Raw genomic sequence first — 144,179 nt, forward strand, 5'->3', positions numbered from 1 at the left:
AAAAAACAAACAAAAAAACACCAGACCAATGGCAAACGTCAATAGGCGTAACTTTATGTTCAGGAACCCCTCATATTAAGTAACGCCACCGACTTGCGCTCTGCAAATAGCCGCGGTTATGTGGGGATTATGACGCGTTGACTATCACCCTCTCAGCGTCCTATCCTTCTCTATGGGATGGGAAATGCAGGCTACTTTACGGCCTGCTGAGAAATTGAAGTGTTGATTTACGTTAGGACTCGAAGTACTCTGTTGCTGACTGAACACTAATTTGAATGAATGCATGTGTAAAAGAAGTTGCATTAGTTGTTTTTAGTTATCACTACACCATTGTTATTATTTAAATGCAACGATATTGCTAGTCGAGCGAAGTTGCAGCACAAGTCACTAGAGTCTAGTCTAAGGAGTTTGCTAGCTAACGTTTATCGTGTGACCTGCTGTTGCAATTCTAGCCAGTGCTAACGTGGCACAAACAAGGGGAAGATGGAGTTTGCTGCTCTTATTGCCTTGACCTTATTAATAGGAATGCTGATAATTTTAGTCGCTATCGCAGTGGGAAAGCAGAAAGGAGAATTAAGTGGACAACTGGAGCAAAAAGAAGTTAATTCTGTTGGTAAGTTCAGTTGATTTCCTACAGTAGTCCTAGTTTGTTTGCTGATTATGTTTATAGTTATGGAATGCTTTGTACTAGCCAGTTGTTGTAACGTGCAGGTTATAAATGTATATAAACAAATGTTAACCCGTGGCCCATGTTGTAACAATATGCACTCAACTCATTTAAAATCATTGGTAGTGGTACCAGGTCAAAATGTGCCCAGCCTTTAACTTGTTCCTGGACGAAAAGTTATGGAAGAAAGTTTAATGAAAGTATTACCAAACATTATTTTGTTATGGAATTATAAATGTTTTATATGGTTTTATAATTAGAACATTTTGATAATGAGAAACAAATGGAAGATACTAGAACATGTCTGCTTGGAGGTCTTGTGTAATGTAATGCCAATGAACACCTTGCAGCTGAGGAAAATGCAGTAAAGGCTTCCACTGCCAAGAAAACAAAACAACAACTGCGTCCTCGCAAAGAGAAAACACAGCAGCACACTTTCAGCCACCCACTGCTGGCATCCTCTTTGAAGGTGGGTTGTACTTCATTTATTAGCACACACACAGTATTACTCCACATTATCATTGTTATGCTCTTCCATTTATTCGAGGTAACAATGTTGTTACTAACGCATGCTTAGAAATCTGCCTACATTATCAATTATAAATACCAGTCCACAATAAAGAGTCTTGTGTAATGCAAAATAAGACACCAACAAGGCTTACGGAACATGATTAAAGGATGGTGGTGTGAGGTAGACTTAATTATCTGCCCCTATAGTATTTCACACAGTGCGTATGTGCTTGGGATATACCCTATTAAAAGTTGGCCATAGTTATCATGTGATCATATAATCTTTTGGTGTGATGACACTTACTTTACTGGGTTGATTTTATCCAGTGCCATCTATGGCCGGTGATGCAGCGTAGCCAAAGATCCAACACACATCCAACAGTAAAGGCGGCATAAAGACAATTTAAGTTTTAGACGTAACCTTATGACCGTATTTCCAAAATGTCCACGGCACTCTTCTCCGATTATGATAAAGTTTTTATTATAATGTCATGGCAATAAAAAGCACCAATGTGTTGCGGCTCAAATAATAGAGCATACTGATGTCAAATTATGGCATCAGTATGTTTCGATTGAAGTCACCTGTGTGCGTTGAGGCTCGCATGCCTTCTTCAACACGTTATCCGTTTTGTGCACCCTGAAGAAGGCATGTGAGACGCGACGCGTTGGTGCTTTTTATTGCCATGACATTCTAATAAAGGCTTTTTTATCATCATCATCCGAGAAGAGTGCCGTGGTCATTTTTGAAGTAAGGTTGTGTCCAAAACTTCAATTGTCATCACATGATTTATACCCCGCTGTCCAACAGGGACAGTTCCTACTACATCTGATGCCAAAGCAGTAGTCTTCCTTCTCTGCACTTTATATGTAGTAAAGGCAGCATGTTTAATGGAAAGGCTCCAGTAGCAGATACAGGAGGCTTTGGCTTGTGCTGTCCCAAGGTTTCAAAATTCTGTTTATCCCCAGAGTCATAGTGGCAATGTGACGTCCCTGGACTTCAGCAGCAATGGAAAATACCTAGCCACCAGTGCTGACGACCGCACGGTCAGGATATGGAGCACCAAGGACTTCCTTGACAGAGACCATAAAAGTCTGAGGGCCAACGTAGAGCTGGACCACGCCACCCTGGTCCGTTTCAGCCCTGATTCAAGGTACTCCCTGACACCATGCTCCATTCAGAGATAAAAGGAATTATACAGGTGACGAGGGAGTTTGTCTTTAAAACACACCACTCCGTAGAGCCTCTTTTTTTCTTTCTATACACATTTTCTCTGTCTGTTGGTATGCAGGGCCTTTATTACTTGGCTTGCTAATGGAGACACAATTCGCGTATTCAAGATGACTAAAAAGGAGGACGGTAGCTTTACTTTCAAAGCTGCCCCTGAAGACTTCCCTCAGAAACACAAGGCCAGTGTCATCAACATTGGCATCGCAGAGACTGGTGAGGTGGCTAAATGCATTTAGATTGAATGATTCAGAGTCATATTTTACGGTGTGATATGCTCAGTTCTAAGATGTATGAATATGAAACAATTAAGTTATGGACGGAACTCCTGTTCCAGTTGCTTAAAGACTCACTCTTCCGTTAATTTCTTCTGTTTCAGGCAAGTTCATTATGAGTGCCTCCACAGACACCAACATCCTCATCTGGGACCTAAAAGGAGAAGTGTTGGCCTCTATAAACACCAACCAGATGACCAACTCCTATGCTGCTGTATCACCCTGTGGACGGTCAGTACAGTCCCTTTTGCGGTTCTTTGTGCGTGTTGTTAACTTATTCGTGTTCTTGGTTATATCTTTTCCGGATGGTTCTTGGTCCTCAGGTTTGTGGCCTCCTGTGGATTCACTCCAGATGTGAAAGTGTGGGAGGTGTGCTTTGGGAAAGCTGGAGAGTTCAGAGAAGTAGCCCGTGCCTTTGACCTGAAGGGCCATTCAGCTGGGGTCCACTCCTTCGCATTTTCTAACGACTCACGCAAGTAAGGCCAGTATAGTGTGGTATTCTATTGACACACAAGTAGTTGTTCTCTGTGGACTGTATTATATGATTACATTCAGGCAGATGCAGTAGATTGACCCTTAACCCCATCTAGACCTGCTATTGTGTAATGTGTTGATTATGTTGAGAAGACTAAACTACTAAGTTTCTTAATGCCAGTTTACCAGATAGGTCCTACAGGACATTGCTTTCTCTCACCTGGACAAAGAAGGACATAGGATGGACCTGTGTATTTCATAATTTTGTATATTTTTAAAGCATGATTGGAAATAGCATGTTAGTATACTATCCAATATATATTTAGAATACATTAGGAGTATATTTCATGTGTACTAACATGCTATTTCCAATCATTATATGCATTTTATTCATGTTTTGTAATGTTTTATTAGAACCCAGGAAATGTTGAGTCAGCAAAATGCTATATTAAAACCACCTTCAACTTTACCCAGAATGGCCACGGTCTCCAAGGATGGCACATGGCGGCTGTGGAACACCGACGTGGAGTACAAAAAACAACAGGACCCCTACCTCCTTAAGACAGTACCTTGCCAGTCGTCGGAAGGCAGCCGCGTGGCCTTGTCGCCGGACGCCCGCGTGGTCGCCATCTCCAATGGCTGCAACGTGGCCATGTACAGCACCTCCACGGGTCAGCTGGAGGAGGAGTTCCACGGAGTTCACAGCGAGGAGATCACTGACCTGAGGTTTGATATTAATAGCCGCTACTTGGTGTGCAGCGGGGACCGGGCTGTCCGTGTGTTCCACAACGCACCCGGCTACCGGGCGGCCATCCAGGACATGCAGGCCATGCTGAAGAAGGCTCAGAATGAGGGCATGAAACAGAGGCTACAGCAGCAGATAGAGGAGGCGCAGAGTGCACTGGACACTATTCTCACAGCACCCAAGGACTGAAGAACTTAAGACCGACCGGGATGGATATGTAGGCCCCTTTTACTATGTCTGCCATCTTTCTTTCTCTGTCCCATTCTCGCACACTGCCTGTACATGGAATGGCCTGCAATTCGACTCCTGGGTAAATTTATTTTAATTGAATAACTGTGGAACCATCTGTTTTGATTTCTGCAACACCTTCCATACATATGTGTCCATGTTAGAAGTATTGAGAATGTGACTTTTTCAGACCTGAATGCCAAAACATTCAAGATATAAAGGTATTCAGATCTGACCCAGTTCTGACAGTTTTTTTACTTTTCACTCACTGATTTTAATTGTTAATTCTTAGATGTTATAGCTCAGACCCTACTTCAAGGTTTTTTCTGTTGTGCCCACTAGCAGTTGAGAGAGAATGCTCTTGAATATCAATCAGATTTATTCAATAAAGCCCTTTTTACATGACCAATTGTCACAGTATGCTTATACAGGTAACAATCATAAGTCTAACTTGAATAAGCTAAGAAAAATACATCAAAATATCAGGAACCAATCTGTAGTGTTGTTTTCACCCCTTATGCACATTTGGCATTTTTACTGCAATGGTGCTTCGCTTACCTTTTAGATGGATTCTGAAGTTTGGGTGTATCACAGAGAAAAACAAGGAACACAAGTACATTCCTGTCAGTCTGTGCCATGTATTTATCTGTAGCTCCAACTGTTGTCTCCTGACACTTGGGTTTTGTAACAAGTTAAACTATGAAAAAGACTGGCATCCTGGACAGTACCAATATTGTGAAGCCTGTTACATTCACACCCAAATAAGTATGTTATAATCTTTTAATGTCTGTGTTTGGCCTCATGAAAAACACTGCATTTCACAGGCCCTGTTGCTATTTCATATGCAGTCAATTCAGAATAACCTGACAGGCAAAATAGCAACCCATACATTTGGGCTGTGGACAGTGGCAGTTGTCTGGCTGAATCTAGAACAGCAACAAGTTTTATTTCAACCATAGAGTTATAATTAATCACCTGGACCTGTCCCTTCAAAGTATCAAGGTTTGGCTGGACAAAATACACTCACCTAAAGGATTATTAGGAACACCTGTTCAATTTCTCATTAATGCAAATATCTAATCAACCAATCACATGGCAGTTGCTTCAATGCATTTAGGGGTGTGGTCCTGGTCAAGACAATCTCCTGAACTCCAAACTGAATGTCAGAATGGGAAAGAATTTTGTGATTTAAGCAATTTTGAACGTGGCATGGTTGTTAGTGCCAGACGGGCCGGTCTGAGTATTTCACAATCTGCTCAGTTACTGGGATTTTCACACACAGCCATTTCTAGGGTTTACAAAGAATGGTGTGAAAATGGAAAAACATCCAGTATGTGGCAGTCCTGTGGACGAAAATGCCTTGTTGATGCTAGAGGTCAGAGGAGAATGGGCCGACTGATTCAAGCTGATAAAAGAGTAACTTTGACTGAAATTACCACTCGTTACAACCGAGGTATGCAGCAAAGCATTTGTGAAGCCACAACACGCACAACCTTGAGGTGGATGGGCTACAACAGCAGAAGACCCCACCGGGTACCACTCATCTCCACTACAAATAGGAAAAAGAGGCTACAATTTGCACAAGCTCACCAAAATTGGACAGTTGAAGTTTGGAAGAATGTTGCCTGGTCTGATGAGTCTCGATTTCTGTTGAGACATTCAGATGGTAGAGTCAGAATTTGGCGTAAACAGAATGAGAACATGGATCCATCATGCCTTGTTACCACTGTGCAGGCTGGTGGTGGTGGTGTAATGGTGTGGGGGATGTTTTCTTGGCACACTTTAGGCCCCTTAGTGCCAATTGGGCATCGTTTAAATGCCACGGCCGACCTGAGCATTGTTTCTGACCATGTCCATCCCTTTATGACCACCATGTACCCATCCTCTGATGGCTACTTCCAGCAGGATAATGCACCATGTCACAAAGCTCGAATCATTTCAAATTGGTTTCTTGAACATGACAATGAGTTCACTGTACTGAAATGGCCCCCACAGTCACCAGATCTCAAACCAATAGAGCATCTTTGGGATGTGGTGGAACGGGAGCTTCGTGCCTTGGATGTGCATCCCACAAATCTCCATCAACTGCAAGATGCTATCCTATCAATATGGGCCAACATTTCTAAAGAATAATTTCTAATAATCCTTTAGGTGCGTGTATATGAATTGAATGGAAATTCACTTAATACCACAGAAATGGCCTCCAATCCACCCACATTGAATGTCAAATGATTGTCTATTATCTACATTACTGTTATTGTTATCTTATTATATTATCTGATTGCAAAATGCTTTCTGTTGAGCATTGATGGTATAATTCAAAACCATAGATATTTCCAAGTCACTATTCTGTTTGTATCCCCTTCCCAAAACAGCAGACACTTTATCATAACTATTTTCTCAATTGAAGAAGACTGATGTGTAATGGTATGGTGAGGTATGCAAAATAGGTCAACTCTGAGCACATTTATCTCTAGGTGACCGGAAAATCACATTCAGGAAAAGGTGCTGTACAAATGTGTTTAAATTTGAGTGGATTTTCCCTCTTGTCTGAAAATAATTGGCATTTGCATGCTGTTTTTTTTATGTGGTTTTACAAAATCTAAAATAAATGTCTATGCTCTGACTTCAAATTAAGAATATTATTCATTTAGTTACTTGACCCAGTAATACTAACACTATGGAAGAGCTTTGGTTCTAGGGGTTTGTTCCAATAAAACGCACACATGTAAATATATATAACAGAGAGCACTATTAAATCTTAATGTCAACTATTTTTACATGGCATTGTACATTTTAGATTATGTATTAAATATGGGTATACATTCTAAATTTGAGTCATTTAATTGAGTTATTGCTAGAAAAAAAGTACTTGGTTAATATACTCTGGTTAAAGTGGTGCTTTTGAGGCAACAAGGGTCCCGGAAAATTGTTTCCATGTCATGCGTGTGCGGATTTGTGCCCTTTTGTCATCAAAACCATTTAAGTTATGAGACCACTGAAACAATTTAACAAGTGACCTCTACTGGTTACTTCATGTAAACACAATCAAATTTAAGGAGGGCGTTCAACGAGAACAAGAATTGAATGGGTCCCGTAAACTCGCGAGATTCTGGGGTAGGAGAGCACTAGCTAAAAGCTCAAGTCTGTCGGAAGCAAATTGAAATAAAAACCAAGCACAAATATGTCTGGACGCTCGGTTCGCGCTGAGACACGAAGCCGCGCTAAAGATGACATGAAGAAGGTGATGGCGGCCATTGAGAGGGTCAGAAGATGGTAAGACAAACACTGTTTATTTGTGTGAAAGATCATGAAAGACTGGTGATACAGATTACAGAAAGTTCACAGACGTGGAGGCGTGGTTTTAAACAGAATGACAGTGACAGACCGCGCACAGCCAATGAGAATTACTCATTGAAGGTTTCCCCCTCGAGTGGCTCACTGTCGTTTCAACGAGAGGCGGGACCAAATAAGTAGGACTTTAGCAAAGCTCCTGTTTTGTCAAGCTAGTTTGCTAGCTGGCTAATCGTTTGGAATTGTGAATAATGAGCAGCTCGGACAGACAGCCTAGCAAAACAGCTTTGTATTGACAGTACTTTCAGAATTAATAAGATGCTAGCCAACCATAGCCAGAGTGAGGTGTAACCTAATCCTCGTTTTTCTGTAGCAGCTTCCACTAGCATTTATTCTGACTTTATGGTAGTGATACATGTAAACACCTGTACCTGTAGAACTATTTTGGACTGCTTAAGCATAAAGAATAACACTCATATTGCTTTCTATAGGGAGAAGAAATGGGTGACTGTCGGAGACACATCTTTGAGAATATTCAAATGGGTGCCAGTCGTGGATACAAAGGAAGTACGTTTTTATTATTTAATAATAACTGTTATAGTAAAAAAAGAAAACTGTACATATATTCAGAATGCTTTGTCTAAATTTGATTTTGTCATCTTATAGAAGGAGAAGAGTAAATCGGCCTCTGTTGGGGCAGTCAGGGAACTCAATAGCTTCTCTACAGATCCAGCCTCAGAAACCACCCACTCAAGTCTTTTGGATTTTCATGGTAAAGATGTAGAACTGTTTTAATTCCCGTATGACCTGTCCATATGTTGTTCTAGAGATAATTCTCCTTTTCCATATATGCCCTGTTCTCTCTACCCACCCAGATGAGAACAGTAACCAGAGCTCCCTTTCTGATGCATACCAGCCCAAAGTGGACAGCAGTAGTAACTCCAGCCCCCAGCCCAGCGAACCTCTCAGCCCCAAGAACCTGTGTGATTTTCGCACAGATGACTCCCAGCCCCCCACTCTGGGCCAGGAGATCATGGAAGGTAAAGGCTCATTTATAATTTGTCTAACAACCTGTCTGTAGAAAGCACCTGACAAGAGTTTGGAGACAATTAAAATAGTTGGTTTCTAGTTGTCTGCAGATATGACATTATGCAAATTATAACCTTAATTTTAGACAAACTTACAGATGAACACCACTACACATGGAAACATCAACTTAACATCTTATAAAATTTGAATATCTCTGCAGAATTTGAGGGTATTTTCATTCATTTAAGATTAACTATATTTAAATTTCGGATTTAGTCCCCGTATTTTAGGGTAATTAGGGTTTATTACTCGGTCAAATCCTTTGCATGCAATGATTGACTGATATCTCTGACCCACATCCATTACAAGACACAAAAATAAGTTGCTGTCATTTCTAAATTGTATCTACAATATGAATGAAAATGTACTGAAATGAAAGGCGACAGTCTGTACTTCAACCCCTTTTAACCAAATCTAAAATCCAAAGGGATATAATGCAGAGTCCATTCCTAAATGAAATGGGGGATGCAAACGTTTTAGAACTTCTGCTTACTTTCAGTTATTTAATATTTTGTGAAGTTACTTATTTTAAACTTGTCTATATTAAAAATATACTATAAATTGCAAGCCTTGCTACCCATGGCTAAGCCCAAGTTACTGTGGCATCCAAAACTAACTGAACAAAAGCTTCAGTTGTCTACCCAAGCATATACAGGGGCTTCAGAAAGTATTCACACCCTTTCCCTACAAAATGGAAAAATTTAAACCTGATCTACAGACATTCAGAGCCTTTGCCATGTGTTCAAATTCCCAATGTTGCTATGGTATTTCATAGGCTCTGTGCATGTCCAATATGAACAGTCTTTGGGTTTCAAAACAGTTACTCTGGAATTTCTAAATGGCAAGAGCACCTTATTTATTCATTCCACAACCCTATTGTATAGTAATATTTTTATTTTTCATTGAAAAGCACATTGAATTGCTTCTATGTATGAATTGTGCTATATAGATAAACTTGCTTGCTAGTCAAAAATCCGTAGGTTTTTCAATGATTTCGAACAATGCAGTAGGATATGTATTTTCTGTGAATAGCCTGTGAGAAAAGTATATTAGAAATGTTATAGGACTGATTCATATTCAAAGAATATAAGGAAAGCCCCAAAAGAACCCTTTAGGATTGCTTCCTATAACAATTGTATAAGTAGAAATCCAAAGTGAAAAATCCTATGAAATGTTTGTGACATCATGGTAGAAAATTCCTAAATGATTTTTTTCACTAGGTCCGCTATACATTACCACCCTAATCTGTGAATGCTAGTAACCTGCATCAATCTTAGAACCTTTAAATAAATGTTGACTTATTGAAGAGGTATGTTTTCAGAGCCGTCATTGGCAAGTGAACTGGCTGATGAACCTCCATTGCTGATTAAAGAGGACCTGTTGCCCCTCACTGCTCAGGTAGAGGACATTTAGCATCTTGGTGATCATTTCACTTCAGCACCCCAGCCTTGTTGCTCTACCACTGTACCTTCAGAACTGTTTAATACAACACATATATATAGACTGGCTAACAATACACCTAGCACAGTATACATTGAACTGAAACATGGATTCAAACAAACCTGCCTGTATTTCCACACACAGGAGGAAGAGGATTGTTCTGGAGCTCCACCATTGAAGAGAGTGTGTTCTGATCAGAACTCTGTTCTACAGAGCTCCTCAATGTTAAGCTAACAATCACAAACTGCACTTTGCATCAGGGTCAAGCCCAATTCACTTCGGGGCATTTTGTTCAATCTCCTTTTGTGATTTTGATTTTTTTTTTTTTTTAACTGGGACACTTCAGGTTCACTAATTGAAATATTAACTTATCTAGTCAGCACGTTGCACAGCCACCAGTCAAACCTTACAGTGACTGCAAACGAAACAGAGGACCAGACTTCTTGTGTTCATTTAAGGACCATCATACTTGTTAAGATGATATATTGAATCTCTTTTGAAGTGATTTATTTATGAAAGGATCTAGGATCTAGGTAGTTTAGAAGTTTTTGTTTGAATGGATTAACAGCCAAATACAAAACCAAAGCACTCTCTACCCCAGTAGTATAGTCCAGGCAGGTTAGATGTCTGTCCTTTTTATTTTCTTTGATTTGAGAAATAATTTTCTCCAAAATGTAACTTAATGTGTTAACTAATACCAGTTGGTAAAGTCTGTTAAACATTGGTTCTTCTCTGAGCTTAGGATCCACCTAATTCAATGACCTTTAGTCAGCTTTCTAATGGTTTAATGTCAATATATTTGGAACTCATCAAAATATGGAGTTGAACAATGCAATTATTCATATGTACTTCCAAACATTTTCTTTAAACTATAAATACAATCAATGATATACTGCTGCAGGATCAGCTGGCTAGTGCATGGGAGTAATGAGGGACTTTAATAGAGGTATGCACTTGCAAAAACTATTTAGATTTTGGTTTTTTTGGAAGTGCATAACATGCTTAACATCAGTAATGACTACAGTTGCTCTGCGCAACTCTATTTTGGTATGTAAAATAAGTATTTTGAAATGAACATTTTATAAGGCTGGCTAATGATTCATTTATATTTGAGAGAAGAGAACCATTAAAAATATGTTTACCATAGGTACTGCAAAAAGGTGAATTAAGCTATGGTTGGTGTTGGTTCGGATAGGATTGGTGTGAATTTTGTGCCATTAACACTTGTTTATTCAATGCAGCTTTCAGGATCTCTGTCAGCGACAATGCATGATTAATCAAGTGTCAACTCCGTTCATCCAGGACACACTGGGGTGCAAATAACAAGCACTTCTAAAATCATTTAACATTGACCAATGTTTCAAAATTACAAGTAGGTTACTGCATGTGCTGTTTTTGAATAAACATCACATTAATGAATAGGTAACTAATAGGTCCTTATGTTTTATTTATCTCTTAAAGAATGTAGTTATTTAAGATAGGGTTCATTTTTTTTTAAGTTTAAAATGTTGAGATATTGTCCTTAGTAACCCAAAGAAGCATTTGTCTTTCTCAGAGATGTTTTGTTTTATATCATATTTTACTTGAGTGAAATTAGGAAATGAATTTATCAGGTTAGCATGTACACTGAAAATGTGATGTTACTTTGGAGAGAGTAATACTTAAAAATAGTAATGAATTATACTTTTTCACTTGCTGACAATTGACAGCATGAGACATGTTTGGCAAATATGACCCAGTCTGTTGAATAGTGGTTTGCCAATATTAGAAGAAATGCTGTAAATTGTGTGAGACAGTGACTTGCACAAACTAGTGATTACCAACTTGTAACAGTTTTCATTTTCAGTATTTCATAGTACAGTCTTTTGACTAGATATGGTTATTTCCAGGTTTATCAGTCTGTCCCATGGGGGAAAATGATTTGGAATGCATTTACAATGTGGTGACTTATGTATCCAGATTTAAATTACTATCTTGAGGATTCATTTGGACAGTGGGCCTAAAACATTTTTATTTTTAAAGAGTGATGTTTGGAGAACAGTTTGTAAAGAGTACTTTGTATTTTGTCATTTTCCAACTACAAATTATTTTATAAAAGAGTATGGATTTGGAAATAATTTGTGCACATTTTATCTTTTCTGTTTTTTTTTTTTTTTTAAACATGCCATGGTTTAAGTGTTTTAGTAATTTAAATTGTTGTGTGCCTTACTGTGTTGTACTTGAGTTCTACAACCGGTATGAACCACGCCATGAAAGGATCTTGCCAATAGATGGAGGTAGAGGGACACAGCCAATTCTAATGGTAGACAAAGTCTACTTTGCCTTTGTTGTCTGCAATAAAAAAAGTCAACATTATTTAATTACAGGTACATACAGTTTGAAGAAATATTAAACTTTATTTAAATTACCGGTAACAATACGTGTAGTTATGCAAATAGTGCAGTTTCAGCGTGCTGCAGTAGATTTTAATTTTCAAAAGGAAAACTGTAAAGATTTGGTATACAAAAAAGTGACTGCTACTAACTAGTGATTACCAACTTAACATATAACATATTTTCAGTACATTTTCTGTTAGACATTGTTATTTACAGGGATGCCAGTCTGTAAAATGGGCCACTATAATGAAGGTATATACATTGTGATGACTTCTGTATCCAGATTTAAATTACCACCTTGCAGATTAATTTCAGTGGTAGGCCTATTATTTAATGCATTTTTTTTTTCAATTAAGATGTTTGGAGAGGAGTTTGTAAATAGTACTTTGTATTTTATTGTAATTTATTGTAATTTTTCAAGTACAAATTATTTTATAAAGGAGTATGGATTTAGAGATCCTCTGTGCATATTTAATTTTTTTTGTTTAAAAACACTGTGGTTTAAGCTTTTTATTGCATTTTTGAATTGTTATATGCCTTAACGTGTTGTACAACCAGTGGGAATTAAATCCATAAAAGGATGTTGTCAATAGATGGAGCTAGAGCTGCAGTGGGCAAAATACATCCTGTCCGGCAATCCTATTCAATCCAATGGTAGGTTTGAGTGAAAGAGTTTATTTGCTGTGAGCCAGACGGTTGGATGGGGCCAGTCGAGGGTCACAATGTCTCCTAATGATTGTTTAGAAGGTCCATGTCCCTAGAGTACTGTATGAGATTGAAATACACTGTCTGCACTATCTTTCATCCTGCCCTCCCATTCAATTCTTTTTCCTACATAAGGATTTTACCCTAATACTACCAATGTTGGCATACGAGTTGTTGCTCACAGAAATCATAGCCTTTAAGTATAGCTCATTGGAAAGCTGAAATCTAGTATGCCCAATTGTATGTTCATAGTGATGTAGAAAAACACATCCGAATGTAATTATTCACAGAATGTTGGTAAGAATGTGCCCAAAAGCTGTCAGAGTATCTTTTCATGTCATATACAATTATGTAGCCTTTAAAAGATGAGTAAATTAGATGTGTATATGTGAATAGTCATAGACGTGAGCTCATTAAAATGCTATACTTCCTTATACGATTAGCTGCAAATCCAAGCTTTCTAATGATATGATTAAAGGGTATACTGATATTATTTTTACTAGGTCAAATCCCTATGAGAAAAAAGTGTTGATATAGGGATGTAATTAAGTTAATACACAGAAAGCTGCAATACTATCACACATTTTACAATGGGTGACAGGCACAAAAAATTACAAAAAATAATATTAGAAATCTGTTTACTGATTCAGTACACTGCAAATCTAATGACATGAAACATTTAATGAGTAGGTGACCCTTCTCAAAATGTGTTGAGATAAATGTGCCCGTGTGGACTTAATTCATTAAACAAACCAATCCGTTAGGTGATTGGTCTGTGAAACAGTAACAGTATTGTTTCAGGACAGGGCCTGCTATTGTCAAGCAGTGTCCCATGTGAGTGCAAAGAGGTGGACATTGAGATCAGCCCAGCTAAACATCTGCACTGTGGAAGTTACTGTTAGTCCTCCAGAACCACAGGCAAACCTCCTGACTACTGACTCACACTGGCAAACCTATCGGTCTCTCCATCAGAAACATTAAAGGATCGTTTCATTATTGTGATGTAAGATTGTTCCTCAACACAAAAGAAGTCTGTAGGGCATAAGAAAATAATCCATGGTTAATTGTTTTCAAACAGAACAGCCATTAAACCTTCAGCTAACGTTTAGTCAGTGGTAGCTAAAAATCTATGAATGTAATTGAGGAGTGTGGGGAAAAATCGAAAATCACAAAATAACCTTAAATGAGCTGATACGCACTACAGATTGACTTAAGCTCTGTGCACATGTACTGCCACTGTGGAGGGAAACCTCTATGGAAATTAATTATCTTGCAATGAGTGGCTCATACTATGGAAAAGGACATGTCTGTGGCACAGGCATACATTTTGCATATTTTGCAACATGATGGTATCTCTGCAAAAAGCTATTTAGGTAAATGGACAGTTTTACCCCAAAAAAACTAGTCCATTTAAAATATTTGAAAATCTTGAATTTGAAGTGCATCTGCTAAAAATGTATGCATTACCTGCTCATCCCTTTTTTTGCAATAAACTAGCTCTCATAATCTTTGAATAACCACTCACAGCTAGTGGACAGATATTACATTGACCTTTAATATTTATCACAGATTTAAAAACATAACATGATTACTCATAACATCAGCTTGTCTGAACTGTACACTGTAATCTTATCTTTATGGACATCCATTATTGTTGAAATATTTGAATACATTCTGTTCCTGAATATCATACATACATATTAAGGTTCTGTGTTTGCTCCAGTGAAATAACCTGACGCTCCTTTAAAACACTCCCAATGAAAACATTTGTTGAGGGCCAGTGACTATTTTACCTTAGGCTAGCGGCAGTTGGTGGATACATGGTCTCATGATTTTTTTAAGGACGAGGTTAGCTTACAGCAGGAAATTCCTTGACATCATTGGAAAAAACAAGATGCTTCCTCTCTAATTTGACATTTAGAGTGCAGGGGGATTTGTAGGCCACTGCATTTCAAGTGAAAATCTTTGTAGTGCAAATGTGCTTAAGAGGTGACAGACGTTAAGCAATTTTTAAATCATATTGCCTTGGACAGAGTAGTAAGACTATGATGGTATCAACTGACTGGTGAACTTCCATTTTATTTCGATGTTCAATGGTCTAGTAGTGGTAGTTATCATAGGCTATATGATAAATCAATTGCCTTGATACTGTTGTTTTGGCTTTAAATTCCTCTGTCAGTTCTCAACTGTCTACAAATGAGGTTCAGACTTGTCACACTGACATGTTCAAGTAGAGAAAGATGATGCATTAAACACTGGACTCTGTCTCGCTACTTGTGTCAGCACTGCTCCTATGGTTTCTGGGTCCTGAGATCGAACAGAAAAGACACAGGAAATGAGGTGTTGGCCGGATGACTGGGAGAAGTGCTCAGCCGGAACAGAAAGAAACACAACATCTCCGATACTGCACTGTTTGGCCAGGCTTTCGATGTGTCTTGGAACCATTACTCTAAACCAGCTCTATGTCCCAGAACTGTGTGGCCTGATCAGTGTTGAATTCATTGATGACCAAGTGGTCCCTCCCGAAACCTGTTCCACCTGAAAGACATTAACACAAATGGTTCCCTTTAAGCAACTATTTGTCCTACTGTATCTTGGAGACAACTGAGAAGAAGGTATGGTTACGTTTTTTCACAAAATGATTGGAATTTGTATAAGAAAGGAATACACATTTACTGGATCTGTACTATTTGAAAAATGCGTTCTAGTTATTGTCTAAGACAATTCATGGATATTATTGTGGAACTGATTCTCTGCTAAGTATAGTACACGGTAGCTTCAGCAGCATCTGTCTGCCTTATGTTGCTACAGTAGGATCGTCTGTTTCTATCAAAGACCATACATCACTTAGGATCTCACCTCTGAAGTCCAGGACTAGTTTATGGTTGAGATGGGAAGAGATGGTTCCATTGTGGTTCAGGCTCCATCTTTGGTGTGTCCGTCCATGTTCTGGCCACAGGGCCACTCTGGCCCCCACTGCGGTTTTCCCTCCAATCACTGACAGACATGCCTTACTAGCCTACAAGCAACACACAAAAACCTGGGTCAATATCACACACACACGTACAGTACAGTAAACACACACAAGCACAGATACTTACCATGGCATATCATAGGGAACTGGATTTATTTAATATCAAAGGTAATGCATGTCTCTAATACTTGAATTGTGAGTCATGTGAATGCTCAGTTCCCCAACTTCTATCTACTTAGAACTGCACTAAAGATAGAAAACATCCTGCAGCACTATATTTAGAGCAGCCGCTTTAGTTGGAATCCACCAGACCATTACAGACTGACAGAATGATCACTGGTTAACTGCAGACATTAATGAACTGTCAATCCAACATTTTCGTTTGTGCAGATTTCAAATAATACTATATTGCTAGTTTTGCTTAAAGCTTAATGTAAATGGCATAGCATAGTACAGCAACATTGTTTTTCATGATCTGCTTTTGGTTTTGAGAAACGTAACCTAACCAGTGATGACATCTCCATGCTTGTTTTTCAATGCCAGGTAGAGAATAAAACTTGATTGAAAGCTTCAAGACATCTACATACATCCTTTTACAAAATCACAATGTTCCATCAAGCTCTCAAACCTGGAGCGAAAAAACAAACATAAACCAATGTCTTATTAGAATTGAATATGTTCATTTGTGTTTATATCTTGGGCCCTGTGGTGAATTGGGTTTGGTTGCGTTGTATTTTAAGTTTCTGTGTTGACAGTTATCATAATTGCAAATATTTGATCTTAAAAAGAACTGCAAATAATTTTATTGAAGTACAGATGACTACACTATTTTACATTATGTACAAGTACACATACAGTCAACTCAATAAGAATTAGCGCCCTCCATGAAGTTGTGCAAGGGGGATTGCACATAATACACAACAAAAACAGTCATATTTTGGGCACAAACATTCTAGGGGAAGCTGTATAATTTCATTTAAATCACAAAACATTTGATTGATATCTTTCTGCAAAATGTAGGTTTTTCAAAGGTATTGGCACCCCTTAAGAATATTTCAAATAAAACCAAAGTGGAATCTGTAATGAAATTCTATGATTTGTATTTGGTCTTAGTCACAAGGAATTTACTGAAGCCTTTCACCTGTTCCTGTTTCCATGGGGGTATAATATGTGGTCACATGCATGTAAAATCTTACTCAACCCACTCCACAAAATGCAGTGCCTGTACTTTGCCAGGTGCTATTGGAACTACAATCAGAATGGTGTGTTGTAGTAAGATGAGTTATTGCACATCATCAGTTTGGTGGCAAAAGGGGAATGCAAACAAGGGAAAGCAACTGATACCTACAGTAAAATATGGCCGTGGTTCACTGATGATTTAGGACATTTTTGCTACTAACAATCCAAGGGTTCTTGTTGAGGTCAATGGCATAATGAATTCCCCCTTGTACCAGGACATTTGTGCCCAAAACCTGGTTGCCTTTGCCAGGAGATGGAGACTTGGCTGTGGATGGACCTTTCAAAAAGTCAAGGACCTCAAACATTCAATAAAATCAAAAGAGAAATATTGCAGGACCACAAAAACAATGTTTCACAATGGCCATGAATCCAATTGACAACATGTGGCCTGAATTGAAGACGGTATTTTGAAAGCTTTTAAAACCTGTATTAAAAAAACAATACAACTCTGTAAAATGTTTTGTGTTTAAGAAATTATTGTATTGTCATGAAAGTATACAGCTCCCCCTTATATTAGCCAAAGCTTTTGGAATACCAAATATATTAACAAGATGAAAGTAGTGAGCTCAGCAATGACAAATAACCTGGTACATCAAAGAAAACCTACATCATCTGAATGGCAAAGAATGCTCACAATAATGAAAAAAGTCTAATAGGTCAGCAGATCACTCCAGTAGGTAGGCTAGGTTCAGATACCTCATTCACGACCATTTTCAGAAGACTTACCCAGCTGACTGCAAGGTTAAAAAATAATAGTTAACCTCAAAAACATGACGGCCAAATGAGTATGTAAATGAGCCTGCAAAGTTCTGGGAAAACCATTTTGGACAGCTGAGACAAGGGACAGGTACCAGGGAGATGGCAAGAGGAGAGTGAGGATAAAAAAACCCAGTCAACTTTATCTGTGAAACAAATGTTTTAGCCTTGTATAGCTGCCCCTGGAACTGGCTTACTAGTGTTCATTGATGGTATAACTGCTGACAGCCGTGTACAGAATATCTCATCTACTCAAATACCACCAAATGCCTCTAAATGTATTAGACAGTGCTTAATCATGCAGCAGGAAATAAACACACTGTCATAAAAAAAGAAAATACAGCTAGGGAAAAAATGAAGAGACCAGTGCATCTTTTTCTTTCCTTTCCAAAAAAGTTGAAAAGGAACGTTTTGAGTGAGGAATAGAAGCGTTCAATTTGCAGAGGTCTCTTAATTTGTTATCCTTACATTTTTCCAGAGCTGTATTTTATACTTAAATGTATAAAACATAATATGTGCAATGTTATAGCATTCTATATGTACTTGAAAAAAGGTGCTCTAGTACACACCTTCCATTGCATGTACAGGCACAGACACACACACACACACAGTCACCTTGCAACGGAGCAGCCCTCCAATGAAAAGCCAGTGCTGGGTGTCCAGAGAGCAGGGTGGGGACAGAGACACTCTGGACGGGGACGAGTCATCCTGGACACTCTCAGAGGTCAACAAAGTACCCAGAGCACGGCTTCTCACCTGAACATACAGCCAGGGCTGGAGGCAGACCGCACACAAAGCATACACAGTCAATACAGACTGACGCACTTCATACAGACACTGGAATAAGCATTGCTACAGGAAAGAAATATTTTTGTTAGACATTTTATTTTGGGATTCATTGTGGAAAGATAGAAAGAGTTTTGGCTGAAAGACAAGTAGGCCACATTCAAACCCATGGAGAGCAACATGTTCACTGGGGACAGTGTCGTAGTCCGCTTGAAAGGGAAAAATAAACAGAAATAACAGACCTAATAATGGGAGTTTAGGCTAGGCAAATTGCATAGTTGTATTGTAAAAGATACTTTTGGAAGTAATCATTACATCTATTTCCATTGCATTGCTTAAGTATTCACCCCAAAATAGCTTTTGCCCATTTTGTAGTGTTACAATCTGGAACTAAAAAGGATTCAATTAGGATTTTCTGTTATTATAAATCACCTCATATAATACACATCATTGTTTTAAAAATGATTAAATAATTTGGATCAGTAATGAAACCTTTGGATGCAGTCCATCATGCAGTGTTGAGTTTTATTACTGCTGCAAACGTTGGCAAACATCACTGTCTTTATACACTTCAGTTTGCTTGGTAGGCCATTGGTTAACATTTGTATATATGTCTGGAAAACCTGCAGTTATCAAACGTGCTCTTAAGACCAGGTCCTTGAGATACTACGGGCTTGTTCTGAAAACTGCTCGACTACCACACCCACCACTAATGGAAGGTCTTTTAAAGCAACCTTAAGTTAGATGTTCTGATGCACATAAGGCAATTTAAATGTTTAATAACTGTATGTCTTTTGTTCACTGTGATTTATGTTCCTACTGTGGGTGTATTTCCTATCTGTGTTTGTCTCTGTTTTTATCATTTCTGTAATACAGAGCTCAAGAGGTAAAAGAGAATTAGGTTTCAGGTTGATTTCTTAGAATAAACGAAGACAAAATAATCCAAAATCCACCTGTATGAAATTTAAGTTTCACGTTTCTGAAAGGCCGCAGAGAATGGTAAAGAGCATGTCCAAACAACCACTCAATGAAGACCAAAAAGCTTAAAAAACAAGTCTGGGAGAAAGTTCTGGAAAAGCACCAGTCAGGTCTGGGTTATCAAAACAACGTTCCCAAACATTGAGCATCCCCAGAGCATGGTTATTTTATCCACCGAAACTGAGCGATTGGAAAAGAGGCTGTGTTCAGAGCAGACATTAATTAATTCTGAGGAAGTCACAGAATCGCACGGTCAGGATTACATTCACATTTAAATAATCTAGCAGATGTTCCAATCCAGACCTACAGTAGTGAGTCTATACACTTTCATGCTTTTTCTTATTAGCCTCCTATGACAGTCAGACATACAAGCCTGGCATTGCAAGTGCTCTACCAACTGTGCTACATAGCTAGACTGTGGACTGGAGGAAATGTCCATATGTAAACTATTATCCAGGTGCTCCACAAAGCTGGGCTATTTGAAAGATTGGTGAGAAAAACGCCATTAGAACCAAATGTTACTTTTTGGCCTTAATCCTAAACACTATTTGTGGTGCAAAGTCAACACCGCACATCTCCCTGACAACACCATACCTAGGGTAAAGCCCTGTGGTGGCAGCATCAAGTTATTGGGATGGTTGTCATCAGCAGGCACTATGAAACTTGTCAGAGCTGAGACCAACATGCAGGAAAATAAAGGAAAATTAAAGAAATACTAGAGTGAAAACAGGAAGAATTGAGAAAGACCTGCATCAGTCTCCAAGCGACAGGCGACTGGGGTCGATGGTCGACTTTTCGCGAGAACACTAAAACTCAGAGCCAATGAGAACACTATCCTAAACTCTTGAGTCAATGAGAACACTATCTTAAACTCAGAGCCAATGCAGCCAGGGAGTGGTTTAAAAAGTGTGTAATGGAAGTGCCCAGTAAAAAGTTAAAAGATGCTGTTAACCAATGGTGTTCATCTAAATTCTGCTTAAACAGTTTGCCAAAAAGAAAGGGCAGAAAGTACAGGAACCACCAAATGTGTAAAGCCGGTAGAGATATACCCCAAAAACACCTGCAGCTATAATTGCTGACAGGTGGTAAATACCAACCATCACATTTTCTTTTTTATGTCCAATTACCTTTTGTTTCACATTAAAACAATATTTTGCCCATTGAACATGTAGTGTATAATGTGTTGGTCTAAGAGAATCCCAACTGATTCAAATTTAATTCCAGAATGTAACAATGTTTGAAAAGGTCTTTGGGGGGTAAATACTTATGCAATCCACTGTATCCAAAGCAATTTAGACATTCGTGCACATGCCTTGCCAGGAAATGAACCAACTACCTCGGTCTTGCAAGCACCAAGCTCCACCTACCGACAGGTGCTTCGGGTTGTTCCTTTAATAAGGACTGTGCAATGTGAAAACCCCTATTTAAAACATATCAAGCCAACGCATCTTAGTCCAGTCTAAAACTCCATGTAGTACTACACCACTAATAACAAAGCATCCAGGCATCCATGTTAAACTGCACATAGCAGAGTGCTGCCCTTATAGAGGTCAATAGGAAATGCAACCCCCTGCCCCATCATGGAATCAGGTTGAGTTTAGAATTGTATAAATCACCACAACCCTTTTCACATCCTGTCTGTCTTGTCAACAAACAGTATGAGACTAGCACTCCAGCACACACATACTCACACAGATGTCAGTGTTAAGCCCTGTCTGTCTCTTATAGGGTATAAATAACTTTCTAAGAAGTGGATTTTATTAGGACCCAGCAGGCTTCACGCTCAGAGTCCCAAGCAGGAAGCTCCGGTTTTCTGACAGCATGCTAGTATGACATTACAATCCCGTATAAAGGAACAAGTAACCAAAAAGTGGCTTGAAACTACCAGGTGAAAATATTATATAGCATGTGCCTTTGAGCAAGGCACTTAAACGTAATTGCCCTGTAAGTTGCTCTGGAAAATAGTTTGTTAGAGTGTCAGTAATAATATTGGGTCAGTCACATTATCCCAACAACGTTATACTACAACACCACCAGCCACATGCACAACCCCCAATGTAAACATACTGCTGAATCAGTCTGTGGGACCTTAAGAAAATAACACTTTAACCTAACACCCACCAGTGTAGAGCAACTCAATTATAGCTGTGCGTGTGCGTGTGTGTTGTACCTGTTTCAGGGGCCTTAAGGACCCAATGGTGTCCCAGCCACTGTGCTCTCCCCACGAAGGAATCTCCCCTGGCTGCAGCAGCATTTGACGACCCTTGTAGTTGCTGTATTCATACACCACCCACCTGCCAAAGATACACACAGTCAGCAAGGACAGGGCTATACTCATTAAAGCAAAATGTGCATAAACATATTAAAAAGGAAATCGTTGTTTGTTTGGGTAGTGCTCGCCTTTTAACACATTTTCTTACTTAACATATGCTTCTCTATGTACATGACACAACCTTATTTATGACTTTTCTGACACATCACTGTGTACATGACACAACCTTATTTATGACTTTTCTGACATCTCTGTGTACATGACACATCCTTATTTATGACTTTTCGGACACATCTCTGTGTATATGACACATCCTTATTTATGACTTTTCTGACACATCTCAGTGTACACGACACATCCTTATTTATGACTTTTCTGACATCTCTGTGTACACGACACATCCTTATTTATGACTTTTCTGACACATCTCTATGTACATGACACATCCTTATGTATGACACATTTCTATTAATATGAGACATCCTTTTCAATATACATTACACACCTTTTGCTATGTACCGAGACATTTCCTTCTCCACGACACAATATTTTTCTTTATGTAGAGGACACATTCCTCTCTACGTACATGACATATTTTTCTGTGTATGTGACATCTTTCTGTGTCTACATAACACATCCTTATCTATGTACATAAAATCTTTCTTGCTGACACATCCTTCATTATATAAATTACACATCCTTTTATCTGACACATCTTTCTCCATGTACACAGTGACTTACAATCCACCCTCCACCTGCAGAGACTGACTGAAGAAGCCCTCAGTGTGCTCGGTGGGCATCACAGCCACCATCATTAGGCCCTCAAAGGAACCCAGGGAGAACAGGCTTATGGACGGGTCAGAGAAACTCTAAAGAGGCAACAGGAAAATACATATTTACTGTAGGTTCAATTCCAGGAGTAGGTAACCCTGGTACTGGTCCTCATGTTTTGGATTTAATCACCTTGGATTTAATTTAGGCAGTCACGTAACTGATAAGTTAACTAAGTAGCTCATTGTAACGTGGTGGTCAATGCATGAACTAGCTGTGAGTTGAACACAAAATGTATATTTAGAATTGGCATGGTGTTATGATGGCTAGCAATCTGCGTGAACTGAAAGTGTTGAATGCTGGTAAGCTCTGTTTGATATTTATTTGGATAGTTGGCTGATTTTAATATTTGTAACTTTATATAGCTAGTTATCAATCCTGCATTGGTGACAATGTTATGGTTGTGCAGTAATGTTATTTTACTCTTTTTGTCTTTTACTAAAATCTAAATTGAAGAGACTATAGCAGCGTATACTAAATAACGCAGCAGGTGCTGTATATTATGGATCACAAGTGCCTACGACTTGCAGTGTGTTTGTATACCTTTGTTGGTCATGTTTCGTGGATTGAACTAAAAGTACCCATATGGAAAATACATATATATATTTGCAATGCAAAATGCATGTAGAATGTATGATGAATATATGTCAAATATATATATACCCACCTTGTGGTGTGGTATACAGCCAGAAATAAATACCCGAAGAAATCCATATTTAAAATTGTGGTAAAAAAAATATATATTTTCAACAGAAGGCATTTACTTTCCAAATGTCTTATCACTAAACTGCATTATAATCTCATCACTGGGCAAGCAGCCATTGTCAATGTACCCATGAGTTTAAAAGTGAAATTGACCTGATAATGCTTCTAAAGACAAACACGTATTTCGATAATAATACATGTGTCTATGATCTCAACAGTGCTGTTCTATATTTGACTACGAAGTTGTTTGACATCCAAATTGCAAACTTCCTGTAGGTAGCAGTAAATAAAAATATATAGAGAGAACTGTTTATATCAGGCTGCTTATACCCTTTATGGTCTTGGCCTTAAGCCACAGCAAGCACATGCAATAAAGTAGCCCTCGTGCTTTTGATGTAACTTACCAGGTTACATTTTGACGGTAATAACATTGTAATGTTAAAAGTTACTTTTAAAAGTAAAGGTCCCCCAAATTATGTGTAATGATCCAATATGTAAATTAACCCAAACTAGCGTTTATCAATTTATAACAGAATATGATACTGTTTAATTAAATGTGTGTTCACATGTTTCATCTAGCTGAAGACAGCAGTAAATAAACTGCAGTCAGGCTAGGTACACTCACATAGGGAATGGGCTTCAGTGATTTAACAGAAGTGGCCATGCAGCCACAGGAAATGAGGTCGGGATAATGGCCCTCTTGCAGGATGTACTGGTTTCCACAGCAACCTTCCTCATCAAAGAGCAGCCAGCTGGACAGAGTTTGGAACAGAAGTCAAATTTAGATAATAATCTGTACATTTCTAGCCTGTCTACAGATAACAGGGTTAACCTATCATTCTCAACGAGCTCAGATTTACACTGCAAGAAACCAGATTATCAGCAAAAATTGTAGAACCAGCTCATCTGCTTTTATGTTACTATTTGAATGTTAGATGTGGAATGTTTCTTTAAACACATTTTAAAATGAACTTTCACCATATTTAAATGGGAATTAAATTAATGTAATATGGTTTACGAGATGTAAATTAGGCTAATCACATTAAATAACGATCTTCAGAAATGACTGTCAAAGCCAACTAAATAACTAGGGACTTCACAGTGATGGTGTAACCTGGAAAAATGTTGGGTTAAGTGGGCTGAAATCTTTCTAGAAGTCACACAGGGTTGCTCACTAAGATAGTAAAACAGGAACACCCAAACACAAACAAAATGTTTCCCCAAAATGCTCTCCCAACCAGAAAGTAATTTGGGTCAATGCATTCAAAGCCATGCTCATCTTAGTTCATTTTGCAGGTAAGTAAGCCACCTGAGGGAATTGCTAGGGCACGATGAAATCAGGAAATCCTTAGCTGATAATACCTGCCAGGCTCAAATCACTTTCAAACATAGTAAGGGAGCACTATTTCCCATTTCCTATTTTCATATCAAATAGGAAATTGGAGAGTTACAGTACTCACCTTCCCCTGATGACTCTGAAGGACATGGGGGAAGCAATGCCACAGTGCCCCGCCTCCCCCTCATAGTCCTTACTGATGCCCCTGTAGTGGGGGAGGCTAAAGGCCCGCAGCTGAAGACAAACAGCATAGCTCAGTTAACCATCCACAGTCAACACTCAAAAAGAACCCCTTTTCCACAGTCTCCCTTCGACAGGTAACAATAATCTGGAGCAATTCCATTACACCTACCAAGAAGTTTGGTTCTCCAGTGCCACGTGTGTCCTACAAGAAAAAGAAGAAGATTTTGTCATATTTCCCATTTGTTATATTTTCCAACATCAATAAAATGTAGGGACCACAAAGCTCCATTAGTGAGACACAGACAGTCTGCATACCGTCGGCCCCACGGCCCTCCTATTGTATGTAGTATGTAGTGACATGGAACTCACCAATCGGATGGGTCGGATAGACTTTGCTGGTCCATGGCTGTTACCCCAGGGCAGAGTTGCAGGATGTTTGCCCTTCTCCAGGATATACTGCTCTCCAGTGAAGCATCGCCCGCTGTATGCCACCCACCTGAAACCGACATAGCCCAGGTACCATCAGCAATGCAGAGGCACAGTATGACCAAGTCATATGAAGCTATGTGAACTCAACGTGGCTGGGATGGACCTCATTTGAGATTTTATTATGACTGGTATTCTGCAGGGTTGGGGTTGTAGGAACTCTAACAGGGTAAATTCCATTTAACATGTCTGTTTACCCCCTGGTTTACTAGCCCAATCCTGGTCCTCTAATTGATACTAACACTCCATTCTTCACAAGCAAAGCGCTGGTCTTCTCAGTGGCTCCGGCTTCCTCCAGGTCAGGGATATCCACATCCAAAATTTCAATCTCCCCAGCTCCGGGAGAGACAGATTCCTCCTGCAGTAACACTGAGGGCTCTATGAAGTCCTGGCAATGAGAACCATGCAGAAGAGCTCATAAAACTGCTTTATAGAATAGCTACAACAACCCTTAGACTGGCATATCCTAGTGCATTTACTGACTTTGTAAAGAAAGACAGAAAAGTACAGAAACTAGCACAACTGTACAAAACCCTTTTTGAAGTAAAAAACCATTTTTGAAGTCTCCCTTTCTCTTGTCCTTTCATGTACAAGTAGACTCAAACTGAAACACTCTACAAGCTGCATTTACATAGCTGCTGTATTTCGCTCAGGTAGTTCTTTGTGAAGCTATTTGAAAACCCTGTCCACAGTGGAAGCTTCCCAGAATGGTTACTAACGGCTGGCAATTACAAGACACTGTATAGTTGATCAGAATGGCTACTGTATACTTTGGTGCCACATCCAGAGAACAGAGCTGGGATGCTAATGAATCTGCAGTACGACAGAGAGCTAGCAATTAGCTGTAGCTAATCCTATTAGGAGCGTAACATCCGTTTCGTAGCCATGAATTAAGCTGTAGGGGTTTCTACTAGCTTGTGCTTCTGACGGAAATGGACCCATAGCCGTTTAATGTTGAGAAACAGGGTGGGGAACAGATGTCTGCTGGCTGTCAACTGGATCACGCCCATGGTCAAAGTAACAACCAGGCCTTATTTCAGAAGAATGTATACGTCACACTGGCTTGGAAAACCGACATGCGTAGTCACATTCCAGCACACCTACAGACCATAACACAGATGCCCTCCCTTCACTGACTTTCCTCATTCTATCACCTCAAGTATAGGCTTTCAGGATACACACAGGAACACATGCCCTCATAGAACACACACCGATCAGCCATAACATTATGACCACCTGCCTAATATTGTGTAGGTCCCCCTTTTGCCACCAAAACAGCCTGGACCCGTCGAGGCATGGACTCCACTAGACCTCTGAGGGTGTGCTGTGGTATCTGGCACCAAGACGTTAGCAGCAGATCCTTTAAGTCCTCTATGTTGCGAGGTGGGGCCTGCATGGATCGGACTTGTTTGTCCAGCACATCCCACAGATGCTCAATTAGATTGAGATTTGGGGATTTTGAAGGCCAAGTCAACACCTTGAACTTGTTGTGTTCCTCAAACCATTCCTGAACCATTTCTGCTTTGTGGCACGGCACATCATCCTGCTCAAAGAAGGCAGTGCCATCAGGGAATACTGCTGCCATGAAAGGGTGCACATGGTCTGCAACAATGCTTAGGTAGGTGGTCCGTGTCAAGGTCCGTGACATCCACATGAATGACAGGACCCAAGGTTTCTCAGCAGAACATTGCCCAAAGCATCACACTGCCTCTGTTGACTTGCCTCCTTCCCATAGTACATAATGGTGCCATGTGCTCTCCAGGTAAGCGATACACATGCACCCGGCCATCCACGTGATGGAAAAGGAAATGTGACCACTTTTGATAGGTACTGACCACTGCGAACTGGGAACACCCCACAAGGGCTGAAGTTTTGGAGAAGCTCTGACCCAGTTGTCTGGCCATCACAATTTGGAACCTTGTCAAAGTCTATCAGATCCTTATGCTTGCCCATTTTTCCTGCTTCTAACACATCAACTTTGAGGACAGAATGTTCACTTGCTGCCTAATATATCCCACCCACTGACTGGTGCCATGATAAGGACATTATCAGTGTTATTCACGTCAAACGTCAGTGGTCGTAACGTTATGGCTGATCGGTATACACTCAACATGTTGTCTATATCCATTTTAAATCCTCTAACTTACTGCGTGTAAGAAGCGGAAAGAGCGCAGCACAGGGTGAGCCGCTCCACTCAGTTCAGCACAGTCACTGTATTCTCCCTCCTCCAGTAAATACTGCTGCCCTGTGTAGCCCTCTTCAGTGTATCCCACCCATCTGTTAAATGCACAGGTCACAGGTCAAACCACGGCTAAATACTTCAAGGCATATTATACCAACACAGCTTCACCAGGTGACTAGGAGCCAATCGTTGAGTGGTTCAGATGATTGTTGTTTTAGGGAGGGATGGATATGCCATTAGAGTTACTGAGTCTGTGTCAAGGAATGCCTCGGACAAAAAGCACTGATATCTTTACTGTTTGATTGATAGGGATTGTTAGAATTTTCTAAGATGTTACAACTGAAATGTTATCAGATGTAAAGCCTACTGACTCTCCTTGTATACACACACCACACCAAAGCACGCACATTGCACACACCACGTATGGACATTAAATGTGCATGCATACACACATATGGAGACAAAGAACCACACACAGACACACACACACACACAGACTTCCTGTTTTGCTTGGTGTATGTTTGCACAGGGAGGTGACTCTATAGGACAGTACATTGAAGTGAAGGTAGCATTCTTCAGCAATAGCATGACCAGCAGGTTGTCAAACTGTTTTCAGCATAAAGACACATAAAAACCTCAAACCAAGTATGCAGCTAGGTAGAAATAGACTACCACCCTGTCCCCCTTTCCCCTCACAGTACCCCCCACCCTTTCCCCTCACTCTTTCCCCCCACCCTATCCAATCCCCCTTGCCCCTCACAGTACCCCCCACCCTATCCAATCACCCTATCCCCTCACAGTATCCCCCCACTCTTTCCCCCCACTCTTTCCCCTCACCCTTTCCCCTCACCCTTTCCCCTCCTTCCCTCTCTCCTTCCTTCCCCTCTCTTTCCCCTCTCTCCTTCCCTCTCTCTTTCCATCTCTCCCCCCTTAAATATAAAATGCAGGTGCATACAAAAAACAAGCACATTTTTGACACAGCATTTGAAATAACACACTAAGAGGGTGTAGAAGTAAATGAATCTAAGCCCTTTTCAGCAGACAGACATACAGGCAGGCAGACTGTAAAAGCATGACATGGACTCACACTCCCCCAATAACCCGTAGTGACAATGCCGCCTTCAGACCAGGCACAGCTCCCAAACTGGGGGTATGACCTCCCAGCTCTCTGCCCTGCCCATGGAAGAGGGGCAGCTCGAACACAAACATCTACGGAAAAAAAAGAAGCAAAAATGATATGCCCTTAGAACTTGCTTTCATTATAATCCTAGTTCATTTTCAGGATGTGATTTTATAACTGCAGAACATTGGATATGGCTTTAGAATATAAATTCACTATGGAGAAGTGGTTTACCTTAGGATCCAGAGGTCTCCTCACTCTGAGCCCACTCTGTCAGACAAAACAATGAACTTCGATGAGAATAAGACCCAGACGTATGTATTGTAGACATTGAAGAATAGCCTATTCCATTGAAGAAATTCCACAAATAGACAGCAGTGGAAATTGAATTGAGTGTAATCCCAACCACGGACAAGGAATATTGGCGGCCAGATTGATGACCTCGGTGAACCCTTACCATTCTGAGGGGTCTCAGTGACCTCACAGCGGTAACCTGTTGATGACTTGCGGCAGGTGTTATTGAGCCGTCTGCTTCCATAATCACATAGCTCCCATGGAAACCAGGGCTCTCGTAGGCTAGCCAACTAAGGTAGGAAAACAAAAACCTGAAATGATTAACAACCCAGGTAATCTAATTTCATTTTATGCATAACATATGCTTTTGTTAAAAGCATATGGCATAACTGACATTGTTTACAATTTACATTTATAAATTGTCCACTTAAAGAAGCTTAGTTCTCCACTTTATTCATGAACTGTATGTATGGCAGCCTGAAAACTTTGCAATTGAAACCACTCATCTTCTCAGTAGCTAGGTTCCCTCCACTGCAATAGAAACCACTCATCTTCTCAGTAGCTAGGTTCCCTCCACTGCAATAGAAACCACTCATCTTCTCTGTAGCTAGGTTCCCTCCACTGCAATAGAAACCACTCATCTTCTCTGTAGCTAGGTTCCCTCCACTGCAATAGAAACCACTCATCTTCTCTGTAGCTAGGTTCCCTCCACTGCAATAGAAACCACTCATCTTCGAAGTAGCTAGGTTCCCTCCACTGCAATAGAAACCACTCATCTTCTCAGTAGCTAGGTTCCCTCCACTGTAATAGAAACCACTCATCTTCTAAGTAGCTAGGTTCCCTCCACTGCAATAGAAACCACTCATCTTCTCAGTAGCTAGGTTTCCATCCACTCCAACAGAAACCACTCATCTTCTCTGTAGCTAGGTTCCCTCCACTGCAATAGAAACCACTCATCTTCTCAGTAGCTAGGTTTCCATCCACTCCAACAGAAACCACTCATCTTCTCAGTAGCTAGGTTCCCTCCACTGCAATAGAAACCACTCATCTTCTCAGTAGCTAGGTTTTCATCCACTGCAACAGAAACCACTCATCTTCTCTGTAGCTAGGTTTCCATCCACCAGTTAACATGAAATGCAACCACTCTGCTTTTGGCACATGCACTCTAGCTGACTGATTGATGATACAGAGCAGGAATTATATTCTACATGTGATCATTGTTGTTACCCAAACTTTAACATAAAAAAAAAAAACTGAGTAATTGTGGGACAAACAACAGATCATTGCATTATCCCAAGCTTATTTATCAAAGTAATTTCTCATGAAATAAATTATATAGACACAAAAGATCCCAGTGCATCACAGATATTTTGTTTTGACAGCGTTAGCAAGGTTAACAGACAGATAAGCTGTATCCATCCGGTCGTTAGTGAATACCTTTATCCAATTCATATTATACCTGCAAAAGTGAGTGAGTATAAATAATTTTGCTATGGAACAACAAATATATATTTAAAAAAGATACAAATAAAAAGCAATCAGTGAATGTATTTTATAAAGATAGACAGTAGACAGTATTATCTAGAGCAACATTCTTATACATATTAATGCTTCCCCCCTTGCAATTGAATCCACAACCGTGGCGTTGTGGATGCTCTACCAACCAAGACACATGGGACACAGTCGCGGTCAAGTGCGTCCAGATATCTTGACTTAAACCCCAAAGAGGAAGCAATGATTTGTTGAAATCCTGGCATGCTTAAAAATTGTGTTCGGTAGTTGTTTACTGGTTCATCAAGCCGTCATATATATCAGAAATTGCAACATACTATGGCAGGAAATGCCCTACCCCAGAAGGTGCATGGTTGCGAGCTGGAGCTAAATGACTCAGCACAGAACAATCCAGACAAATTCTGTTAAAACAATATGGCCGCAGGTTGGGAAGGACAAATCTCCTCAATGAGTCATTCTTCCCTGTTATGTTACTATTGTTAACACTTCCTGTTTTACTTTGTATAGCCTGTAGCTACAAGCTACTGTAACTCTCCTTAACAATATAGCAGTGAGTTCCTGTACTGTTACCTCGAACAATAAAAAAGGGCTTCTCACCAGCCAGACTTGACAGTCAGGTTAGACAGGTCGATAGGTCTGCTGTGTGTTCCCAAGTTGTCCGCTTCCGAGACTAGGTGTTCCATGGCTCCTTGTGCTCCGATTGGATGCAGACTGATTTCTGGAGCACTGTCGTCCTGAACAGTGAGGGAAAAAAAGCATTCCCTCAACGTGTAGGGACATTCCACAAGACAAAGCTCCATCAACTCTGCTCTACCATACCCTCTGTTTGGCCCAAGGCTGAGAGCATAGATGATAGAAGGGAAGAGAGAATTCTACATAGAGGGAAGGTGGGATAGTAAGAGAACATTGGCCCTTACGAAAGCTTCTTCCAGTTACTTACCCCTGTTAGATTCTATGAGACAGTAGTTGTTAGCTTTATCTTTTATTTCTAGGGTGAGCTTAGATGAAAACTACAGAGGATCCCTTTGCAGGCCAGGCCATGTTAATAAAAAGGATTAATTAATACAACTCATGACCCGACTGACTGAGACAATTGCATTAATAAATGTATATTGAACAGTAGTTCATATATTTCAGAATGTGATTAAAAAGGAGATTATTGCCTTTAGTTAATAAATAATTATCCTCTTCCAACTTTTGTGATTTCCAAATTGGGATGAGTAATTGTAACTCCAGTTGTTCTGCTCCTTATCACACTTATCACACTTAGCCAGAGTGTATTTGCCATCATATACACTTGGAGGAGAGTGTAGTCCCTGGCTAACAAACACAACTGAATTTGTAGGCACGCAGCCCACCACAATTGTGTTTTTGCTTCAGTTATAAAAGAAAAATAACTGTCATTTTCATTCACAGTTTTGTAATTTTATCAAGCAGATCTTATGCATGGACTTTCAATGATGGTTTTGACACAAAATGCATTAGGAAATAATAATTATTTGGGTTGATTATGCCAAAAAGGAGGGCAGTAATTCCTACATGGTTTATGAACATAAAACCCTGAAATTAAAGCTGTCCATCTGCACTTTAACCTCTTAGTCTTAGTCACTGCATGATTTCAAATCCAGTGAGTACAGTGTGCAAAAAAAACAACTTTGTCTGCCACTGGGGAATGAGCCACATTATCAACATCCCTAATTATCCCTTTAAGGTGAGAAATAATTCACTACAAAACAGTTTAGATGTGAAATATTTAATGGCCAAGGTCTCAAAATAACTCCCTAGACCAATCTACATAAGAATTATTCACGTTTGTTAAAGGTGGGTTGGTGGAGCCAAAGACTCCCTAACAGGTAGCCCTCCCAAAGGAGGGCTGGGCATGCCTGGACTAGAGCATAAGACATCCTATGGGTCTCTAGGGCCACAATTCAAGGACACTTTAATAACTGGAGTTATGCACTTCAGTACCACAGTAATGCAACAGTAGTAAATATATCCCACCTTCACCAGTCTTCTGATGGAGCCAATGGTGATTTTTGTGGGCTTGTCACCCTGCTGGTGGCCTGGTTGGAGGCCCAGAACTGTCTCCCCATCCTCCAACAGCATTCCAGGTCCCCGGAACCCAGTCTCCATGTACAGTAGCCAGCTACGACACACACACACACACACACACACTTGGTTACCACCCACTTCCATCTCTTACATTCTTTCTTTTTTTCTCTCACCCTTTCAGCACAAGAGACCTCAGCCACAAATTTACTGCACGGAGCACACAGGTGAACAGAGCATGGACATCAGGTCCACCTTTCTAGACATGCATGCTACGTTTAGTGTAAACAATAATAGTGCGTGTGTGTTCACGCATTGTGTTTGTGTATTTTCCAGTCTACTGCCTCCTCATGGTAGACTGAGCACCTACAAGCTCAATCGTGGTTGATCAAGTAAGTGTTGGCAAGTACTTCCTTGTTGAGTGAGCAGTTTGACAAGATGCAGAATGGATTGGCGGAGATGTGCTTTGTAAGACTCTGCTGGGCCTGTTGAGATATGCGGTGGTGAGGCTAAGTCATAAGTGCAAACTGGATACCCAGAAACGGGAGGGGGGAAAGGGTGGGTATATTCCAGGGGCCGGAAAAAGTTTCAGGCTGTTTCTCCCAGACAATGGGCCTGCTTCCACTTAATCACTGACTGTCTTCTTCCATGAAAAACCTGCATATTGTCAGGAACTGCTTTGAAGCAATAGAACTCTGTCTATATTGACCCAGACAGACAGGCAGCTTCTCCTAAAAGGCTTAGTCCTACTTTCACCGATTATACATCCCCCATGAAAGACGGAGATCAATATCTTCTAATAGGGTATTCTGCTGGGGATGAGGTTTAACAAGAGCCTCATGAGTAGTATGTAGGAGAAAGTCATACTTTTCACTGATGGACATAACATTTGAATGACCAATGCTGGACTTCTGCCCACGTCGAGGTGTTTGTTGAGTTGAATATTTCCTGAAATCCCTTCAACTGCAAATTAACACAAGTTTTGGGATCAACTCTAAATGGTCCCTTAGATTACTTATTTGAAAAAACAATAGGAGCCCAGTCCCTGAGTTAACACGACGAGTGGACAGTCCCCGGGTTAACACAACGAGCGGACAGTCCCCGGGTTAATGCGACAAATGGACCGTCAGAACACAAACACAACAATGCAGCTGCAACGTGAGTCCTTACATTCCACCACTCTGATGAAAGGCGAAGACAGAGAGAGAGAGAGAGAGAGAGAGAGCTCCCACTCACATGGTTGGAAAGCTGCTTTGCTTTTCCTATTTTTGCGTATGGGAATGTTGGTTGGGTGTAAATAATACAACAGGACCAGGGCTCTGAAAAGGGGAACCGAGCCGCTGTACAAAACAACATGTTCGCAAGACAGAAGGTTTCTCGTTCTGGATCCATTAAATATGAGATCCGTGTCACAGCATGGCCCACAACCAGCAGGCTCCTCTGTACATAAACCTGCGTTCCCCCTGGCAGAGAGGCACAGACACTGATGAGCCAAAACATTATGACCACTCACAGGGTCATGCAGATAACGTTGATCATCTCCTAACATCATCCCCTAAGGACACATGTCAAGGTCTGGTTAGATAAGATGGTAAGCGAACAATCAGTTCTCATAGTCAACGTGTTGCAGGAGAAATGGCCAGGGGTAAAGACCTGAGCAACTTTGACAAGGGCCAAATTGTTATGGCCAGACGACTGGGTCAGAGCATCTCTAAAACGGCAAGTGATGGCACCAGGATGCACTGTGGGAAGACAACAAGGTGGTGGAGGGGGTGTGATGCTCTGGGCAATGTTCTACTGGAAACCCCTGGGTCCGGGCATTCATGTGGATGTAAATTTGACACGTGCCACCTATCTAAACATTGTTGCAGACCAGGTACACCCCTTACTGGCAATGATATTCCATGATGGCAGTGGCCCCTTTCAGCAGGATAATGCGCCCTGCCACACTGCACACATTGTTCGATAATAAAATAATCCATGCCTTGGCAGGTCGGCGCTCTTTTGGGGCTCGCGGAGGACCGACAGCATATTAGGCAGGAGGTCATAACGTTTTGTCTCATCAGTGTATAGTCAGGTGCATTAGTTAAACCTGCTGCATGACAGAACAATAATCTGAACACATGCTCCTACAGTATGACTAGCAAACAGTACAGAACATGAACACATTCACATGAAGCCAATAGTACACTGATGTTAGAGAAATAATTTAGGAATAGTATATAGACTTCAATCTTCCACAGCTAGAACCTACAAAGATTCTTGTATTCTGTTACACTGATAACTGATATGCCTTTTTGTATCAAATACTGATGACACCAAGGAGAAAATCTTGACAACTCAGGCTTGGAGGAGGCACTGATTCCCAGTAACGGCGCTGTTTGTGTGGCTTATTATACAACGCTTATGATTAATAGTGCTGCCATACACGCCGAGTGAGGCAGTGAGGGGTTTCTGGCATCAGGAAAGAAAATGTAGCGCAATAACAAGGACTGCCGAGGGCAAACTAATCAGGAAACAGCGATGAGTTACCCCAGTCACAGTCTGTCGCCGCCCAGGATATTAAACCCCCCACCCCACTCAGTGGTAGAGAACATTATGGGGTGTCGGAGGAATCAATCCCCATTCAAACAAGATGTTCTGATCTAACATAAGCATAAAGTCCTGAGCCTCATGTCGAGTGAGAAAAGGCCCTTCTGTTTGTGACTCAAGGACAGGGTGACACTCCTCCTGTTTTAGGATCGAGCAGCCAATGTCTTCTTACCATCCTCGCAAGACTCGCACTGAGGCCCCATTTGGAAACACCCTCGCGTAATCCATTCGGTCATGGTGTATCTCCCGCCGCTCTCCAGAAAACGTCACGCCGTCATAGATTATCATCTGGAGAAACAGACAGGAAGTCATTAGGAAACTGCGGGGAGATCTTTTGCAGATACGACGCAGTCAGACAGTCAACTTCTGCAAGGAACCTTTAAACTGAGTTGGATTTATTGACTCTGTGCAATAATTCAATGTCACGCGTTTTCAAAGTTAGATCATCAGGCGCGACAGCTGAACTGTGGAGGTTGTTTTCAGAATGATATTATTACGACAAGCTAGGTGACAATAAATCCAGTTGAGTGAGGTTTTAAAAGGATTCCGGCAGGGTGCTGAGCGACTACGCCTAAAGCCCCCAGCCCACTAGTGTGGTAAAAAAAACAGAGAGGAGGGGGGCAGGGAGGTGGGAAGTGTGTCCTTAATCCCCCTAAACCAGCCCACAAGCTGCCGTTACATAACACCGCCTCTATAATAAACATGCTGTGTTTTTTCATTGGTTAATCCTACAAAGCTATGAGACTCTGCTAACTGCTTTAACTCCAGGCTTTGATCGTTTTGATGCTTGGCTGTCTTTGTTTCACTCTTGATGATATAACTTTTCCTCACGGCTAACGGAACAGACTACAGTGGTGGGGTGGTTACAAAGCAATTTCATTAGAGTCGTTAAAACAACAATGCAGACAAAAACCCCATCACACTTTGTTCACTGCTTGTGTTGTGAGCCTATAAGCTTGATAATCTATGTAAAAAACGCCTTTGTGGTTTGTAGGAAATAACGATTCTTGATTTTCTTTTTCTTTGGTTGAAATAATCTACACTGCTAGACCACAGGAATATTACGCCAATTGTAGTCCATAGGCATCTCTTCATCCAGGCTTCTTACAACTTTTAACAAAAAACATTTAAATTCCCCTTCATGAAAAGAGACTCATTAAAAAATATATATCTCACCAGCATAGGCCTTGAAATGACCTTTCCATAATACGAACCTCCCCGCTGAAACCAAATTAACAGAGGTCAAAGATTAATGCCGGTATACTAATTTAAATATTATTGTTGAATAAAAATGCCAGTTGCTGTAAGACTTACCTTGTCAGTTGCTGTTGATGGACACTTACAATCCCTGAGACCCGGAACGGGTTTGGCATGTTTCCTGTTGTCATCATCAGGGTCTGGCAACACTGGATTGTCTGAACTGAAGTACTGATACTCAGATGGGACAGAGAGATTTTTGAATTGTGAATCCACAGTTGGATTCCCTTCCCAAGGTCCCATACAGAATGGATTAGTAGTGAGTGTCAGGGAGCCTGGGCCCTCCTCCTTGCTGATTTGGTCTCCATCCATTCCCTGGCCATCCACCTCCTTATTCTCCGCCTGGCCCCTGTTGAAGAAGTCCCATAAGGGACACTGTGGAGGAGGGCCGAACGTCTCCTCTGAATCCGCGTCTGCGTCAGAGTAGCCACTGGACTGTAGGCGCTCACTGACCGACTGCAGCAGGGACAAGACGGACAGGGAGGTGGACGAAGCCTGCTGCTCCGTCCTCGCGCCGCCACTCAAACTCCTCAGCTCCTCCTCAGTGGCCGGGGGCACCGTGAGGCCCATGTCCTCCTGTGACAGGCCCCCCTCCACCGTCTCCTCTCCACGGAAACTGTCCTCCTCCACGATGGGCGACAGGGAGAAGGGGTAGGCCTTGGCCCGCCGTGCTGTGGGGCTCAGCATGGGGCCGGTGTCGTTGACAAATACGGCGTCTGTCTCCTCTTCCTCGTCGATGATGGAGAAACAGCTTGTCTCCATGTCGTGGAAGGCCAGCTGGGGGACAGGGAGAAGGGGCAGGAGAGGTTCCAGGGCTGGGACTCTCCGGCCTCCTGTAGCCCCCGCAGCATGGAGCCCAGCCAGCTTGCTGCTTAGGTCCTGGTGAAACCCGGCCATAGCTGCTGCACCTGCACCACTGTGTCCCGGGGTCTCCCGACTCTGCTGAGGAGAGACATCACAGCGATACGCTCTCACTGAGCTCCACTGAGGCCTGTCCTCATTACTGGAGCCAGAGGCTGAATTAAATACCAGGCCCTCCGAGGTGCTTAGGTCCTTGGAGAGTCTCTTTGAGGGGTCCAGGCTGATGTTTTCTGTCGGTTTGCAATGGGCCTCAGTCTCCTCACCACCAGAGTCAGAGCCCTCTGAAACCACAGAAGCTAAATACGTCTTTACTAGGACAAAGCTTTGATCCAAACTGGCTGGGTCACTGGTCTCAGACTGACAGACTTTCAACGTTATTTCCGGACAGCTCCCTTGGTCTTCATCATGAAGAGTCACACAGGCAATAGGCTTTGGACTTATAGTATATCTGTTTTGAGATGGTTGTAGTGAGTTTTGGATGTGTTTTGGTCTGACTGACATGAAGTCTGCCTCAGTATTGCCCTTAGCTTTGTGTTTGTAATCTCTCCTAACCAGATCAGGCTCAAAGTTTCTGAGGGAAGCAATGTCACTCAGATTGATGTGCTGATTAAAAGTATCGTTACTGTTATTGTACACAGAAACATGATCAAAATTAACATTACAGTCTTCTTTAAGACTATGAGTATTGCTTTCAATATCCGCTTTGGCTACATGGAGTACTCTGTCTCCTACCTGTGTTTCTTTAACATCTGGCACATCAATATAACCCTTGTCCCCTGAAATGCAGAGGAAATTACCTTTGTTTTCTTTAGTTTTCCCTGAGACACACTCATACTCGTGACTCACTCTTTTTCTGTGAATATTATCCCCACTGTCACCACAGAGACTTGGTTTCTGGAAGGACACTATACCACTGAAGCAAGGCAAACCATCTCTTTGGTGCTTATCGCCACTGTATTTAGAATTGACAGGGTCGTTCGACTGGGAATACCCTTCTCCTTGCAGATGGTCATTAGCAATTATTAGCTGTTGACCTTTGACCTGTGTCTGGAGACCAGTATAAGGGGTCCCCTCGACACAGCTGTCTGAGACAATACTAGTCGGGGTACCGTTTTCACAGGCTGGCCCAGGGCTGCTCCTGATGTCCGTGTCCGAGCCCGCAATAGATTCATACCCCGAGGAGGGGGTGGACCTGGGGCCCTCTGATAGAGGCTTAGGGTTCAGCGTGGGGGTCTGTTCTGCTGGGATGGCCGAGGGGCACCTGTCTTCCCCACTCTCCGAGGGCCCCATCTCCACCAGCTCATCTGGCTTGAAGGACTGTTCCACGCTCCCCTCTTCCTCCATATGACCCATGGGTAGGTCAAGGTAAATGTCCACACTGGCCTTCTGGATGGTTTCATCCTCCTCCGGCTCAGAGGATCCTATTCTCTCCAAGGCCGCCACAGCATTCTTCAGAATATTATCTACCAACATTTTAGACTCCAGATGAAGAGCCTCCTCAAACGGATCGTCTGATGGACCACTGTCCCCCTCCTCCCCGGACGCGAAGCAGTACGGCCCATCACCAGGACCCGATTCCAGCGCCTCCTCAGGATCAGAGGGCCTGGTTGCTGGCGTGGCTCCCAGGCTCACGGACGCTGACGCAGGCGACGCAGGCAGTGAAATGGGCTGCTGAGCCAGCTGGCCTCCCGGGCCATCGGAATCGGCAGCAGGCCGGTGTGTGTGCTGCGCAGCCCCCCCGGCGCCCGGTGGCTCACTGGGCCGTGAGGCAGCAGCTGTTGAAGGTGACCCGGTCTGGACACAGCGTTCAGATAAGGTTTCAGTCTGCTCTCTCAGCCCCGTGTCTGTGTCTCTGGGTGTGTCCTCGCTCGCCGTCTCTGCAGTGAGGATTCTATTCGGCAGGTTCTGCTGTACCCCGTGGGTCACACTGACTGCTGTATTAGTCCTGGCATCAGCGGAGTGCTCTGTAGGTGCGGGAGGAGGGACAATGACAGAGCCAACCGCAGAGACAGTGTTCTTGGCCTGGCTTCCTCCTGTAACCAGACTTGCCTCTCTGGGTAAAGTGAAGGCACTTTGACTCCCAGCCCTTTCTGCGGTCGGCGCTGTCAAAGGAATGTGACCAGAGCCACGTCCAGTAGGACCCAAAACAGCATTAGTCTCTGAGGTTGAAGGGCCAATCTGACTGGCTGACACAGTCTGAATGTCACTCTGCTTCGGAACGGCAGGCTCATCCCCCTCCGAGATGGGGGAGTCAACCTTCACCTGGTGCCTTCGCCTCATCCTGCGTCTGTCCCACTGGCCGCGGAACGTCCCGTATGTCACCACGGGTGGACAGGCCAGGGCCAGACGCCGCTGATGCTCATCCACCGACGACTCGCCGTCGCTCAGCGGGCCGCTGTCAGCCACTGGGTCGCCCTCGCCGCATTCTCCCCCATGGCCGTCCGTGTGAGTCTCCCCCGAGGCTCTGTTCAGAACACACACACAGAGACACACGGAGGATGCATGAGAATACAAAGACACATGTGTTGCCTCAGTCCTGCTTCAGGCGACAGGGGGCGACTCAGATTAACGCAAATATAACCAGTGTTGTGTAATGAGCAAACGCTCAAACAGCAGTTCAAGGACTTCCTCATAAAATATGTATTCACAGCTACCGGACAAAGATACAGCGTACCCCAAGGCAATGCACTGATCTACAAGGATTGACACCTTCACAGGCAGTGCCCCTTTCTTTCCCATGTTCATTCGGCAAAGGGCTTGATGTGAAATAAAACTGCTGCAAAAGGTAATAGATACATTAATAGTAATCCGTGGGGAAAGGCATTTGTCAAGGCTGTTCTCTCCCGAGCACAATGATTCACTTTGTTTTCCATCAGCCTCTCAGCCGGGATACACATCAAATCACTACAGCCATTACGGTGACCTCCACACCTTCTGTTAGTGCCAAGCCGTACAAACCAGGTGACCCAAAACCACCCAGCTGGCACACAAGCATTAGCGCTCAGTGTAATTGCAGCCAGTGCATGAAAGAAATAAACGACGGGGGGACATGTGAGTAACTTGGAGTAAATTCATCACATCAGAAAGAATGCGTCGAAACACCAAAAGCACCTAGAATGAGCTATGAAATCACGGTCATGTATCGAAATAAAGCACATTAAGGGTGGAAAAGGCACAGCACACCCAATGGGTACCCAGGTTCAGCATTATCAGTTCAAGAATTCACCTTATTGGATGAGTCAGCCGTGGCCAATCATGGGGTTATTTTTGTTGATTTGTGCCATGTTTCCATTACATCACACCACAACCAAAAACAGACTGACGTTCCCCGGACAAATACGCACCGGGTCACAACAAAGCACACTACTAGGACCTTGATTCCTATGAGAGCATCCCATTGCCACGTCTGACACAGAAGTATTGTTATTTTGTAGATCAATTCCTTGTTCAGGACAAGGAATTTATCCAAAATTAATCATGCCTCCAGTATAACGTCTGATTGTGTTTTTCAAGAGGACTATAAATACTCTCCATGAATGGGGAGCTGATTGTTTGTCAGTAGCACTCTCATACTGGCTGTCAGTTTTCAGAGTCCAAGACCACAGGGGCATCAGTGCATCATAACAGATCCCCACAGGACACGGTGTACCAACTGGGGCTTTGGCGCATCACACACTGGAGCCTAGATAGATTACTTTTATAGACATTTAATTGAGCCACAGTATGGCTGTGTGTCAGTGCAATAGCAGACACTTTGGGAGAAAACATGACACGTCTTTATTTGATCTACACCACATCTCACTCACAGGTCTACTAGGTATATTTACATTTCCTATTGGTTAAAATACCATGTTAAAGGTCACAAATCACTAAAGGCACTTGAAGGCAACAACATGTTTTAAAATGTCTTTCTCTGGATATTGGAACGGATTTGTGATTTCATATTTACTTCATTATGATCCCCATTAGCCAAGGCAACAGCTACTTAGTGAAAGGAAGTCAGTTTAGTTGCTCATTCCTGCAACTGAGCCCTGCTCTCACTTCCTCCTCCTTAGCCAAATGGCTCTGCCAGCAACTTGGACGCACAGGGTCAAATCTTTAAAAGCATTTCCCCTCTACATGCTGTGGTTTGTGCGGTATGTGTGTGTGTGTGCGTGTATGTGTGTGTGAATGTATGTGTGTGTGCGTGTATGTGTGTGTGAATGTACGTGTGTGTGCGTGTATGTGTGTGTGAATGTACAGTGGACATAAAAAGTCTACACACCCCTGTTAAAATGCCATGTTTTTGTGATGTAAATGAATGAGACAAAAATAAATAATGTCAGAACTTTTTCCACTTTTATGTGACCTATAATGTGAACAATTCATTTGAAAAACAAACTGAAATCTTCGAGGGGGAAAAATGAAAAATAAAAACCTTACAATAACCTGGTTGCATAAGTGTGCCCACCCTCTTATAACTGGGTATGTGGAGGTGTTCAGAATTAACCAATCACATTCAAACTCATGTTAAATAGAAGTCATTACACACCTGCCAACATTTAAAGTGACTCTGATTAATCACAAATAAAGTTCAACAGTTCTAGTAGGATTTTCCTGACATTTTCTTAGTTGCATCTTAGAGCAAAAGCCATGGTCCGCATTTACCATGGAACACAGGGAAGACAGTCATCATCAAATGGAGAAAATATGGCATAACAGAGACATTACCAAGAACTGAATGTCCCTCCAAAATTGATGAAAAGACGAGAAGAAGACTGGTCAGTGAGGCTTCCAAGAGGCCTAGAGCAACATTAAAGGAACTGCAGGAATTTCTGGTAAGTACTGGCTGTGTGCTACATGTGACAACAATCTCCTGTATTCTTCATATGAATGGGCTATGGGGTAGGGTGGCAAGATGGAAGCCTTTTCTTACAAAGAAAAACATCCAAGCACAGCTGAAGTTTGAAAAACAAACATCAAGTCTCCCAAAAGCATGTGTTATGGTCTGATGAAACCAAGGTTGAACTTTTTGGCCATAATTCCAAAAGGTATGTTTTTGGCACAAAAACAACACTGCACATCACCCAACGAACACCATAACCACAGTAAGGCATGTTGGTGGCAGCATCATGCTTTGGGGTTGTTTTTCTTCAGCTGGAACCGGGGCCTTAGTCAGGGTGGAGGGAATTATGAACTGAATTACGAACAGTTAATGATGTGGCATTTGGAACAGTTCCAAATATCAGGTCAAGATGTGCCATGCTAATAGACTCCTACCCAAAAAGACTGAGTTCTGTAATAAAATCAAAAGGTGCTTCAACAAAGTATTAGTTTAAGGCTGTGCACACTTATGCAACCAGGTTATTGTGAATTTTTTATTTTTCCCCTTTAAAGACATGTTATAGGTCACATTAAAGGTGGAAATAGTTCTGACATGATTTATCTTTGTCTCATTCTTTTACATCACAAGAACCTGGCATTTTAACAGGGGTGTGTAGACTTTTTATATCCACTGTGTGTGTGTGTGCATGTATGTGTGTGTGAGTGCATGTATGTGTGTATGAATGTGTGTGTGTGTGTGCGTGTCTGAGCGAGAGAGCACATACTCTCCAGTGTCAAAGGATGTAAATTCCCATCAGTATTTCTGAGCATCGCCTCACCACCCAGACTTAGCACCAGTAACTGACTTGTCCACCCACATCGTCACAGAATGTAGAGTTGTGTGCCCTGAAGTAAGGCTACCAGAAAAGGCTTTAATGTAGAGTTGTGTGCTCTGAAGTAAGGCTACCAGAGAAGGCATTAATGTAGAATTGTGTGTTCTGAGGTAAGGCTACCAGAGAAGGCTTTAATGTAGAGTTGTGTGCTCTGAAGTTAGGCTACCAGAAAAGGCTTTAATGTAGAGTTGTGTGCTCTGAAGTAAGGCTACCAGAGACGGCATTAATGTAGAATTGTGTGCACTGAGGTAAGGCTACCAGAAAAGGCTTTTAATGTAGAGTTGTGTGCTCTGAGTTAAGGCTACCAGAGAAGGCTTTTAATGTAGAATTGTGTGCACTGAGGTAAGGCTACCAGAAAAGGCTTTTAATGTAGAGTTGTGTGCTCTGAGGTAAGGCTACCAGAAAAGGCTTTTAATGTAGAGATGTGTGCTCTGAGTTAAGGCTACCAGAAAAGGCTTTTAATGTAGAGTTGTGTGTTCTGAAGTAAGGCTACCAGAAAAGGCTTTTATTGGAAAGCTCTAATTTCAGATGTTAATTGCTGTTGTATTTTCTGTCTGTAAACATGGGGACACAAATGGGACATCCAATCAAATTCCAGCATCCACAATAGGTGAATCAAAGTTCTTGGCAGAATGATTGTGAAACATTTTTATCCATCAGTGACTATGGACTATGGAAAATGACAACATGGATGCTGGAAAAATGCAACATGGATGCTGGAAAAAGGCAACATGGACTCTTGAAAAAGGCAACATGGAGTCTTCCAGGTGGTGCAGGGTCTAAGGGACTCTTGAATTCTTGCTCTCATATCTCACAATCAGTTTGAAGCTGAATGTCATTGTGTATTTGTATTGAATATCTACTGGCCTGAACTCTCATTTAATTAGATGGGGTTCTTTAAAGTCATTACCTAGTTGCAATTAGATGTTTCCCTTTTTTTTACTTTTGGGAAATTTCTGTTTTAAGGATGCGACATACAGTGGAACTTTTTCATACAGTTGTAGCAGTGTAATGTACTCTATGCAAAGGTGAGCTTTCAGGTGCTTTTTGAAGACAGGTAGACACTCTGCTATTATAGCCTCAAGGCAAGCTGGTTTTGACTGCATGGATTAGGAACTGCCCTGAAGGGGAGGGATCGCCAATAGCCCAGATTTGGCTGAACGAAGAGCTTCTCCTGTTGCTCCATAGCCAAGAACCATAGCCTTGAAGTGGATTCCAGGGTAATATATTTCATCACATAAATAACACAATTATGAAAATATCTAGTTTTTCATATACACATTGGAGACAAAAAATGTATCAATACATATGTGACACTCTTCGTTATGGATCCAATGTGATGCAAAACTATACGTTTCATATACATAATTTTTTTTGACCAAATGACTTTGCAATTCTTGTGTTGTCATCTGAAACTTCAGTTAACCTCTATGAACCAAAGAATTGGCACAAATGTGCATTTTAAGTTATTTATTGGAAATGGTTTGCCAAGCTCAGGTTGGCCTTACTGTGGAAGTGTCCTTGTCAATTTATTTTGCAAATAGATGTTTACAGCTAACAAATGTCCCTTCCTAGAGAGGAGCCAGACTCTGAGGGGCGATCCGTCATCTACTGGCTGTTCCAAACTAACATTATAAGAGTACATACATTTTTTTAGGCCCCATCCAAAGTTCTGCATGACTAGCGGGTGATTGAATATGGGTGGGTGGTGTCCAGAGTCTTTAGGCTACTCCATTCTCCTGTGGTTAATTGCTGTGCTATGAATAGAATTGTTGTTTGTCCTATTTCACTCAGTCCATGAAAGCTGTCTTACCTTGAGCGACAATCCCGTTGCTTTATCTATTCCCTCTTTATCTATGGTAATGCAGGGATTCTGTTAGTCCCTTTGTCATTCTTCTACTCAAAACACTCCCTTGACCTCAATTCAGTCCTGACTGACAGCTGACTTAGAAAAATATGTACTTTCTGAGATGAATAGTATAATTTATCTTTTGCATCTATTCCCACATGCCCATCTCAATGAAAAAAAATAGTGTTTAAGTGACAAAAAGACATTGGTCTGAGGCCAAAAAAGAAATACAATTCACATAAGCACCATGAAAGGACTTCCAGCACCAGCTGAGACCTGCTACAGTTTGTCTTACAATTCAAAAAACAAATAGGCAGTTTTCTTTTTTAGAAAGCAAATGCATACTCTTACAGGAAGTTCCTCTAAGATAAAATGTATTTGCCCTCTGTCAGATGTTTTGTATATTTTTACCACTGAATGTTATCAGATCTTCAAAACATAACCTAATGTTAGATACAATGGAACCTGAGTGAACAGAGAACATAAAATATTGAGACTTTATTTATTTATTAAAGTAATGTATGCAACACCCTATGCTCCTTGTGAAAAAGCAGTCGACTCTTCAAGTCTCTCTGCAACCATAAATTTCCTGTAGTTATTGATTAGTCTCTCACAGCGCTGTGGAACGATGCTCCACTCCTTGACTTCGCAACATTTCTGGATTTTCATGTATAAGCTGATTGTTATGGGTCCTGCTGAATTTTGTCTAGGTTAATCCAAAATGTAAAAAAAACTGTTATTCAAACATTCTGATGTAGACTTGCTTGTTTGTTTCTGATCAGTCTTGCTGCATGACCCAGCTGTGCTTAAGCTGCAGCTCAGGGACAAATGGCCTGACTCTCTTGTAGAATTCTCTGATGCAAAAATAATGAATGGTTCCTTCGATGATGACAAGTTGTCAAGGTCCTAATACAGCAAAGCTCCACCAAACTATGACACCACCATGCTGGACCACTGGTATGAGGTTCATAATATGGAATGCAGCGTTTGGTTTTTGACAGATATAACTGGGCCCGTGTTGCCCAAAACTTTCCACTTTTGAGTCATCTGCCAATAGAATATTGTTTCAGAAATGTTAAAGGATAATTCTGAAATGTTCTGGCAAGCTCGAGATGAGCATTCATGTTATATCTAAGTGAGAAGTGGTTTCCACCTTGCTACTCTGCAAGGAGTTCTATTTTTGCCCAGTGTGTTTCTCATTGTAGAGTCATGAACACTGACTTTAGCTGAGGCAGTCACAAGCACAGACCAAAGAATCTCAAGGATCTGTTAAAATTATTAAATTTTGCAGGTGGTGGTTTATTGTGAGGCAGTTCCGAGATGGGGCATTTCACTGTAACCATAATGTAGGCTAAGCCGATCAAATCGAACGCCAGTCCGTTGAGCACCTGTTTAGCCATGTTAAGAAGTAAATGAGAAATTATTACCATTGTTATGTAAGAGGAATCTGTTTCTGTTTGCAATAATAGCATGCTAAAAGAAAGTTAACAGAAAATGCAAAAGCAGATACCCGACAAGTTATGTACTACAGTCTTATTCATTTTAATTAAAATATCTTGTTTGTTTAGTCACAATTTGTAATTTGAATAATGATTTATTTATACGAGTAATAAGAAACAGTGAGTTTTTACACTTCAGTCAAAATGCTGGTTAAATATGTTATTGGTGGGTAAAACTGCCACAGCTACATTGACAGGTAGCCAACAAGCATAAGGGAACAAAACTTTGATTTTGCAAAATCGAACCAAAAACAAACCAGCAAACCAGACAAATCGTATTCATCAAGATTTATTTAATTTTTACTGAACAAACACAATGCTCTGAGTCAATCCAAAATATAATTGAACCTCAAACCTGAAAATGAGTTTTGATCTTTCTCAGGGGAATACATAAGTGTGCACAATTATTAGGCAACAATTAGTGTGCACAGTAGGCAACTAAATTACAAAAATAATTTCTCCAACACAACTGTTTATTCTCAATTTCTAGAGTAAGTGCAAAAAATAATTGACACAAAAGGGAAATTAAATAAAATGTCTGGCCTTTCAAAAATATTCAGTGACCGATATAGCCACCCTTCATTTTAATAACTGCCATGAGCCTTCCATCCATGCAGTCTGTCAGTTTCTTGATCTAGATCAACTTTCGCCGAAGCAGCAACCACAGCCTCCCAAATGCTGTTCAAAGAGGTGTATTGTCTTCCCTAAATCTCACGTTTGAGAAGGGTCCACAAGTTCTCAGTAGGATTTAAGGCCGGTAAGGAAGGGGGCCAGGTCCTTATTCTGACATCTTTGAGGCCCTTGCTTGCTAGCCAAGCAATGGAGTACTTGGATGCATGTGATGGAGCATTGTCCTGCATAAAGAACATGGCCTTCTTGAATGCTGAGGACTTCTTCCTGTACCACTGCTTGAAGAAAGTATCTTCCAGAAACTGGCAGTAGGTATGGGAGTTAAGTTTCAGTCCACCTTCAACCTGAAAAGGTCCAACTACCTCATCCTTAATGATAGCAGCCCATACCAGTACCCCTCCTCCACCTGGCTAGCGCCTGACTTGAAGTGGTGCCCTGTGTCCATTAGTGATCCAGCCACAGGCCCATCCATCTGGTCCATCAAGAGTCACTCATTTCATCTGTCCATAAAACCTTTGAAAAATCGGTCTTCAGGTATTTCTTTGTCCAATCTATATGCTTCAATGTGTGAATCTTATTTATATATATATATATATGTGGTCTTCTTTCAACCTTCTTGACCTTGGCCATGTCTCTGAGCACTTGACACCTTGTACTTCTGGACACTCCAGGTAGGTTGCAGTTCTGGAATATGGTGGCACTGGAGGATAATGGGTTCCTGATGGCTTCACATTTAATTCTTCTCAAGTTTTTGCAGTTAATTTGCGTCTTTTCTTCTCCATGCATTTTTTCCCCAGTTGACTTTCGAGGTGGTCACGCCTCAATAGTTTAGCTATTTCAAGAGTGTTGCATCCTTCTGAAAGGCATTTCACAATTTTTCACTTTTCAGTGTCAGTTAAATCTCTTTTTTGGCCCATTTTACCTGAGGTCATGAATCTGCCTAATAATTATGCACACCTTGATATAAGGTGTTATTCACTGTTGCCACACCCTCCCTCATTACACAAATATGTATCACCTGAAAATTATTCAATCCAATGAGCATTCAAGTTTATATGGTTTGGAGTTGGAAAATTTGCATAGAAATAATAATACGATCAGAATACTCTCTTGCCTAATATTTGCCTAAATATCATGTATTCTGAAGATGGCCACAAATATGAATAATATTAATAATAATTCTTCCCACCAAATTTTGTAGAACATTTTCCCATGCCACTGTACTTCACCACCAGTTTACCATCAATAAAAAACTTAATTAGATTATTTATAGAATAACCATTGTTGCATCCTTCCAACTGAGTTTCATACTTCACATAATCTATCTAATCTGTCCTGACACTTGTTGAAGCAGTTCCGGGGGCTCCTTGTGGCATAACACCCTATTAAAACACTGTTGGTGTATCCTTTATAATTGAGATTACTTGCTGTTTAATAGTGTGTATTTTAAATCAACAGAGTTGCAAATGCCATGTAAAAATGATTAAGCTGACAGTGTGTGGTTAAAGACAATCTGGGAGCAGCTAGATCAATGAATCTCACCAAGGCTGCCAAATCTTACTTCATAGTTTGTTTGTTAATTTGTCATTCAAATATCTGTGTTGTCAGCATGACTCACATTCCAATGTGATATTCCCTTATTCTTCCCCAGCTCCCCGCATACACTGTTTCTCTTATTCTCTCCACTACCCACACCCCTCTCTCCTGCTGAGGTCATGGTGTCTTTCAGCATATTCCTCCCTCATAGTCTGACTTTGCTTTTCTCTCTTGTTCTATAATGGGGCAGAACAGAACAAACCTGTCTGTGGACTGGATAGCTCACTGTCTCCCATGACACACCATCTGCTGAAGTAACACTCTGTAAGACCATCCATTTGCCTTGCAATCTTCTGGGTGTAGTGGTGATAGGGTTGTGGACAGGTGTATTTGAAGACATTGGCATGAACAGGCTGGACAGGTTGTTAAAATACAACACAGTGGCCACAGACCTCCATCCCCCATCAACACGTCAGGTGCCTTAGAGCTTCTCATTTACTGTGGTTTCTTTAAATAGGCAAATTCTTCTGTTTTCGCCATCTACTCCTCCCCCAGTACTTAGGGTAAACTACTATGCACTGTGTGTTTTGTCAATATACCTAGTAACATATTGGTTAGCATTTATTTTACATTGTAGTGATAAGATCGAGAGAACTGTACAATATTGTTTGAGCAACTTGGGGATAGCCCAAAATGTTTGACAGTATTTGTGATGTTAACAGAAAAGTACAGTGGATATAAAAGGTCTACACACCCCTGTAAAAATGCCAGGTTCTTGTGATGTAAAAGAATGAGACAAAGATAAATCATGTCAGAACTTTTTCCACCTTTAATGTGACCTATAATGTGAACAATTGAATTGAAAAATAAGCTGACATTTTCAAGGGGGAAAAATTTGAAATAAAAACCTCACAATAACCTGGTTGCATAGGTGTGCACACCCTAAAACTAATACTTTGTTGTAGCACATTTTGGTTTCGTTACAGCACTCAGTCTTTTTGGGTAGGAGTAGGCACATCTCTCTTCTTTGCAAAAGTGCTCCAAAATAATTGAAAATAATATCTTTTTTGGGGTATTTTTATGTTTTAGCCAATTTCACAAAGACAGGTGTAAAAAAACAGGGGAGTTTTTGTTAAAAGGCAGTGGGCTGGATTCACTCCCATGCTGTAGCAGTACATGTGCTCTGGTGGCAGGGGCTTGGACTGGAGCATCTTATGCAACAAATCTGTTCTGAAGCAGTATCCACACCCACTGGATGTAAATAATCACAATCTAGTTGGAATATCAAGAAAAAACAAGGTTCTGAATGCTGAGCCTACAAGGCTTTATTTGCGATCAAATAAGGTCATATCATTCCTTCTATGTGGAATCAGTGGGAAAAAACGTCTCGTCTGTTGTATGGAATGTGATGTGACTTTATGCTGCACAAAAAAGAGCTCTACAGTATACCTTAAAATTACATTGACGTGCACACCAGTGTTTCTAGCACCGCTTTACTGCAGCGGGTATACGCTGAATCTACACTGTCACGTCGAAACAATCTTTTATTTTGTCCAAAGTCGAATGTTCAGTCAGAGTTCAACTCTGTGTTATCATTGCCATTCGCTTTACAGACATTTGGGGTTGCCAGGCAACCAATCCTTGATGCCATTGCTCGAGAGCTCTACTATTATGGAAAACAAGAGTATAGTTTGGCTCTGGTCTAACGTTACAATGTTACTGAACTGCACATTGGCTTGAAAATATTATAGATGAGTTGGTTGCATTTTTAAAAGCAAGCAGAGTTCAAAAGCACTTAGTCGTGAGACTAGGTATTCCTATTATAACCACGTACAGTGACAGCAACAAAATGTGTGCACCGTAGCCTGAGTAGATTGTTGAATGATTCATTCCCTGCGCAAGACCGTTCTTTTCCTGAATATCTCCTTGGGGTGTTTCCTGTAAACTTGCTTGGTAAGCTTGGTTGTAGTTTGAGATTAAACGGCACCCGCTAGAGAAGATGTCAGGTATTGTCAGATTGAAGTGAAGTGGCACCACAGAATGCTGTTGTTGGTTTTGTTACCATGGTAACACCCTGCCTTTAAAGGCACAGCTAAAACATTTGTCTCATCGTGATATTTTTGCTCAGGTCTCAAGATTTTGGCAAAATAGAGAGAAATACCAAATAAATGTTCACAAGCAATACATGCATTATTTTGAATCAGTGCACTGCATTCTCATTTTTATTTGTGGGGTTTTAGAAAATATATTGAGTGGCAAGACTTTCAATCTACCTTCCAAAGAGGTAATAATAAGTAAAACTTCTAAAAGACAAGAAAAAATCCCCCGGACCCTTGTTGGACAATTCCCCCTGTTAACATACAATCCTGTATGAAACACTGGTGTAAACATTCTTTCTCCATCCTTCATCCACACTGGCAATCACTTAAATTACCTTTGGTTGACAAGATTTTAAATTACTTTTTAGTGACAAACCTCGGCATGACAAGCAAACAACAACCCCTAAAGCTCATATATATGCGTTATTGATCAAATCATGAAAGACATGCATTGAAGTCAAATAGCTATTACTATCCATTAATAAAAACAAACCCCTGGTTACATACAACCTGGTTACAAATAAGTGGGATGAAGAAATAATAGTATATTGCCAAGCCAATTTACCACAACATTAAACCAACATGAAAATATCTGTCCCAAGAACATGAGAGAAGCCAAAGTATTGGAAAGCCCCTTAGACTGATAAAAATGTGCACCAACCAATTTTGCATATCAGACTTTCTAAGAAAACAGCTGTTAGACCAAATACAAACCCGATTCCAAAAAAGTTGGGACACAGTACAATTGTGAATAAAAACAGAATGCAATGATGTGGAAGTTTCAAATTTCAGTGTTTTATTCAGAATACAACATAGATGACATATCAAATGTTTAAACTGGGAAAATGTATCACTTTAAGGGAAAAATAAGTTGATTTTAAATTTCATTGCATTAACACATCTCAAAAAAGTTGGGACAAGGCCATGTTTACCACTGTGTGGCATACCCTCTTCTTTTTATAACAGACTGCAAACGTCTGGGGACTGAGGAGACAAGTTGCTCAAGTTTATGAATAGGAATGTTGTCCCATTCTTGTCTAATACAGGCTTCTAGTTGCTCAACTGTCTTAGGCCTTCTTTGTCGCACCTTCCTTTTTATGATGCCTTTTCAGTACCCGGATCCTTCTTCTATGCAGCCATGACATTGTAATTGAAGCAGTATGTGGTCTGGCATTGTCATGTTGGAAAATGCAAGGTCTTCCCTGAAAGAGACGACGTCTGGATGGGAGCATATGTTGGATATAACTGTCAGCAAGGTGCCATGCCACACGCACTCATGCAACCCCATACCATCAGAGATTCAGGCTTCTGAACTGAGCGCTGTTAACAACTTGGGTTGTCCTTGTCCTCTTTAGTCCGGATGACATGGCGTCCCAGTTTTCCAAAATGAACTTCAAATTTTGATTTGTCTGACCACAGAACACTTTTCCACTTTGCCACAGTCCATTTTAAATGATCCTTGTATGGTTTTCCGTTCTTGACCCTTACGCACAGAGATTGTTCCAGATTCTCTGAATCTTTGGATGATATTATGCACTGTAGATGATGATAACTTCAAACTCTTTGCAATTTTTCTTGGAGAAACTCCTTTCTGATATTGCTCCACTATTCTTCGCCGCAGCTTTGGGGGAATTGGTGATCCTCTGCCCATCTTGACTTCTGAGAGACACTGCCACTCCGAGAGGCTCTTTTTATACCCAATCATGTTGCCAATTGACATAAGTTGCAAATTGGTCCTCCAGCTGTTCCTTATCTGTACATTTAACTTTGCCGGCCTCTTATTGCTACCTGTCCCACCTTTTTTGGAATGTGTAGCTCTCATGAAATCCAAAATGAGCCAATATTTGGCATGACATTACAAAATGTCTCACTTTCAACATTCGATATGTTATCTATATTCTATTGTGAATTAAATATAAGTTCATGAGATTTGTAAATTATTCCATTCCTTTTTTACTCACAATTTGTACAGTGTCCCAAATATTCTGGAATCGGGTATGTACAATGTTATTGTGCAGAAAAGAAATACCAAAAGATGTTCTGCACTGACACAAATTACTGAACATTGTCTGAAAGAAAATATAAGAAGAAAATAGTGGGAGCTGTATTTCTAGACATCAGTGAAGCCTTTGAGATAGTTAATCATAGCCGATTGCTGAAAAAAAATGAGTCATGAATTTCCATTCTCTGCAATTCCATGGTTTGAGAGTAACCCATCATCTAATTGAAAACCAATGTTTACTCGGTGTGGAGTACCACAAGGCACCCCATTTGGATCTTTATTGATATATATTTTCAGCAATAACCTTACATTAACTGTGAATAGAGCCAATTTCTATGCAAGCTGATGACTCAACACTATACAACATTGAAGCTACAAAAGCAAAAAATCTATTACTGACACTCTTTACAAAGAACCCCAGTCGGTTCTAGAATAGGTAACTAACAACAGCCTTTGTCCTAAATACTGAAAGTATTGTATTTGGGGCAAATCTCTTACTAAACCTGAAGGCGCATCTAGATCTATGTTTGAACAATGTTGTGATTGAGCCAGTGCCGGAAATTAAACTTTTGCTTAAAAAACAAGCTGACATGATCAAAAAATAGATTCAGTGGCGGCTAAAAGAGGAAAAGGATTATACCTGTTGAGGCAGCACACTGCTTTCTGGACATCTCAGTCAACAAGACAAGTCCTGTATGCCCTTGTTTTGTTACACCCGGACCAGTGTTCAGATGTGGGATCACATGCAGCCAAGAAGGACGCAGATCAAATGTAGTTGGTCCGGAAAAGAGCAGCCGTACTTAGACGTACTCAGACAGGGAATGTAAATGATGTGTACGTCAGTCTACATGGCCCAGAGGGGAAGAGTGATTGGCTGCATCACTGTCAGTCTTTTCACACTTTCTGAGCGTACAGGACTGTGGGTTTAGGTCCGTTTGGGCCCACATCATAGCACAAGTACACCAGTTCCAACCAAGATTTTGCTTCTGCTTTTAACCAAACTCCTACAAAATGGAGAGTTAGGGGGCTACCAGAATTAGCACCGGGGAGCATTTAGTGTTAAAAGCCTTGCTCAAAGACAGAACACCTTGCAACTCAAAGGTGACTAAAGAGACAATATTATGTCTTGTGTATTTTATAATGATACAACATCTTTTTTGTCAGCATATCATATATATAATGTATTAATGTGTACATTATCAGGTATTGCATGGTGCCGTGCTTGGATTTCTTTTTGCACCTGGAGAAGTAGCTGTTGCCCAGGCTACAGTAGTAAGGATAATAATAAACAAACAGTGCTCTCTGTAATTATCGGGAAAGTAAGCGTTAATGTATTTCTATACTACATACATTTGGATTTGAATTGTTTTAATTTTATATATTGATATAACTTTGAGGGGCAAGAAAACCTCCAAACATGCTTCTTTATATTGTACTGGAATGATGCCAGTACAGGTCAATGGGAAAATTCCATATCTCAACAGGCTCAAAGCTATCTGATTTAGATGCACAAATCACTGGGGTCACATCCTTAATGTATAAACAAATAAAGCATCCGTTAAGCATTTCCAATCTACACAGAAAGAGGAAGCCCAGCGGGTGGGCAGTGGAAGCTTATGGAAATGGACTCACATTGTGAAAATTTTCTCATTGATGAAACATCTGATCTCAATGTTCCCAAAAGAAAAATGTTAGGAACAGAGTGGCCAATTCTTTTTACCCATGACAACATTTCTAAACACTTACAAGGCGAATTGAGTTACTGCACCCAAGCACTTCACAAACTAGGCGTTTCCTAAAGGAAACATGCAAGAACGTGCCAACATCTGACTAATAGGGTCTCACTAGTTCGTGCTTACCTTTGCTTACCTCCTTTTCTAGATTATGTACTGCTAGTTTTCCATGACAACTTGTTAGCTATTGATTTATTTTTACTCTTAGTCAATGCTGTACTATTGAAAACACAAAGACGTACAGTATCTCATATTTTTGTAAATATCCTTTCATGTGACAACACTGAAGAAATAACACTTTGCTACAATGTAAAGTAGCGAGTGTACAGCTTGTATAACAGTGTAAATTTGCTGTTCCCTCAAAATAACTCAACACGCAGCCATTAATGTCTAAACTGCTGGCAACAAAAGTGAGTACACTCCTAAGTGAAAATGTCCAAATTGGGCCCAATTAGCAATTTTCCCCTCCCCGGTGTCATGTGACTCGTTAGTGTTACAAGGTCTCAGGTGTGAATGGGGAGCAGGTGTGTTAAATTTGGTGTCATCGCTCTCACACTCCCTCATACTGGTCACTGGAAGTTCAACATGGCACCTCATGGCAAAGAATTCTGAAAAAATAATTGTTGCTCTACATAAAGATGGCCTAGGCTAAAAGAAGATTGCCAATACCCTGAAACTGAGCTGCAGCACAGTGGCCAAGACTATACAGCGGTTTAACAGGACAGGTTCCACTCAAAACAGGCCTCGCCATGGTCGAACAAAGAAGTTGAGTGCACATGCTCAGCGTCATTTCCAGAGATTGTCTTTGGGAAATAGACATATGAGAGCAGCCAGCATTGCTGTAGAGGTTGAAGGGGTGGGGTTCAGCCTGTCAGTGCTCAGACCATACGCCGCACACTGCATCAAACTGGTCTCCAAGGCTGTCGTCCCAGAAGCACGCCTCTTCTAAAGATGATGCACAAGAAAGCCAGCAAACAGTTTGCTGAAGACAAGCAGACTAAGGACATGGATTACTAAAACCATGTCCTGTGGTCTGATGAGACCAAAATAAACGTATTTGGTTCAGATGGTGTCAAGCGTGATGTCGTCATGGAGCAGTGGAAGAGGACTCCAGTGGCAACCTGTGAAGATCTGGTGGCCTCCATGCCCAAGAGGGTTAAGGCTGTGCAGGAGCCTGAGGGGTCTACTCACTTTTGCGAGATAATGTATTATATTTGATCCAACAACTAAATGGCAACTTAACCCTGGATGCAGTGAGTGCAGTGTTTAGATGAGCTAAACACAGCCAAGATAAAAGCTCCTTATTTTAACTCACTATGGATTCCCATAAAGCTATTTTCTAAGTGACTCCGGCATTATGAAAGTAACATTTGCATTAAAAAGAAGGAACCAGGCAAGCCTAGTTCAGCCGGCCTGCAATAGAACATTTTGCCATCTTGAGATTTAAACTTGGGTTGCCCAAGTGAAAGGATGTGCTGTTAACCACTACACCACGGATCTGTACATTTGCTGGGTGTCAGTATAGACTCTTGTCTCTATCCTGAACAAATCCTCTTTTGCCACTGGCCATTTTAATAGTTAATTGGCTATTCGTGAATGACATGGATACTAATGTTTCTTACTAAGTTTACCTCTACCACAAATATGTATTGCTTTTGCCATTGGCCATTTTAACAGTGTATTAGCCAGTGATAAGCTTTACTGGTATCTACTAACTTACTGGAATAGTCATAAGAATTGAGCAATTGCTAGCGAGTCTGCCAAAGCTATTTCATTTCATGGCATAAGAATAATTTTTTTTCTTTCATGGCAAAACAACATACTTCATTCGTAAATGACATTTATACAATAACTATCAATAAAAGTGACGATAACTAACTTTATCATCAAGTGAAAAGATGAGAGAATCGTGGAATCTACCAGAAATAATTAATAAATGTCATTGCTCTCAATAGATTTGAACTATCTATAACCACTAGGCCACAATATTACATGTTTCAGCAGTCACTACACTTCATTGAGGATTGTGTATAACTGACTAACGTTTCTTATTAAGTTTACCTCCAACAAAAATAACGTCCATGAACTATATTACTTTTGCCACTGGCAGTTTAACAGCTTATTAGCCAGTAATAGGCTTACTAGTATCTTCTAACTTCCTAGGAATAATCATAAGAATTGAGCAATTGCTAGCGAGACTGAAGATGAACTATTCCATGCCAGAAACAGTCGCAAAAAATAACCATATACATTTTCAGCCACCTACGTTTTCGCAAATATATGATAATTCACAATCCGCACTTCGCTTTCACCTGCGAGGAGATACGAACTTGGGACCTATAGTACACAAGTCCGCTTTTCTAACTCACAATAACCTGGTTGCATAAGTGTGCACTTCCTTAAACTAATACTTTGTTGTAGCACCTTTTGATTTTAATACAGCACATCTTGATGTGGCAATATTTGCCCACTCTTCTTTGTAAAAGCGCTCCAAATCTGTCAGATTGCGAGGACATCTCCTGTGCACAGCCCTCTTCAGATCACCCCACAGATGTTCAATTGGATTCAGGCCTGAGCTCTGGCTGGGCCATTCCAAAACATTCATCTTCTTCTGGTGAAGCCATGCTGTTGTGGATTTGGATGTGTGATTTGGGTCGTTGTCATGCTGAAAGGTGAACTTCCTCTTCATCTTCAGCTTTCTAATGGACGCCTGAAGGTTTTGTGCCAAAATTGCCTGGTATTTGGAACTGTTCAAAATTCCCTCCACCCTGATTAAGGCCCCGGTTCCAGGTGAAGAAAAACAGCCACAAAGCATGATGCTCCCACCACCATGCTTCACTGTGGGTATGGTGTTCTTTGGGTGATGTGCAGTGTTGTTTTTGCACCAAACATACCTTTTGGAATTATGGCCAAAAAGTTTAACCTTGGTTTCATCAGACCATAACACATTTTCCCACATGCTATTGTTTTTGCAAACTTCAGCCGGGCTTGGATGTTTTTCTTTGTAAGAAAAGGCTTCCGTTTTGCCACCCATTCATATGAAGAATACATCAGATTGTTTTCACATGAAGCACACTGCCAGTACTTGCCAGAAATTCCTGCAGTTCCTTTAATGTTGCTGTAGGCCTCTTGGAAGCCTCCCTGACCAGTCTTCTTCTCGTCTTTTCATCAATTTTGGAGGGACGTCCAGTTCTTGGTAATGTCTCTGTTGTGCCATATTTTCTCCACTTGATGATGACTGTCTTCACTGTGTTCCATGGTATATCTAATGCTTTGTAAATTATTTTGTACCCTTCTCTTGACTGATATCTTTCAACAATGAGATCCCTCTGATGCTTTGGAAGCTCTCTGCGGATCATGGCTTTTGCTCTGAGATGCAACTAAGAAAATGTCAGGAAAATCCTACTAAAACAACTGAACTTTATTTGTGATTAATCAGAGTCACTTTAAATGATGGCAGGTTCTATTTAACATGAGTTTGAATGTGACTGAACACAGCCACATCCCCAATTATATGAGGGTGTGCACACTTATGCAAGCAGGTTATTGTAAGGTTTTTATTTTTAATTATTCCCCCTCGAAGATTTCAGTTTGTTTTTTCAATTCAATTGTTCACATTATAGGTCACATTAAAAGTGGAGTTCTGACATGATTTATCTTTGTGTCATTCTTTTACATCACAAAAACCTGGCATCTTAACAGGGGTGTGTAGACTTTTTATATCCACTGTATATTGAGATGGTCCCGTTTGCAGCCCTGCCCCCACAGTGCCAACACCCATGTTCAGGGCACCTCAGACCTCCGGAATAAATCCCAGGTCTGGCAACACTAGTACTAATTAATTGCAAGCCCACTAAAACTTCCTTTGAAGTTCATCCTCCTTTAAGGTCAAGCTACAGTGGTCCAAGGTCTTTACACTTCATGGCTGTTGCTGTTATTGTACAAATTCAGCTGTTGGCCATTCAAGCACCTCATAACACTACAATGGGTATCGGGGAAACTAAAAGCTCTGGAAGCAACCTGAGGTTTGAGATGAAAAAAAAAAACACATCTAGTTTGTTGTACCCAGACAGAGGAAAGTAAGTACTCACGGTTTCTCCAGAGTGTCTTGGTCTGCGTGTGTGGACGTCGATTCACAGTGTAGGTCAGACTCTTCTGCTCTCCTGTCCTCTGTCTCTGTATTCCCAGTGTCCTTGTCTCCTGGCAGCCTCCCAGCAAAGTCACAGTGGTCCTGGTCCCCGTCTGCACCACATGTCATTCCGGAGGGGTCTGGTTGTATAACCACCACTCCTAATGCCGCCTCCTCTTGTCCTCCTCCTCCCTTCTGTGCCTGCTGTTGTTCCTCCTGCTGCTGGGCTGCTCTGGCGGTTTCAGCCTTGAAGTGGAACAGACTCCCCAGTCTCCTGAAGAAGGCATCTAAAGGGGGAGGAGGCGTGGGAGCGGTTGGCCCCAGGGGACCCGCCAGAGAGCCCACTGATGGGGGCGGGACGAGGGGCTGCTCCTCAGAGGACTGCCCGGCTTCACAGGAAACACTGCAACTGCCCTGTCCTCCCCTCTCCTGTCCCTTGTTCACTCCGTCCTCAAGTGTCTCTTCCAGCACTCCGTCCTCTTCCCCGTTTCCCCCTTCCTCCGTGCCTTGGAATGCCTGAAACTGCAACGGAAGGACACCGAAAGATAGAGAATGAGAGGTGTGTGACTGCAAATTAGATTAACTTTCTCAGTAGCTGGCTTGCCTCTGACACAGCAGAACCTTGACAGAAGGGATGAGGGCAGACTGAGATTCCTGCGAAAAGCCGGTAAACTCTCTTCTTGCGTCACCTCTTTCTCAGCTAGCCGGCAGCAGCAGCTCTCTAATGCAAATGTGTCTACAAAGCACACGGTGCTCCCCTCCCCCTATGGCCCCGCCCACTATGCAGTTAAGGAGACAGAGCCTACATCTCATGTTGGACATGCGTATATCCCAAGCAACATGAGCACAGCATGCATTCTTATGCAGCATTTTTTGTCATTACAATCTAAACCGTCCCAGCGTAGAATGTGTGAATCATTGTACTACTCTCATTGTACCACTCACTGATAGCAAAACTAACAGAAATGAGGTCATTACAAAATGCCATTATGGTGTAATTTCAACCCATTTTCCCACTTGGTGCATTTTTCTTTGAAACTACTATTATTAATAATGTATCTACAGTAGAAATAATTGAATACAACCCTATTCCAGTGTGGTCTGTGGTTCATTGTTTAACATGTATTAAGAAAGAGCATGCTGTCCCTCCTCACCCACTTGTACAGTTCATATCCTTCGCTCATATGCTTCTTGTCCAGTTGCAGTCATCAACCAGAGCATTCTTGTGGTTTTGTTTAGTTATTGTAAATCACTGCTTTGATTAACCACACATAGATACAGAAACAATGTGCTATCAGACTAGATTTTTACAAAACAAATTCTTAGTATGGGGGGGCTAGGGAATTGGGGACAGGGGGCTGAATTAGGGTCAGCAAATCAATCAGACAGCTGCTGTCAAGGTCTAGACACAATGGACCCGAGTGGCGAGCCAAAGATCGGGGCTCCTCCTTTTCCATCAAAACCACTATTAGGTCAATTCATCTGGCAGGTTTTACTTTATAAATGTATTCTTTGTTAAGTTTGAAAGTTAAGTTATTTTGCAAAAAGAAACTATTGGGAAAACACTGTTCTTAAAGCAAACCACACATGCAAGCAGTTTTAAGTCTCAGAGATTAAAATATCTGTTAGAAAAAATTGCCATTTGGAAAGAAATCAAATACCATGGGCTGCAAATATGTGTAGGATGCCTATGTTATTGTCCACATGCCTAGGTGGACAATAAAGTCACTGAAGATCAAACCATGCTCAAAGTCACTTGTTTTGTCCATTCAAACATTCCATTAAACAACAACCAAATGCCTTGAAAGTACTTCTCAAGACAAGTAGGAGCAATCATTATGGTGAACCGGGTGAATTTACTAATAAACTGGTTTTTGAATGTGTGTTACAAAATGCAAGAGATGAATGTAGACCAAACAGAGCAGAGAATTCAACCAAAGAGGCGTAAAATCTCATTGTCCCAGTTCTCATTGATGACACTGAGGTGGAGCATTTGTCCAGCTCTTCAAATTCCTGGGTGTCCACATCTCCGAGGACCTCTCCTGGACCCTCAACACCTCAGCCCTGGTCAAAAAGGCGCAGCGGCACCTGTACTTTTTGAGGAGGTTGAAGAAGGCCCCCCTGACCTCTAAGATCTTTGTGAACTTTTACTGCTGTACAATCGAAAACAGTGTGGTTTGGTGGTTGCTCCACAGTCCGGTGAAAACCGCCCAGCACATCACTGGTGCCCAGCTTCCAGCCATAATAGACCTCCAGCACAAGCGGTGTCTCTTCGTTCCTCGACCAACAGGCTCAGGAACAGTTTCTTTCTATCTACTCTAACCCTGCTGAACTCTGCAACTCATCACTAACCCACCCCCGCCTTTCAGGGACCTTGTTGCACTACTCTCTTTGTACTACTCTGACACTGCCTTGCAAAGTCTGATAATGGACATTTTCAGTAGTTACAGGTATGTGTCTACCTCGGGAACCTCACTGCTGCTAGCCCTGCATTTCAGGTGCACATGTACCTTGCACATTCAATTTGCCTTCGTTGCACATTTAGAATTGCCATTGTACTTGCACTTTTCAGTTATTACATGGACATGTCTACCTCTGGGACCTCATTGCTGCTATCTCTGCATCCTGGTTGCACATGCTACCTTACTCCTTCAATTTGTCCCGATTGCATATTTAGAATCCCATTTAAAATTGGCATTTGTACACGCACAACTATTTATCCCACTTGTAACATACACTATACTTTATAGTTGGACATTTTTCTCCCCTCCTCTATTTGGCATAATTGTACATTTAGCATTGCCATTTGTACTGCATTTGCTTTCATTGCACATCTATACATTCCACTTGTAACATACATTATATTTAATACTTGTACATTTCTGCCCTCTTCTATTTGCACTTCTGGTTACATGCTGACTGCATTACGTTGTACTGTACTTGTACTTGTTCAATGACAATAAAGTTCAGTTTAATCTAATCTCAAATGCCTACTCAGATAATATTCTCTCTCTCTCTCAGGTGCATGGGTCTTAGGCAATGGCATAAACATATTATTATTGTTACAAAGATTTGAGGTCCATCAGTCCACTGTGTGGCCAATCATTTGCAAATGGAGAGCATTTAATGACATTTTGCAGTGGGCAATAAATGGCAGAAATCCCTCAAACAGCACTCCATTGTCAATTCTTTTTTTTTTTTAAGATTAATGGCCATAGGACAGGTTTACTCTGAGTAATCGCTGCTAATAGAGGTGTCACAAGCTATGGAATGAAGAGATTCACGTTTGCACACAAGAAATCACAGTTCTTGTTACATAAACCACTTTTATTAAATAAACAATGATAGGATATCATATGTTTCCGAAAACCTTTATTATGAATTGGGTTTTAGATACGGAATTTTTGGGTTTATATTATATTATACATAAGTAATGATACATAAGCAGCACTGTAGGATCAGACACTTACGGTCCATTAGATAGAGACTGAGGGGAACGAGAAGACGGGGTGTTTGTAGAAAGAGCAATGGGCTGGATTCAAACCCACACTGCCACTTGACCATCCGAGGCCGCTGTTTTCTTTTCTTTCTTGCTGTTTTTTTCCCACAATTATTTTTGTAAACATGTATTGAGAAGTCTTTAAATCCACTTTAAATAAATTGCGATTTAATTTGATACAGTCTAGGAGTACAGTACTGTATAGTCAGTGCATAATTTGGTATTCCTGTTTAGTCACAGACAACTCAATCTAGAAGACCCAGTCTGTTGATGAGGTCTCGAGCTATGTCCTGCACCCAGACAACATCACACTCAGACAAATCACTCTCTCACTCTGTCTGCCTCTCTCTATGTCTGCCTCTCTCTATGTCTGCCTCTCTCTACAGTATGTCTCCCTCGCTCTATGTCTCCCTCTCTCCCCCTGTATCTGTGGCAAGATGCTCCACAGGATGTTGATGAAGGCTGGGAGGGTGGCTGTCTGCGAGCTTGGGGAGTGTGTTTTGATGAGACCATTCTCTGCTTGTTTGGCCCGATGACAAAACCAACAAACTGAGGGAGAAAAGCAGCCTCCTATTTTCTGTTCATGCTGCTGACCTACTTAATGTTTCCAAGAACAGCCTTTACAGAGGAAGACGGTGACAAGCCAGGAAAACTGAGCATGCAGTAGCTAAGGCAGAGGGGGGAAAAACAGGCAAAGATGCTACTATTGCTTGTGTTAGAGAGGGATGGGAAAAACTGTATTTTAAGGGTGCCTATATTAATGTATTAAAACCCTCATAATCCACACTTAACACATTTTCAAAGAAAACATGGGGTTTAATTCCCCATTCAAAGAAATGTGTGAGGGGAATCTGAATAATTCCCCAGCTTTCCACACAACATCACACATGATATCTCTGCCACTGGTACAATTTGAACAACACTGCATCTTGTCATAGAGATCAACGATTTACACAATTACACTGAACCCACAACTTACGGTCAAAGGAGCTCTCAATGCAAGTGAAAGAGGCCATCCTTAGGCTGCAAAAAAAAAATCTATCAGAGAGATAGCAGGAACATTAGGAGTGGCCAAATCAACAGTTTGGTACATTCTGAGAGAAAAAGAACCCACTGGTGAGCTCTGCAACACAAAAAGGCTTGGACGTCCACAGAAGACAACAATGGTGGATGATCGTAAGATCCTTTCCATGGTAAAGAAAACCCCATTAACAACATCCAGGCAAGTAAAGAACACTCTCCAGGAGGTAGGCATATCATTATCCAAGTCTACCACAAAGACAAGACTTCACAGGAACAACTACAGAGGGTCATTCACAAACCTCAAGAACAGGAAGGCCCATTAGACTTTGCCAAAAAACATCTAAAAAAGCCAGCCCAGTTCTGGAAAAGCATTCTTTGGACAGATGAAACTAAGATCAACCTGTACCAGATTGATGGCAAGAAAAAGGTATGGAGAAGGCTTGGAACGGCTCATGATCCCAAGCATACCACATCATCTGTAAAACATGGTGGAGGCAGTGTGATGGCATGGGCATGCATGGCTTTCAATGGCACTGGGTCACTAGTGTTTATTGATGATGTGACAGAAGACAGAAGCAGCCAGATTAATTCTGTAGTGTGTAGGGATACATTGTTTCAGCCAAATTCAACGAAGTTGATTGGATGGCGCTTCACTTTACAGATGGACAATGACACAAAACATTCTGCAAAAGCAACCCAGGAGTTTTTTAAGGCAAAAAAGTGGGACATTCTGCAATGGCCAAGTCAATCACCTGATCTCAATCCGATGGAGCATGCATTTCACTTGCTGAAGACAAAACCTAAGGCAGAAAGACCCATGAACAAACAACAACTGAAGACAGCTGCTGTAAAGGCCTGGCAAAGCATCACAAAGGAGGAAACCCCGCATTTGGTGATGTCCATGCATTCTAGTCTTCAAGCAGTCGAATCCTGCAAGGATTCTCGACAAAGTATTTAAAATGAACATTTTATTTATGATTGTGTTCATTTGTCCAATTACATCTGAGCCCCTGAAATAAGGGGACAGTGTATGAAAATGGTTGCAATTCCTAAAAGTTTCATACAATATTTTTGTGCAACCCCTTGAATTAAAGCTGAAAGTCTGCACTTAAATTGCATCTCGGTCGTTTCATTTCAAATCCATTGTGATGGCGTCCAAATTATGAAAGTTCGGTCAGTGTCCAAATATTTCCAGACATAACTGTATATGTTGACTTTCCAACAGGGTTGACTGACTGTGTGACAAGTCGCAGTAGCAGGACTTCTCAGCATTCCAAAGCTCTGGAGTGAGTCTTTATAGAGTGCTCCTAATATAGCTCCTCCTGGCCATGAGTCACACACCCTTCTACATGATATACTGTATACTCACACATGAACAACCACACCCTGCTACACACACTTTTATAAGCGCAAGAGCTTTGGCACATGCCGGCATGTGCAAACATCAGTCACATGACCATGTTGATGTAAGCTTGGGCATGTGGAGTCACTCATACAAAAACTATTCTTTTCAGTAATGACAAACTCACACATTTAATCAAAATGTCTAAGTAAGACCAACCTAGGTCAGCACCTTTTACAGTAAAGAGAGAGACAGTGAGAGGGAGATATTTTAAGGTTTGGTTCTAGCAGAAGAAATTTGACCTCCCTCTTGCTCTCTTCTCCGCACATACAGTATAAAGTATAATATATACTGTATAGAGTAGATTATCCATTTGATTGATAGTGCCAAGCAGGCCTAATAAGTCCTGTAAAACATGGAAAACCCCCCAAAAAATACAACCTAGAAATGGTTTTACATTCAACCCTATATGAAGGATCACTTAAGTCAAATTACATCGAGGGGCAAATCCTGATGTTAAGCTGGCTGGAAAAGCTGCTAGAATTATTTACAGTTACGCGCATATAATATACTACCAGACTCAGCACTATAATCTTCCAGGAATAGGCTATTTTTAAAAGCAAGTGTGAGCCATAAGCTCTAACTGCAAACCCATACCATGAAGAATGTAACCAAACCTGGTGGATGGTTAGAATACTTACTTGTGCCCTCCACACAGACACAGACAGTCTGAGGGTTAGGTCTTCCACAGAACCCTTGGGTCCTTCTTATGCAACCATCCTCATACAACTTTCAGCAGATGCTGTGTGCCTTCAGCTGTTAAACTCAACATCCGATAGCAAGTGGTACAGGTTCTCTCTGTGTATGAGCCCTGGCTACGTGTACATAGTCATGGACACCAGCTATAGACAGAATGAGCATCTCTGCTTCGCCTTACCAATTGCAGGTCTTCTTGTTGCAGCGATGGTTCACCATCACTGGTCTCAATGCTGTGGCTGCTGCTGTTGACTCCATTCTCCTGACCACTGGTCGTGGGGGAAAGAATACAGTAGGTGAGAAGAGGAGACCAAAATACAGTGTATTCCAATAGTGATAAACATATTTCAGAATTTGCTCTATACATAAAAGTTGGGATTTGAAATCAAATAACTACTAGGAGATTTGAGTACAGATTCTCCTGTGGCCTAGGTTGGTCCAGTGGTATAAGTCACTGCTGCAGCGTGAGTTCAAATCCCATCTACTGCTCCTTAGGCAAAAACTCCTCTATCAGCTCCATTAAAGCCTTAATATGTACTCATTTAAGGGAATTTCTTTAGTTTTACAATTTTCCACATTGTCAAATAATAGTGAAGTCATGAAAACTATGAAATATAACATATCGAATCATATAGAATACGGCCGATAGTAGAACCTCGGATTCAGGAGGAACAGTGTGGTTCTCGTCCAGGCCGTGGAACACTGGACCAGCTCTATACCCTCTACAGGGTGTTGGAGGGTTCATGGGAGTTTGCCCAACCAATCCCCATGTGTTTTGTGGATTTGGAGAATGCATTGGACTGTGTCTCTCGCAGCATCCTGTGGAGGGTGCTTCGGGAGTATGGGGTCCTGGGTCCTTTGCTAAGGGCTGTCAGGTCCCTGTACGACCAAAGCAGGAGCTTGGTTTGCATTGCCGGCAGTAAGTCAAACTTGTTCCCAGTGCATGTTGGACTCCGGCAGGGCTGCCCTTTGTCGCCGGTTCTGTTTGTAATTTTTATGGACAGAATTTCTAGGCGCAGCCAGGGGCCGGAGGGTGTCAGGTTTGGGGACCACACGATTCCGTCTCTTTGCGGATGATGTTGTCGTGTTGGCCCCTTCAAACCAGGACCTTCAGCATGCACTGGGACGGTTTGCAGCCGAGTGTGAAGCGGTTGGGATGAAAATCAGCACCTCCAAATCCAAGGCCCTGGTCCTCAGTCGGAAAAGGGTGGCTTGCCCACTTCAGGTTGGTGGAGAGTGCCTGCCTCAAGTGGAGGAGTTTAAGTATCTAGGGGTCTTGTTCACGAGTGAGGGAAGGATAGAACGGGAGATTGACAGACGGATCGGTGTAGCTTCTGCGGTAATGCAGTCGATGTATCGGTCTGTCGTGGTGAAGAAAGAGCTGAGCTGCAAGGCGAAGCTCTCGATTTACCTGTCAATCTATGTTCCTACTCTCACCTATGGTCATGAGCTTTGGGTCATGACCGAAAGGACAAGATTCCGGATACAGGCGGCCGAAATGACTGGGCGATCCCTTAGAGATAGGGTGAGAAGCTCGGTCACCCGGGAGGAGCTCGGAGTAGAGCCGCTGCTCCTCCACATCGAGTGGGGTCAGCTGAGGTGGCTTGGGCATCTGTTCCGGATGCCTCCTGGATGCCTTCCTGGGACCGGGAGGAGACCCCGGGGAAGACCTAGGACACGCTGGAGGGACCATGTCTCCCGGCTGGCCTGGGAACGCCTCGGTGTCCCCCCGGAAGAGCTAGAGGAAGTGTCTAGGGAGAGGGAAGTCTGGGCATCCCTGCTTAGACTGCTACCCCCGCGACCCGGCCCCGGATAAGCGGAAGAAGATGGATGGAATCATATAGTAACCAAAGTGTTAAACAAATCAAAATCAATTTCACATTGTAGATTCTTCAAAGTGGCCCCCCTTTGCCTTGATGACAGCTTTGTATACTCTTTGAATTCTATCCACCAGCTTCATGAGGTAATCACCTCGAATGTATCTTAATTAACAACTGTGCATTCTTAAAAGTTAATTTGTGAAATGTATTTTCTTAATACGTTTGAACCAATCATATGTGTTGTGACAAGATAGGATTAGGATTCAGAAGACCATCATAATGTCTGTACTGCTCAAATAAGGAAATTGAAACAACAGTCAGATTTTTGGTTCCAACTGCTGTATCTTTGTGAGAAACTGAGTGGGTGAATGAAAAATCTCTGCATATGTGGTTCTCACCATGAAGCATGGAGAAGGAGGTATGATGGTGTGGGGGTGTTTTGCTGGTGACTGTTTCTGTGATTTATTTAGAATTCAAGGCACACAACCAGCATGGATATCACAGCATTCTGCAGCAATACGCCATCCCATCTGGTTTGCGCTTAGTGGGACTATCATTTGTTTTTCAAAAGGACAATGACCAAAACACAACTCCAGGGGGAGTAAGGGCTTTTTGACCAAAAAAGTGATGGAGATGCATCAGATGACCACAATCACCCAACCTCAACTCCATTGAGCCAACAAGTGCACAGCATATGTGGGAACACCTTCAAGACTGTTGGAAAAGCATTCCAGGTGTTACATCATGATGCTGGTTGAGAGAATGCAAAGAGTGTGGACAACTGTCATCAAAGCAAGCAGTAGCTATTTTGAAGAATTTAAAATATTTGTTAAAAACTTTTTTGGTTACCACATGATTTAATGTGTTATTTTAGAGTTTTGATGTCTTCACTACTATTCTAAAATGTGGAAATTAATAAAGAAATACATAGGTGTGTCCAAACTTCTGACAATTACTGTATATAAAATTATAAATGTTCAGCTTTTTCTTGGGGGGGGTGGGTGTTAATGGTTTTCCCATTTAGAAATGTAGAAAAAGTCCCCCTTTTCCAAGTCACCAAATGTATTTTAATGGATTAATATGTCCAAATTGAAGATGCAGTCCGGTGGCTATGCAAAAAAAATTAAACGTCGAATTTTGGGCTGATGGTCAAAAAAACAAACATTTGAGCATTTATAAGTAAGATCACTCATAACCCAGTTAGCCATTAAATTCCAAGTCTGAAAGTGAGAGGTTTTGATTATATGGGGAACAAACCAGTACATACAGTACATGATATAGTAAGTACTTTTTGGGTACCTGCTGAGGCTTGACAGGGCCACATTAAGAAGCAGTGGTCAAAAATCCTGGAATGCACCTTTAAGCACTTGTATTGTATTTGGTTGCATCTTCATCTTTTTAACTTCTCTGGTAATGTTCTGTCAGATCTGACAGCATATGTTTTCAGTTGTCTTGCTGTATGATGAAAACTTTGTCTGCTCTTTTAGGTACTTCTATTGCATTTATTATTATTTTATTACCATAACTTGTGATATCAAATTTGTAATTGGAAGGCCATACCTCAATGCAGCAACTCCCAGTGAACTTGGGACAGTTGATATCGAGACATGCTTTCTAAAGCACATCCGATGCCGTTCTGGTTCTTATTACACTGTTTACTCCAGGAAGTCCAAACTGAGTTCTGACATGCCAGAGGGACAACTGTTGAGTTTTCCTGTGCATTCCTTCCTTCTTCATAATTATTTTCTGAATTGTGTTATTTATGTTTCTGATTTTCAACCTCAAAAGGAGATATAGTGAAAACAATATCTACACAAACACCCTCAAATTCTTACTTGTTTGATTTAAAATCAATATTGTTGGAGTATTAACCAAAAATAAGAAAAAATAATTTCACTGTCCTAATTTCTATAGAAGGCATTGTTTGTTTCTCCTTGACATGTTTAATTTAGCATGCCAATTGTCAAAAACTGTCATTGTAGCACACATTGATCACAGACTGAAAGGGAAGAATAAAAAGAAGCATGCACTGCAGCCGTAGAGAACTGGTCTGCAGTATTCTTTGTACACAGAGCATACAGTACTGAACACATCATCTTCAACAAGACATTGTTTGACAACTGTTAGCCCCATAGCAGTCACATCATAATGGCATTTTAGCATATCAGCCTATGTACACTATAATTTTCTGAAACGTGCCACATCATTTCGGGTGCTACTGCGTCAAAAGTAAAGGGGATAAGAGATGGATATATTGCCATATACCCAATATCACTGTATTCAGAGTGTTGTTGAAAATGGTGCACTCATTGGGCTTCCAACCCAAAATATACATCTGTCCTGGATGTCATTTGTTCACCCTGAAAACATGCAAAATATAGGAATCCTTTCCTATCTCAGTTCAAAACCAGTGTAAAATGTATCAAGTTCCCACAAGTCTCAAGGGGGCAGGAGTTGTCAAAGATTAAACCTGGGCAGGTGTAGTAATTGTAATGGTAGTTTTGACACACCCTCCTTAATTGTACAGTACAACTGTTTTTTTTACTCTAAACAGAGAATAGCCTGGAGTGTTTGACAAGGAAAGAACATTATTCCACAACATAATAAGACCTAGTTTAAAATATAATGTACAATGTATTACGTTTATTACAGCTCTACTATATGAGAGCAAGGAAATCATAAATGTATGGTGTAAGTCGACCACTGAATCTGTGTGAAGAGAGATCCTATAAAACACTCAATTGTTTCTCCAATGTGACAGATGGTCAGATTTGTGGCAGTTCTCTCGCTCTAGCCACTGCCTGGCACGTTGACAATCATGCTGTTTACTTTTCCATCAAAGCAAACATATGGTTACATTGTAGTATACATCTTTATCAATATTCGCTGTTAACCTATATTATAATGTGAATGCTAACAATGTGTATAGCCAATCATTTTATAAAGTTACAATGTTTTTTAGATGTCGCTAGCAGTTACAAGGTTGATGAAAATGTAACAGATTGCGAGCGCTGTTTCAGCGGCTCATGCCTAATATCTAGTACTCGTGCTTTACATCACATTCAAGCTCCATTGTGATCAATTTTTTCTAAAACTAGTGGATGAAAAACTATGACTGATGTATTTACTTGTTGCATAGATAACGTAGTAGGCCTATTCCATACCTGATTATGTCGCTTTCCTCTATTTTCTCAGGATCTTGCGATTTAGTTCTTTGAAATAGCCTAGAAAAGTTTCGGGCAATATCCTCCTGCCACGAACTTTGTCGTTTCATGCTAGACATAATGAAACAAAGTCACATCTGGACAGTGAGATGAATAGCTCCAAGTCACTGAGGTGACCACAAAAAATATACAAAACTAGTTTAGAAAATTCCGTGTCGTTACGTTATTGACATAATTCAGCGTTCAAGTCATGTCCAAACCCACAGCACTGTAGCAATAGGAAATGGGGGAGGAGCTAACATGTCATTTTTCGTCATGCAGTTGAAGCTGCGTTCCATTGCTCATTCTATACTCAGGCTCAGGTTTGTATTACAGGTAAATATCTGGAAAGCCACGAAAGCATCCCCTGCATTTTTTGGATTTTGGGCCTGCCATACGGATTTTGCAACTACAATTATTGTTGTCTTAAACCAATTACTTTATAATGAATGAAGCCCTGGTTATTAAATGGAAAATAGTTGTTTTATGTCTATCCAAAGAATGCTATTCATCCACACAAGTAGATCATAAATTAATATGTCACCATTAATTAATTAATGTTTACCATTAATACAAATCGTAGTTAATATCAGAAAAGTAATCAAATAGTTTTTCTTTGCATAAGATAACTGTAAAATTGGTCAAGCTCTTAATGCAAATGCTAAATTAAATGTGATTTAGAAAGTATGACAAGATCACTGGCAGGGAATTAAATGTGTTTGCACTAATTTGTGGAGTGAGAATACCTCCTAATAAATGTATCTCTCTACATGTGTCAAGGCTCAAAATCCAATGTATCATATGATTAGTCATTCATTTTTACTTGAAGTTGCCTAGAGGTGCCTTGTGAGGATTTTACTTTGGTCATGGAGGCTGCAACGTTGCACACTTGCTGAAAGGAGCCACTGAAGGGTCTAATTAGCACCTACACACCCAATATTTTTGTTTTACTTGTGCAAAGGGTGGAGGCTCGCATGAACGTGGATATGGAGGGCTGAGTTTAGAGTTAAGGGAGAACAAGTCCATTTGGGATTTATCAACTGTATGAGTAAGAAACATGTGGATTTTCTTACTCCTAGCATGCATTTGTCAATGTACTGACATACTGTATTCACAGGTTATGGTTGTCAGAAGTGTTCCTGAGCCCATACAGTGATGTTAACTACAGAATTGTGTCTGTTTTTAATGCAGTGCCACCTGAGGGCCTGAAGATCACAGCCATCTAATATTTTGGCCTTGTCTCTTGTATCCAGATTCACTGAATCTTTTAATGATATTATGTATTGTAGATGATGAGATCCCCAAATCCTTTGCAATTTTACAGTGAGAAGCGTTGTTCTTAATTTGTTGAACTATTTGCATGCGCAGACTTTCACTGAGTGGTCAACTCCTCCCCATCATTATTTCTGAAAGACTCATCCTCTCAGGGATGCTCTTTTTGTACCCATTCATGTTACTGACCTGCTGCCAATTAACCTAATTAGTTATGAGATGTTCCACCAGATTTTTGAAATCTGTTGCAGGCATCAAATTCAAAGTGAGTGTATATTTTTTTTTTTTCAGAAAAAAGTTATCATAACAATATTTAATTCAGACATAATTTCAACCAGGTTGAGTCCACTGCGATGTGGATGAGTGAATATTGTATTGACAGGATTACATAGCTTAATACATATCTTGTTAACAAAATGGGGTAGAAAATAATATTTTTACAAAACCAAAATGTTTAGTCATGTTCTGCACTAATGGTTGCTTTGGCTGTCAATAGTCTTGTGGCTGTTGTCATTTCCTAACTGTAAATACAAAGATCACAAAAAGCAAGGCAGACTTGCAAAGTAGGTGCAAATGTTCTGGAGCATATAAACTATAATTATCTGAGCAGGGAACTCACTCTATACGTAATTAGTGAGGGAGGCCTTTTATCTGGCCCGGACGCCCATTGTATACTGGTTTTGCTCCTGGTGAATGTCGATTGTTCTTCTTTTAACTGGACTGCCACCTCATTCTGGCCCACCGAGGAAGTGACAGAATTATAATGTTGAGGATCTTGTGTTTTCATATGTCAAGGGGATTGCTTCTAGACTATACTACCTCACTGAGTAAGAGAGGTTGGCCCATCTTGCTATCTAAAGTTGCTCTGGATAAGAGATAAAAGTATCTTTTAAATGACCAAAATTTTAAAAGAAGAAGAGAGTTGTGTGTTAGTCTTTAAGTCTATTCTGCATTGTATTATCTAATCTACTTTATCTATCTACATATCTATCTATATAATTGTTGTATTTTCTTTTGAAAGGATGAGATGTATATTTGCAATCAGCTTAAAACCACAGAGCAATTATATGATGAAATACTGGAATCTTAATTAGTCAGACAAGCACTATACTGTACACAGTATTGTTATCTCAAGTAATTCATACCTTGTGGTTATAGTGGGACAAACATTGACACATTGCACACAGGTGCAGTAAATCAGGGATCTGCATTTTGTTTCTGATTATAGTTTAGTTTTGGCAGGCTATTTTCCAGACCATCTTTTCAAAACAATCTTTATTGTTGTTGTTGTTGTCACGGATATGAACTTCTGGGCTGGCCGGCACAGAAGTCTTGCTGAAATTGTCCAAAACCCAAGTAAATTAGATTTTTATTCTAGGGCAGTGGTTCTCAAACCTTTCCTTCAGACAACTAGCCCTTCCATATATTAGATGTATTCTAAAGCTAGCACACCTGAATCAACTTGCCTATTCATTATCCAGCTCTTGACCAGTTGATTCTGGTGAGCTTGTTCAGGATTACAACCACTTTGACCCACAGCTGTGTGTCCAATGGAGTGCTGTGTGAACAATTGTCCTGTGGAACATATTTACGAAACATGGGAAAACCCAAACCTATATCTCAAACCGATTGTTCTGTTCACTAGATAAGGATCAAAATGCATCATGGGTAATTGTGCAAGACCGCTTGCATAGTGACTGGATGAAGTTATCAATGCCATGATAAGTCATACACATTTGACTGCAGTCACCTTTAAGTCAAGTATACAGGCTACTGCTTCCTTTAAGTCAAGAATACAGGCTACTGCTTCCTTTAAGTCACGTATACAGGCTACTGCTTCCTTTAAGTCAAGTATACAGGCTACTGCTTCCTTTAAGTCAAGTATACAGGCTACTGCTTCCTTTAAGTCAAGTATATAGGCTGCTGTTTCCTTAAAGTCACGTATACAGGCTGCTGCTTCCTTTAAGTCAAGAATACAGGCTACTGCTTCCTTTAAGTCAAGTATACAGGCTACTGCTTCCTTTAAGTCAAGTATACAGGCTACTGCTTCCTTTAAGTCAAGTATACAGGCTACTGCTTCCTTTAAGTCAAGTATATAGGCTGCTGCTTCCTTAAAGTCACGTATACAGGCTACTGCTTCCTTTAAGTCAAGTATACAGGCTACTGCTTCCTTTAAGTCAAGAATACAGGCTACTGCTTCCTTTAAGTCAAGTATACAGGCTACTGCTTCCTTAAAGTCACGTATACAGGCTACTGCTTCCTTTAAGTGAAGTATATAGGCTACTGCTTCCTGTAAGTCAAGTATACAGGCTACTGCTTCCTTTAAGTCAAGTATACAGGCTGCTGCTTCCTTTAAGTCAAGTATATAGGCTGCTGCTTCCTTAAAGTCACGTATACAGGCTACTGCTTCCTTTAAGTCAAGAATACAGGCTACTGCTTCCTTTAAGTCAAGTATACAGGCTACTGCTTCCTTTAAGTCAAGAATACAGGCTACTGCTTCCTTTAAGTCAAGTATACAGGCTACTGCTTCCTTTAAGTCAAGTATACAGGCTACTGCTTCCTTTAAGTCAAGTATACAGGCTACTGCTTCCCTTTTCTGTGGCAGTCACTGTAGTTTCTTCTCACAAATGGCACAATGCAGCTCTTGCCCGTATTTTGGGAGGCACAATTTATCGAAGTCATCATAAGGGTGTTTCTGGAACTGAAACAGGAACCAGATTTGCCATGATGCATGTATAATCAAATTAATCTTTCACCAATATACCATGCTTTCCAGACATATACTTTATTTTGACACAATAAAGAAAAACAACTATAAACAACGGGAACAATTGCTGTAAGAAAACCACAACAGTGCTGTCTGACTTTTGGCTGTCGGCAGAAAACACCTTCCCGACCTCAGATATTTACTTCTATTGACACTTCTACAGCCAATCTATTTTTAGCTAGTCACACTCTGCCTGTAATACATGCCTCAGTATATCACATTTCATGACGTGTAGGTGCGTGTATGTGCCAAATCTTGATTCAGTTCATTATTTGAATTATTTTCTTATTTGGATCGGATAAGCAAATTAGCAATACAATAAGCTTCCTCAATATTTGCAGCCCTCTTTTTGGAAGCTTATCACTCATATATTGTGGTTTAATTCTAATGTTACAGTAGAAAATAATAACTGATTATGCATTATGGTGCACCAGCTGTATGGTGCGTTACAGAAAATGTTTGCATAATCGTGTTAAATGTTAACATAATTAATGACGATTAAGAATTTACTACAGGACTAATTTCATTTACACTACCGTCCATTAAAGTAAATTCATGAACCTTTGCATTCTAAAGGGACCACAAGAGGTTTTTGATATTTTTCATTGTATAAACACTTTTTGTGTTAGTTTCAATGTAATACAGTGCTTTTTACACATGAACACTTACTGGTCATATCAATAGCAACTTCATTTCAATCTCACTTTTCCATGGTACTGTACAATTAAATACTGTTAATGTTATATATATATTTAGTTGATTGTACCACATAAATGTGTTGCTGAAATTAGACTGTAATCATTTTGTTGGGGTTGGGGCTTGGATAATCTAAATCTCTACAAATCCACTACTGTATAATTCTTCAGTAGCATAGGTGCTTCCCTTCAAGGCAATGTTTGGCAGTTTGTTAGGAAATGTAGTTATTACTAGAACTGTTCAAAATTTACACAAGTGATAAGTGAATTTGAGAAGAATTTCAAGAAAATGTGTAGTTGTTTGGTAAAAGTCAAATACACATTGACACAAAAAACAATCTCAGGCTTCAGATATTTATCAGGGAGTCTTGAGTTGAGAAGAAAAGATAATTATAAAAATAAAATACCCAAATAGCACTTAAACATCTGTGTCTTGAAAAAGTATTCAAACTTTCAGTATTTAAACTTAATAATTGCAAAACCTCTGCAAGGCCTGTATATAGAATATGATAATGGAATAATATAAAAGATAATTAATTGAATAATGTCTTGCTCTGGAATGAACTACCCTTAACTATTGCCTTGTGACCATGAATATTCTCTGCCTAGAGTTGCCTAATAAAATGTTTACATTCTGTGTTTATTTTAATTTTGTCACTTAAAAGATGCCGATTCTTTTTTTTGCTAAAATAATGTATAATCAAGAAATGTAGGCTGAAGTCACAGGATACAAGCAATTTCATTTTAATAAACCCAAAAAAACATGCACAACTTTAACCCATTTGGTGAAAGAAAAACAAAGAACATTTCTCACCTCTCATGAAAGGATATATGTCCGGATATATTTTATTGGAAGCAAACACATTGAGAACCAGAGGGATAGACCATTAAGGGTTTCTGAAGTCCCCAAAATGACTAGTAGTCAATCTGGGTCAATTGGGACCTCCAGAAAATTTGAGAGCAACTCAAAGTTTAGTTGCAAAGGTATAAGCACAGGGCAATAGTGCCCTCTGCTGTGTTACATGTTGCATATACGATGAGTATGTGAGAAGAAGGTTTGGTTCAAGAATAGTATGTGTAGGATTGTGGGATTGTAACGGTGTAGGATTTTTAACACCAAACTGTGTCTGGTGTTGATTGAGCAGGTATGGTTATATTCCAGACTATTTCGATGCCCAGTTAAACAAAACATTTATATTTATATTTTACATGTGTGGGCAGCCTAAATGACAAAATTGGCTAAATGCAATGCCCACATTACGTTTTTCCTAAATTCATTTTTATCGACTGAAGAATACAAATTCTCAGTGTCTAGAATTAAATGTTTCTAACATAATTTTCCCCTGGTAAATATCTAATTCTGAATCAAAATTGAACCAATTTTCTCCTAAAACACGCCTTTGTGTTGTGTTGGATGTCCTAATGCCTACACCGGAGTAGAACCACTACGCCCCATAGCAATGGAAGTTTCCGTTGAATGTGGAATGCGTATCATTGGCCAAATGCATAACCAATGTTAATTTATTTTAAATGTATAACATGAAAATAGGCAGTTTGGCAAAACTGAAAGTACACAGACCCTGCATGGACAAACTGACAAAATGGAGGAGATTATGTGAATATTCTTAAATTATTATTACAGGCCTGTGTACTTTTTGGCAAAGGATTTTAAGGAGTTAAATCAGAAGAATGTACAATAATTAGACTCATTAAATATTTTCTGCATTTAAACAAAACATTTATACATATATTATGCGGAGGCAGCATAAATGACAAAATTGGCTAAATGCAATGCCCACATGACGGAATAATGACAAGCAGCTGTGTTATAAATGTCAAGAGACAACAGTTCACCACAGATGAGAGCTTCCAATCTGTTTATCAATGCAATAGTTTTCAGTTCCGGGAATCATTTGTCTCATCCATTATGTCAGATGGTACAAAACTACATAATGTGCTGAATTAAAGTGTAAAGTAATATAATTTCACAGGGTGTTATGAACAAAAAAGTCTTAGGACAAGAGGGGTTTCTTCTGTATGTCTTAATTTAATAGAAGGTAGTTACTGATCAATATCTTTTAAAGGCATTTAAGCCCAGACTATCCAGAAGCAATGTATTCTATTTTTAGCACTGACACTGGCCCTGCCTACTGAATACAGTCTGTCAGTCAGTGATGCGGTTGTTGTCAGGTAAAATTACATTTTGACATCTTGGTTAATGTTAGAAATGTGAGAGGTTAAGTTGACCCTAGCTTGGAAGGGATAGGCTGACCAAGCTGTGATGTTGACTAGAAACATACTCTAGAGGACAGCTCCCTCTTCTGCTTCCTGTGCAGACCTACAATTTGTGTGGGCGTGTCTGCGTTTGTGTGTGCCCTGAAACCATTCCTTGTTTCATAATGCTGCTATTGGTGAAGACATTCTCACATTTTCACCTAATGTGAGATTACAAAATCTACCAACAAAATACCATCCAGTACTTTGGTACCCCACAAACCAAGTTCCATGATTTATCTAATGGAGTCTGTAACACATGTTGTTAATGGTGGCCTCTCTTACAAGGAATGGTAGACACGTCTGATTGTCAACCTAGTCGCTAATTTGTCAGTGTGTGCCAAGTACATAGGCTCATGATACATTGCAAGACAACTGACTACTACCCGCCACAAGGGGTCACTAGAGAATGATGTGTAAGGCATCCCAGCACGATTTTACCTCCCACCAACCCGGACTGTGTTGACAGGATGTGACAGGACTTCTGGCATGGTGCTGGATGGTATGTGGCAACCAGGATAAGAACCTGGGGTTTCTACCGCTGTTCCACTTGTGAGCCCATGATAATCATTGTAATTTCTTGCAGACATTTTTTTATTTTTTTTTTAAACATGGCCGTCTAAATGTTTAAAAAACAACAGAATTCTGGTATGAAACAGTGGGTAATTGGACCCATATTTATTAATAGGAACCAGAAAATGAGCCTGACAGGTATATCCCCTCACTTACAGCTATAGGAAACAGATCTGGTGTAATTTAATTATCTGTTTATTTTAACCCTAATAAATCTTAATGGCACGGCTTGTTCTATGAGCTGAGAGGCTGGGCAACAGGCACTGTGTGTTTATTGTAAGTGGGCAAAAGGGCCCAAATTAAGACGAGAGCTAGTCCAGCTGAGGAGGGAGAGGAGTGTGGAGCAGGCTTGGCTACAACTATAGACCTGTTATTGTTATCTTTACCAGTTGGGGGTTTAGTCTGAGCAATGGCAAATCCCTCCATCTGGATCTCTGCTTTGTGTTCGAAGTCTTCTGAAAGATAACAGATGTCTCTCCACTTGCGCCCCATTTACTTTTTCTCACTATTTCTATACAGTTCTGGTCATTATCAGCACCAACTCAAGGACTATTTGCAGGAGGTAGAAATTGAAGGGAAGGCGAGGTAATGATGGGATAGAATAATTCTGATTCTTATTATGGATTACGTTATTACATTCACAACTTTTGTTTCTTACATAGAAATGTTCTTACATCATTACTAACACTAGCTATTGCGTTCATAGTAAGTTGATGATCACGCCAAACTTACCCTATGGTCCTTAGCAATTTTCACAGCTCCTAAAACACGCCTTTGTGTTGTGTTGGATGTCCTAATGCCTACACCGGAGTAGAACCACTACGCCCCATAGCAATGGAAGTTTCCGTTGAATGTGGAATGCGTATCATTGGCCAAATGCATAACCAATGTTAATTTATTTTAAATGTATAACATGAAAATAGGCAGTTTGGCAAAACTGAAAGTACACAGACCCTGCATGGACAAACTGACAAAATGGAGGAGATTATGTGAATATTCTTAAATTATTATTACAGGCCTGTGTACTTTTTGGCGAAGAATTTTAAGGAGTTAAATCAGAAGAATGTACAATAATTAGACTCATTAAATATTTTCTGCATTTAAACAAAACATTTATATATATATTATGTGGGGGCAGCATAAATGCAGTGCCCACATGACGTTTTTCCAAAATCCATAGAGGATTCATTTTTATCGACTGAAGAATACAACTTTTCAGTATCTAGAATTAAATGTTTCTAACATCAACTTTAATTCTGAATCAAAATTGAACCAGTCTTGGATGTTTGGAAAATATATAAAAAAGATGCCATTTAGCTCACAGGAATAACGACAAGCAGCTGTGTTATAAATGTCAAGAGACAATGTTTTGTCACATAATCTCTGTCAGATCAGTGAAGATTCCAAATCTGACAAAAAGTTTAAACACAGGTTTTGATTTAACTCATTAATTATATTGAATGTAATAGTTATGAATAAACACATGCACACAGTTAAAGTAGTCTACATGTAAATACATGGCAAATTAGTATGAATTACTTTGTAATAATCCAAACCATTACAAAATGTGCTCACTAAAAAACTATTAAAAGACCAGAAAAAGACCCACATATCTGTATGTTTTTGGGGTTGTTTTGCACGATGGTGACATCTGTTATATGGTGCACACAACCCTGGAAACCATATGTCTGCCATCGAGAGGAGAGCCAGGTCTAGGGGCCACCTAACTAGTGAGAACTATTAGTCCCCAGGGGTCTGGGCCCCCAGGATAAAAGGGAAGCAGCAATATTATAGATGCAGAACTACATTTACCCGAGCAATTCTTTCATCCCACAGAGAGTATAGATAGGAGGGTCTGGATTTAATCAGAACTAATACACCAGCTGTCCACATAGAAAGGAGCACTTGTTAAATACTACACCAGACAATTAGCTATTGTTTTTCTTTAGCAATCAGTGTGTGTAAGGGGTGTGTGTAAATGTGTGTGTGTGTGTGTGTGTGTGAGTAAGAAACTGTCGGTGTGTGCTAATGAAAACATTCTTTCATTTCAGGGATTTGAACTTTTTCCCTTCTTCTCAAATTCAGGGAGAGGAACCCTTTATTCAGCTCTGGTTGCCGTCGTCTGCTCTCTGGTCAGAGTCTGAGTCATTTGGACACCGGCCTGTGGAGTCTGGGTGTACCTGTGTGATGGTACGCCTCCGTTTATGTGTTAGAATGTGGCCTGTAAAAACACCCTGCCTGTGGGGTTAAGTAAGGCTAATTAGACAGGCCTCTGCGCAAGAGATGGCTGAGAGGCAGAGGGCTGGGGCTGGATTCATACGGAATTTCAATGGCCTGTGCTCTAAATGGGGTCCGCTGGTTTCAGGGAGGGTGATGAAGTCCGCAGAAGGCTGCCACCTTTATGTTTTGTTAGGGGAAAATCATTTGTTAGGGGTAATTCCAGAGAGAGGAAAAGAGAGAGAGAGAGAAAGAAAGAAAAAGGATTTGTCTTTAGTGTGGATGAAGAGAGGTTATATATTGAGAGGCAGGGAAGGAGAGAGCACCCAGCGATATCCAAGACAATCCAGCTGGCCGGTCCAACCAACTTAACCATCACGGCAACCTGCAGTCATGCATCAAGACACAGATGAAAGGGCCCTTAATACGAGACAGGTGCAAACCTAAACTTGCCGTACATTTCAATTCATTCAGTCCCTATATTGAATTAACAACTTAAATTAATGATAAGCTTTATGAAGAAATTATACTGCATCAGTGGACAAAAAGACTAAGATTCTACTCATCAGTCCCAAATGTGTAAATTTCACATTAGAAGCAAAAGCCCCCACAAATGAATGACGCTAAATGAGCAGTTTAGATGGTTCAAAAACAAACTGTGACCACTTGGATGGCTGCATAAACAGCCACAGTGCCCTGGAATAAATGACGCCGTCCATTAGCGAGTCATTAAGATTAATAGATGGATAAATGCATTGGTAACAGGGACTGTGATTAACCACTTACAGGGACATGTTTTGCTTGTTTTACTCCTGCGCAACAACTGTGTGAGGGGGCGTGTCTGGCAGAAAAAGCAACATGGTGGATGCCAGAACGACAAAACCATTAAGGCAACCAGCTGATACAAAGAGAGTTTTTAATCTAGTCAGACGCAAAGGTGAGACATGGTGATCTACCATACTGTATGTCACCCTCTACTGTACGTTTCACACAAATGTGATATACACTACCATTCAAAAGTTTGGGGTCACTCAGAAATATCCTTGTTTTCCATAAAAACATTCATGAAATTAGCTCAGCAATTGTCAATTTGTTGAGGTAATCTGAAGAGATTTCACCCAATCCTGAAGCACCTTCCACAAGTTGAATTGGCTTAATGGGCACTTCTTATGTACCATACAGTCAAGCTGCTCCCACAACATTTCAATAGGGTTGAGATCCGATGACTGTGCTGGCCACTCCATTTTTGACAGACAATTATATATATATATCACACATGTCATAGTTTTCATTTCTCAGAAAAAGGGTAGACTGATGAGTTTCAGAAGAAAGTTCTTTATTTCTGGCTATTTTGAGCCTGTAATCAAACCCACAAATGCTGATGCTCCAGATACTCAACTAATCTAAACAAGGACAGTTTTATTGCTTCTTTAATCAGCACAACAGACTTCAACTGTGCTAACAATTGCAAAGGGTTTTCTAATGATCAATTAGCCTTTTAAAATACTTGCTTAAAAAATATGGACATTTCTAAGTGACACCAAACTTTTGAATGGTAGTGTATATATTTATCGGGAGGTTTGGGTTTTGATTGCTGATTGGCTTTTGAATGCTGATCGGGGCCCAAATAAATTGCTTAGGGTCCCTAAAAGGCTAGAGCCGGCATTGCTAAGAACTGTGTCCATGTAAACGCATTGTGGAGCTCTTAGCCAAGGTATATTGCCTATATACTACAACCCCTTGTGCCTTACTTATATACTGCATATTTAGAAACACAAAAACATATGTATTTACAATCAGGATTTTGTCACCCATACTGTAGACTTTCTTTTCACATTGTTGTTCCCATCACAGTTAAGGCAAGCGTAAGCTTGAGAAAGACTTCCCAGTAACTAAGCTTTGGTCAGTATTGCATTTGAAATTAGTATTTGAGTGCTATGTGTTTAGGCCAGGAGAACAGCACAAAGCAATACAATAACTGTAGTTGGGCCTTGTGGACGTATTAAGTTTAAGCCATATCTAACAATCCTAAAAGGATAATTATCAGACTTCTAATCCTAATTATCACAGTTGAACATTTTGATCAGTGGATCTCCAATAAAATAGCCCTGCAAAAGAGGAGGGGATTTACAAGTCGGGGATGTACCCAGACACAGTGCTCTGTCATTATTTGGTTGTTACAAACATTAAATCCACTAGGGGGAACCGCAGTTTAAAGAAATGTTTCAAATATCTTCACTCACAGGACACAAGTAAAGAAGGAATAGTAAAGAATAACATAAAATACATTGCACAGGTACAACTTTTTTTTTAAAGATAGTGGTCAAAATTATAAACACCCCTGATTTTACTGCATTTCAATACCTGACCTTTGAACTCTAATGGCAATTAGTCTTTGTTCCAAAATATTTTATGAGAACACACTGAAAGTGGCCACAGGATTTCCATGGGATTCAAATTCAATTACAACAATGGCAAAACAAAATTTAGATTTTGTGGTCAGTTACATATTTAACTGTGGATTTTGATGTGTGCTTTGATTAATTCCTTTGTGGTACTGTGTAAAGTTATGGATTCCACTTATCAAGGGCCCAAGGACCAGTGGAAGCAAAGTAGCCCCACAGCATCTGTCTTTTCTGTTCTTTTCTGCTCATGCACCACTTGTATTTGGGGTCAAAGAGCTCTATTAACATGTCGTCCAACAAATTAAAACAGCTAGAGCTTGCTTAACAGCATTGGCCCTTAGATTGGGACTGTTGTGTGGTCGGATTATATAAAATAAATCTCTGTGCACACAGACCAGTTGTGGAAATCGCGTTTAAATAAGAAAGCCTGGAATCTAGGGCATTTATACTGGTCATGAAACTTAGATAAATGTTTGAATTAAATGGGTTGAAATCTTTCTAGACATGACTTAGGGTTGATGGCAAGATATTTCACAATACTGAATTTTATATACATTTATTGAATTCTCTATATGGTTCTTTATTTAATATAACAGTTTTATCTTCAAACTTAATATGTGAACAATTGAAAGATTAACAAGCACTGATGAGATTTTGTATAATATTTGCCAGTAGTTGTAAAAGTGGTGCTAATGAGCCTACATCACCCAATTTCCTATGATATGTTATCACCTGTATCACCTTTAAAAAACTTAATCCACTTTTTAACACATCATATGAATTGAATTTAAGATTAGGGACATTCTTTTCCTGTAATGACCCCAGGATTGGCCAGAGGCTGAGACACACTGCTAAAATAAAAATTATTTAGCAATGTGGAATATTAATTAGCCTACTCTAGCCTACAACAGCACTGTTACAGAAGCATTTGCAATGGTTGTCGTGTTTTAGGTATTAAAATAGAATAAGATGAATAAAGACCATAAAAAAAGCTCATTTAGTTATAATTTATAATTAAGGTAATTATTAACATAGTTTAAAAATATATATGTTTGACTATCCTTATTAATTTGGCTAGTATGAGGGCCATTAGGATCAAGACCTAAGCACATAAAAATAATCTGAGGAGAAAAAAATTCAGTCATTTTATTAAGTCAGCATTTTCTTTCTGCTCCACCATCACACACAAAGTAAAACATTATACATAATGTTCACCACTTGAAACACATTACTAGTCATTCCAGTTTTTTATGCCAATATTGTTAAAAAAAATGGTAAAGTGAATTTATATTATACATAAGGTTACATTTGGTTTAATTCAGACTATAAATAAATAATTTTAAATATATTAAAATATGAAATATATTAAAATATATATATTTTAGCTACATTTCTTGAGTGTATTGTGAAATTTTGACAATTAATTGTTCTCAAGATATAGCATCAGTTCTATTGGCAGCTTTTGGATATAGGCAAACGTCCATAGGCTAACTGCACAAATGCTTGCACAACTTCCTACACAAAATGAAAAAGTATTGTAGGTCTCATATAGATGGTGGGAAACAACACCAAAGGTTACAGTTCACTTTTTAGATAACCACTCTCTGGATTAGAATGCCTCTCATGCTTTAACAGGTGTGCAAATACATTGCATCTTGACTCAATAAAATATCTAAGACTAAACCAAACAATCATCACAACGGGTTATAATAATACCCTTGCATGTAAACCAATGCATTATCATGAAAATAACTAATTTAGGCAAATGGACACATTTAAACAAAAACCAACTGATGAGAAAAAGTTTATTTGTGTGGTGTATGATTTGATATAATTATTTCATTCCAAGTACAATACACTCTGTGTGAAATGATCATTTGCATTAGTGTGGTAAATTGAACCTTTCAGTGAGAAAGACTTGTTTGTTCAATATTGGTGTTTAAAGGAGAGCTTATAGTGTCTCTGTTCACCATAAAATGCTGAGCTCTTTTATAGACGAATCTCCTTTGGATACTGGGACTGCAGCTGTGCTGTCTACATAAGCTTGGCTCATTTTCTAAAGGTTTTAATAAAACTATGCTAGAGATCACTGTGTGTTTGTGTGTGCCTATGTGTGTTTGTGTGTGTGTGTGTGTGTGTGTTTGAGTGAAGTAATATGTTCCTGTTTTACTAACAAGAAAAGTTATGCAAAGTGAGGAAATTTGGCCGGTCCTCACTTTGACAAGATTTATCTGACTTGAAGTTAAGTTAAGGGTTAAGTTAGAATTAAGTTGAGAATTAAGGTTATGGTTAAGTTTAGGTATTAAGGATTAGGTTAGGTTACTGGTAAGGTAAAGGTTAAGATTAAGGTAATTGTAAAGCTACAGGTTAAGTTTGGCATTAGTGTTATGTTTAGTATTTAGTGTGAATAATTTTTCAATTATGGTACCAAATTCCTGGTTCTACCTTTCATAGTAAAACGAACATGTGTGTGTAGCTGTTATTGAGGGAGTGAAACAGCTGCATTAAGGCTGTTTATGCTATCTACTACCATTGTAAAGATTGATTCCATATGGATGCTTATTCTTTAAAGCAGATGATGCTATGAATGGTATCATAATTTTACCACATACTTAACAGTTACCTATATTATCCTCAAAAGCCATGACCCTAAATTGACAGGAGTTGTTGGATGGATGAAAATGTAGTCAACAGCTGCAGAACACAAATTGAGTTAACAGCCTCAGAACACAAACAATTTACCAAGCATCAGTTTTTACACAAACATTTTTCCAGTTTAAAAAAGTAGGAAAGCTATAAAAAAAAAGTTCTAATCAAATATTGAATTAACTCTAAAGAATTAACAGTGGCTATTTCCTTCAGTATTCAGACCCCTTCACTTTTTTCACATGTTCTGTTACAGCCTTATTCAGAAATTGATAACATTTTTAAGTACTATTTTTCCTCAATCTACACACAAAACCCCATAATAACTAAGTAAAACCAGGTTTTTAGAAGATTTTGCAAATGTATATGAAAAACTGAAATATAATATTTACCTAAGTATTCAGACCCCTTTACTCAGTACTTTGTTGAAGCACCTTTGGCAGCGATCACAGCCTCAAGTCTTTTTGTGTATGGTGCTACAAGCTTGATACACTTGTATTTGGGGAGTTTCTCCCATTCTTTCTTGTAGATCCTCTCAAGCTCTGTCAGGTTGGATGTGGAACATTGCTGCACAGCCATTTTCCTGTCACTCAAGAGATGTTGAAAATTGTTCAAGTCTGTGCTCTGACTGGGCCACTCAAGGACATTCAGGGACGTGTCCCAAAGCCACTCCTGTGTTGTCTTGGCTTTGTGATCAGGGTCATTTTCTTGTTGGAAGGTGAACATTCACCCCAGTCTGAGGCCCAGGTTTTTTGGAGCAGGTTTTCAGCAAGGATCTTTCTGTACTTTCTCTCAATTCTGACTAGTCTCCAAGTCCCTGTCGCTGATAAACATCCCTCCAGCATTAGGAAGCCAACGACATTCTTTACCATATGGATGGTATGGCCAGGTGATGAGCGGTGCCTGATTTACTCCAGAAGTGACATTTGGCATTCCGGTCATAGAGCTCAATTGTGTTTTCATCAGACAAGAGAATCTTGTTTCTCAAGGTCTAACAGTCCATTAGGTGTTGATAGTTCCAAACTTCTTCAATTTAAGAAGGATGTCCTTCAATATTTTTTTGAACCCGTTGCCAGATCTGTGCATTCGACACAATCCTGTCTGGAAGCTCCACAGACACTTCCTTTGATCTGATGGCGTTGTTCCTGCTCTGACATGCACTGTCAACTGTGTGACTTCATACAGTATAGATGAGTGTGTGCCTTTCATTCAATCAATTACCAATCAATTGGAATTACCACAGGTGCACTCAAATTAAGTTGTTGAGACATCTCAAAAATTATAATTTGAAACAGGATCCACCTGAGCTTGAGTATCCAAGCAAAGGATCTGAATTGTTATGAAAATGTGATATTTATATATTTTTTTTAAACTCTAAAAACCTGTCTGTTTTGTCATTACAGGGTATTGTTTGTGGATTAATCAAGGGAAACAATTTAAGTAATCAATTTTAGAATACGGCTATAGCGTATGTATGTAAAAACTCCTATTAGTAATCTACCATAACATTTTATCCAGACTAATTAGGATAAGTAGCTTGCTTAAGGGAACAACAATACATTTGTCAGCTCAGGGATACCAGCCAGTGATCTTTCAGGTACTGAATCAATGCTGTAATCATTCTACTAGCTGCCAGAGGAAGGGCTAACTGTGTGTAATTAGTCAAGTTTAAGTCTAGAGGAACATTCTGTGCTATTACCAGGAAGTGATTTGACATCCATGATTTGCCAGAGCTGCATGTAGGATTCCTCCAAGACTACACAAAAGTTAAATGACATACTCATACCTCATTGGCTGCATTACACCATGAATGGACTCAACTCTTGGATCCAAGAGACACTGTGTCTTCAGCCAGCGACCCAAACTGGGAAATAGCCCTTAAGAAGGATAATCCCACTTTGAAAAGTTAGAATATTGTGTTTCCTTCTAACTGTGGGTCATTAGACTGACTGTATTTCATCATCTGCTCAAGGAACGTTCTGTTTTTCCATTAGGCTGGTCGGTCCATGCAGTATAAAATGGATGAGTCACGTGCAGCAGGAGTAAGTGAGTGAGTGAGTCAACGAATGCTTTTTCTTTCTAGCAGGACCATGAGGCCATTTCCTCAGGGAAATCTCACACACTTAGGCACCCACTTCCAGGCTTGCTGATAATGTGTGACTGAGAAATGCCACAAGTGCGACTAGTGGGGCAAAACACAGGGGCCCCCTAAAGATGAGGTATTGGCGGTTGGTCAGAAGTTGGGTATTCAAAGGGAAGCCCCTTTTAGAGAAGCTCCTTAGAAGGCCCCAGTCCTGGTTGCAGATGGGTCAGTGTGTGTGGGGATGTGTGTCAGTGCTGCCTGCTACTTTGTTTTCTATTTTTTACAGTATGGCACAGAACACACAGAAATTCTTCACTTGCTCTTGCAATATGAATGACTTCAGGACTGGACCTATTTAATGGACTGAAGACTGTTAATCCTAAAAGGTGGACAGGAAACACAACTAGTGAGTAGATTCCGCATGTCAAGATCCTGTATCCAACCCTAGGAAACTTTTTGCCCACCCCCCCTCCCCCTCACTCTCTGTAGAAGATTGTCAAACATTTTGAAAAGAAGGTTTTCAACATCTGCATTTCATTCACACACAGAAAACTATTATTGGCATTGATCTCCATTTCCCATTTCTCTCCAGCTGAAATCTTGGAACTAATGATGTCCAGCCACCTGACAACCTGCACCCTCTAACTTGTACCTGGAGACATTCCTCACTCTACTCATCCACTCATCCCTGACAACCTGCACCCTCTAACCTGTACCTGGAGACATTCCTCACTCTACTCATCCACTCATCCATGACAACCTGCACCCTCTAACCTGTACCTGGTGACATTCCTCACTCTACTCATCCACCCATCCCTGACAACATGCACATTCTAACCTGTACCTGGAGACATTCCTCACTCTACTCATCCACTCATCCCTGACAACCTGCACCTTCTAACCTGTACCTGGAGACATTACTCATTCTACTCATCCACTCATCCCTGACAACCTGCACCCTCTAACCTGTACCTGGAGACCTTCCACACTCTACTCATCCACTCATCCCTGACAACCTGCACCCTCTAACCTGTACCCGGAGACATACCTCACTCTACTCATCTACCCATCCCTGACAACCTGCACCTTCTAACCTGTACCTGGAGACATTCCTCACTCTACTCATCCACTCATCCCTGACAACCTGCACCTTCTAACCTGTACCTGGAGACATTCCACACTCTACTCATCCACTCATCCCTGACAACCTGCACCCTCTAACCTGTACCTGGAGACATACCTCACTCTACTCATCCACTCATCCCTGACAACCTGCACCCTCTAACCTGTACCTGGAGACATTCCTCACTCTACTCATCCACTCATCCCTGACAACCTGCACCTTCTAACCTGTACCTGGAGACATTCCTCACTCTACTCATCCACTCATCCCTGACAACCTGCATCCTCTAACCTGTACCTGGAGACATACCTCACTCTACTCATCCACTCATCCCTGACAACCTGCACCCTCTAACCTGTACCTGGAGACATTCCTCACTCTACTCATCCACTCATCCCTGACAACCTGCACCCTCTAACCTGTACCTGGAGACCTTCCACACTCTACTCATCCACTCATCCCTGACAACCTGCACCCTCTAACCTGTACCCGGAGACATACCTCACTCTACTCATCTACCCATCCCTGACAACCTGCACCTTCTAACCTGTACCTGGAGACATTCCTCACTCTACTCATCCACTCATCCCTGACAACCTGCACCTTCTAACCTGTACCTGGAGACATTCCACACTCTACTCATCCACTCATCCCTGACAACCTGCACCCTCTAACCTGTACCTGGAGACATACCTCACTCTACTCATCCACTCATCCCTGACAACCTGCACCCTCTAACCTGTACCTGGAGACATTCCTCACTCTACTCATCCACTCATCCCTGACAACCTGCACCTTCTAACCTGTACCTGGAGACATTCCTCACTCTACTCATCCACTCATCCCTGACAACCTGCATCCTCTAACCTGTACCTGGAGACATACCTCACTCTACTCATCCACTCATCCCTGACAACCTGCACCCTCTAACCTGTACCTGGAGACATTCCTCACTCTACTCATCCACTCATCCCTGACAACCTGCACCCTCTAACCTGTACCTGGAGACATTCCTCACTCTACTCATCAACTCATCCCTCAAATGGCTGTATCCTCTCCTAAAAAACCAACACTCAGTCTCTACAGATCAGTATCACTTTTGTTATTTCTTTCCAAAGCAATTGATTGTGCAGTCACAAACCAACTTTCTTCTTTGTCAATCTCCTTAACCCTAACCAGCCAGGCTTTTAAGATGGGTCACATAACTAAACTGCTCTTCTCTGTTTCTTGGAGGCTGGTGGCAGGTGACTTGGAGTGCATATGTTTACCAATAGAAATGACTGTTTCCAATGATAATTCTATTTAGACAAGTAAATCCCTTTCTCAACTTTACAGTAAATTGGGTTGTTTTCTCTATGAAGGACGCCACAGTCACTGTTTCACAGTAAGCGAGGCACAAAGAAATACAATTAACTTTGCCCAGCTACATTCTTCCATGCATATTTGAATGTGTTACACCATATCGGCAGGAGAAAGTTGCTAGGTGATTCAGTTACAGGAGGTCAAGATCCCACTGTCTTTCAGATACTTTTTGTTAGCCTACTCCGATTCAAACATGTATGGTGCAAGATCCCCATATATTGTAAAATTACTTCCAAAAATGACAATCAAACCTCAGTCAACACAAGACACTGGGTTGTGCTTGAGCTTGATTTTTCTGTCCAGGACTAGGCTTAATCTTTGTACATGATCCTGGCTCGTATCAATATATCCGCTGATAGGAACATCGCTGAAATACGTCCAATGGCTCTATCAAACAAGGACAACGGCAATTACATAGAAAGAAACTAGCAGTGTGATTGGTATAACATGGAAATGGAACCAAACATGACTACGTGTATGTTTCAAATCTCACTGGCTCTTCAATACATCTTCTGACATGGTGCACAAACAACACAATCTAATGCTTCTGGGCAATTATGTGTTAAACAAATTTTACTGACCTAGAAATCTCTCAAACATGATACAAAGGGTTAAAACGGCATTTTGAAAGTGATGTAGCCCTATTTTCTACTTTCCAGTTGTATCTAAAATGTTAAACTCCCTCTCGGTCTCATTTCGACCATATGTACAGGAGCCCTAACCCTAACTAAACGCCTGTTTAAATAACTGAACCCTCCCCAAAAATGTATTATTATAAGTGTCAACTTTGTTGATAGTTACTTGTTATGTAAAAGTTTGCTTGACTGAATTGTGTGGTTGTCTCACTTGATATCTTAAGATAAAGGTCACTGTAAAGTCACTGTAAATCAAAAATGTAAATGTTTAATGTAGGTTAGTCAGCTATCTAAACCAGAGGTCTCAAACCGGTTCCACGGAGCGCCTAGTGTCTGCAGGTTTTCGCTCTCACCTTGTACTTAACTGACTAATTAGTTCACTAATTGGTTCGTTTCTACCCCCACCTGGTTGTTTAGGTCTGAACTGGGAACCAATTTAAAGGAAAACCCAAAAACCTGCAGACACATGGCCCTCCGTGGAACCGGTTTGAGACCTCTGATCCAAACCTTTTAGTAATCATAGCCAAAAGACTGGCACATACCCAGACCCTATTAGTTTTGACGCTCTCACTCAGATATCAATCAAATCTCACTTAAGGCCCTTAAAACATTAGAGGTGCTTCTGTCTGTTGGTCAGTAAATCTGTCTCAACATCTATTACACACTGTTATGTTTTTCTCTGATATTCGTCCCTGTCCAACCAATAATCACTATCCTAATCATGAACACCATTTTGGCTATATGTCAAAACAAATCCCATAGCCATTACAGTTAGTTTGCCTTGCAATGCGAAAATGAACAATGCTATGAAACACTGCTCTTAACAAAGCTGTAAACCACTCACTGCTCCACATATTAAGCCATACCCAGAGAGTTTGGACATTTCTTAGGCCTAGTCTAATGCCCCACCATTCTAAAACAAGCCTCGTCAGAAAACCGAAACAGTTCTCTGTACTGTGTAATTATAACTGTGCTCAGCAGTGCCCCAGAGAACCAGAGAGCCATCACGATAAAACTAAACTGGGCGTACTGTATTCATGTTTTACCGTGGCACTGCTTTAAACATGATTGAGAAGATTTTGCTGTCTTGAATGTTTTTTGGGAGAAATATTTTCTACTTACATTTGGTGACTCAAAATTAAGAGAGGAAATATAGATTAGTGATGGAACACTTTGAAAAAGAAAGTCAAAATTCACAATCTGCTGAACAAAGATGAAAATACACATAATTAACTCAGCCACACAGTGCAGTGACACTAGGTCCTGGTCATTTATACTGTTTTGAGGAAGGTTTTGCAGTCTCCTAGGCAAGATGATACTTTGGGAAAGTGTTGGTGTGCTCCCTTGTGGAGCAGTGGTCTAAGGTATGCATTGCAATAGAGCTGCGTCATTGCAACAAAGGATTGCATGCTGGTTGCAGCGTACCTACAGTAAAGGAACTCATAAGCTTGGAGAACACTTCACCAGTTAACCACCACAATTAAAGTTGCAAGACATTCAACCTGCCGCCGGGAGGTTATTCTTTCACATTTTAGCATCTCCTGGTGGCCCAGTGGCTGGTTGAATGTCTCGCGAGCTTTCTGGTATTTCTGGTATTTTCTTTTTTCCTTCTAATATTCTTTTACTGTTCTAATTCCATTAGTAAAGGGTTTATATGTAATAGCAATGAATCACCACTGGGAATTGTGGTATGTTGTCAATGTACCAGAGCTATGGACTGTATTAAGGCACTCGGATGTGTTGTGCCTAAGAACAGCTCTTACCCATGATATTTAGCCAAATACCACACCCCCTCCTGCATTATTGCTTAACTATAATCATACACCTTTTCATAATTCATGCATTATATAAATATAGTATATTGCGTATATCAAGCATCAGCGATGAGAAGCACATTTATGTGTAATAATAACAACAACCAAGAAGTGTCCGTTTTTCACATACTGTACACGAAAAAGTATTTCAAAGATCAGAGGTTTTGTCTAAACATTAGTGGCTAGTAGTAAAGATATTTTGGGGGTTATTTTTATTAATTTTAATGACAGGAAGGATGAAGGAGTGGCTAGCGAGACAAAGAGGAGAGGCCCAGACAGCCAGGTGAACTGGGCCTGGAGCCCATGTTGCCCGGGGCAATGTGTGGTCTTGGGCTAAATCCATTACGTCAGACTTCAGCACAATCACATGCAAGTAAATTGACTATTGTAATTGGCAGATGCACATTTTGAGACAGAAACTTTGTAGGCGTACTTCCTTAACTAGATGAACTACTGCATATGAATTGTATTACATTTTCTAATACAAAAATCCTTGCTCTCAGACAGTGGCGTTTTTATATGTAAAAAATGATGACAACGACCTTAAGAGATAAGCATGGACAAACTGACACTCGTCATCATCTATATCAATTGATCCAGCACATAAATATGACCAATCACGGACCAGCACCACAAAGGCGGGATTATAAAATATGCTTTCACTCACCAAGGCTGAGGGCTCACTTGAAGACAAAGGTGGCACAGCGTTTCTTCCTCTGGGCAACCTTTTCGATGACTTTAGGAATTAAGTAATGGACAACATGGCAAATGCGTCAGCTCAGACTTCAACTTTTCCTCGTCTCCTAGAGGCCATAGTTTCACCGAACAGACAATCTCAGATGTAGGAAATGACAGGACACATTGTGGGAAGAGCGAGCTGTCAACCAGCTTGGCAGCGATCAGGTGGTCACTTTGTGAAAACCTCTGCTCCACCTGGGAGATGACTGTGTCGCATGCCTCCATCACCAACGCTGTGTTGGTTACTCGTCGGCCTGGCTTGTCTGTTCCATCGTGAACGGTGGCAGCCCATTCACCAGTTTGCTTCGGCATATTCTGGACATTGTCCTTGAAACGGGTGAGCGCACTGCTAATCCCAGATGCACTGATGCTCCGTTTTTGCAGAGTGTTGTATAAAACATCAACTTCTGGCATAAGGAAGAAAAAAATGTACAGGCCATATGCTTCACTTATGGTGGCCTCATCCCATCCTGGTTGTGTGCGTATGTCCTCCATACACAGGAGCAGCGCAGCAAGGTTTTCCCAAACTGCATTGACAGTTCCATCATACAGTGGGTGGCCTTGGAATGCGTCTCTGTGTTGCCTCAGCAAGTGCCGCAACACGTTTCCGAGCGCCAGAGCCGCACCATCACCATCAAGTCTGAGCGATCAGCTTTTCTCCCAGCTTCAGTGGTTCCAGCACACCCTCGATGCTATTAGAGAGGCAGAGTCCAGTTTTATCTTTGACTTCCACAAAAAATTCTCCAAAAACCTCTCTGTCACTGTATTGTCAGTCAACATGTATCACAACACAACCACCATTTGTGATTTACAGGAGACATCAGTCTCATCTGCCTGTATGGCAACAAATTATGTATTGTCCACTTGCTTGACTATCTCCTCCCTGTACACTTCATACATACAGTCTAATAGTTCGTTTTGTACAGTGCTAGATGTCCCTTTGAAGATGGACTTAGCGTCATAGTGCCTCTTAAGTCTTGAATCGCCCTCACACAGTCTCAAAAACGCGTCTGAATATTCCAGGATTCAGGGAGTCCACCAAATCGTTGTGCCCCTGCAGTGCGGTTTCACATTTTCCACACAGTTTAATACATGTTATGATCCAACTGAGAATGTACCTGTTTTCCTCCACCTGTATGTTATGCTGCTCAATGGAGCGCACTGTCAACTTGGGCTGCGACATTTACCCTTCCAAGTAAGCCCAATTTCACAGCATTGTCCAGATGACTCCCGCTGCTCTAATGTTTTGCAATCCTCTCAGAAAGATGTTTCAAATCTTTGTAACCCATTCTCAACCAAGTACCATCTCCACCAAATAGCAGACATGGAAAACAGAAGAGTGCCTTCTTTTGTATGCTAACCGTAAGCCACTTTCTCTTCAAAAACCACTCCATGTTACACCCACGTTTACTTTTACCAGCAGTTTTGAGTGACGACAATATCCTGCGGGTGATGGGCACCAAGTCGCTTTACTTCAAGTTTTTCCTCCAAATTAAGTGTTTCAAACCAGTGCTCGAGTATGAAATCCACTTTATTCATTTGGTCAAGTTATCTGGCGTTAGTGAAGCTAACAAGCTAGTTAAGACAATCTACCCTCCTCGCTCTTCTTGCCGACTAATGTTGGTGCCAGACAGACAGACTGGCAATCAGGTCTGAAATGCGAAATGACGCTGTAGTGGGGCTACCGCCTGTCAGCCCCACTTGGCATCAAATTTGTGTGATCTACATTGATCAAACTAACATTCTGAGTATGCATATTGATATTTTCACACGTACAATGTACATTGCATTGTGAGAGAGGGGCAAGCCCCACATTCATGCTTAGCCTAAGGCCTATTACTGCGAACTCGACTCGGCAGAACGCAGTCTGAAGCATCAAGGCAGGGACCAATGAACATGAAATAAAATCCTAACACAAATGATATGCAATTTAGGAAGATACTATATTCATAGATAATAAATTATAGGAAGAAATCTTTCTAGAAATAAAAATAACATAATTTTCTTGCAGTTCTTTCTGTTGACAACAGAAATGACCAGTCCCTAATGACCAGTCGCCCCTGCTCTCAGAGTCAAACATGTCAAATGTATGCTAGGAATTGCCTACTTAACAATTCACCTTTGTCCTCTATCACCTTTTTCAAAGAAATTGACTGAGCAGAACTGTCAAAATCTTTGTCTTGTGTAATTAAACTCCATAAGTACCTTCAGTCCTACAAATAAAAGAAGCAACAGTTTCCTACATGTCCCAAACCCAATGGTGTATGAAACAAGCCTGGAGAGAGAATGTTCTTCTGTTGATGGAATTGGACTTTACATCAGTTCCTGGTGAATAAAAACCTCCCAGCATTAATAGTGTAGACAGGCAGAGAGAAGACTAACGGGGGAAACCAGAGTACATACTTAGACTATTTAGTATTTAGCCCCAGTTTGGATCCTCATTACTCATCGCAGCCCAACTGTTTATTTTCTTGCAATAGTTATTTTCCTAATCTATTTTTCATGTTATTCCCCTCTAGCCAAAATTCAATTACAAGCAAATATGTTCCACCTCAATTATTCTCAATGCCAATGAGATAAAAACTAGCAGCAAAGGACACCATCAAGAAACAGTTTCTGATTTAAGCAAGAGAATCCAAAACACTTTCAATAATGGATACTTACATGTACATTTCAATTAAGGTTATTGAGTTGCTCAAAATGTGCAATGTTCTTCTTTGTAATATGTTACCCCAGTAAGTGACATAATTAGAAAGTAATACAGTTATTTTCAAGTTACATTGAATTTTAGGGAGCTGTGTGGACAGTCCACTCCTCTGTATCATTCTGTTTAATCTAGAATGACATTCTCTGAGCATTACAATTGTACCTAATGGCTGTATTGGTGTATTGGCTATCTAAACTAAAACAAAGGATTATTGTGTTTATTTATGGATACAGGTATACTTGTGTAGGATATCAAAGGTGTGTGTAAACAGCTTCTCTCTAATAATTGGAAATGAGCTATTATTCATAATGCTGTGTTCATGTAAATGTGGTCTGTGTTGGGTGAGGTGAGAAGGTTAAGGGCAACGACAGACTTCAAGTAAGAAGAGCTACAAAATGTGAGCCAAAGGAAAGTATGCCGAATTATGCACAAAACTACACTTTGTTTCTGCACTGGCATAGTTTGCATGAAGTGTGTAGTAGCCTTAGGCCCAGAAGCTGCTGGGAACACATGACCTGGGTGGGAGCAACACACCTGGAAGTGTGAAAGTTCAATTTGTGTGTAAATTCCCCAAACAGAGGTTAATAAGGGGTTAAGCTACTCACTGCCTCTGCTCCATTTCACTCTCCAGCACTCTTCAGCTTTCATGTCACTCTTACGCACAAGCAAAAGCCTCGAGGGGGCCTCAGGGAGAAAACCTTTTTTGTCAGAGACCGACACACAAACAGTGATTCACAGTATCCAAAAGATCCACATGGACCAGTCCTGCAGCATAGATGGACATCTAGGATGGGGAGAGCGAGACGAGTGGGCGGGCAGGCAGATGGGAAAGCCACAAACGTTGGCCTTTAACGTCTCATCCAAGTTCCTCACACAGGATTTTCCATATCGGCCTGGAGTTCTGTTAATCCATCAGCGGTGACAGCCAGGCAGAAAGCGATAGCCTGAGTATCACAGCCAAAATGAAACATAAATAAATGAGCTGATTAGGCTCTTTTGAAAGACTGCCCTTCACACTGCGAAAGGCTGGAGGGATGAAGGACTCACATCTTTTTTTCTTCTTCACAAGCAGCAGTTATATGTTATGTTATAAGTACCGTATGTGTTATTTTAATGTATTAACATGGCTAAATGTTAGATTAGAGAAAAGTACAGGGGTTAAAGAATCTTATTTGTAATTTACATTGGACCTGTTAAGGACCTGTTTCTGAATATGAATCTGGACCTGTATTGGTGGTTTGGCTAATGTTTAATAGTTTACATTGGAAAATATTAGTGGATGACACAGAACTTTCTTGTTGGGTTGTGTCTCTGATATATTGTATGCATATTGTTGGTTCATGGCTCATGGGATAGATGATTTTTCCATCCTAATGGATTGATCTGTAAACAAGGCCCCAAGGGAATATCCATCCAGACAGACACAGTCCCTTCTACAGAACTGCTTCCAGTTCACACTCAGCTCTTTCCTGTGAGCTGTAGTGTGCCAGGTATGAAAACCATATTCAGCATTTTTGTTGGAGCTGGCACATGGACTGGTTGGTGGCAAAGATTTGTTTCTGCTCTTGAAACAGACCATGAGTGTGTGCAGACGGGTCCATTTTGTGTCAAGTCACGGACACATCTCTAATTGCTAATTGCATTGAAATGCTTCACACTGGTAAACAGTTGTGTAAAATGGACATAATTGCTTGAGTAGACATAATTGAGCAAATACGATTTTTGCTCAGATTAAATTCCTCATCTAAATTATGTTTGAAAAATTATGTCTGCTGAATGGATTTTGAATTGATATAAAGATTTTTTTTTGATTAAATAATTTAGAAGTAGGTTATTCAGCGTGCCACTTTCATTTCAACATTCATTTTCATAACTTCACCTGGCTGCAGCCTGCTGTAACTTTTGACACCGGACATTTAAGGTTTGGGATGATTTAATCGGAATATATACATGGTCTCATATTTGATACCAAACTAGCGAATTTCGCCACGTAGAGATACCAACGGAATTTAAATAATTTAGAATGATGTGATGTTACATAAACATAATCTTGCTTTATTTACTTTCAATTTCCAAATGTCACTACCAACATGACTGTCAAAGATGGACTGTTGTGATCTGTAAAATAGAAAAACCATTCCAATCACTAAATTGTACTTAACAAATTCAAGAACAATTTCGTATGTCAATAATACTTCGCATTTTATATAATCTAAATTAAAATAATTTTAGCAAAAACAATAAATATGCAGTGGTTCAGGATATACAAACCATGTCTTAAGACCGCACCATTTGTAAAGATACAGTATTACGCGAATATATATAGAGCAAAGGGTTATATTAACTTTACCAGTTCACCAATAACTTTAATAAAACATGAATTTGGAATATGTTGGTCAATTCAAATGACAAAACATCTTGTGGGAAATTTGTTGTTGTATTTTCACGTATATTTTTCTAAGAATCTTTCTCCAAATTGCATGAAAGTTGAAAAATGGTTTTATTATTTTTTTCTGAATCATGAGCTTTTGTTTGATTGCTTTGCAAAGTGGATTCCTTTTTCTTTATTATGCTACAAAAAATGTATAGGCCTACGCAAAAAGGAATATAAACCGTATACCTGCAAAACAGAAATTACAGTTTATCAACACAATTGAGGCAAGAAACTCTCAAAGATTCTTTGTCTGTGCTGACATGGCTTGACCTAACAGGCAACGTGCACTAGACCTTTTGGAGGTATAACGAGTATAGAATATGGCAACATTTTATTTGGATACTAAATAGCAAATCATACAAAACGTCTGCACAAGTTACGTAAAACAAACTTAGAGTAGAGTATTTTATAAGCCCCTATTGAAATTTCCACTTTATACGTAAGTGGTTTATGGCCTAGACCGTTGACACATTTTGGCTACTATATATATTTAATGAACAATTTGAAATTAAGTATCAATACAGGCTGTTTGACAAAATAGCCTAAAATGTTCATCCTGCTAAAAACTTTCCTACAAGGATTGTAGGTCTGACACATCAATATGAAATAAACAATAGCCCATTCAGTCAAATCAGTCCACATGCATGCAGTTTATTGACATGCCAGCTTCCCGCTGCAGTTGTTGAAAGTATTTCTTCGACAATGTGTTGCACTGTAAGCCTACCTTGCTTTGACAGAGGTGGAGGAGACTCAGTGACGTAACTCTCTGGAATTGTGCCCTCTCTCCCGCGTTCCGCCTCAATCCCTCAGTCCGCCTTTGGTTCCGCGAAAGGAATTGACGAGCGCTGCTTGGAATATCGCTCTGCCTTTTGGGACTATTGAACCGGATCAACGAGATTTCTTGAAGAGGAAAATACTACGTTATTGTTCCTACTGTTGTCTGCGGAACCTCAAATGATCCCCACTTTAGCTTAAATATCCCTGTGTATCCTTATCCTTGCGTTGAAATCGAAAAATTCAGAACTCGTTTGCAATGTTCCTGAGTCGATGAAAGAAGGTGGACATTGCATGGGAAGAACAACATAGACCTTATTCACTAATCATCCTAACTGCTGTGCCGGTGCGTCATCGTAATCGAAGACACATTTCTGATTGTTATGGGCAACGAACGCACTCAATAATGAAGTGAGAAAAATAACCATTTTAAAGCAGGTAACTTAAAATTGATAAGTTCTCAAAACGTCTGTAGATCATGGACGCATTGAAATGTGTCTTGGTCGTATGTGAATCGAGGTTATAATTATTTGGCAAATGGAATAGTTGAACCAGCTACATTGTCATTATGCACGAATAATTTTGTGTCCATCTATATGCAAACGTTGTCAGTATAGTGTTTATATGGGCTTAATGCACCTGTTTTGTTATTCAAACGTTGAAATTATCTTTGGATTCACTGAAATTAAAACTCACACAATTGAGATTAAGTGAATTTAATCGAATCGTCTGTTGGTTGTGTGCCTGATCTTCGGAGATTTCTTGATAGTCAACCGATTCTTTCCTGTGGAAACGGTGGGTGTTTGACAGACTCGACCAATTCTATGGTTTACGCGCATAATAGAGCAACATGCTTCTCATTCCACCACTTGGAAACATAAAAGAGCCTTATACCTAAGATGTGTCCTCACTGACTATTTTGAATGGTTCTGAAATGATTGAACTTTAACTTTGATTTAACTTTAACGTTGTTTACCACATTGATTGGTTTAAGCACCCTAGTTGCAAAACAACATTTTGAATACCAAGGCCACAATTTTGTGCCTTTCCAAATGAATACATATACGCTTAACGGTTTCCTAAAGTAGCTACAGTTTGTTTTCAGTGAAAATGAGTATCGGGATCTAAGAATAACTATTTTTCACATTTAGATCACTGAATAAAAAAGACACTACAGTATCGTTATGCTTCTATCCAGTTGCTAAGATATTTTGTAGTTCAGACATAATACTGGGGCAAAATCTATACGGTTTGAAGGCGAAGAGGAAACTGTTATGCACCAAGCATTAATTTGCATCAGTCAGATATGAAGGAAAAGTCCAAGAATGCGGCGAAGACGAGACGAGAGAAAGAAAATGGAGAATTTTATGAACTGGCGAAATTACTGCCTTTACCTTCGGCCATCACATCACAACTGGATAAGGCTTCAATCATTCGGCTGACAACCAGTTACTTGAAGATGAGAGCGGTGTTTCCGGATGGTGAGTTATGCTACCAGGCTCAAATGAATGATTAATCATAATTATGTCTTCAGGAGAAGAGGCACGTGTCAGTTCACCAAACATAATATTAATCTTTGTTTTTCGTTGTAACAAATACATGTTAGAAAGGAGGAAATACAATTTTATATATATATATATATAGCGAACCAGGATCTTCTGTAGGTATGTATTTCTAATTTATTCCATAGGATAAATGGCGAAATTACATTCCCGCCTAGTTAAATAATAAAAATGTGTTTATTTTTCAACATGACCAGTGTTTCTTAACCCATAAACAAGTAACATTGGTAGTATTATAATAAATTATCCAATTATGGCTAATGAAACGAACACTTCGACAGGCTAAACCTCAGGAAAACAGCTCTCTTCCTCTTCTAGAATTTATCTGTCATCACTCATAAAGTCACAGAATACTAAGGGCAAGCTCTAAGGGCCACCCGTTAGTTCTAGATTTAAATAGCTCAGTTAATACCAATTTCTCTAATACAAAGTGTGATATCAACTGCAATAAAGTAATTAAATTAACTGTAGCAATATTACAAAACGATATAAATGTATACGTTTAAATTTGAACTATGAATTATGTCTTGTGAAGGGATTTCAACGTGCACATTTTGAATAATTGGAATTACACTGAGCTAATTTTCTTTTAAATAATTAGGCCTATTCGATTTTGTTGAGCAACATCAAAAACTATCCTATTACTATTTTTTTGGCATTTAAAATAACAAATTAGGACTAATAATTAAGCCTAGCATCAAGAAGGCTAATATTCTACTCAGAGAAAATGTATTTTGCTGGCTCTTTCAAAAGTATTGGCGATGGGCCTGTGTTAAATAGCCTGCGTCTAGAGTGAAATATTAGTTTATCAAAAATATGATTAGATAGAGTGTTTCAATGTGCATTTTTATTTATTATAGTATTCATCCTTTTATGTGTTTTAATAGGTTAGGCTTAAAAACAGTCAACCATACATTTTGTTGTTGTTTTACGTTCTTTTGAAATTATTCTAACGTCAGATCTATTGAATCGTCTTGTGTCTGGATCTACATTTTGCATAATTCCCCAAATATTATGACTGTGGAGTCGTGAGTGGCGTACGAGTCTATTTCCATAGTCCACTGTAAAATGTTTAGGCATATCTTGTAAATAACTTGGACCGGTGGCAGATTTCGATATTAATGATGCACAACAGTGTGTGTGATATTCTGTATAAGCCTATTCACAGACCATGTTCAAAGTGCTCAATGCACATTTAATCGCGATTAGAATAAGTGCCTATTTGGCAAATGTAGTTATTTTGGGTGAAGGTATTAAAACATATATATAAATATATATATATTTTTTTTAAATCTGAAAAGTCCGCTAACCTTAAATGTTTCACCTAAAAGGCCTGTACCTGGTTATGCAGATTAAACGCATCTGTCGCTTATACTTGATTTGGGCCTACAAATCCGGAAAATGGGCCACGTCCTGCACTGCACCTAATCCCTTCGCTAATGCCTGTCAAATTAAGACACATGGAATAATTTGAAATTGATTTTGATTGTAAAAGTAAATATAAGTGTGAAATCCTATTAACCCTGCAATAGCCATTATGTGGTTGTCAGTTGGACTACTTAGCTGTAATACTCCTAATATTTTCCCACTTATTCCATCAAAACAAGGCACCTGAAAGCATTCATTCACATTAAGAACATTTAAAAGTTTCAATACGGCATGTTTTTCTGCGAGAACCTACACAAATATAATTCATTTTGGTGGCCAGTGGTAATAGAGCATTTTACAAATTCCATTATGCTACAATATGCGAATGACATCCTAACATGACATGGAAAGGTTTAACGTTATCACACATCAGATTATATTTCGAATGATGGTTTTCAGTTTTATAATTTAGGAGGACTTTTTTTTTAACACTGCTAACACTGAAGGTTGGGCTGCTAACGCTCTTTTACATTATTTTGGTTTTGTCAATGCATCATTTGTTGGCCTTTTCTGCAACTAGACCTGCTGAGAATAAACATAGAGCTTACTTGCATATCCCAGTGTCCTTGAAGAAATCAAACTGTATCCTAGGCAAATAAATTCACAACGGGTGAACGTAGGGTAGCTATGTATTTATTATAGTCAAACGGGGGACTATCATTTAAGCAACTTATCAATTTACAATAGTGCATACATATTCGTATTTTTTTTTGTTACTGCAAATGAATTATTATTTTATTATTTCACAGTTGCTCCGAGAAAAAAGAAATATTGGCACACTTTTTTTTCAATACTTTTTTTCCCTATCCTTGCAAGCATAACAGCATTCAACTTGTTCTATAATGATTCCCAAGAATGAAGAACATAAAGGCCATTCCTCCAGGTATTTTTTCTAGATCTTTGATATCCTTTTGTCTGCACCGATGGACTGTCGTCTTGAAATAAATCTACAGTTTTTGAATGTGGTACAACTTTGACTAAAATGGCCATTGCAAAATGATGGTCTACCAAAGTTTCAGCCTTCTGGCATTGGCAGCATAGGATTTGGCTACTATGTGCTGGTACTTGGGAAAGTTAATGTTGCCATGGACCTTAATAAGGTCCCCAGGACAAGTGGAAACAAAACAGTCCTATAACATCAAACATCACAATGAGATTAAAAGTTTTATAAAAGGGCATTTACATAAAAAAGAATTGTAATTTAATTTAAGGTAGGATTATTTTCTTTTCCTTCATTCTTTTTTAATGCCAAACCTGTCTAAATGTAGATTTTGAGCAGTGGTGACCCCAAGATGCAACCAAAAAAAAGTTTCCTGTGTGCTGGTATAGCTTGGTATAATTTACTGTACGTCATACAGGGTGCTAGTATATTGTGTCCTAATTTTGAATGTGCCAATATACGGTGTCCTATTCTCCTGGATGTGCTTGTAGGTAATGTGTTCTAAACCTGTTGTGTGTTTTCCCTGCAGGGCTTGGGGAGGCCTGGGGCCAACCGACTAGAATCAGTCCTCTAGATAACATGGCTAAAGAACTGGGCTCCCATCTACTGCAGGTGGCAAATATTCAACAAAGAAATATATTGCAGTATACATACACACACATATGTAAAGTAAATACACAGGAATTTCTATTTACAAAATACAACACAAAAGTAAAAATAAAGAGAAAACAAATCCATAACAGAACAATTACTCAAAGAAGTGTTTATAAAAAGTGTTAACTTCAATGGATTTTTATGCAAAATGGATGGCTATTTTTATGTCTAACACAATGTCTTGATTCCCAGACTCTGGATGGATTCGTATTCGTTGTGGCATCAGACGGCAAAATCATGTACATCTCTGAGACTGCATCAGTCCACCTCGGCCTATCACAGGTATGGCACTACTCTGCCTTCATCTTGTTCCTTGGTTTCCATTGTGTGTGCTACAAGCTGTGTGTACTACCTTCCTTAACTAAGGTTACCCAAGGGCCATCTGCCTCCAGATATGCCTATTCAAACATTGATTTTACAGTCAGTGAAAGACAGCAGAATGCTGAGCAAACGTTTCCTAAGTCATACCACAGATAAGTGGGAGGGCATTGTGTGGTCATTGAATATGACCTGTCAGTCGTCTAGGTGTTGTTGACTTCCTTTGTGTGTGGATGCTGTTTATTTCACAATTTGGGAATGTGCGAAAACATCCAGCAATTCATGCTGTAAGTGTAGCAATAGTGAATGACACTGCAAAAACAGTAGCTAAGTCCATGCTAATATTTAAGTTTAGTTTAGCTAGCTATTGCCTCTCACTTTTCACTCTGGGGGTTGTTAACACTGATATCTGCCAGCTGTTGAAACCTAAGCCAGCCAGGTTGAAGACGTTATGTTTTGAACACAAGAAAATACAGATTATTTTGTTGTTTTGCTAATTTAACATTTTGCATGTGTGCTAATGTACGTGAATCTCTACGTGTGTGTGTGTATTATTTTGAATACATATTTTGTTTTCTGTTTAGCCCGCCTTAACTGAAGCCTGTGCAGTTTAAGTGTTTTCTCGCAGTTACCACTATTACTAGTGGCATTAGGATAACCAATTGCACTGCTCTGTGGTTCCATCAATGATCAGAATGACGTGTGATGATTACTTTGGATTGGGCTTTGGTGCTTGACAAGCACACTTCTCTGGCTTACTCTTTCCTCAGAAAGAGAAGCTTTGTATATAAAACCCTCGCTTCATACATGGTGTCACACTGAATCATCTCTATTCACGTGTGGTGACCAAGAATATCAAGAGAAATGGAATCAGTGGCAGCCTCCCTCAAAATAAAAGTATATATTTTAAGCCTGTCCTAACTCTGATAGCATGGGTCTCTATTTGGACCATACAGTTATTTTATCTGATTTACTTTCCAAAACATGCAAGACAATCAACAGAAATGGTGTAATGTACAGAACATTGATTTTTGCGGAGGTCCTAAAACGTAATGGGCAACAGCCACTATTCTATTAAGGGCTATTTTAATAATGGGGGTGTCCATATTTATTTCATTTTAGCTACTTATTGGCAAACAAAAATGTCTGATGTCTTGAATGTAGCTCACCACCGTATATTTGAATAGACACATTGATGGCTGTGCTCAGAAAGCATTCAAGAGAACACAGGGCGGCAATGTCTCAATCCATTAAAAACAGCATCACCCACAGGGCTGCATTCAAGAGCAGTGTGCTGCTCTTGCATGCAGCCCTGATGCAAATGCTGCTTCTGCACACCTGTTTACACTGTCTCATTTATTCAAATGGCCCATCAGCTTTTGTTGTTAACTTGTGTGTGTGTGTGTGTGTGGGTCAGGTGCAACTATTGTGGGCTATGGCGTTGTTTCAAAGGAGACAACAGCTAATTCTGAAAAAAAATCCCTTTACTTGAGTCTGTTGAGAATGCCTTTTTTTATTCCTTTTGAGGTTAATGCATCTTCTATACTTAATTGTTGAGACCTATTCAGTCTTAGTAAAGGGCCCCCTAGACTGTATGATTTTTGAGGTTTTATGGCACAATGTTTACATCGAAGAGAACATTCTGAAGTTGTAACTGATTGTTAGATATCTTTCAGTGTAGGGTTTATGTACCACTGTTGTAGGCTAAGCAAAGGTCTGGCAGTGTTGAAAATGTGAAGCCTTTATTGTGTAGTATGGCTGATATTATTTATTGTATAATGTGAAGCCTTTATTGTGTAGTATGGCTGATATTATTTATTGTATAATGTGAAGTCTTTATTGTGTAGTATGGCTGATATTATTTATAATGTGAAGTCTTTATTGTGTAGTATGGCTGATATTATTTATAATGTGAAGTCTTTATTGTGTAGTATTGCTGATATTATTTATGATGTGAAGCCTTTATTGCGTAGTATTGCTGATATTATTTATAATGTGAAGTCTTTATTGTGTAGTATGGCTGATATTATTTATAATGTGAAGTCTTTATTGTGTAGTATGGCTGATATTATTTATAATGTGAAGCCTTTATTGTGTAGCATGGCTGATATTATTTATAATGTGAAGCCTTTATTGTGTAGTATGGCTGATATAATGAGCTGGTCCAGGTGATGGACCGATAAGTTCTCAGGACTGCTGTAGCGTTTTAGCGATGATGCCATGGTGACTCGTCGAGATGTAAACAAACAAAATGTGAGACCCATTCTGAACAACAAGTGGGATCTGGTAAAGAAGGGGTGACCTGTGGAATTCTGGTATGTTTTTCATAAAACCAGTGTAGGAGGGAAATTATGGAGGCACATTCAGTACTGGGTGAGTAGGTTTAGTGGTACCTTTACCTTGCTAGCTTGTTATATACAAAATTAACTGCAAATCAACATTAAAACACCCATTTAGATATGTGTTAAAGCATTATGTTTAGTCAATGATTGCTCATAGTAGCTGGTTAGGTCATTGCACTGTTGAACACCCACTGACATAACCTCACAATCAAATCACAGAATGTGACAACAGAACTCAAGCAGATCGTACAATCTGTCCAGTTTGATATCAAGGCTTTCATTTTGTCACCTCCCACAGTGTGATGTGATGACTATAAGACTGAATACTTAAGGAAAGTCTGCGAAGACCTGAACCCAGAAAAATTGGTGCTTAAGCAAAAATATTTCACTTGTTGCTCTTGCATGCCATCACACTGACAAGTGTATCAGTCCCAACGGTCAGTCCTAATGCTCTCTCACTACAAAGCATAGATTAGTACAGCCTCCACACTGTGAAGAAACCAATTTGTTGTTGAAGTGGTGAGCAGTGACCCACTCTCTGAGTGATCCCACCCTGAAATTTGGGAGGTAAATTAGATCAAAGTGGTGCCCGGATAGTGTTCATTGTTCTCATGCAAATGATTGGCTCTTTCATAAATTAACCCTTGTGTTTCCTGACATCATCTTCTTTTGAGGTGGAGTTGAAAGGGAGGCAGAGATCGATTTCAGGGATGGCAAGAGACCCCCCCCCCTCACACACACACACACACACACACATCTAATGCACATATAGACACACACTCACATGTGTTCACCCAAGCGCGGAAGAATGCACATGCATTTTTAGTCCCCCTAAAATAGATATTTCTTGTGATGATTTAATCCCAGCGTATCAACCTTCTATGATCAATAGACCTAAAAACTCTGGCTGGAGAGTAGATGTTACTGAGGAAAATATATGTTGTTCTCTAACGTATCACGTAACTCATCCTTTTCTTCAAGTAATCTGTCTGATGAAAGTCAGTGTGACTGATTGATTTGCTTGTATCAGGTGGAGCTGACAGGTAACAGTATATTTGAGTACATCCACCCGTCAGACCACGATGAGATGACTGCCGTGCTGAGTGCCCATCAGCCCGTCCACCATCACTTCCTGCAAGGTACCTGACATGCTTCATTCTTTTTATTCCTCTATTTGGGAATTTTTTCTCACACTCTTTTTCTGTTGTTTACCTATTTATTTAACTTTCTCTCTCTCCCAAAAAAGAGTGTGTTGATCACGATTTACCCAGATACAAAATGTAGTAAATTCTCCCTCATGTTTAAAAGAAACAGTATTGCAACTTCATTGAGGATCAGTTTTACATCAAACAAATAGCAGACATACTTCATATATGCAGCTGCTATAAGAAAATAAAAGACTTCAGTGTGTAGAATACATAACACAAGGCAACACCCAAGCAGCCTCTCTGCTTTTCAGAGCAACAGGCAGGTTTTCATTATATTCCTCTAGGAGCAGCATCTTAAGCCTTATGTGATAACAACACTTGACATGCTGTGGAGTACCGTCGTCTGGGGGAGTTTAATAAGACCCCTTCACACGCACACACACACACACAGGTTAACCACAACCACATCTGCTGCTTTATTTAACCAGGGTGTGTGTGACTAGTGGCTTTTGTTGTGTGTATGCACTTAAAGTAACTTTCCTCTGTCACTCTCTATAATTTGCTCTCTTTCTTTCTGTCTGTCTATGTGTGTGTGTGTGTTACAGAGTATGAAATGGAGCGCTCATTTTTCTTGAGAATGAAGTGTGTGTTAGCCAAGCGTAATGCAGGACTGACATGTGGAGGATATAAGGTAGGACTGTATTGAAATGAAGCATTTGAAATCCCATCTCTTAATTTCTGTTGCACATTCTTCCTTACTTCCATGCTTTACTGTTTGTATGTTTTTTAATCTTGGCATTACGTGTAATCAAACACCTGTGTGGTTGAGACAAAACCAATGATCTGTATATAGGCACCATATACAGTACCCCTGGAAATTCCTGTCTGTCAACATTAGGACCAAAGAGGTGTCCATGGAAGTCAAGGAAGCAATGATGAGACTTAAATCCAGAAAAACACATCTAAAACAAAGCCAAAAACAAAGTCAAAAACAAAGTAAAAAACAAAGCCAAAAATAAATGCCAAAAACAATGCCAAAAACAAAGCCACAAACAATTTTTTTAACTATCATTGAAAAGAAAGTAAGAAGTGGTGTGTTCAGCAATCACAAGTGGAAAGTTCTTTACTTCTCAAATCAATCTCCAAAACAACATTATTTTTTTGCTGATTTGCTATGGTTGCAATACAGGCCTGGCAGAGCATCACTAGAAAAGATATTCAGAGTCTGGTGGGGTTAAGGGGTCATAGATTTCAGACAGTTATTGCATGCAAACTATATACACCCAAATGCTAATATGAATAGCATGTGTAAAATGTTGTCATTTCAGTGGTGAAACCAATGTGAACAAAAATAACCTACAATGAAAGCTGAGAAGCCATACTTTGTAGAAAGTGTTTGATTTAAAATCCAACCTCTTAGAGTATAGAACTAAAATTAAATAAAAAATGCTTTGTTATCCAAATAATTAGTAGGGCAATGTATGAATTTATATAAAATCAAACAACCCAACTGTGAACCTATTTTCTCATGTTTACTGTCAAATTCATTTTAGATCTTCCAGTATCCCAGCATTAACTGTGTTTGCTAGATACAAAGTCATGGTTGGGGCTTTAATTCAATGTCAGTCGTTCACTGATGAAGGAATTGGAATCCAGCCAAAGTGGGGGAATCCAACATAAAAAAGAAATATTCGCCTGTTATCGGCATTCAGAAATGCTACCTGGTTTGGTTGTCCTATATGACACTATTTTACTGTAACATACATTTTAGTAAAATATATACTAGTAGAGGATTGGAATAGTTTACAAAAATGTATGTTACATTTTCTAGTTAAGTATCCTAAAAATAATTAATCAGGGTAAACACAGATAATTCAGTCCAAATATCCAGATATTTAAATAAAATATATCCAACTGTAAAGATTTTGTATTAATACCAACACAGGGATCCAGACACATTGTCACATCAAGAAACTTCATATCGAAAGTCCTTTCTTAAGAAGGAGAACAGGCGAGGAAGAACCATTTAGAAACCTCTATTACTTTTCTTTATGGATGGAACCACTATATTCTTAACCCCTGCCCTCACTTTCCCTCTTCCCATATAATGTTAATCACCTGGCAGATTGCAATGGATATCTGCTGTAAATTTAAATTGGCAATAAACAAGCCGTTTATGTTAAGTAGTTGAATAAATCATCTGTGTGAACTGGGTGAGCGCTACTAAATGGCCAGACAAGGCCTGTGCAAGCATAGGTAAATAGGAAGTGAGGAAGATAAATAGTGTCATTAGCATCTAGGCACGTGGCTGTGGTAGGGAGGTGGGTGTGGAGAGTAGTGCTGGAGGCGTGGTTGGAAGAGCCACTAAGCTGGGTACCGTCTGAAGATTGAGCTTGTTCTTGCTTTGACAGGGTTACTGACAGTATTCTGCGTTACAAACAATGTTGAATCTCAAACCGTCTCTCATATCCAGCTACATGCGGAAACGAAAGCACATTGGGGCCACGTCGCCGTGCTACTGTGTAAAGCCGCCCTCTTGTTCATCCCAGGTTATCCACTGCAGTGGCTATCTGAAGATCCGTCAGTACGTGATGGACGTGGCGCTGTATGACTCGTGTTATCAGATCGTGGGCCTGGTGGCGGTGGGTCACTCTCTGCCCCCCAGTGGGATCACCGAGATCAAGTTACATAGCAACATGTTCATGTTCAGGGCCAGCCTGGATCTCAAGCTCATCTTCCTGGACTCCAGGTATGAAAGGAAACATGCTAAATGAAATATAAACAGGGAGTACAAAATAATTGACAAACAAAACCCATGATTTAAAAAAGGCTTTGAGCATCATGATTAACATTTGACCCCTGACCTCTGGTTTTTAGGGTGGCTGAGTTGACTGGATACGAGCCTCAGGACCTGATCGAGAAGACGCTATATCACCATGTGCACGGCTGTGATGTATTCCATTTACGCTTTGCTCACCACCTCTGTGAGTCATTCCCCGCCACATTGAGACACTTACTATTTAACAGCTCACCATTTCCCTTCAGAGCGTTAGACTTACTGTAAGTGGCAATTGTGTCGTTTCTCGCAAAATGTTCAAGAAAATAAGAAAAATTATACAGTATTCATGAGTTACGCCTGTTAATGCATTCATACATTTTTTTTAAAGGAACTCAGCCTTTTGCTGGCGCTCTCCTAAGCATTCTGTCTGCTTTCTCCTATGTAGCTGTGTCCTTCTCTTTCTGACTGTCAATCTTTTATTCATCCCCAGTCAACCCCATTCTGTCATCTCTGACCGCTATGATGTTCTTTCTTTCCATTCCTTCCTGTCTGCCTCTTCCTCCACCTGCTCCTTTGTTTGCCTGCAGTATTGGTGAAAGGACAGGTCACCACTAAGTACTACCGTATGTTGTCAAAGCACGGGGGGTGGGTGTGGGTGCAGAGCTATGCCACCATCGTCCACAACAGCCGCTCCTCCAGACCCCACTGCATTGTCAGTGTCAACTATGTTCTCACGTGAGTCAACACATTTCCTTTTCACCTTTGACCTGAACGGGGCTGTGATAGGTTAATCAATCCCTAAAATGCTACTATTCAATAGTCTTGGAAATTCTGAGTCAAAACGAAGGGTTTAAAAGGTTGTGTGTTTCCTTTCTTTTATTACTTGTTAGGACCAAAAATCCCTACAATGACCTTGTGAAGGTCTCCCTGTGAGAAAAAAAAGGTTATTTACGGCTTAGGGTTTGGGGTTAGGTGTTTTAAGATTAGGGTTTGGGGTTAGGGTTAGGTGTTTTAAGATTAGGGTTTGGGGTTAGGGTTAGGTGTTTTAAGATTAGGGTTTGGTTAGGGTTAGGTGTTTTAAGATTAGGGTTAGGCATATTTCTGGGGCACAGTGAATGACTTAAAATGTGTGTGATGCAAATCTAAGTGGATCTATGCTGTGTGTATATATCTCTCCACAGAGATGTGGAGTATAAAGACATGCAGTTGTCTCAGGAGCAAAGTCGAGCAGCCAAACCCAGCCTGGCCTACAAGAGCAGTCTGGCCTCCTCTCAGGACCCCCGCAAACAACTCAAAACCAAAGCAGTGAAGATCAAGAACAAACTCAAGACAGCCCCCTACCCTCAGGTACTGAAGACGCCCCACACACTATTTCATCCTGTTCAGCACTTTGGTCAACCATGGTTGTTTTAAATGTGCTTCATAAATGAAGTTGACATTGACATGTCAGTCCTACATTTCATGTAACCCACTGTGACCTACTGTTTATTGTCACCACTGCCAGACAAACAGCACCTACCAGCCTGACAAGCTGGACTGCTCCCCCCAGGGAGGGGGCTGGAAGGAGAGCCCCCCATACCCACTGACCCCTTGCCAGGAGCAGAGCTCTGGCCTGTCTGGAGGCCCTGAGGCCGGAGAGATCCTGTGTAGTAGCAACTCCCCCTATGGGATCTCCTTCCGCTACCCCTATGGACACCTACCACACACAGAGTCCCAGAGGAGGTCGCGACCCACCCAGCATTCCTCCTCGGCCTCACCCACCCCATCTTCTCCTGGCCAGGCAGCCCGGCAGTTGCTTGGCTCCTTGCAAGGTCGAGGGGGCGAGGGGGGCTGGAACTGTGCCAACTCCAAAACCCACCACAGTAACATCTCCGGCCACACCCTGAGGCCCTTCGCTGCATCGTGTGCTATCACCACCGCCAGCGCAGCAGTGTATTCAGGTATGGCTTTGGTTTGAACGGCGATTCAAGTCAGTGCTGAGAAAGGCAAAGTTTGTTCTCCATGCTTTTGAATTCACAGCTGAAACAATCCATTTCCACTAGCATTACCATGATGGATGTTGCTTGGAAAGCTTCTAAAAACACCCTTTACCACTGGTCCTTGCCCTTAAATAGCTATTTAGCAAAAAGTATATGCATTTTTTGGGTGTCAATGTTTAGAAAGTACTGTGAAATGTGTATTTTGTTAGACTCAGTACTAATGGTGCTTAGAAACATTAGAAATATTGAAAAACACATATGTAACATGTTTGAAATGAGCCTACAGCTCCACAACCACAGACCCACAGAGATATCCCTCCCCTCAGACCCACAGAGATATCCCTCCCCTCAGACCCACAGAGATATCCCTCCCCTCAGACCCACAGAGATATCCCTCCCCTCAGACCCACAGAGATATCCCTCCCCTCAGACCCACAGAGATATCCCTCCCCTCAGACCCACAGAGATATCCCTCCCCTCAGACCCACAGAGATATCCCTCCCCTCAGACCCACAGAGATATCCCTCCCCTCAGACCCACAGAGATATCCCTCCCCTCAGACCCACAGAGATATCCCTCCCCTCAGACCCACAGAGATATCCCTCCCCTCAGACCCACAGAGATATCCCTCCCCTCAGACCCACAGAGATATCCCTCCCCTCAGACCCACAGAGATATCCTTCCCATTTTAAGTCTGTGAGTGTTTTGTGGTCCTCCATATGGAAATAAGCCATTTTCACATAATCAAGCCATACACTGCTCAAAACAATTACGGGAACACTTAAATCACACATCTGGTCTCAATTAACAAAATATATTGAAGATCAAAATCTTTACTGTACCTTGTGTAATTAGTGGAGAACAAAATGAAGTTACAATAGTCAATGGAAACCAAAATCGCAAACCAATTGAGGGCTGAATTCAAAATTAGAGTAAACAATTGAAATCACTGGCTGCTCCAACTTGCGTGAATTTCATCACGGCAACTCAAAATGTGACTCAGTAGTATTTATGGACCCCACGTGCCTGTATGCTGACAATGTCTGGGCATGCTCCTGATGAGACGATGGATGGTGTCCTGGGGGATCTCCTCCCAGACCTGGATCAGGTCATCAGTGAGCTCCAGGACAGTCTGTGGGTTATTTGGTGGTATCAGATGCACCGTGGTATCAGATGCACCGATACCGAACATCCCAGTGGTTCTCAAGTGGATTCAGGTCTGGGGAACGTGAGGGCCAGTCAATGGTCAGACAGTTTGGTCAGACAAATACACACCAGTATCCCACTGGGGGTCATTTTGTAGGGCTCTGGCAGTGCTCCTCCTGTTCTTCCTCGCACAAAGGAGCAGATACCGGACCCTGCTGCTGGGTTGATGCTCTTCTACGGCCCTGTCTAGCTCTACTCTCGTGTAATGGCCCATCTTCTGGTATCTTTTCCATGCTCTTGAGATTGTACTTGGAGGCACAGCAAACCTTCTTGCAACGGCATGTATGGATGTTGCCATCCTGGAGGTGCTGGACTGCCTGTGCAACCTGAATGGGCTGCAGGTACTGCCTCATACTACCAGTAGTGACAAGGACACAAGCAAAATGCAAAACTTGAGAAGAATCAGTCAGGAAGGATTAGGAGAGAGCAATTGTCTGTGGCCACCACCTGCAAAAACATTCCCTTTTTGGGGGGTTGTCTGGCTGTTACCGCTACAGTGCACCTGTTGTCACTTTCATTTGCACCAAAACAGGTGACATTGATATTCACAATCGCTTATGTTTCCTAATTGGACAGATTGATATCCCAGAGGTTTAATTTATTTGGTTTTATACTGTGATGATTGTGTGTTCCCTTATTTTTAGCTCTGCAGTTACATTGTAAAGCTTGTGTGCATATTATTGCAAAACTGTGAAAATAGTCGTGATCCAGAAACCACTTAGTCTAACGATTGATTCCAAAAAAGCTGGGACACTGTACACATTTTGAGTAAAAAAGGAATGGAATAATTTACAAATCTCGTAAACTTATATTTAATTCACAATAGAATATAGATAACATATCGAATGTTGAAAGTGAGACATTTTGTAATGTCATGCCAAATATTGGCTCATTTTGGATTTCATGAGAGCTACACATTCCAAAAAAGTTGGGACAGGTAGCAATAAGAGGCGGGAAAAGTTAAATGTACAGATAAGGAACAGCTGGAGGACCAATTTGCAACTTATTATGTCAATTGGCAACATGATTGGGTTTAAAAAGAGCCTCTCAGAGTGGCAATGTCTCTCAGAAGTCAAGATGGGCAGAGGATCACCAATTCCCCCAATGCTGCGGCGAAGAATAGTGGAGCAATATCAGAAAGGAGTTTCTCAGAGAAAAATTTCAAAGAGTTTGAAGTTATCATCATCTACAGTGCATAATATCATCCAAAGATTCAGAGAATCTGGAACAATCTCTGTGCGTAAGGGTCAAGAATGGAAAACCATACTGGATGCCTGTGATCTTCGGGCCCTCAGACGGCACTGCATCACATACAGGAATGATACTGTAATGGAAATCACAACATGGGCTCAGGAATACTTCCAGAAAACATTGTCGGTGAACACAATCCACCGAGCCATTCGCCGTTGCCGGCTAATATCAGTCAAAAAAGAAGGCGTATCTAAACAGCATCCAGAAGCGCAGGCGTTTTCTCTGGGCCAAGGATCATTTAAAATGGACTGTGGCAGAGTGGAAAAGTGTTCTGTGGTCAGATGAATCAAAATTTGAAGTTAATTTTGGAAAACTGGGACGCCATGTCATCCGGACTAAAGAGGACAAGGACAACCCAAGTTGTTATCAGCGCTCGGTTCAGAAGCCTGCATCTCAGATGGTATGGGGTTGCATGAGTGCGTGTGGCATGGGCAGCCTACACATCTGGAAAGGCACCATCAATGCTGACAGTTATATCCAAGTTCTAGAACAACATATGCTCCCATCCAGACGTCGTCTCTTTCAGGGAAGACCTTGCATTTTCCAACATGACAATGCCAGACCACATACTGCATCAATTACAATGTCATGGCTGCATAGAAGAAGGATCCAGGTACTGAAATGGCCAGCCTGCAGTCCATCATAAAGAGGAAGGTGCGACAAAGAAGACCTAAGACAGTTGAGCAAGAAGCCTGTATTAGACAAGAATGGGACAACATTCCTATTCATAAACTTGAGCAACTTGTCTCCTCAGTCCCCAGACGTTTGCAGTCTGTTATAAAAAGAAGAGGGAATGCCACACAGTGGTAAACATGGCCTTGTCCCAACTCTTTTGAGATGTGTTGATGCCATGAAATTTAAAATCAACAATTTTTCCCTTAAGGTGATACATTTTCTCAGTTTAAACATTTGATATGTCATCATTGTTGTATTCTGAATAAAACACTGAAATTCGAAACCTCCACATCATTGCATTCTGTTTTTATTCACAATTGTACAGCATCCCAACTTTTTTGGAATCGAGTTTGTAGTTATTTGTAGTTTCAACCATTAGGCCGTGACAATCATCTTTGAAAAACAAGAAAGAACTTTGAAAGAAACTTTGAGAATCACTAAATGAGTTCCAGTGGAGCACTGAAACAAAAAACCACAAAGATAATGGTGTTACCTAGAGTCACTACTTTTGGAATATGTAACTTATTCATTTTGTAGCTTAAACGGTTGGAGTTAAAGTGTTTTTAAAAGTGTGCAAAGTGCATCGTTAGTTGTTTCTTTTGTCTTTCTATCTTTTCACTTTGTTCACAAATGTCCCTTGGATTGTTATCAATTAAATATTTGTATAATATTTTGCAAGTCAAATTATTTGCCTCAATGTGTTTCAGTGTTGTACCCAATCTGTGAATGTGTCCATTATTGTGGGCAGTAACAATAAGATTCCTCAGAAACCTATTTGTAGGCATAAGTGGGGAATAATTCAAATAAGATGCGATTTGAAAGGTGAAAACTGGTGTGAGAGGAGCGCTGTTTATCTCATCAGCATCGACATGTGGTGTAACAATGCACTTAGCAAATGTTCTGTCATACATGCTTGTTTGGGAAACACTATTGAAATGGTGCCTTGTGATTAAGGATACATCTGGTTAGATGATTGTAATGCTTAACCTGGGAAAACACAGGGCCTGGCTGACTGCATGGAAAGAGATTTTGTCACATTGCTCTCTTCCCTGCCAATCTATTGTTAAACCAATATCATTCTAAACATCATAGAGTTGTCAGTGAGTTGAAATGTAACTTTTTATTTCTTTACAGCGGGCAGCGCAGCAAGCAAGAGGTACCCACCCAGGGAGCCCTTCCACGACAGCTTCTCCAGCTGTTCAGCCCCGCGCCCTAACAGCAGGTTCAAGGAAGAGCCACATGAGCATCACACTCTTAGCCAAACCAAGAACACAGAGGGCCATCTGCACTCCCAGCCACAGGCCACAATAGAGGACAGCAAACTGCAGTTCAGCAGAGACCACCTCCTCAAGGCCTCAGAGCGTGGTAGTTGCATAGGAGGGGAGAAGCCGTTGTCCTGCCCCCTGCTAACTGGCCCTGCGCTGGGGAAGGCAAGCTGTGAGCAGCCCCGGTCCCTTCACAGCCTGGGCCAGTCCTTTCCAATGCAGATGGTTCTAGAGCAGCGCAGAAGGCTATGCATGATGGAGTCCCCCTACAGCTACAGTGCCACTGGCCCCCTAGAGCACACAGACAGCATTGGTGAGCGGGGGACCCCCAAGCTGCTGGAGCCTGAGGCGGGGGAGGAGGAGAGGAGGATGTGGATGGGGGTCGGTGTTGGGATGGGAGTCGGGCTGCCGGCCCAGACTCCGTACGTGTCTTTGAACCTACACCACGTTTTAGCCAAACATGGCTCCTTCCAGGCCCCGCCCTACACTGCCATCAGCCACTTGACGGACAATTATGGTTTCCGGGGCAACGAAGTGGGTTCTTACGGCTACAAGAGCCAGAGCCCTGCCTCCAGCTCCTCCCCTGAGACCCACAGGGAGATCCCTCATTACATCGGCACGTCTGTCATCATCACCAATGAGAGGTGACACAGCCCGGGGTCGAAGGTCAAGGAAAGACTGACACCCTGTGACTTTAGCCTTTTTAGTCAGAAACACAGACCACGACCTGAAGCTGTACCAGTGTCTGTGTAATGGTCAGACATAAGTCGAGTCACTTTCTGGAGACCCAGTCTGGTTAAAACCACCACATCGTTCTGGCTCCATATCTGTTCTTCAGATGTTTTCTACGCAGACAAACCAATGTCAGACTCCTCTAAGGAGCAGCCAGTCATTTCAGGTTCTTGAATATATTATATTTTTGCATACTGCATACGTAATGCATTGTCACATTCTAGCTCAAAGCCATTTCTTTTGATAAGATGTCAAGCACCTTTGAGCCATTCTGTACATCATATGAGGTACAAATTGCCGATACAAATACACACCTCTAATGCTGTAATTCAGAGGCTCCAGTCCTACAGACCAGAACAATAAGAAACTATATTGGAAAGAATGTAAAAAGCAGCATTTTGACTGAATGTAGCTTTATTTCAACCCTACTTGCAAGCTGTTTCCAAGGCACTTCTTGTTAAGTGAGTGATATATAAAAGAGAACATAAAATATACAAAATAAGAGATGCTGCCCCTTCTTACCTTATAGTTAACATGGAAATTTACAAATGCGAAAGTATAGAATGTGGTCACCTTCCTAAAAGTAGCTTTTTTGAATTCATGAATTTGATCTACCCATGGCAGAGATTGGAAATGTAATGTGTATATTTATTATTGTGCAACACAGCAGCTTGCTTATTTATGAAGAAAACCAGGGTCTAAACATGTATGAGAAATTGCAACTGCATTGGGGAAAATGAAATAAAACAAGGTGGTTTGTTTTCATTTTGAATAAACAATTCAAATGAAATATCCCAGCAGACAGTTGTTGTCCATTGCTATTTTCAGCTCTTTGTTATTCTTCAGAATGAATCATGATAATCATCTGGTCACTCTAGAGGTTTGGGCATGGCTGTAAAATCAAACGTTCAATTTCTGAATAGGGAACACTTATATTATAGTTAAAGTTTAAGTTTCTTATATCCTATGATGTCATCTTAACCTTTATGTCCTCTTGCCTGTATTCCATTAACATGGTCACATGGGTCCTCCAAATGTCTGTGTATTGGGGAGTGCGCTCTCACAATTACTGAAAGTAGCTGTCCAACCACGTGGTCTTTTCTATCTACATTCTCCCCCTACGTTCCCCCAAGGATACAGAGTCAGGGGGAGATTTGGACGAGCCCCAGTCACAAATCCAGAGTTCCACATCTGCACAGTCTGATGACAGCCAAGGACTCCTGGACACACTCCATGTTAACATCTTAAATTTTGCAGTCTGTGACTTTAGTGATTAACAAAACAATGTTTTAAACCTCCCATTTTGGGTGGATATTCAAGATGTTGTTTATATGTGCATAATCTAAATATAATTACTCTTATACCTAAGTTAGTCATTTCCAATTCCAAGTTTAAAAGTGAGTGGTTTGTATGACAAACCACAAATTGACACATGACATAATACACAATTTTCAGTGATCCATTTTGGCTCAATAGCACCACTTTTAGGACAAGTAGCCAGAAATCACAGACCACACCTTTAACTAAAATTTAGGCAGAAGCTATACAAACTTGACCTTTAGGCACTACCATGAAGACCTTTAGGCACTATTTGTGTTGTGTATTTCAGCAAAAATACCCCCAGCAATTTCTAAAGCAAACTAAAGTCAAATACAATAATACAACATTAGTTTTCAGATACCCTTCAGAGTATAGGTAAATTCAGTATGTCCACTCCATATGCTTGCTTTGTTCGGGTTTTATTACATTATGGGATGTGATTAGTCAGTCAACCATTCCCTATCTAACCAGCACACATGATACAACATGTATACATCAAGGTTTAACAGACATGCTCTCAAACATAATTTCATCCTGCATTCAGTTTGCTAGAACTTAGAGTATATAGATCTGACATAAATATAGATGCCAAGGATTCAAATCTTTATAGCTAGCCTTTAAAACGATCTGTTATTTGAAGGTGAACCAAAGGGCTCTGCAGTGTCCCTGGAGAGACTGGATTGCATGTGGTATTAAGCAGGCAATATTAAAGAGGATAGATCCCTTTGACCCCCTGGACCTGCCACTGAAATTGTTTAATAGGATATTGAGGAGGCGCCATTTATGGATCCAGAGGTAAGCTATTTGCTTAATGAACTTTAGAAACTCAGGATTGTTTTTAAAGCAGATAGTACACAGTATACGCTCACACGCACCATCAGCTACATTAGCACTGTATCGTGACGATCTTAATCTCTATTGTACATTTCTTTTAAAAAAATACATCCAATGATTTACATCAGTTCATTTTTCTATTGCTCAAAAAAAACTACGGTGTTTATACAACCAGCAGTTAACAAGGTATTTTAATGTTTCCACTGAATACGTACAGTACTACATTCACACACTGTCTTTGATGAAACCATATTGGATATATCTCCTAAAATACAAGCAGGGTGAATGAGCCTGTAAGGTGAGGATTGTGTTCCATTTGTGGAGCTTGCCTGCATATTTTCACCTCATCTACCAGAGATGAGTTCAAAACCTGAGGTGCTGAAGACAAATTAAGTGTCATTTACGACCACTGGGATAAACCACTGGGATAAACCAAGCACCTCAGGTGCTCTTCTACACCTCATCACTCCCCCACCGGGAAGAGGGAATTTGCTCTCCCCCTTCCCCTTTCATAGCCACTGCTGGATGAAGATGAACTCAAATCTAGATTCTCTTAAGTACAGCTCAAGGGGCATGGCCATTAGAAAGCAGAGCATAGGAACCTTAATTTCCTCTATTCTTGTTGTCCTTTTTAGATTATACTTTGATGTGGTCTTTTGAGCTAACAACAGGGTAGTTGGTTCAATTCCCAGGACCACCCATAAGTAAACATGTGCATATGACTTAGTTCCAGTGGAGAAACATATCTGCTAAATGTCATGTATTATTATTATAGAAGGGTGAATGTGTTGTTGCTAACAGAATAATATTTGAACAGACCTAGAAAACAAAAATGCTTCAGGAGTATTAATGAATGTGTCTACATCTTACACCAAAGAACCATGGGGAAAAAAAATCTATCTACACAGTATTACAAGTGAGAAAATGATAAATCACTGTCTAAATGCAGTAACTATTTATTTCATTACATATAATTTTTATGACAAGTTATATAATTGACATTTCAAAGGTTACAAAACAGCTTTAATCCAAACTGCGACTAGCATTTCTTTATAACATACATAGCCGTTCGATAAATCAATGGTGTTTCATCAAAATATACAGATCACCTCATGGTTACAAATATGCAATTTAAATATGGAGTATCAATTAAAGTCTCTGAAACTTAAAAAGATCATTTCCTAATCAGTAAAATAACATCCATCTAAATCTAACCCCTAACATAAAATTAAAGATGTGAATGACCTTACAGTTCGAAATCCTGGGACTAGAATGTTCTATCCGACAGGGTCAAAGTGTCTCTTTGGGTAGTCCACATTTGTCCATGAGCCAGATCCCAATTTGGGGCAGTCATGTTCACTTGGGGCAACAGTTTCTCATAGGCTGCATTTACGGGCAAGTCCTCGCAATATTTCTTCCCACTAATTGGCATCTTGTTCTATCACATCACCACTTTTCACATCTTATCCTTTTCTGAGCAGATGATTAGCAAAACCAATTTCTGAGCGAAAAAGTCTGAATAAGCCTGCTTTACTAAACAGTCTTACGTTATACTTAAGTTATTGGTCATGTACATACTTCAATCATATCTTCAAAACGATACCAGCCTTTTAAGCTTCAGTCGTAGATGGTATCCTCTGCTCTTCCATCAGCTGCCAACTACCTTTCATTGTGGTCCTACATGTCTTCAGGACAAGGAAGTGCGCAGGCAAGATCACTGCAGACCACTCCCACACCAGTCAAACACTTTTCAAATAATTCTCAGACAGGTAAGTGTCAATAACGACCAGAACATTCCACCACTCAATCTGATGTTTCCCCCGTGCTATGATCCTCTGACACTGGCAGTCTGTCACATAGACTAATGATACTGTAAATGTGTGCATCAAACATACATTCATACATATAGAATAGAGCATTTATATTAAAATCAATAGCAATCCTTCCACTGACATTGGGTATCAGAGACTATTAACTTGGCAGTTTACTCATCCAGAGGAAAGCTTTACTGTAGCAATGTTTCAGGTTTTCCACTGAATAGTCCTCTTGACATCGATTAACTATTACTCTAACAAATGTGCTGAATACCAATTCATACATTTCAGGGTCAGATTAGGAAGGCGTTCTCTTTAATTAACATTAAATGAACATTATCATTTTCTGCCTTTCTATTGAAATAATTTACATTCTGTACAAATAGAACCTTTGCTGTACCCAGACTTTGAAAGAATAACTCACTTCTGACATCTGGGATGTGATATACGTTGTTATTAATAACGCAGAACCACAATTTGCACAGCTAGAACATTCTAGTCCCAAGTTCTTGGGTTCTTAAATTGATGGAGTATTATCATAAGTTAATACACAACTCAGTGCAACAGGCTTGATGTATCCGTAGCCCAGTAGCCACCGATGCTTAACATTCCAGGATGTGGGATATGAGCCAGCCTTCGTGCAGTCGATCACAATGTGTTTGTACTCAGTGAATGCATTTGCATCTAAGTGTGACCTCCTGTGTCAATAGCACCACAACGTCTTTACGTAAATCAGTTTTGGTATGTTTCCAAGTGACAAGTTAAAGATGTTTAACATGTAAATAGCCCTCGCATCAACACCTCTGGAAAAAAAAAGACAATGTTGTCGACAGCTAGCACTCTTGTTGTAACAGAATATTTCACATGGGACCCTACAAAAGAAATCATCAGCGTTGACATTTTTCCTCCACAACGAATGAATGAAATTACTGGTAAATATTTAAACGATGCTATGGAGATAACAAATTTTCAGTTGCTCAAAAAGGTCTGTAATTTAGACACCCATTAGCTGCCCCCTATAAATTTGATTGTGTAATATATTAAATACAAGTAATTCCACTAGGAGTCCATTAAGCTTAACAGTCCAACTTTAGACTTACTTTTAAAAACAACTACCTTAACACTAAAGGATGTTATTCAAAAAGAAATGACAGATGATTTGGGCTTAATAGATAGGTTTCAATAGTCTTAAACCTATCTACAGTAAAAGTAAAACATGAGAACATTTGTATTTCTATTAGCAGATAAGTACTTGAAAGATCTGCAAATTAGTTATTCAAACTGAAAACTGTTTGACGTTTTTTAACCTATCAGATATGCTATGTGAGATTAACTCACTAATAGAAGATTAAGAGTAGTTAATATTCCTTCCTGATGCCACTGGCTAAAATGCCCTTCAGCCATCCAGGTGGGCCTACTCCACACGCGTCCTTGAGGCTTTCTTAGCGTTGCTTGACCACCACCAGGTTCCTCAGCATGTCGAAAGAGTTGCCATCAGGCTGCACAGACACCACGCCCTGCTCCTCAGAGCGTACCTGCAGGAAGCCATTGTCGTCTACGCCCACAACATCAGCGTGGGGGCCGTCCTCGCTCCACAGACGCACCTGGGTCCCACTGAGACAGGGCAGAGGGAACGGAAAGGCCAGTGTAAACACAACCCCCAGCACGTTATGTCTGGAGAGTGACTGATGTATTCTGTGGAATTAATTTGCTCTAGAGCATCATGATCAGCAGCTGCAAATTGTACAGGTAGCCAAATGCGTTATCATTAGGCATAGTTGCACCGTTGAAAGTTGGCTCAGCGAAATGACATTGACATTAGCAACCCAGCAGATGGTAGAATGAGCGAGATACAAGAGGTTGCTCTCACGTCATTGAAATGCAGAATAGGTGAATGTCCCGAGGTTTGCTTCACACTTATGGCCAATTTGGAAGAAATAACTACTGTTTAGTACCAACGCTTAGTGAATTAAAGTCATAGCATGCTCAGTGCGAGTTAGTTGAAATTCTTCCAGAATAATCTGGTAAACCTCACCTGGTTTAGTTGGTTCAACCTCCTATGACACAGGAAAATCACTAGCCCATCATTGGTGTGCACCCAAAGATTATTGTTTGTTCCATGTGGGAATGTATTTTAACTTCCAATGCAGCGCACACCTGCCAGCGGTTTCACATCACAGAGATGGAAAATAATGTTTGATAAAACTGTAACCAATACTTTGAGGCAGCGTTTCAAACAACCACACGTAACAGGGTGTGCTGTAAATATGTGGGGCACAACGGGCACCAGCCGTTTTTTTGCGCTTGTGACTGTTTGATCTGGAGTAGCGACAGACGTCAACAGGAGCAAACTATAATCAAGAATGAAAGCAGATCAGACCCCGAATCCAGAACTTATTTTTGTATTTCTCCCAACAGGCCCTGCCACCTTTTTGTAATTGTAGAAATGGACCCACTTTGCAGGTTTCTTTGTGCATGTATGTCATATCGCTGAGTCTAGCTTTAACAACGGCTCAGTACCAACAACCATTTTAAATTTTTCGTGAAGGAGGAGTAGTTGCAGATGGTGTACCTGTGCACCCATCTCTTGTAGTAGAGGGGTAGGACAGCCTCTGATCCCTGCTCCTGGAAGGCACATATAAGCTCCTCCAGGAAAGTCAGGGTGCGACCTATGAGCTGTGCTGAGCTCAGGGCCTCCAGGCTGGTGCCATGCTCCCGGTTGTGTTGCATCACCAGGTCATTGATGCAGATGGTGGGGTTGCTGTTGCTCACGTTGAACCCACAGCCTGGAAAAGGATGTTTTTAAAAAGACATTCACAGAGAAGAGACTTTGCACAAAGAGAAACTTTAAGGGCATTTTACGGTTTTCTTTTCCTTAAAGTTAGTAGATTATGTCCTCAATAGCAGCTATAACTAAAATATACTGTCTGGCAATTTGGACAGGATTTATACATTTCACAGTAAAGTGGTGGAAAAGTGGTTTTGCTGAAATAGGACTAGGACGAAGTCAAACTGGAGGCAGCAGCTTAGATCGTAGGACGACACCTGGCCACACAAGTTATAATTGAAGGATATATTAGATCATCTATTACATTGCATTGTAAAGAGGATTCTGACCAATAAGGAGATAGAATGTTGGTCCCATGACTGTTGATTTCACCAGTACTCCACCAAGCTTCATCAGATTACTGTAGTAAATGTCATTAGGCCACTTCACTCTCAGGTCGATGTCCTACAAAGAGACCAAAACTGAGTTTGAGATAAACAAAGCAGCACAATACAATACAGTATCATCAAGTACAGGTACAGAGGAACAACATTTACATAATTTCCATACTTGTCCTGGCTACTCTGGGAATTGAACCCACAACCCTAGCATTCATACTTGCCCTGGCCACTCTGGGAATTGAACCCACAATCCTAGCATTCATACTTGTCCTGGCCACTCTGGGAATTGAACCCACAACCCTAGCATTCATACTTGTCCTGGCCACTGTGGAAATAGAACCCACAACTCTGGCATTCATACTTGTCCTGGCCACTGTGGGAATTGAACCCACAACCTTGGCATTCATACTTGTCCTGGCCACTGTGGGAATTGAACACACAACCATGGCATTCATACTTGTCCTGGCCACTGTGGGAATTGAACCAAGAACCCTGGCATTCATACTTGTCCTGGCCACTGTGGGAATTGAACCCAGAACCCTGGCATTGCAAGTGCTATGCTATACCAACTACAGCGTCTAGAATACAGTACCTACTTTTCACAACTGCTGTAAGAGATTATGTGATTCTATACACAGAAAACGTCATTCTAAAACACATCCTGTCTGTAAAACTAATCTATAGAAGAAATTGCATAATTAACTCTTGTCTTTGAAGGTTTGTATCCACCCCATCTGCAGCAACTGTGTGTGTCTGTTCATACTGACCTACAGCTGTTGCCCCACATCTACAATGGCTTTGGCATGCCTAAAATGTCAAAACCAGCCAAACTTGGCTTCTTGCCTTCATTATTGAGACATCAATATTTAGGGAAAGCTTTAGCTGTTATTTTCCAGTACCAATGCCTGTGCCAGGCATTGGCCTGTTTTACATGTTGGCAGGCTGGCCAGAGCTCATGAACAACTATGTAGTGTTTTTCATCACAGAACCCTACACTCCAGTGCATATATTTTCTCACACGCACACACCTGGCAGCAAAAAATGGGCCATCACACCATGTCAAGGGAGACGCTTATTGAGAGGGGGGAGAATGGAGAGTTGTAGCACGGAAAGCTTTGATCAGCGAGCTAAACGCACCATCCGTTTGGAGACGGAAATGAACCGCACAGAAAAAAACAACAACAACACGAGGAGGGGACACTTGCCTGGATGTGTGCGTAACCTGGGGCCCTACATTCAGGATGAGGAGAGCTCCCACTGGCTCGCGTTAATGCAGCCGCATGTTAGGTAACGTACAGTAGGGATGACAGACTGAGCAGCATGGATGGGGTGGGAGCGGGTGACGGTAGCTTAGCGATAGCGTGTTGGCATCGGTATGCCGTGTGTCTACCTGGTAGCCAGGCAGGGTGCGTACGGCCTCCACCACTGCCAGGGCAGCCAAGTGCTGCAGGAAGGAAATCCTCTGGCCAAGTCTGGAGCTCACAGCCACCTGTACATGGACACTGAACATAGCACAGCCCAAAGGACTCAGCCATGCGTTCTCCCCACGACCTGACACCCAAAAGACAACACACACAAAGACAGGCGATGGAACCATTCACATATAGGTTATTGATTGGGAAGATGTAACCAGTAAAAAGTAACCAGTGTAAATGCCTTGACGAGTTGCAGCTGATAGAGATGAGCGGTTTACATTCATTTCACTTCTTTAAACTTTTTTTTTTTTTTTTTGGTCTACTGAAAACAAATCCACTTGCTTTGGGAATGCAAATAAATGTTCACCAAGCTGATGAAGCTCAAGTGAATTCAAACATAGAAAGTGAAAGATAGGCAAAGACAGAGAGGGAGATGGAGAGACAGGGAGGAAAAGACAGAGAGGAAAAGACAGAGTTAAGGACAGAGAGGGCGAGAGAAGGAGGGCTGTGGTGGAAACTGACCTTTACCCTGGGTCTGTTGAGCAGCTACAGCCACTAAACCAATTTCTTCAGGCAGCTGGAGCATTAACCTGCAGACGACACAAGGGGAGAAGAAACGGTGAGAAAAGGCCTGTGTTGTTTTCACATAACCGACTTATAATGATGTAGTATTATTCACACAATGACAGCTCTCAGTAAACGACCCACAGAAAAAACCTAGTTGTGGTATCGTGTTGAGCACTGCATTCAATCACTGGTTTCACTATGAGAAATCATTTCACAAGGTATTAGCTAGCCGAGGGGGAAGGGCTGAGTGAACTGGTCCTATCGCCTCCCAAACACACAAAAACAAACTCAGTCAGAACCCCTAGCCCGTGTAGACGGAGTTGAACCGCTGATCATTCCATCCCCAGGTGTTCTAGTTAAATAATACCACTCACCCCTCCCCCTCCCCCCCACCCCCAAAGAAAACAACCTGTCCACTTGACCCCGTTACACTCACACACAATAACAAAGGGTAATCAAGGACCCTAATGCTAATGAATCATAGTCAATGAAGTCCGCCACTGTGTGTGATGTCTAATTCAACTCAAATAGGTCCACTTCATTTGTGATTAAGGCAAAAAATACAAACACACAGGTAACTGTCTTTCCATTGAGAATAAAAAAAAAAATAGGACTTTGTTAATCATTTTCAAATGTTTTCTCTCAAAGTGTGGCTGCAGGTGCCTGTTGGTTAATGTTTCTCTATAGAAGGCCCTGGGCTACTAGTGTCTGTCCGGATGACCACACAGCATTAATCTCACTCTGTTAAAGATAAACTACTCAGTGAGGAGGTGTTAACTGGGCACCAATCTTTCACCACACACGTTTTTTTTCTACCCTTTTGGGGGCCTGAAACCTTGTCCTCACATACCGGGACATATGAACATGTAATCTTCACTATGCTATTGACAAGGTAACCCTAAGTGAACACAAAAACAGCACTGTTTTATTCATATTCAGTTTAATACTGTAGGGCAGCATAAATAAGTAAACTCTAGCTTCAATAAACAGTGTTGCCCCATTAGGCTGAAACAACCTAATGCAGCTGTTTCTTATAACTGTCTATCAGTCTCTCAGATTGAATGGGAGGACTTACGTCCACTCTTTACTGATTTAACGGTTTCATGTTCAAGGGCTTTCTTGCATGTACAGCTAGCTTCAAGTCCCTCCACAGCATTTCGATAAGATTCATTCTTCCTTCCTGACCTCCCACGTAAGCCAAGTTTGTGCAATCTCTTTCTGACAGTTGACTCATTTGACTTTGATCCCATGACGTTACCCTGAAGTTCTTAGAGACTTCGATGAACATCTTTCGGTCAGCTCTTGGGCTGAATTTGGTGTCCTATGAAGATTTTCAGTGGTCTGGAATTGCCTCCATTTGTAGATAATCCATCGGACAGTGGAACGATGTACTTTGAATTGCTTTGAACTGGCTTTGTCACCCCTCCCAGATGCACTGGCATAAATATGATCTTTCTTCGGAGGGCCTCAGATAGGTCTTTTGATCTTGCCGTGATGTGTTACCACACACTCGCATGGTTAACACCAAATCAGTACCCTTCCAAGTAACTTTATAATGATTCTCTTATTTGCACCATTTTTAGTGCACATGATTCACATGTTATGGTTAAGGTAGGGGCGTTGCATCCCTTTTCATAGGACTGTACAAGGAGGACTTCCTCTCTGAGTGTGACACAAAGAAAAGGGATCCACGGTCTCAGAAACCCACCCAGTGCATAAACCAACTGTGGTGACCATACTAAGGCCTTAATCAGCGATGCTAAACCTAAAAGCAAACCCAGTTGCTAACACAATGACCCAGCTGTAGGTTTCATCCTAAACCCAAGCTGTAAGCTCGAAAGAAAAAATTTCCCAGTGGAACCGCTAATGCTTTTCAAATAAATGTTTCATATCTTAATTGACAGCAGGCTGTTTTTTTGTACACAAAACTAATGACTTTGGAGTCCGTACAAAACACTGTTATACAGTAAGTACGAAAAGACTCAAGAACCCTATGGCCAATGAACATGCTGAGAATCAAACAAACATTTTCAGAAAGACAGCATTTGTCAATAAGCAAAATATCTGAAGCGGTCATCTCCAGAGAAAATGAACTGACCCAGGCCTAGGGCTTAGACAAGAACCCCTCCATCTACTGGCCCCTTCTCCAAGACTGTGTATCTGGCAGGGCATATGAGAAAGAAGGGGAATGCGGGCTTTTCTAATGCAAAGAGGCAAGCGAATCAGATTAGCACAGTGCCCGTGTTAATCCTCCCAAACTCTGTGGCCAAACAGCCTTCTATATGAATAGCCGTGTTTAGGGACACTGTTTATCAAAGGGATACTGCCACCATTGATGATTCAATCTAGAACCTACCATATGGCTGGATGATACTGGAGCTCATCTAAATATAGGGACTTGTTAATTGTGCTTGGATCTACAAATACGCAGAATTATGAGAATATATATATATATACACACACACATATATACACACAAAATAAAAGTTTAAAAAAATTTAATCTCTCAGAAGACAAATGGGACTCTGATTGGGGTGTGGAGCTAATGATGAGATCCTTACGTCTTGGAGCCATTTCATAACATTATTATTAGCAGCAAATCTCCTGATCAATCTAAATATGTCTGACAGATGCACGGTGGAGAGAGTTGGAAGCATTAAGGAGAAACAAGAGAAAATGTACTGTCCAAAATTAGCCAAATACTGATGTGCAGAGGTAGGAATGTGTCCTCTTACACTGATAGTAATTAATTTGGACATGGTGTAATGGTTCAACAGCCAAGAAACTGCCATCCCGGGCTCACTGAGGAAAAACCAACAAAAACAAAAAGCCTGGGCGGTTGCTGTGTCAAAAAACTCAAACCTTCAAAAGCTCATGAAATGGGGAGAAAATGTTTAAAACATCTTGAATATTAATGTTAATTAATTCCACTCTACCTTCTACGCCAAAACAGGATTACTAACATAGTGAATGAATACCAATAAAAAGTTTAATAAAAAAGAAGCATGCAACTTCTATAAAATTAGGATGCAGTTGAGAAACGCTTGGCCATGAACCGGTGATAAGACAATAGCATTCACACGCAGTCTTAGGTGAGAAAAGGCATGAGACGCTGTATACTGCCGGCTGCTCCCTGTAACACTGCACCTCCACTGTGTGAGCCCTGTTTGCAGGAGCATGACCTCCCTGCGGCTGAGGCCAGTTAGGAGGTGGCCAGGCTCGGAGTACCGCGCGGGGGCCCTAATTGAGCGCTGGTGCTGTTTGGCAGGACCACCGGAGAACCCTGCGCCGCGCTCCGTGACGACGGCCGCCCCGTCGCCAATCAAGGCATGAGGGGAGTTGTACAGGGGGCCCAGCTGGCTCTCTGGAGTCCTTCAGCCCCAGAAATTAGCTTTTAATAAGAACATCAGCGCTGTAACAAGGCTAGGAAGACCAGCGCTGACCTTCTCACCGGGCTGCCAGGGTAGCGCTGTCCACTGATAAGTGGGGGCTGGGACGTCACAGCTGAAGGGTTGGGCCAAGTGTGTGTGTGTGTGTGTGTTAACACCGTTTACTGCCGAAAAGGAAGGTAATGGCCTGAGATGGAGTGGGAAGTGGGTGAATTAGGAGATGTACTACTGGATCTAAAAGTGCATGAGGTTGGAAGGAAAGCAAAAGAATGACGAATGGCTGAGGTGTATCCGTCACCCTTCTAAATAGCCCCCTCACAAAAAATAAATAAGAGATTCATTTGGTTTACATAAATGCCAGCATCCTTATTAGAATGTCCTATTTATAAAAAATCGAAATGTCAAATTTGGGTTACTGTGGTTAATAGTAGAATTTGGAGCAAGAGTGAGACTGACAGGCAAAATAAAGGGAATTCCAGACTGCTCCAGTGTGTTTCTTCCATCTCAGCAGCGAGTCCCAGACTGCTCCAGAGTGTTTACTACATCTCAGCAGCGAGTCCCAGACTGCTCCAGTGTGTTTCTTCCATCTCAGCAGTGAGTCCCAGACTGCTCCAGTGTGTTTACTACATCTTAGCAGTGAGTCCCAGACTGCTCCAGTGTGTTTCTTCCATCTCAGCAGTGAGTCCCAGACTGCTCCAGTGTGTTTACTACATCTCAGCAGCGAGTCCCAAGACTATAGAGTCAATTTAGAGAGCCCAGCCAAAAAGAAAAGCTGCATTGTCCCAAAGCTGGGAACCGAAATGTGCCTTTCCTTGGTGGAGGGTGTATTACCCCCTGAAATGTCTCTTTTTCAGGGGCTTTGTTGTGTCTTAAATCAGTTCCCCCTTCTCTCCCTGGGCCAGCTTAGCATGCAAAGCAGCGTCAAATTAATTTCAGCAATGCAAATATGAGATTAGCAACAGATCACACAAAACATCTCACTCCTAAACATGGTAATGCTCTTATATGCACAATGAGAGGTTGTCAGAAAGAAAGAGGTGGGGGCTAGGAGTGTTTGTGTGTGTGTGTGTGTGTGTGTGTAAGCACGAGAGAGAGAAAATGTAGGTATACGTGTATACACGTGTGTATTCGCGTGCTTGTTCATGTGTGTGCATGTGAGTGTGGATGTGCTCCAGTGAAGAGCCAGTTCTTTTGTAAGGGCTAGTTCAGCCCAATCCAGGGCTATAAAGCTTGGGGGGGCTAATAGATTCTTCTGGAAAGTTCATCTCGTTTTGAAAGCACATCCACAAACCGCCACACATGTCGCCGTTGGCTCAGGGAAAACCCAAAATGCATTAGAAAACACTGGTGTGAAATAACTAATTCTATAGACCATTTGGATGGTAGTGTAAAAAAGAAAACTCCAAGAAAAATACACAGAAATCATTTTGAGAATACATGTTGATCTATTGAAGGTATTCCACTGAGGATTGCATAAGACACATTGGCAAACCATGCCAGTGCTGCCACAATAAGAACGCAAGACCCCAATGTGCCAGTAAACATGCAACACGAGGAAAAAAAAAAACATGTATTTGAAATATGAAAGAAATTCTTGCATGTCTTTAAGCAAGACGGATTGCACGCCTCCCTCCCTCCCTCCGCCTATCTGGGTTACTGGCAGCCGCCCAGCAGTATGGCGCTCCCCCCAGAGCACAGGCCCTTAGCACAAAACAGCTGTGTTGCTCCAGGTTGGTCTCCTTAAATCAGCAGCACGTTCCTGATTGGGAACAGCAGCGGCCACATGTGCAGGGACTCCCTCCTCAACCTGCACCGTGCACGCGCACACACACGCACGCAAGCGCACACACGCGCACGCGCGCACGCACACAGGTACACGTTAACCTGTCGGATGCAGAACAACACAGAGACCCTGCAACCAGAGAGAACCGAAGACTTAAGACCTCGGGCAAACAGTTGCCCGGGGAGACTGCTGCCAAACCTGAGTGGGCAACACATTCAAGTAGGGAGAGGAGAGACAGAGCGCGAGATTAAGACAGAGACACAGAAAGAGTGAGACCAGCTCTGCAGCAGCAGCATCCATTTCATCTCCACAACAGACCGACCAGGACAGGCCCATTGTCCAGCCCATAATTACAGCAAGACCACGACAAAGACACGACAAAGTAGCACGTCTGGGGATGAAAGAGGGGACCACCTCTTTTAAGCAGGGCCCTTTTAAGTCCGGCCAGACCTTTCTGTGGCTAGCCGGACCAGAGATGGGCTCCCAGGGCTTTGTCTGAGGGGGGGCAGCTGAGCCATAGGGGTCACTTACCCAGGGCCAAGGGGTCAGAGGATAAATGGCCACCAGCCAAGTCATCTGTGTGACAAGTGGGGAGGAATAGTAAGATCCCACAAACCCCCCCCACCCCACCCCAACAGACCAATACATAGTCAAAGACAGTGTATTTTACTCCCAGTCCTGGATTAGCATAGAGGTCCAGTCACTCACTGATTTGCAGTGTGAGGGAGGGTAACGGACAGAGGGCGTACAGCTGACAGAAAGGGGACCCAACAGTTAACCCTGTTTGTGAACCTTTGAGCCCTATGTTTGGCCCTGGATATGGAGACCAATGGTTAGCCCAGGTTATGAAGCCCTATGTTTAGCCCAGGTTATGAAGCCCTATGTTTAGCCCAGGTTATGAAGCCCTATGGTAAGCCCAGGTTATGAAGCCCTATGGTTGTACAGTAATCTCTGGGTAATTAAGGTTTTGTCCCAAAGGTTAGCCCTGAGTGTAAACCTTTTAAAACTGCAGTTAGCTCTGGATAGGAATTGTTGGGCCTAGAGTTCCGCCTAGGTGTCCCTGTCTCAAGGGATAGCTGTTGTGACATTCACAATTAAAGACCAACCCATTAGTGAACACCCAAACTGACATCATCATGAATATAAGGTTAGAAACTCAGAAAATAGCGTTGACTTTTAGACAATGGCAAAAGCAATTGATCGGGGGTAACTGTCCAATAATAACTTTGTCAAACAGAGCACATCAGGCAGAGTGATATTAGTGGCCTGTTAGTGGACGTTTTGTTGAAAGCAATTTATTGCAATGCCAATCCCCATCCAATCCCCCAGATCAAAATATCCCAAATTAAAAGATTATTTCTGCCATCGACGCTCATTTCCACAACTGGATTTTCCTTGGTTAGCATAAGCAAGTTTGCATTGATCGTCTGGCAGCAAAAGTGATGATCGATAAGGGGGGGGAAAACTAATCTGTAAATGTGATTAATTGAGCTAATCCTGTTTCCTCAAAGAGCGACACAAATTATCATTTTCAAATAGCACCCTTGAAGGTGATCAATGGGAGTGAGGCTGTGTCCATTATTGAAGGCAGCCGAGGATGGGACGCCCTCTTTTTCAAGACTGCTGGGCCAGGCTAGACATGCCCTTTAACGACCCAAATAAAGGTTCAGTCTACATAACACATACAGAGAGATGCCACTTGATGTCTCCGTTTAGAGCCATGATTTCTTTGAGGAGTTACGTCCTAGAGAAGACGTTGGGTCTCTCCTCTGAGCTTCTGTTGTCATGACATGTTAACACCTCTGCGTGTTGTTCATGTGAACTGGAGGGTGTATCGCCATGGTCCGCACGTCTCTCTCTCTCACACTTCTCTGACGAGGATGCCCCGCAGGGCTCTCTCCTCTGAGCCTGACCCACAGACTCTAGCGCCTTAGCGTGTTGACTCGCTGGAGATGTAAACTTTAACTCCAGCCTGCTGTGCCAGATGTTCACCAGAATATGAAATGAGGATTTTAGGCATCTGCTTACAATTGTAGATAATTGCAGGTAGAGCATGCAAGGTCAATTGGACCAATTTGATTTTTATGTACAAACCTGTTGCTGCAGCTATGGGGTGACCATTTTCTCTCTCTCTCGCTAGTTCTACCCCTTTCATTTTTTCCCCCCATACAAGGTTCGTATTTTTCACAGGAAACAGGACCCTAATTCCATACAGTGTCAGTTTGGATTTTGGATTCCCTGTCAAAACAAACACTGATTGCCGACAACTGGACTGCTTTAACCAGGAGAACCTTGTTCACTGTGTTAGTCTTATTCCCACTTCCAGAGAAGGAAGGTGTTATGCTTCCATTAGCTAAACAGGGTCCTGTTATGTCTGTGCAACTCAAACCAGATATTGGTGGGGGTTTTCACTGTTAAATTAGACTGCTGGTGGTCATCTTTCAATACTGTTTTTCTGTCAGAGTCATGCATATGCTGCTGGTGTTTAAGTAGGATGAAATCATTGTTCCCGAGAAGCACGATAAACGATCAAAGACATTATAAAAGACTAAGGACATATACAGGAGATATTCACCGATTTAATCTTACTTCCATCACTTGTTCCTCTCAACGAGCCCTGTCTTTGCTCAGCGAAAAAAAAGTCAGAGGAGAGGAAAAGTGGGCCTTTGTGTTTTTCTGCACAGACCTGGCCTGGTATGAGGAGGGAGGGAAGGAGAGAACGCTGGACAAAAGGAAGTGTGGTGCTCCAGGCGCTAGGATCAGGTTCAACAGAGCAGGAAAGGCATAATTATGGCTCTGTCGGCCCAGTGGAGTAGCATTCTGGAACACCGTGGGTTCTTATCCCACCTCGTTCACAAATAAATACTTCCACGCCATTAACAACCAGCCTGGCAGCCAATTGGCCTTAAAAAAACAGTCTCTTAAAACAGCAGTCGGATGCAGAATGTACCCACCCAGTACACAAAGGAACATAGCTGACTGGGTGAGGGCTATCTACTGAACCGTCTTGATTCCATGCCAGCAACAACGATAAATGGTTCCATCAGCTACGTATGTTCTGAAACTGGGAACCCGCACTGTTGACAGATTTTTTTATCGTCCGTGGTCAAATTACCACAAAAATGCTATAGGACAATAGAGGTGGCTAAAATTTAACAAAGTAAAAGATTATTGCAACACGCCTGCACCCTCCAAAGTAATTCTCAAAGACCTCTGGCCCGACACCACATGTCATGAGATGTTCTGTTGACTGAATAAGGTAGCAGCAACAGAACTATGGTTTGGGATAAGTATCAATCCCCCGTAAGAGTCAGCATGAGAAGCGGCAGTGGAGTGAGATCATGCAGCGGTGTGGAGGTTGGTCAATGTGGAGCCCAACCGCTGCCCAGAGGCCTCGGCTGAGGGCATTGAGATTCCAGCCTGGTTGTGACCTTGTGAGAACACTATCCTCTGTCTCTGGCCCAGCCTATTATTAGCTCCTCCTGGCCAAACAAAGAACTAATACTCTCTACAAACATACAGCCTCCCCCCCGAGCTCAGACCCCGCTGTCAATAGCCATGATCAAGGCACATTACACCACCCCCCAGACCCACACAAATTCTCATTTTATTAATCTCCCTATCCATAGCCCACTATTAATCCCCCAAAAAAAGACAATCTCCACCAGTGAGTGGAGGAATGGAAAAAACTAGAATTAATGCTGCTTTTGGGGAACATTAAGTGATTGGTTTTTATATATGTATGTGATCAAAAGTCCCCATGCAGTAATTAGTAATAATTCCTACTGGTTGTGATTAATAGCTCACTACTTCACTGCAAGTTCCCCACTGAAATAGTAAAAAATAAAATAAAAGTATTTTTAGCTAAATTAAATAAAGAACAGCATATTATTTTCAAAAAGGACTGTCTAAGTTAGGGACCTAACTGGAGAGGCATTGGAATGGATATAATATATCAAAAGCTGTAACTGACAGTCTGGCTAATGGAAATACAAAACTATAAGGCAAGAAATAAATAGACACAAACATATCCTTTACGATACTAATCTGGCAGAGTACGCTATAATCAGGAGAAAAGCACAATTAAAAACCTACTTATGAAATAAAAGTATATATACTTTTAATGTGGCACACCTACACAGCATTTCTGTTGGGCAATATTGTAAGCTACTCATTCAGTCCCAATTGCCCTGGAGGACTGTTTGCCTTCACAAGGGTCCTGCGCACAATATTAGGCCTGTCATTTAAAAACTTATAAAAGTATAATGTAGGTATTCATTTGCTTACAGTCGGGTCTAAACAGTTAAATTCACTAAATCAATTTATCAGTGGTTAATGTTTCTTTGTTCTCTATAATGCCGGCATTTGTCTGTGCACGTCCTACACAGTTGCTTGCAAATCCTCCTGTATAATGAATTTTGGCCAGCCGATGAAACTTGCGACAGAAATGGCAAAAACAAGTCATCATACTGGTTAAAAGAAAAAGAAAATTGGACGCAAAATGCACATTACTACTTGTTTAGCAGCCCTTTTGAATAAGAGCAGTGAGCTGAGCAGCCCAGTCGGTCGTTCGTTCGGTTCGTTGGGGGTATGGCGGGGAAATAGCGGGAGCCTTCGGTACAGATCAGATATGCAGGTTTAATTACTATTACTTTTCATTAGCCCAGGGGTCCCGGAGAAGGCAGCACAATTGGCCAACACCGCTCGTGTTTGGTGGGTAGGTAATCGAATTTGGTTGCATTGCCTCGTTGTGCTCTAGCAACTCCTTGTGGTGGCTTGGGCGCCTGTGTGCTCAATCGCAGTAGAATAGACTAATAGACTATTCCACATCCACTCAGAGTTGCGGTGTTCTTAGGTATGACGCATTGCGGAGTACCTGGACACAGCGCTTAGATGTGATATATTGGCACTTTATCACAACCCCTGAGATGCCTTACTGCTCTTATGAACGTGCTACCAAGGCAATTACAGCAGTAATGAAAGAAGCAATGTGTTGTGTCATAGCCGTGGTATACAAACTCATACCACAGCCAGGCCCGTAGCTAACATGGGGAAAGGTGGATATGATTCACGGGGGCCATGGCGTGGTATGATGTCAATGTTGTCTATAAGTGGGGGGCCCAGGCATATATCTTTTCAGGGGGCCCAGGATTCAGGCCATGGCCCTGACCACAGCTATCAGCCAATCAGCTTTCAGGATTCCAAGATGCCGGTTTCTAGAACAAAATAGATTGTTCAGATCACATGGGCCCGGATGAATTGAGGTCGGAGACGGATGCCTCTACTGCATTAACGTAAGCTCACCACTGGTCACGAGGCAGGAAAATCACCCAATCTGCTAATGAGAATTCCAGTAAAGACTATTTTCCACCAACAACTATCAGGAAATATAACACTGATCCCATTTTTACAGCGTTAGTTTTAATGTTCAAAGAGGTTGTAATGTTTATCTGGAAATTAGACATATGGAAATGGTCATGGATAATCAGATGAATTAGCTCGAGCCGGGATGCAACAAGTAATGTGTGCCTGCAAAAAATGTGCATACTAAAACATCTGAATAAAACAAAGCCATAATTTCTGTAAAACCCCCCAAAAATCTAATATATTCCCTTTTCCCCCTGCTTGAGTAATACAGTGGTCTGTACATGTCTTGCCTGTGGCAAAATATTTTAAATTAATATTTTTTTTGCCAATGCTGACCACTACACCACCATAAAAAAGCATTTACATAGGAATGTGCAGCTAATTTCTGTTTAATGCCAGTTCAATTATATCCATGAATTATTCAGCCTATTTTCACTTCCTGTCTTGTGTTGGCTCATAAAAGGAAAATGGACGAATAACTGTTATTAGTTCTGCACTTACTGTACTCCTGGCCAGTGGGTCTTTTCCTCTTACTCCCTGCATTGAAAATAGTCTCTCTTGCATTAAATAAACACAGAGCTTTGGGCAAAAAGTTTTATATCTGCAAAAAGAGTATTATAATCATTGGTTATAACAATTCTAATAGTGTCAGCAGTTTTCATATTGTAATATTTTGTAATAATTTAACAACATGAATTGGGGTATTCAGACTCAGAGTACTATAGAGGTAGAGCACACTGAACAGAACAATGTCAATAACTCAGAAGTTATATTAATAAAATTTACATCAAGGCACTCAGTGTTGAGTTATATCTAAGAACAGCCCATAGTTCTTGACAGAACTCTATATGCTCTAGGGAATATAAACTAGAACAAAGGAAATGAATCCAACAAGAGGCTTTCCTCTAGAATAATACCACTTAATCAAGACTGTAACAGGGGACCATCTGGAAATTAAAACGGCAAAAAATAATAGGGAGCAAAATCAAAACTGGAGAACAGTTTTTTTTTCTTCACGTGACCCCCCCCCGCCCCACACACACACACACACACACACACACACACACACACACACACTTTCGTTACCTTACAACCTTAATGACAACACTGTCAGTTCCAATCACTTCAGCGCAGGTCCAGAATCAATTTTTCAAACTTTATGACAGGTCTAATAGCTTCCACCTGTTCGTGGGATCCTGCCTGTTGACTGGCAAGTTCCCAGTGAGATGTGGGATGTAGACAAAGACCTCTATTAGGTGCAGCCTGCCTCCGCAGCAGTGAGGTCACTCAGCCATTAAATTAGTTCCAGCCCCGCGCGCTGCTGTGCTGCCCCACCCACCACCCCCCACAACACCACTAAACCCAGAACCACCTCGTGGTGCTATGCAGCCGCCGGTATCGCATGTAGGAGGCGGAGACTGACAAAAATCCATATTGATACGCATTTCCTCAATTGGTGAGGTAACGCTAGACAAAATGATAGGTTTTTACAACACGGATGTTCACAGCAATTTTCTTAGTAAGCTTCTAATCCACTTCTACAAGTTGGATCATTAAACCAATTCGTTTTACCACTAACAATCAGCTACTTTTGAAAATGTATTGCACTTCAAACATTTCTCTAGCATATACTTATCCCCATAAGCAATATAAACAGAATGAAACGGCAGGTGTGGTCGGTGTCCATCATTTTCAGTTGAAGGTCCCACCTCCAGTATCACAGTGTGTCATCGTGTCAAGAGCAAGATGCCAATTGAAGGTCGGATGCAGGCTACTTGAATTCATGCATTGATATAAACAGGCAGTTTTGTGAAACTTCCAGTTGGACTTCCAGTAAGATTCCACTCTTACCTTTCAAGCAGGTCCATGGTGGTTGGGATGACATGGGCGTATAGCACAGTGTGCCCCAGCCTGCGAGTCTGTAAGTGCTGATTGTAAGTATGCAGGCTAAAGTACTCGCAGCTCTGGGCCACTGGAGGATCCGTGACCAGGGCCAGGGTCCCCTCAGGCAGCAGGGGAGGCCCAGCCTGGAGCTCCGCGCCGGAGACCACTTTGAGTGAGGCCTTTGACGACTTGAGTAACCCCTCCTTGTCTACTTGGGTGTGCAGCCACTTGAGGAAGCAGGCTCTGTGCTCCTGAAAAAACAGAGGAACACAGACTGGATGAATTCTACTTGTTTTCTTTATAATTAACTCCACTCATTTCATTAAAATAAAGGGTTCTTTATATCCCATGGCTCCAATCCTTCCATAAAACGACTTACAGCTACGATGCCATTTTTTATGAAGAACAATCAAAAATACTTTAAAAATACCATCTGTCATATTTACAGTATAGCGTTAAAGAGCCGAGCCAAAGTCTAGTCTGAAATTAGATAATCAACGACTGTGGATAATCAATTATATGGATTAATTAGGCCCTGGTCCCCAGGGTGGTCAAACATTCTCTTCCAGTCAGTTCTCATCAATCAAAAGGGTCCCACACTTTTTGACGCTCACCAGAAAAACCGCTCCTAAGTTTTAAAACAATGTGTAACACTAAATATGTTGCTTAAGATGTCAACAGGAGCCCCTCACAGAGGGATCTGACATGATCCTCATCTAACATGATACTGTGTACAAGGATGCTGTGCAGACAGGGGCTGCTTCCCTAGCATTCGTGGCAGGCTAGATCATTTGTACCAAGCCAAAAACAACAGAGTGAATTGTCTGAGTAAAAAGATGGCTAATAGGTTTGTTAATAAACCAATCACACATGAAAAAAAAATAAACTAAATGGAAATCTTTATAGTGTTATAAAGCCAATAATTATTTTTATAAATACTGCAATTCAATCATATGGTCATTAGCACATCTCTTATTTTGAGTTCCAGTAAAACAATATGTTTAATCTAGCATTATTAAAATATCCAAGTTATTTGCAATAGAGTTACAAATACATTTTAAAAAGTGCCATTAAACACCCTTTTCCACTGGTGTTCTTTAGTACATCTATTTATTGATTTATATTATTTTATAATAAAAAAAAAAAAAAAAAATCAAAGTACCATGATCAAATTATAGGAGTTAGTAGACACACAAGCTTACTAAAAAATAAGCATAATATGTGCTTAACATAGTCACTCATTTAAAAACACAGGAAAAGTTATTGTTTTATTAAAAACATTTTATTAAATATTAACAGAAAAATGGGAAGTACATGGGATTCAACATGAAATGTAGGTCATTAGCTTTGTATACCCCATAGTCAAGAAGCTTTACAGTCAACAAAACAGGACCTTTAGAGTAGTAGAAATACATATTTGATCATTCAGAAGAACCACTATGAGTGCGGTCACATAAATCTGGTAACTTTCCCTAAATTCCCAGGTTTTCCAGAAATCCCTTTTGAGCAATCAGGAGGGAATAATCAAAAAATCTGGATTTGTCTGCTTTAATTTTGGGAAATGCAAGTAGAATTACGCAACCCTACTCAAGAGACAAGGAGATGAGGTTTTTGTGGTTTCAGTCAGTTTTGCCACCCCACACCCAGGATATATTGGGTCCAGTAAAGAGAATACACTGTGCTCCTTTCATCTCCCCAAATTAGGTGATCTTTTTAAACAACCTCTCAAGGCACCACCTGCTCCCAAAACGTATGTCATTAGCAACCCCTTGGCAACAACAGAGGACAGATTTGATGGCCGAATTAGCCCAAATCCATATTTAGTGAATAAAGTGATGGTTAATCAATTAGAGTTGCTTATATGTATGCCTCAATTATCTGCTTTGTGACAATCACAAAAGAGAGGGTGCCCCTGGAGACTTGTTGGGCCACTGTTAACAAGTCTGACATCCTTGGGCTTAAAGGATGAAGGAGGGGGCTCCGTAGATATCTATTTTGAACACCCAGTTTCTGCTCTTCTATCATAAGAACTAGCATGAACTAGAGCTGTCAAACATGTTTTCTGTAACTCAAATTAACTAGCAAGACCAGCTACAATTAGCCACAATTATTTGAAAACGCAAGTGATTTTTCGTATAGAAACATGACAAAATATTGACTTCTTGATTTTGTCTAAAGGAACTTCACAAAGAATTTGAAAAGTACACTTCATTTCACCTCCAAGTCAACTTGTTTTTACATCTCACTAGAGATTTGGGCTACAGAGCCTAAATGATGTATTGACGCAATTCCCATCATTCCACCTCCTAAAAGAGTGCCCTAACAAAATGTGGAAAGTTAAGAAGTTCACTTTGTAAGCCCTAGTACAAACTGGAAACATTTCCGTAGCATTCATCAGAAGGAAAAGAAAAAAGGTTTCGATGAATAATTGGATTGTGAGATTAGAGAAAACCTAGCAACGAAATCTGAGAGGAATGAGATAGGGAGGGAAGTAGTAGTAGTAAGCAGGTGTGGCGGGAAAAGGGAAATAAAGACTCCCTTGTTGAACCTCTATGAGAGCATGGCTCCATGGAACAGGAGTGCAAAAGACCATGGGTAACAATCACACCACAAGTGCCCATGAAATTCCATCGCTTGGACAGCCAGACGCAAACAGTCCATCCCCTCGCTCCAGGCAAGGTGCACAGCATGTACTCACCTCTACATCCTCCTTCTAAAAAGCACTTTTCATTTTCCACGAACAATCTGGAAGCCATCCCACATGCCCTCGCTTTCATCATCCGGGTGTTTGTTGTAACAAAGTGGCTGGGGCGGGGGGTGAAGAGGTCACAGCCCAGTCCAAACACACCCAACAGTAAAAATAATACTACAGTTTGGGCCTTTTCGGAAACACTTCTCCATTGTAGGGCAGAGGGAAGCCAACTAGGGCCAAGTGGATGGATAAATAAGTCATTTTACTTGTCAGAGTCGTTCAAGTGGGCCCATCAGAGCTGATCTGCCAAGCCCAGGGCAATAGGTGGGTGATGTGCCTATCCCTCCTAGGGTAGAGATTTGCTGCCACCTTGTGGAGAGACATTTCTCCACAGGGCTGTGGGGAAACTTGTGAAAAACATCCCGATGGTAACTAACTCAAAGACGGGAACACCTGACAATTTTCCAAATCCTAAGCAAGTCTCAGTTCTTATCCTTAAAGACTCGAGTCAAGTCCTAGGCAAAGATGGGCAAGTCACAAGTAAAGTCCTAAGCAATTTTGGGACCAATCCAGATGATGACAAACTCAATCAACGTCTCTGATTTAACTAGAGTCGAAAGTTACTGTTGAGTAACATCAAGAAATGTCTGTCTGATCACAGTAGTTGTTATCCTCCCCATTAAAATGTGTTGAAGGTAGGGCACTAAAAAATCTGTTTATTTCTTTTTTCTTTCACTAAAAATAACACTTTTTTTTTTACAAAATATGCCAGAAAAAACATCTGAAAACCCTACTCTTGAGCCCTTCTGGATTTGTCCAAAAATTGTCTCACTGTGTGTGGTCTGCAGGCTTTTCAATTGCTGCTCTCTGAGGACAGTTACGCAAATTTGAGGGAAGAGTATGGCCGGGCCTTCGGAGAACCTTCTGAAGTGGTTGAGTAAACTGTCAATGACCCATCTCGAACACTGATTAACTCACAGTCCAAATTCCCCACATACCAAAGCAAAGCACTGCGATGGCAGACCTATTAGAATATCAATGAAAGAGCCAGAGGCCTAATCACTATCAAACACAATGAAGGAATGAAGCCGCAGCCTGACAGGCAGGGAGTGGGAGGAATAAGCCCCATCGTCCCAGGCAAAAACTAGAAGGGCAAACACCAGAATTACACCAGGCATCAGCCTTGCAAAACAAATGTACACATACATGTTCAATTATTGTATCTAAACTGTGCTTCTTAACGAGCATCGGCATTGTCAGGAGTTTATATAAAAATAGGTTGGCATTCAATGTGCCACAGGTCCTCTCTAATTTCAACCGATTTATTTTCACAAGCATTCAAAACTATGTGGATCATTGAAAGAAGAACAAAGTAAAATACTGGTTTGCACTTTTATCAGCGAAAAAACTCCCCTGAGGTAAAGAAACACAATTCCATCTGTTGGATTCCAATTAGATGCATTATACATTTAAGACAACGCAGAAGAGAACTACACGATCACTAAAGTAAAGCTAAGCCTTTTGAGCTCTTAAAGGGACAGTATATGTGGTACGGGCAGGGCATAATAAACTGTTTGTTTAGATAAGGGAATTACCTTGCTACCAGTTATAACAATGCTGTGCCTCATATACTATATCTGCATTTCTGTGGGGAGTTTAGAGCGAGTAAACGATTGAGGACAGAACAGGTTGTGTCTATATTCTCTTAGACCACAGGTGTCAAACCGGGTCCACGGAGGGCCGAGTGTCTGCAGGTTTTCGCTCTCACCTTGTACTTGATTGATTAATTAGTTCACTAATTGGTTAATTTCTACCCCCACCTGGTTGTTCAGGTCTGACCTGGGAACCAATTTAAAGGAAAACCCAAAGACCTGCAGACACTCGGCCCTCCGTGGAACCGGTTTGACACCCCTGTCTTAGACAATGCATACATTTCAATCTCCTCAACAGTGGTTGACTGCGGTTTCTTTTATTTTCTTGGTTAAGTCCGAAACACAATTTTCAGCAAGATCAAACACGTCTGATTCTAAGTCTACATGAAACAAAGATCCAATACAAAATACAGACTACAAGCATTTCGGGTAAAAATAATAACAGCACAATATATATTTCCATGGCAAATTTGTTAGCAGCAGCAAGCTCTCTCAATATTTGTAAATGTTTCATGCATGTCTCCACCAGTCCCTAAATTAGGGACGTCATGATTCCAGAATTCTGAACTTCGGATCGTATCTCAGAGAAAATGCACAATTATCAATACTCATTTCAATACCACAACAAAAGATTCCACGACCTCAGGAGTATTTTCTTTAAATTAACAATTATTAAAGCATTATTCATTTATTTTTAAAGAACATTTAAAATAGGATCAACAAATACATTAAACTAAAAATCATCCACTTGATAAATATCTACTTCAAATATTTATACACACTACTCTTCAAAAGTTTGGGGTAACTTAGAAATGTCCTTGTTTTTAAAAGAAAAGCAATTTTTTTTGTACATTCAAATATGAAATGATTGATTAGAAACACAGTTTAGACAGTGTAAATGTTGTAAATGACTTTTATCGACTGGAATATCAATATCTACAGAGGTCATTGGAATATATTGTCAAGAAACTGAAGATCTTGTAAAACGCTGTGTACTACTCCCTTCACAGAACAGCACAAACTGTCTCTAATCAGAATAGAAAGAGGACTGGAAGGCCCCGGTGCACAACTGAGCAAGTGGACCAATACATTAGTGTCTAGTTTGAGAAACAGATGACACACAGGTCCTCAACTGGCAGCTTCATTAAATAGTACCCGCAAAACATCTGTCTCAACTGAACATCTTGAGGCAGAGTTGCAAAGAAAAAGCCATGTCTCAGACAGGCCAATAAAAAGAAAA

General features: G+C 40.8%; 5 protein-coding genes across 11 annotated transcripts in view; 3 read left to right on the top strand and 2 right to left on the bottom strand.

Annotated features, from left to right (window-relative positions):
- The first annotated feature begins 212 nt into the window (after positions 1–212).
- Positions 213–4,529, top strand: tbl2 (transducin beta like 2). The gene is made up of 7 exons (XM_010893577.5): positions 213–613; positions 1,018–1,136; positions 2,144–2,328; positions 2,467–2,618; positions 2,782–2,908; positions 3,001–3,153; positions 3,626–4,529. The coding sequence occupies exons 1-7, from the start codon at positions 484–486 to the stop codon at positions 4,083–4,085; spliced, it is 1,326 nt and encodes a 441-aa protein (XP_010891879.4). The 5' UTR covers positions 213–483; the 3' UTR covers positions 4,086–4,529.
- Positions 4,530–7,225: 2,696 nt separating this feature from the next.
- Positions 7,226–13,408, top strand: bcl7ba (BAF chromatin remodeling complex subunit BCL7B a). The gene is made up of 6 exons (XM_010893578.4): positions 7,226–7,400; positions 7,910–7,985; positions 8,085–8,190; positions 8,294–8,458; positions 9,829–9,905; positions 10,092–13,408. The coding sequence occupies exons 1-6, from the start codon at positions 7,309–7,311 to the stop codon at positions 10,179–10,181; spliced, it is 606 nt and encodes a 201-aa protein (XP_010891880.1). The 5' UTR covers positions 7,226–7,308; the 3' UTR covers positions 10,182–13,408.
- Positions 13,409–14,561: 1,153 nt separating this feature from the next.
- LOC105023987 lies at positions 14,562–70,475 on the bottom strand. 2 transcript variants are annotated; one of them, XM_010893580.3, is made up of 22 exons: positions 70,218–70,475; positions 65,415–65,502; positions 58,576–59,135; positions 36,637–39,904; positions 36,499–36,540; positions 35,495–35,610; positions 32,683–32,827; positions 31,279–31,415; positions 29,333–29,459; positions 29,110–29,145; positions 28,843–28,964; positions 27,721–27,850; positions 25,816–25,961; positions 25,457–25,583; positions 25,257–25,289; positions 25,029–25,138; positions 24,194–24,320; positions 22,774–22,901; positions 21,931–22,054; positions 18,612–18,770; positions 15,887–16,046; positions 14,562–15,565 (listed from the first exon to the last, which is right to left on the bottom strand). In XM_010893580.3, exons 1-22 carry the CDS (start codon positions 70,334–70,336, stop codon positions 15,477–15,479), a joined length of 6,093 nt encoding a protein of 2,030 aa, XP_010891882.2. In that variant the 5' UTR covers positions 70,337–70,475; the 3' UTR covers positions 14,562–15,476. The 2 variants fall into 2 exon arrangements, with proteins under 2 accessions (XP_010891882.2, XP_010891881.2); XM_010893579.3 differs by having other exon boundaries at positions 36,499–36,543.
- Positions 70,476–98,832: 28,357 nt separating this feature from the next.
- sim2 (SIM bHLH transcription factor 2) lies at positions 98,833–117,846 on the top strand. 4 transcript variants are annotated; one of them, XM_010893583.3, is made up of 12 exons: positions 98,833–99,213; positions 100,080–100,256; positions 103,235–103,317; positions 103,552–103,641; positions 107,050–107,158; positions 107,773–107,858; positions 109,717–109,916; positions 110,045–110,151; positions 110,534–110,681; positions 111,128–111,293; positions 111,451–111,886; positions 116,192–117,846. In XM_010893583.3, the coding sequence occupies exons 2-12, from the start codon at positions 100,082–100,084 to the stop codon at positions 116,968–116,970; spliced, it is 2,379 nt and encodes a 792-aa protein (XP_010891885.2). In that variant the 5' UTR covers positions 98,833–99,213; positions 100,080–100,081; the 3' UTR covers positions 116,971–117,846. The 4 variants fall into 4 exon arrangements, with proteins under 4 accessions (XP_010891885.2, XP_010891887.2, XP_010891884.2 ...); XM_010893585.4 differs by having other exon boundaries at positions 99,167–99,186; XM_010893582.4 differs by having other exon boundaries at positions 99,171–99,186; positions 99,927–100,256.
- Positions 117,847–119,381: 1,535 nt separating this feature from the next.
- Positions 119,382–144,179, bottom strand: part of hlcs (holocarboxylase synthetase (biotin-(proprionyl-CoA-carboxylase (ATP-hydrolysing)) ligase)) — a 32,547-nt gene continuing 7,749 nt past the window's right edge. For all 3 annotated transcript variants that reach the window (XM_010893588.5, XM_010893587.5, XM_010893589.5), the window contains 6 exons: positions 138,563–138,846; positions 126,128–126,195; positions 125,581–125,741; positions 124,140–124,254; positions 123,595–123,808; positions 119,382–122,636 (listed from right to left, as the gene is read on the bottom strand). In XM_010893588.5, coding sequence (XP_010891890.2) covers positions 122,465–122,636; positions 123,595–123,808; positions 124,140–124,254; positions 125,581–125,741; positions 126,128–126,195; positions 138,563–138,846 — 1,014 coding nt within the window. In that variant the 3' untranslated portion in view covers positions 119,382–122,464. The remainder of the gene's footprint in view (positions 122,637–123,594; positions 123,809–124,139; positions 124,255–125,580; positions 125,742–126,127; positions 126,196–138,562; positions 138,847–144,179) is intronic.

Source organism: Esox lucius, chromosome 7, assembly GCF_011004845.1.
Source record: "Esox lucius isolate fEsoLuc1 chromosome 7, fEsoLuc1.pri, whole genome shotgun sequence".
NCBI lineage: Eukaryota > Metazoa > Chordata > Actinopteri > Esociformes > Esocidae > Esox > Esox lucius.

What these genes read in the sequence shown, in the direction of transcription:
- LOC105023987 (XM_010893579.3), bottom strand. Translation starts at nt 70,336, where the DNA reads ATGTCTAGCATGAAACGACAAAGTTCGTGGCAGGAGGATATTGCCCGA. An exon ending in CACTGAAGCCCATTCCCTAT is followed by an intron (nt 22,902 to 24,193) that starts GTGAGTGTACCT and finishes TTGCCTCTTTAG; the next exon opens with AGTTTCTCTGACCCGTCCAT. An exon ending in ACTAGTCCTGGACTTCAGAG is followed by an intron (nt 15,566 to 15,886) that starts GTGAGATCCTAA and finishes AATGTCTTTCAG; the next exon opens with GTGGAACAGGTTTCGGGAGG.
- tbl2 (XM_010893577.5), top strand. Translation starts at nt 484, where the DNA reads ATGGAGTTTGCTGCTCTTATTGCCTTGACCTTATTAATAGGAATGCTG. An exon ending in AAAAGAAGTTAATTCTGTTG is followed by an intron (nt 614 to 1,017) that starts GTAAGTTCAGTT and finishes AACACCTTGCAG; the next exon opens with CTGAGGAAAATGCAGTAAAG. An exon ending in TGCTGGCATCCTCTTTGAAG is followed by an intron (nt 1,137 to 2,143) that starts GTGGGTTGTACT and finishes GTTTATCCCCAG; the next exon opens with AGTCATAGTGGCAATGTGAC.
- sim2 (XM_010893583.3), top strand. Translation starts at nt 100,082, where the DNA reads ATGAAGGAAAAGTCCAAGAATGCGGCGAAGACGAGACGAGAGAAAGAA. An exon ending in TCCACCTCGGCCTATCACAG is followed by an intron (nt 103,642 to 107,049) that starts GTATGGCACTAC and finishes TGCTTGTATCAG; the next exon opens with GTGGAGCTGACAGGTAACAG. An exon ending in AGTGTCAACTATGTTCTCAC is followed by an intron (nt 110,682 to 111,127) that starts GTGAGTCAACAC and finishes ATCTCTCCACAG; the next exon opens with AGATGTGGAGTATAAAGACA.
- bcl7ba (XM_010893578.4), top strand. Translation starts at nt 7,309, where the DNA reads ATGTCTGGACGCTCGGTTCGCGCTGAGACACGAAGCCGCGCTAAAGAT. An exon ending in ATTGAGAGGGTCAGAAGATG is followed by an intron (nt 7,401 to 7,909) that starts GTAAGACAAACA and finishes TGCTTTCTATAG; the next exon opens with GGAGAAGAAATGGGTGACTG. An exon ending in AAGTCTTTTGGATTTTCATG is followed by an intron (nt 8,191 to 8,293) that starts GTAAAGATGTAG and finishes CTACCCACCCAG; the next exon opens with ATGAGAACAGTAACCAGAGC.